General features: G+C 38.0%; 1 protein-coding gene across 1 annotated transcript; it reads right to left on the reverse strand.

Moving 5' to 3' along the window:
* Window positions 1-19,126: 19,126 nt before the first annotated feature.
* IFT81 (intraflagellar transport 81) lies at window positions 19,127-115,128 on the reverse strand. Its single transcript, XM_044930206.1, has 19 exons — window positions 114,897-115,128; window positions 109,574-109,738; window positions 108,943-109,046; window positions 108,219-108,399; window positions 103,436-103,525; window positions 100,806-100,871; window positions 100,381-100,491; window positions 99,285-99,369; window positions 92,322-92,485; window positions 90,961-91,056; window positions 80,364-80,510; window positions 53,913-54,062; window positions 45,576-45,704; window positions 44,524-44,613; window positions 28,094-28,180; window positions 27,006-27,077; window positions 26,835-26,920; window positions 23,110-23,155; window positions 19,127-19,856 (listed from the first exon to the last, which is right to left on the reverse strand). Exons 2-19 carry the CDS (start codon window positions 109,715-109,717, stop codon window positions 19,674-19,676), a joined length of 2,031 nt encoding a protein of 676 aa, XP_044786141.1. The 5' UTR covers window positions 109,718-109,738; window positions 114,897-115,128; the 3' UTR covers window positions 19,127-19,673.
* Between the last annotated feature and the right edge of the window lie 6,768 nt (window positions 115,129-121,896).

Genomic DNA, 121,896 nt, shown 5'->3' on the forward strand with positions numbered 1-121,896 from the left:
TCAATAAAAAGGCTGCTCTCTGGGGACTTTCCTGATAGCCCAGTGGTTAAGAATCCACCTTGCAATGCAGGGGATGCAGGAACTGGTTGAGGAACTAAGATCCTACATGCTGAGAGGCAACTAAGCCCACATGCTGCAAACTACAGAGCACATGTGCTCTAGAGCCCACATGCCAAAACTACAGAGGCCCTGCACCATCCCTGGGCCACAGCTAAGACTCAACACAGCCAAAGATTACAAAAAAAACAAAAAAGGCTGCTCTTTTATTTTTACCCATCAACACTGCAGGCTGATCAATCTATTATCCAGTAGGCAGACTGGAGCAGCTGAGACGTGGTTTTCTCCCTTAACTTGTGGCCCGATCCCAACCAGCATCACTCAGAGCAGACCAGAAAGGCAAACTGGCAGAAGGAAAAATGAACCACCTCTATTTCTCTACTCCAGGAAGCTGGCCAGAAACTAGAAGAGAATCTCTTAGACCTCTTTGAAGGAAACACTTCAGAAATTTCAAGGCTCTCTTCTTTTGTGAGCAGTTTTGCTTTTTTCCAGAGTATTCGCTAATTAAATGTCTTCCTAGGGTTTGCATAGAGTGCCTAGGAAACCCTATTTTAAAAACAGAAAAAAAAAAGAGAAAAGCACAGAATTTCCCTAGTTCTGTGCCTCCTAGAAGCATAAGTACTGGAAGATAGCAACTCACTCTGTCTTATGACATTTCAAGGAGATAAGAACCATTGATCTGGCCCCCATTTTGTATTTTGGGACCCTGAGTACTACAGAAAGGGCAGCAACACGGATACGGTCACCCAGCAAATGGAAGCGATTGGCCCAAACCAGAACACAGCTCCCCCTACTCCTAGACTGGCGCTGCCCTCCTGTCCTCATGCTTAGTCTTGGGCCCTGGTGAACCAGGTCACTAGGGTGTGGCCTCTGGGTAGGTGGTCTCAGTGGAATGCAGAGATATCAAACCATTAAGCCTGTCATCACATGGCAAGCTACTGACGCCCCAGGGGAAAGATTTTCCAGACCAGAACAGAGCTAGGAACTGCTCTGTATGTCTGGTATGTGTGTGTGTGTGTGTGAATCTGGAAGGTAGTCAGGGGTTTGAAACAACTGTCAGGTCAAGGTACGTGCACTCTACCTTACCTAAGAAAACTCATGAAGAGGTTTCATTTTTTTCTACCATCAAAACAAATCTTTTTCTAGCTTCTCTCTCATTTGTCCCTTCTCCCCCTCCCTCTACCATTCTTCTGCTGCTGCTGTTGCTGCTGCTAACTCTCTTCAGTCATGTCCGACTCTGTGCGACCCCATAGACAGCAGCCCACCAGGCTCCCCCGTCCCTGGGATTCTCCAGGCAAGAACACTGGAGTGGGTTGCCATTTCCTTCTCCAATACATGAAAGTGAAAAGCGAAAGTGAAGTCGCTCAGTCGTGTCCAACCCTTAGCGACCCCATGGACTGCAGCCTACCAGGCTCCTCCGTCCATGGGATTTTCCAGGCAAGAGTACTGGAGTGGGGTGCCATTGCCTTCTCTGACCATTCTTCTGTGAGAACCTGAAATCTAACTTTAGGAGCAAATCTAATAGACTTTCCAAGCTCACCGCAAGGGGATCGCACTGGCTTGTACTGAAATGGTGACTTTGGCTTCAGAGCCAGATCTACAGATGCCCCAGCTCAGTGTGATGCTGACCAGCTCTACACAAACTCCACCATTCTACTGCCCTTTGACACACAGGGGGCTGATTTCTCTGCCACAGATTGAACGGGGGCACCTGGCAGTGAAAGCTCAGAGTCCTAACCATTGGACCACCAGGGAATTCCCTGGTTAGTGCTTTTTAAAATCTGGGCTACTGATGTACTCAGATTTTTTTTTTAAGTTATTTATTTATTTATTGGCTGTATTGGGTCTTCATTGCAATATGCAGGGGCTGCTCTTTAGTTGTGGCACACAGGTTTCTCTTGTTGCAGAGTGTGGGCTCTAGAGCTCGAGAGTTCAGTAGCTGCAGCACTTGGGCTTAGCTGCCCTACTGCATGTGGGATCTTAGTTCCTTCCCAGACCAGGCACTGAACCCGTGTCCCCTGCATTGGAAGTCTACCACCATGGAAGTCCCCCGGGTTTGGGTTTGACTGACTGTCCCTCAACTTTGTATTAGTCCTACATGAAAAATAACCAATGCCCCTGAGTCTCCTTGCCTTATGCTACAACTATGCATACACAGGGATGACAGGATACGGAATTGGGTTTTACTGGTGAGGTGAAGTGAGACAGGAAGACTGGGACCCAGGGCAAAGGATCAGATGGAAACCAGAACCTTGTTATAAGGTTAACTCTGAGAAGTCCAGAAGTAAACCGTCACAATTATGATCAACTGACTTTAAATAAGGATGCTAAGACAATTCAGGGGCTTCCCCAGGGGCTCAATGGTAAAGAATCCACCTGCAATGCAGGAGATGTAGGAGACACGGGATTGATCCCTGGGTTGGGAAGATCCCCTGGAGAAGCAAATGGCAATCCACTCCAGTATTCTGGTCTGGGAAATCCTATGGACAGAGGAACCTGGCAGGCTACAGCCCATGGGGTCGCAAAGAGCTGGATAAGACTGAGCGACAGCACACAGCACGCACTATGAAAATTCATTGGGGAAATTATAGCCTTTCAACTAATGGTGCTGGGACAAATGGATATCCACATGCAAAATAATGAAGTTGGATTTCTTCCTTATATCATACTCAAAAATTAACTAAAAATGGATCATAGACCTAAATACAAGAGCTAAAACTATAAAAAACTCTTAGAAGAAAATAGGAGTAAATCATCATGCTCTTTGGTTAGGCAAAAGCCTTTTTAGATATAACACCAAAGGTACAAGTGTCAAAAGAAAAAGTAACTTTGACTTCATTGAAGTAAAAAATCTTTGTACTTCAAAGGACACCATTAAGAAAGTATAATATAAGGCAACCTACAGCACAGGAGAAAACATTTCTAAGTCATATGTCTGACAAGCGACTTGTATTTAGAATAAAAAACTCCTACAACTCAACAAGAAAAAGACAAATGGAGGACTTTTCCTGGTGATTCAGTGGTTAGGAATCCACCTGCCAGTGCAGGTGGATTTGATCAAGGGCTGGAAGATTCCATATGATGCCACAGGGCAACCTAAGCCCATACAACTATTGAAGCCCACACGCTCTACAGCCTGTGCTCTGCCACAAGAGAAGCCACCGCAGTGAGAAGCCTCTGCCAACTCCCACTCGCCGCAACAAAAGAAAGCACTCAGTGCGGTCAAATTAATTAATTAATTTAAAAAAAAGACAAATGGAAGGGACTTCCTTGGAAGTCTGTGACCAAGACTCCATGCTCCCAAAGCAGGGAGCCAAGGTTCAATCCCTGGTCAGGAAACTAGATCCCATAAGCCGCAACTAAGACCTAGCACAACCAACGAACCAAATATATAAATAAATATTTTAAAAAGACAAATAAAAATGTAAGGAAGGATCTGAATAGACATTTTGTCAAAGAAGATATGCAAATGGCCAATAAATATAAGAATATTAGCCATCAGGGTGACTTCTCTGGTGGTCCAGTGGCTGGTACTCCATGCTCCCAATGCAGGCTGTCTGTGTTAGATCCCTGGCTGGGGAGTTAGATCCCACCTGCTGCAGCTAAGAGTTTACATGCCGCAAGCAAAGATCTTGCATACTGCAACAAAGATCAGAGATCCTGCATGCCTCAACTAAGACCTGGCACGGTCAAATAGATAAAAATGGTTAAGGGAATTCCCTGGCAGTCCAGTGGTTAGGGCTCCATGCTTTTCACTGCTGTGGGCCCAGGTTTGATCCCTGGTTGGCTGGGGAACTATAATAAGACCCTGTAAGACACGCCATCCAGCCAAAAAATAAAAAGGTTAAGATGGTAAATTTTATGTTATGTGTATTGTCCCACAATTAAAAAAAAAGTAATGATATATACTGTGACATGGATGACCTTGAAAACATTATACTAAGGGAAAGAAGCCAGACACAAAAGACCACATATTACATGGTACCATTTAAATGAGACATTGTCATTTCCCAGACTGAGGTGTCTGGGGGAAATGGGGAAGGACTGCTAATGGGTACAGGGTCTCTTTTCAGGGCACTGAGATGTTCTCAAAATGAATGTAGTAATGGCTGCACAACTCTGGAAATACACTGAAAATCACCGAGTTTTTGAATGGGTGCACTGTGTGTATGTGAATTACATCTCAATAAAGTTGTTAAAAAATTAAGGTAGGCAGACTGAAAATGAATGAACTGCTTCTTTTTTTAAAAAATTATTATTGTTAGGTTCTGTGATCTAACAATATCTTAATGAACTGTGGGAACATGAGGCTGTTGCTATGACAGAATGCAGGAGAAGTGTTATTCACAAATAGGAATACAGCTAACTCAGTTGAAGAATTTAGAAAGAATATCTGCAGGCTGGAAAGAAAAAAATAATGCAGCAGCAGAGATTTTTTTAAAGATACTTAAAAAAAAGTTGTAATAGGTCAAATACATTTTTAGAAAAAGAAAACTAAAAACCTTCAATACAAGGGGCTTGCAAAAGGTCTAACGTTTTTCTCAAACTAAGCCCTACATTGTTTAATCACTTTATAACCTCTTTTGATTTCTTGACAAGATAATTTGGAAGTTCAAATGTGTATTTCAACTTTCTTCTCATCATTCTGTATTTGATCAGGTCTGGGACATTAAAATAGACAATACTGCAAAGATGTTTAACAGTAAAATAGACTGTACCATAAAAATGACATTGAAAAGGACAGTGGGGCTTCCTTGGTGGCTCTGTGGTAAGAATCTGCCTGCCAATGCAGGAAACACAAGTTCAATCCCTGATCCAGGAAGATCCCACATGTGGAGCAACTAATCCTGCGTGCCACAACCTTTGAGCTTGCGCTCTCAAGCCCGAGAACCACAACTTCTGAAGTCCCCTAGAGGCTGTGCTCTGAAACAAAAGAAACCATCGCAATGAGAAGCCCAGGAACCACAATTAGAGAGTAACCCCCACTTTCTGCAACTAGAGAAAAGTTCAAGCAGCAACAGAGACCCAGCATAGCCAAAAATAAATTAAATAAATAAAAAAAAAGGGACAATGGTCTGCCTTAAACAGAAAAGAAATCCTGTCACATACTACAGCTTGAGGACATGCTAAGTGAAGTAAGCTGGTCACAAAAAGATAAATACTTTATGATTCTACTTACTTGAGGACCCTAGAGTATCCAAATTCAGAGACAGAAAGTAGAATGGCAGTTGCCAGCTGAGAGAAGAAGGATGGGGAGTTAAGTGTTTAATGGGTATAGAGTTTCAGTTTGTTCTGGAGATCTACTATGCAACAATGTGAATTTTCTAAACCACACACTTAAAGGTGGTTCAGTTCAGTTTAGTTCAGTCGCTCAGTCATGTCCGACTCTTTGCGACCCCATGAACCGCAGCACGCCAGGCCTCCCTGTCTATCACCAACTCCTGGAGTCCACAAAACCCATGTCCATCAAGTCGGTGATGCCATCCAACCATCTCATCCTCTGTTGTCCCCTTCTCCTTCTGCCCTCAATCTTTCCCAGCATCAGGGTCTTTTCAAATGAGTCAGCTCTTTGCATCAGGTGGCCAAAGTATTGGAGTTTCAGCTTCAACATCAGTCCTTCCAATGAACACCCAGGACTGATCTCCTTTAGGATGGACTGGTTGGATCTCCTTGCAGTCCAAGGGACTCTCAAGAGTCTTCTCCAACACCACAGTTCAAAACCATCAATTTTTCGGCGCTCAGCTTTCTTTATAGTCCAATTTAAAGGTGGTTAAGATGGTAAATTTTAGGTTATGTATTCTTCACCATAAAGAAGGATGAGCATCAAAGAATTGATACTTTCGAACTGTGGTACTGGAGAAGACTCTTGAGAGTCCCTTGAACTGCAAGAGATCAAATCAGTCAATCCTGAAGGAAATCAACCCTTGAATATTCACTGGAAGGACTGATGCTGAAGCTGAAGCTCCAACTTTGGCCACCTGATGCAAAGGGCCAACTTACTGGAAAAGACCCTGATACCAGGAAAGATTGATGGCAGGAGGAGAAGGGGGTGACAGAGGATGAGATGATTGGATGGCATCATTGACTCAATGGATGTGAGTTTGAGCAAACTCTGGGAGATAGTGAAGAACAGGGAAGTCTGGTGTGCTGCAGTCCAGGGGGTCACAAAGAGGCAGATACAACTTAGCGACTGAACAATAACAACAAATTCTTCGCATAATTTAAAAAAATTAAAATAGGACAGTGCTGAGTTATAAGCCTTTATAAATTTTCATTTTTATTCTACTAAGATATGACTGACTTGGAAAGAATTTTCAAATTTGATAAAGAAACTTGCTGGTTGTGTTTATCTTTACCTTTTACTCCTGCTGGAGTATAATGAAAACAGATCACTTGGTTTAATTTTGTGATTATTTTTACTTCCTGGTTCCTGCCTGATTATGTACTGCTTTTGATTACAAATAGGAAAAAAAAAGGTTATGTGCTAGTATTTTTATGGTATTACATTAAAGAGGCATGGACTAAGAGATATTTTTGCTTACGTAAGTTTTATTCAAATTTGTTTCTAAATAAATTGAAATTTTGGAAGGTAAGGAATCTTCCTTAAGAACTATGAGGTGATGCTAATTTAGCTTCCTTTCAACAAACTTAAAAGGTCATAGAATCTATCTTAAGTAATACATAAAATATTTCATAGATTTTAAAAGTTTCATCACATTAACTCCAAAATGTAACCATTGCTTGGAACTATGATAATTTGATACATGAGAAGCCAAAAAGGACAGATGTTCATTACAATTATGTACAATGGGTCACTCTGAGAACAGTGACCAACTATTCCATACTTGTACTATGTGCATTCCTTAGTTATCCTCTCTGCTTTTAGACAATAATCATACATATGCATTTCTAAGTGTGTTAAAGGCCTGATAACATTCATTTTCTATAACCTTCATCCTAAGTCTGATGAGTCTTTTAGTATTACACTCGAATTATACAACATACTCTTAAATGAGAATGAAGCAGTGGTTAAGATGTCAGAGTCTCCAGATCATACTGGCAATTATTTCTAATTATAGAGCTATGTTATATTTATTTTACTCTGTATCTGGTTAATCAAGATGACACTCGGGCAGTTGCTACAGTAAGCTCTACCTGAAGGGTGACTTTCCTTTGCAGTTTTCAGAGAAATAAACTAAGGTCCAAAGCAATTAAGTGATTTACTTAAGGTCACTCTCTTTTACTTTCACTCATTATTCATTTAACTAGTATTTACTGATCAAAGTTGCTTATGTGCAAGTAGGCACAGGAAATGCAGCTGTGAACGGAAACCAGTTCTGCATGCCATGCTCGTACAGTCCCAAAGGAGAATCAGGTAAGGATACGTGTGATTACCATACAGGACTTGTACCTTTAACTGGCTGACCCTGTCTGTTACATATTTTACTGTTCTCCAGGTGTCTACCATACTTCCTGAAGGTTCTTACCCTGGCTCACTAATCTCATCTCCTGTTTTATGTGTGTGTGAGAGAGAACAATGATTATATATGTTCAGACTCTATCTTCCATGCCATTAAGGGATTATACAGCTCCTTTTCCTCCACTAAGAGACCTATTGGCTCCTAGGAAATCGCCTCCAGTTTGAGCCCTGGTAGTGACAGGACAGTGTCAAGGAAAGAATGCTAATGATTTTTCCACTAGCTGATCCCAAAAGCTTGGCAGAGGGGAGCTCAGTCCACTGAATATTTATATAGCACCTTGATTAAAACAGCTCAAAGCAGTATTCTAAGCAGCTGTATTATAACCTCATTTTGTAAACTTTGTATTTTAAATACAAAAATAAGCTCCTTTACCAATGTTAAAAATAATCATGAGATAAGTTTCACAGAAAGAAGACTAGAAATAAAATTGTAAATGGTGATAATCCCTGGGTGGTGGGATTACAGGTTATTTTAATCATCTTCTGTATTCAAAATTTCTACAGTTGACATTATGGACTTCTCATTTAGAAAAAAAACTACTACTGAGGCTTCCCTGGTGTCTCAGTGGTAAAGAATCTGCCTGCCAATGCAGGAGACACGGGTTTGATTCCCAGTCCCCTGGTTCAGGAAGATCCCACATGTCATGGAGCAACCAAGTCCAGGGCCCCAAATACTTGGCCTGTGTTCTAGAGCCCAGGACCCACAACTACTGAGCCCACACCCCACAACTACTGAAGCCCAGAGCATCAACAAGAGAAGCCACTGCAGTGAGAAGCCTGCATGCTGCAGCAAAGAGTAGCTCCCTCTTGCTGTAACTAGAGAAAAGCTGGTGCAGCAATGAAGACCCAGCACAGCCAAAAATAAACAAGTAAAATTATAAAAAATATTACTTAAGCAATTTAAAAAGAGACTGTAAAAACTCATCACATAATTTAAAAATGCAAATTAAAATAATTATTTAAACCTATCATATTGACAAAGATGTAATGAAGCTAATATACATAGTATAGGTAAGAGGACAGCTAACAGGCACTGTCATACATGACTGATGGGATTACAAATTGTCAGCAGCTTTTTGCAGGGTGATTTGGCAATACTGATCTAAAATATCTATCTAAAAATTTAAATGCAAATCTGAATCCAACAATTCTAAGATATTTTTCTCTGAAGATATACTTGCATAACAGTGCAAAGATATAAGTAGAAGGATGTTCAATAAAGAACTTGTTAAACTGTACTATATTCATGTAGTGGATATAGTGGAATACTCTGAAACTATTAAGAATAAGATAGCTCCATATGTACATATGATTATAATTTACTGTTTAGTGCAAAAAGCAAGTTTTAGAATACTGAATATAACCCTTTTGGTACATAATTTTAAAAGGCTGTAAATACATACACGTGTTTGTGTATGCAATTAAAATGTCTGGAAGAATATTCTAAAACCTAACTGTGGAAACATCTCTGAGAAGTGAGAAAACTGAGACAGGTGAGGGTTTTTTTTTTTTTTAACTACTGATATTATCTGAAATTGTTACACTGAGCTTGTATTTCTAACAGCTTTATTGGCACATAATTCACATACCTTACAATTCACCAATTTAAAGTGATTTTTGTGTATTTTATTATTTTTGTGTATTTCACATTCATTATTTATTTAACATATTCATAGAGTTGTAAAATCATTATCACAGTGTGTAATTTTTTAAATGAAAAATATTTTGAGAAATGCTTTAAAAGTAAACTTAGTAGTAGTAAGAGAATGCATGTTTGAGAAAGGATCAGAAAAAAATTTGAGGGACTTCCCTGCTGGTCCAGAGGCTAAGACTCTGCACTCCCAATGCAGGGGGCCTGGGTATGATTTCTGATCAGGAAACCAGAACCCACATGCCGCAACTAAGAGGTGGCATGCTGCAACTAAAGATCTCACATGCTGCAAATAAGACCTGGTGAAGTCAAGTAAATATATAAAATAAAAAGTTTGAATAGTAAGGGAATGGTAAACATAAACAGGGAGAAAAAAAATGATGGAAAGGATCTGAGACAGAAAATAAATAAAGATGTTAAACCGAGTTTTAACTAGGGATGTATTAGATCTCCCTTCATTAAATCAACACATCTGGATTCTGAAAGAACAAGATCAAGGTAAGACATTCAGGCATGATAAGAAAAAAGAAAGAAATCCTTGATTTGATGGTACTACAAATATTTGGATAAACCAGATTCTAGATAAATCTGCAGACAGCTGGATATGAATTCCATCTATGGATCTATGGAAGACACAGATCAAGAGAATTTAGAGAAATATATTTACTTTGTAGTTGCTAGAAATCTCTCCTGTCTTAGGAAAATGGCAGAGAAATACTAAGTCTTGAGCAATGAACACTTACTGAACTCAACAGTGGTCTGATTTACATAAGAATACCAGAGAATAGGAAGACTTGGGTAGAGAAAAGAGCTTCTGAAACATAAACTTAATAAACAAACACCATGTAGAAATATTCATTCTGACTCTTTGACTCAAAGTTTTATATATGTTTTTAGAAGATGGATGAGAAAACATACATTTGAAAGATAATATTTTATGAAAACATTCAGCAAAACTCACATTTAATCTCTGTACTATTTAAAATTACTTTTTCTCTGAGACTTTTCCCTCATTAAAATCTTCCCTGAGCACTACAGATCTTAGGAACACTTTGTAGAATATCATCTATTTTCCTCTTTCGTATCTTTAAAAAATGCAGTTCAAAAGTTGTGAGGTTAGAGGATTCTCTGGAACCAGGAAAGGCAAACTTCACTGATTATCCTATGAATCAATTAGCTTGGGTACAATGAGCTCTTATTTATAATAATTAGGGCACTGAGGAGACTGTAGCAACTGATCTGGTTCAACATCAATAAAATAATGGAAATGTATGCAAGATACCCATACTCATGCAAAACCTGTTTTTATAAAGAAGTAAATGTTCGATTAAAAAAGGTCACCAGTTTTGAATTAGGAAACTACAGAGTAACAGTGGTATAATAATTTTTTTTTGGTGATCCTCCTGAAAGTTGCTCAGTCTTTGAGACCCCATGGACTGCATAGAATTCTCCAGGCCAGAATACTGGAGTGGGTAGCCTTTCCCTTCTCCAGGGGATCTTCCCAACCCAGGGATCAAACCCAGGTCTCCCACATTGTAGGCAGATTCTTTACCAGCTGAGCCACAAGGGAAGCCCAAGAATACTGGAGTGGGTAGCCTATCCGTTCTCCAGGGGATCTTCCTGACCCAGGAATCGAACCGGGTCTCCTGCATTGCAAGCGGATTCTTTACCAACTGAGCTATCAGTTACTGTGTGGCAACTCGCAGGATCTTAGTTCCTTGACCAGGGATTGAACCTGAGTCTTCAGCAGTGACAGCAGGGAGTCCTAACCACTGGACCATCAGGGAATTCCTGCTGGTGCAATAATTTATAACAATTAAAAATTTAAGATCAATCTGTTATCTGATAGTACCCATCATCTTTAAAAGTTGCTTAAGTGTTAACAGTTACAAAATCACTCACCTTGTGGCTCACAATTGATACAATACTTGATTCAAAATCAAGCAACAAGACATAAAGGACCGACTTTCGGACACAGGGGCAGAAGGAGAGGGTGGGATGCTTTGAGACAGTAGCACTGAAAGTATACATTACCATATGTAAAACAGATAGCCAGTGGGATGCAGGGAACCCGAGGACAGTGCTCTGGACAGCCTAGAGGGGTGGGATGGGGAAGGAGGTGGGAGGAAGCTTCAAGAGGGAGGGGACATATGTATACCTATGGCTGACTATGTTGATGTATGGCAGAAATCATCACAATATTGTAAAGCAATTATCCTCCAATTAAAAATAAAATAAATCAAATAACAAAGAATGCTCAAGAACACGATATGCTTTGAAGTATTATAATATGATGTGTCTTCCTATTTCTACATGTGCATGTTAAATGTGTGCATGTGTGTAACACAACATTTTACTGGGGATTAATGAATTGTGCATACTGGAGGCTGTTGCTAACAACATAATCATCTCTATAAATGCTCTGATTGACTATGACAGCTTAGGAAACCATGTGAAAATAAAAAGCATTATGCTCCCTGATAATATGCTATGGAGGACAATGATCAAACTATAATTCGTAGTTATTTATTTACTTAAAAGTAAAATTGCTTTATCAGAAAGGTTACCTAAGTCTTGTCCTGTGACTGTGACAACAGATTAAAAATGGAACTGCTTAAACCTCCAAAATATGCAAATGGTAACTGAAAGAATATCACTTTAATGACAGTTAAAACCATCCATCTCCATGGGCTAAATGTAGATGCATTTGGAAGCTAACCTTGGCTTTCAGGCTTGAGGTTAGACTAGCAGGACTTCTATTGTCATCTGGACAGGTGGCAATAACCTTAGACGGGGATGTCAGAGCCTCCAAAGTCTTCTTTTAGATCTGACATCAAGCTACAATGAACCCTGGCTTCTGAACAAACTTTGAATGCCAAAAGGCAAAGGCGAAGGGTTAACTGCTCATTATTTTTTTTTCAAAATTTCTTACATGCCAAAATATTTTAAAAAGCAAGGACAGCTCAATTTAGATTATAAAAAAGGCACTCTGATGAAAAGCAAATGTGTTCCTAAATGTATTTTGAAGTAGATGGTTAGAAAGCTAATATAGAGCTTGCAGTCTAAATATATCATTCTTTTAGAGGCAGAACATATTGCTGGGGGAAAAAAATTCTCTATCACAGGACTTATGGCATATAGTAACTAAAATGTTTTTCCATTCGTTGAATTTTCAATGTTCAGGAATATTATTCAGTAGACCCAGAGAGAAGTCCTAAATTGGAAAAGCAGCTGAGTCCAAGGTCATCTCTCTTGTTTCCAAATATATCTTGAAACAAATGCAAGAAGGGCACTTTGCTGAGTGTTATCTGGACATATATAGTTTCAATCAAATTCTTCAAGAAGTGTCAGAATAAAAGCTGAACATTTGTTTGACACTGCCAAGTCACTAGCAAGTGGGTCTCTTCAAGGGCTGAGGCTCTCCTTGGCTACTTGGCAATTATTACAACGTAAAATAGTTTTTTCTTACTCTCAAGAAAAAGCAATCAAGGACTGTTAAACACCAGCTTTGAATTTTTTTTCTCACATTTCTGGATACATAGGAAATCAAATAAACTTATAAAAATGTCTCTCAACAAAACTGTAACATTAAAATATTCTGTTTCTCATCTAAATTCCTTCAAATTAGCAAATCTTTTCTACGTATCTGAAAATGTGACATGAAACAAAAAAGTGATTGTACAAATGAGATGACAAAGAGTTGTAAACTGAATCAAAGAATAAAATATTGAATCTGAGTTAGTGTAAAAAAATATTCCCCCAAAGATAATGAAACAAACAACTGACTTATTACCTATACTGCTCTCTTTTGTCATAAAAAAACAAATCAAACTAGTCCATGATAGCAGTCTCTTGTGGAGATGATAATCTATGATTCCCTACAATGAAGTGAATCTCTCATTTCATCAAGGTCCAAAAGGAATTAGGATATTAAGAACAGTTCCAACAACTGCACCAACTCAAAAAAGCTCATCGATTTGGTTTCCAACTCCTTTTCCAGCTTTAACTCTCTTACTCTCTGCAGCCTTGCCTGGCTTGTACCTCAGGGCATTCCTTTCTTGGGGCTTCCTCATCCCTGTGGAGCTCTTGTTTCCTCCCTAAGCCAAATTCTACCCATGCTTCCAGAGTGGTTTTAAACTTGTACCATCTCTTTCTCCAGTCTGCCCAGATTGCTCCAGCCCACAGTGTTTTTCTCCTCTCTGATTTCCCATTGGACTAGTACTGTTGATGGCATTCCAAAAAGCTAAACTGAAACTTTTAGAGACCCTAAACTCTAAAGAGAGTGTAAGGAAGTATGAGTTTTGATTTTTCTAATGAAAACTTCTTTGATTTCTGAAATATCAAATATTGGGGTATATCTGTTTGATAATCCAGTGCTGTAAATTGCTTCAATTGCTGGTTCCTATCCAAATTTTACTCATCTTTCCAGGCTCAGATCATTCCCTCTTCTTTGATGAAACCTCCTGGACTCCCCTTTGACCTTTTAGTCTTCCCTAGTCCATTTTGGGAGAAGGAAATGGCAACCCACTCCAGTACTCTTGCCTGGAAAATCCCATGGACAGAGGAGCCTGGTAGGCTGCAGTCCATGGGGTCGCAAAGAGTCAGACATGACTGAGCGACTTCACTTTCACTTTTCATTCTCATACACTGGAGAAGGAAATGGCAACCCACTCCAGTATTCTTGCCTGGAGAATCCCAGGGACGGGGGAGCCTGGTGGGCTGCTGTCTATAGGGTCGCACAGGGTTGGACACGACTGAAGCAACTTAGCAGCAGCAGCAGCAGTCCATTTTGACTGAACTTCGACAGCACACAAAATTTAGCACTAGGTTTTAGGATTCAACATATTTGCTATGTATCGTACTGTTAGTCTGGTTAATGACAGGGGCCATGTCTTATCCTTTTACTGCACCTTTTCATGGAGTCCAGCTGAGTGCCCAGCATGTCAAATTACAGAGCACACAAGCTTAGCCCATGTTAGGAACTCCTTACCCTGGCCTCACACAACTAGGTAACTTACTGAGCCATTCTAGACTTGTCATTTCCTGAACATGTCATGTACTTAAATGCCTTTGTCTTCTACTTGTCTTATACTATCAAAATCTTAATTCATTCTTATAAATCCAGCTCAAGTCCCACCTCTCCCATTAATCTTTCTCCAATCCCCCATGTCAAAAATAACTGCTTCTTCCTCTGAGATCCTTGTTTTATACATAAAAAAAAAACTTTTCTTTTTGCTGCTTAATATTAGAATCTTCTAGACTGTGTGCTCTTTGAGAGAAAAAAACAGGTCATGTTCATTTTCTATTTTAGCATGTAGCACAGTGTCAAGCATGCAGAAGATACTCATTAAACATTCACATATAAATAAATGAATGAACTTACAATTTTATTCTCCAGTTAATCAAGTAACATCTTGTTAATATCTTTGGTTTAGCCTTGGCATTTTCATAGATGAGAGGAGAAAAGTCCATAAAACTATTTAATGAATTCTGGATTTGATGAAATATTGTGGTTTTGCTTAATATTTTATCTTATTTGATGGCAGCATTGTTTATAAAGTAAAAACCTGGAATCGATCTAAACATCCAGCAACAGGAGACATATATGAGTTTAAGACTTTCACAGAGAAAGTTGTTTTTCTTTTCTTTTTCACCACCATCTACCTCCAGAACTTTTTCATCATCCCACACTGAAACTCTTCACAGAGAAAGTTTTAAATTATAACCTATAAAGTTTCTACTCTCTCTTTACCTAAAACTATTACTCACTTCTTTTATGCATTTACTCGACTATCATTTTTACTATAATTCCCTAATCTGGTTGGTAGAGTTTATTTACTTTAAAATATTTATTGATTTATTTTATTTATTTTTGGCTGTGCTGAGTCTGTGTTGCTGTACACAGGCTCAGTAGTTGCAATTTGTATGCCATAGTTGTGGTGCATGGGCTTAGTTGCCACAAGGCATGTGGGATTTTCCTGGAGCAGGGATAGAACCCATGTCCCCTGCACTGGCAGGTAGATTCTTAACCACTGGACCACCAAATAAGTCCCAGCAGAGTTTATTTTTAATCATTTAGTTAAGTAATGAAGTTTGTTTTTCAGCTACAGTTAAGGAAATATAGTATTGAAAATACATAATAAAAGCAAAAAAAAATTTCACATATACTGCAGTTCATAAATGGACAGCAACCTTTATGGATACATACAACCATGGGTCACACTGCAGGACAGCACAGTAGTTAAGAGCACAGGTGTTGGACCCTGGCTCCACCTGCTACAGTTATTAGCTGTGTAATACTGTAAAAGCCTTTCTGTGCCTCAGTTTCTTCATTTATAAAGTGAGGATAACGGTATCCATCTCATAGGGTTATTTGGAGAGTTACACTGGCTCATACACATAAAGCACTTAGGACAGTGTTTGGTACATAGTCAGTGCTTACTAATGGACTAGCTGCTAGCATCATTATTATTTTCATCATTCTCACGATTCTGATTATTATAATAACCACAATATTACTCCCCTGAAGTAAAATTTTTTTCAGGGAGCAAAATTTGTTCAATCTGGCTTTGCCGAACTGCTGTTTAAAGAAATCCCCTTCCTCTGTAAGTTGGCTTTGCTTCTAGAACCAATAAAGCAATCAGTCTTTGCTCTTTAACAATGGGACCGGCTCCCTCGTGAGGAGTGAACTGCATTGCAGTTACTCTACCGAGGCTGGAAAGCCATTTGCCATAAGCACCCGTGTCCTGATTTCTGCACTGAGAGAGGCTGAAAGAGATCCCTTAAAGGTCCCAATCTAATGAATGACCATATGAATCATTCTGAGGTTCCTTTCAAGCTCCAAAATTTTTTGCCTATTTACCAGGTTCTCACATGCAATGTTAAATAGCAGTCTTGCCAGGAACCTGCAGTTCACACTCTGAACTGAGGCGGAAACAAATACTGTCACAGAAAATCTTAAATTTCTTTCTGTGTTCTGAACAATGCATTTCCACAGCAGTGAACCACGTTTGGTGACTCAAGTCTCTCAGCAATTCTAGAGAGGAAATTGTGAAATTATCGCTGTTTGCTGAGACAGTACTTACAGTTTGCCAAAAGAGGGAGCATGGGAGCAGAAAACACATTTGCCCAAGTCTTTTAAAAAAAAATGTTTGTTTGGATTCTGTTTTTCAGTTTTTTATTTCTTTTGCAAGGATTGGATGAAACTAAATGACAGTTACAGACAATATTTTCTTTTTAAGACTGTCTTAAGACAGAAAGGTCCAAGATTGAAAATAGACACATAACTTTAAACGATCTCTATCTTCCCCAGACAAAACATTCACCTTATGCCTGGCTGCCACACATCAAACAGCTCTAATTAAACTGCTCTCATTAAAAGGAGAGGAAGGAGGCGCTCAGGCCAGCAGTTCTCCTGAGTAGGGAAGCAATCACACATTTAATAAAAGTGCAACTTTCTCTCCTGGCTGCCATGGATTATTTAAAAAAGAAGGATTCATTGTATATATAATCTAGATCTCACCTTTACTACAACAATGGAGAAGTTATTGAAATAACCAAGTTTAATGAAAGTTAATCATCAGGGTGCCAAGTTACTCACTCCCTAAGGCTAAACACTCCTTGGTGCCAAGCAAGAGGAATGATGTAAGCTCCTAGAACCTTTTGTAGAAACAAGTCTTAGATTCACACTCATTAGTCACTAACATTGGGTGAAAGCCAAGGAGGTTTCTATAAGACACATATATCCCTACAAAGTCATTGTTTCAATACAAATTTGATTGCTGCTTTTGTAAAGGCAGCTTTGGCAATTTCTCCATTTGTACATATATTTTCAATTTGCAGAAGAATTCTGCAAGTTCATGTATTTTTAGTTTAAGGAACATATTCAGTCTCTTACTCAAATTACCAAAAAGTGCTCTGTATCATGTTTAGCTTAAAAATTTAAGAAGGACACCTGGAAAATTCACAGAGCTTAAAATTTTCCCCCCAAATTATATATATGTTATATAAACTAATTACTTGATAGTTTAATGAAATGGTTTCTTTTATTGCTGCTGTCCACTGCCTTAAAGAAATATGATGTAAAATATTAATCTAAAGAAGAAAGTTAAATATTCTACAATTTCCTGAGATTTGGTTTAATCTCCATGTGCCTCTGAACAATGCTCTAAGGTAATTCTGCTAACACTTTATAGACCTGGAAAACACATGACCTTAGATTCAGTTATTAACAGATTTATAACAGAAAAGATATTATATTATAAAATTCTTCTTAAAGGACAACCTTTAAAGTTGGATTATTTCCTTAACTAATACAGGAAGCAAGATAGGCAGTGGCTTTTTGAAATTTATGGTTTAGTCAGTCCCATGCAACAGCTGGCAATACTGGGTCCTAGGAGGAGAAAATCTGTGAACACAGAAGCAGATTTCACAGGCTACATTTTTTTCCTTTATTTGGGTCATCATGTGGAAGACAAGATTATTTTCCAAAATGATTAGGCATTCTCATCAATTAGCCAGCTAAAGTATCAATCCTGAAGGAAAAATGTAATAAGCTCTTCTTTTGTAAGTGCCACCTGTCAAAAACTGTCAGAGTTAGTCAAAGCTTTTTACTGTCCCAATCAAATCATAAAATGAGTGGAAAGTCACTGTACAAAACCCATTAAGCTATGTTACTAAATGTCCAATGTTGCATAAAAACTATAAATAGCTTTGCACTTTTAGGCCTTTTTTTCAATTTGCTTTTCTTGAAGTAGTAATGATGTTCTGCTTCAGTGAATAAAATAATTTTGGAGCTGCCTTAGTGTTTAATCCACATACTCTTTCTGTGTGAAATGAAAGCAAGCAGTAATCAAATCAGAATTTTAAGCATTCCTTGAAGTATCTCTTGCTAACAATTTTAAAAATTAAGAGCACCAAAGATAGCAAAGACTGAAAAAACTAGTCACTAGGCTTAATAATCTTACAAATTGACATTCCTTTGGGGAATAAAATGCTGTTTCTGGGAAGGGCATCTAGTCTTTTTCAAATATTTGCAAAGGAATTCATACTCTAAAAGGAACATCACTTACTACTGGCTTAAAAATAACAAGCCAGTAGCCAACTCTGAACAAATACAATGTCCAAAAACTGATTATTGAATTAGTTAAGTGTTTGTTCCACACACTGAACACAGTCTTTGCTCTTTTAGTACATGGTTGATCCAATAGTTGATCTAAGGGCCAAGTGAGAACTCTGATAACTGATATTCGTCCAAATAAGTAGCCAAAGTAAGCTGAGGACCTGATCCAAACCACTTAATAACATTGAAATACTTCTCTTTTTTTCTTACAATATGTTAAAAGACGTTTCTATACTTTCCTGGTAAGTTCTTCCATACTCGGATGGATCCTATCTATTCTGGTGATAGCTCCTAGAAATGTAAGTAATTTCCATGCTAATGAGATTCTCTAATTATCAAGAAAGACAAAAAAAGGGTAGGATACATTTGGGAACAGACACCCAAGGCCATTAATCAGGTTTGTATATTTTGCAAGGGTGGAAACAATTTTTTTCATCAAAATGTTTTTGCTTTGTTTTCTCCAGGAAAGCTAAGAAGAACGAACCCAAGAAGGACATGCTAACCATTTGAAATCTGAGTTTTCAAATCTAAAATAAAGAAAATTTTAAAAGTATATTGAAACTGAAATGAAGTAAAGGGTGGCATATGAATTTAGTATCTTTAAGTAAAAATTAAAGACATCTTCGATACCTTGTCCAGATGAAGCAGAGATTGGAGGCACTCTGACAGTTTCTTATATTTAAAATAATCCCAGAACCTACTGTGTTAGATTTTTGGTGAAAATAAGCTATAATCTTAAATTTAGTACAGTATTATACATGAATACTTACTTAAAAAAGATTAAAATTTACACTATATAAATTTTAAATAGCCATGATATGTGCACCAAGTTTTATTTGCCTTTAAACAACACAAATAGAACAAATATGTGATTCAAAATATTAAATGTTCTTGAATTGTACAGAAGAAAAAGAAACTGAAGTGAAACTGTAGGAATTGCTGAACTTCAGATAAATGTTTCTTCAAAACAAGAGATATTATTTCCTAAAAGATTTCTCTAAAGTTAAAAAAAGATTAAGAAAAACATTAAGCCACTGGGTTATTATGTTCAAACAAAAATTTACATGTTTCTTAATGGACATGTGTTTACATTTACAGATAGTAAACTCAGTCTCTTGTCTTATAAAACAGAAGACACCACTGATGTATAAACTAAGCGAAATAGTAAAAGCCTCTTTTTCATATTAGAAACTTTTAAAACCTAAATCTACCTTAGCATTATTTTCCATGAGAACTTAATAGGGAATGGCTAATCTGAAAGCAAAATGTTGAACAAATCACTTTCAAAAAAAAAAGAAACACACCATGGGATTTTACTTATAGCTAGCAGCATCAACTGACGCCCCAAACAATGGCACATGAACTCAGAGTATCAGCCGGTCCTCTCCTCCCTCCTGAATTACCTGACCAATGGAAGTTTGGGTTTGTTGTTTCAGAAAGCACTGTTTCTTACATTCCATCAATTGTTCAAAATCATGCCACATTTTTGCTTGTTTCATATTTGGACCATGACTTTCTCGTACAGCTTTTTGTTTTTCCCGGAGTTTCTAGCATAAAAAAAATAAGAATAATTAAATATCATATAGGGATTTACTTCTACTGCTCTAATCAGAAGAATATGGTATGCTTTGTATATCTGATAAATAATAGCTAAACCACCTGATATATGAAAGCTAAGATGATAAAAGTTAATTAAATTTTTGATAGATCTAAGACAACCTGAAGCTAAAAAGGACAGAAAAATAGAAAAGAAGGGGAAAATAAAGGAAATCAGGAAAGTGGAGCAGTATCATGGTATATAAAAAATGCAGATTTTGGAAGTCAGAAGACTTGAGTTCCAGCCTTGGCTTTGTCACTAGCCATAAGGAAGACAATTTCTCTGGACTGTAGTTTGTTCAATTGTCAATTAAGGTTAATAACAGGAGTAATTATAAAAGTAACTGCTTTATAATACTATTTTTTTCACATGACAATAGATATAGAAATAATTACAAACTATCATGTGTTATATATGTTATTATTATTAAATATTATATTCTTTCCTGAATCAGTATACTCTAAGGGTATGCTCTATGCCCAAATAAATCAAATTGTATGCAAATATTCTTCAAGGAGAAGGTCCAGTGATATTTTAAAAAGGCTCAGATCCTTATCATAATTATTTTTGTTACTAATAGCCCACATATATAGTTCCACCTTCCAATATTTTTCTACTTACTGACTAAAATTATAAACAGGAATAGGAACATTTTTCAGTAAACTGAGAACTGTTCTTTGGCTCTGTGTTACGGCAAATCAAGGAAGAGTGACAAAGAAAAGATGGCACAAAGTCAGAGAGACAATGAGAGGAAAGAAAAGTAGGAAGGAAAGAAGAGAAAAACAGAGATGACAGTACACACATAAGGAAGCACAGAGTAACAGAAATACACTCATGACACAGAGTGTGAGAAATCACCAAGAAGCGCAGAAAAACAAGCAAAGACACAAACAGATTACATGGGAACATCCCCATCTTTTCCTCTTTTAGTATGCAGGGTTGATCTAACAGTTGATCTAAGGACACAAGTGAGAAGGCCGGTGGTCGGTACTTGCCCAAATAAGAGGCTAAACTAAACTGAGGCCAGATTCGAAATGCTTATTAAAGACTGCCCTTCCCACCTATGGCTAAGAAAAGCAAAGTTAACAGCAGATAGCAAAACAAAACAGAATGAAGAAAATATAATTTAAATATAAACAGCAAATTTTTGACACAATGCCTGGCATGCAAATACATCTATTTAAGTCTATGTTACAAATAAAGTATCTTACAACAAATATTTTTATCCTTATAAACTAAAACAAAAGTAGTAAGTCAGATCAAGAGTTTTAAGAGTATTGAACATGATTTTAAGATTAAGGTACTACTTAACTGTAACTTTTCTTGTATTATTGGAATAATTTCTTTTTAAAAAATCCTAACAACCTATAAAAGCTATTTAAAGAACCAAAGACAGGATGCAAGCATTGTCTGTATCAAAAATATTAAATTTAATTTGCTCCATAACCATATGTGTTTGAAACCTTTAACTTTATGAATACAACTGACTTTGTAATTTATTTTTAATGTTACCGTCATGTACTACAGATTTATTTTATGGATAGTTGTAATGCACAAAAAATACTTGTCACAGATTTCACTGTTCTTAAAAGGAGGAGGTGGTACAGGAGGGGGAAAGTTACAACTTTGAGCATCATATTCCACAGCACTTGGTAAGGCAAAGTCTAGTATACGATAGTGTGAATTGTAGCACTATAGTTTGGTCTAATTTCAGAAACTCAAGCTGGCCTGAGGAAGTCTGTGGATGTCCAGTCTGCTGGTTTGGAAGACTTACGCTATTGTCAGTTTGAAAGCCTAGGTATATTCTGAGTTTGCTTTGAAAATTTAGATCTATTCTAAGAGTGAGAGGATCAAGAAGCTTTGTTTCTTAAGTGATACAGCCAGACAATCAGGGCATGAGCTAATCAATGGCTCATTTTGCTCAAACATGCTTGATGTCAGACTGTTGCTACTGCTTTCCCCTCAAATCTTGCAATATAATAAAACACTATACTGGGAGGGGAAAGAATAATCATATTTAGCCATTAAGTTTGAGTCTTTGAAAGGATTCTAGGTTTGGCAAATATTTCTCTATATACAACATCCATTCAGATACTAAACAAATGAAGTGGAAGAATATTTTCATATGAAAAAGTACATTACTTCACTTAAGAAATATCTGGATGAAAGTCTATTATTGACAATCATACTAAATCCTAAAGCCCCCCAAATACCTAGTTAAAATACTGTACAAATGTGTGTACAACTTGATTCAAATACATACATTTGAACATGAAAATATCCAATAGCTAAACTGTACAATATATTGATTGAAGCAAAGCCATATTATTAATTTGTACTTTCAGAACAGAAAAGCCCATATTTATATAAAATCATTTCCAGGCTGCAGACTCAAGAATATTTGAACACTGAAATGAGACACTGACATATAGTTAGTATTTTAAAAGAAAAACTGCAGCTAACAATTCCTAACAAATGATAATACAAACCGGACACTCCTACTAGAAAAGCTAAGAGGAAACTTCAATTTTCAGTAGTGAAACTCGGTAAGAAACAGATAAAATGGAGTATAGTGAAGCATGGTTAGCATTCACTATGTAACATGGTCTTAAAATCATTGAAGATTAGAATCAATTAGAGAAATCAGTTAGTCATTTACATCCTGATGGTCAAGGCCCCTACCACCTCTTCCACTAGGAGTGTCTTAGAGAACTGAAAAAACAAAACTCAATCATACACTCCTATTTTTAGTAGTCCTCATATAAGACTGGCAGGTAGGGAGTGAGTTTCTTAAGAAAAGTTTTTCGATTATTTTTAACTGAGTCAAAGTTTGTAAAGGACTTAGACCAGGCCCTGGCTCATAGTAAGAGCTTTGTGCTTATAAAATAAAATAAATGTGTAAGTTTATACTTATCTTATATACAGAGATACCTGGAAATAATGTGAAACTTGTAGTTCATTCATTAGATGTGGCATTTTGTTATGCATGAACTTTTTATTTAAAACTAGATTTCTCCCTTTCCCCCAAAATCTATGAGCCTTCAGTTTTATAAAAATAAATTTCTAAGGAAGAGTCTTCATTTTTGAAAGGGAGTAAGAAAGTTCTAATTTCCCCTATAACCTTAAAAAAAACTGACAATGACATAACCATGTCCTGTAAACCTGAATTATGCACACATTAAAAAACAAACAAATATTTTTACCTTTCCAAGATTTTCCTGTTCAGCAATATTTTTGGTATATTGTTCCCTAGGAAGTAAATATAATGATATAGTTTACATTTACTTCAATTGATTTTATCCTACAACTAAATTATAAATCAACATATCTATCTAAATATATTAGATAATACAGTTTAGAGTACTAGAGTCAGAATGAAACTCATTATCAAATACTCCCTTTTCTAATCTTTAGTCAGTTCATCTAATAAACAATAATATAAGTAAAAAAACAAGGCAAAATATCATGTAAGAAATAAAGTACTATTTGTGGTTAATTTACACTTAAAACAATAGAAATACATTTGCTTAAATTACACTTTTTTGGAAGAGGCTTGCAGAAAAGAGAGAGGATACACATTAAAAAAATAACAAACCACAATAAATATCATCTAACCCTGCAATCCAACTTCTACGAAGCTTTCCTATAGAAAAACTCATAAAACTTAATAAAAATAAAAGCAAAGACTATTCACTTCACCATTGCTTACAATAGTAAAAATCTACAACCAACTAAATGTTGATAGATGGGGAAATGTTTAAATAAATTATGGTACATGCATTCAAAAGAATAATACAGAGTTGTGAAAAAAGAATGAGGTAGATTTAGAAATACTAAACTGGACAGAATTCTAGATAAATGAGGTATGGCAATGTAGACAACATTTAATTTTTGTGTACTATACTTGATAATGGTTACTTTTTGTTTTTATAAATATTTCTTTTGTATGCTAAAAAATTATAAATTTTTAATGTAAAAAATATAAATCACATCATACGGTATTTTTAAACAAAAGTATAATTATATTTTAAGACAAAAAGTGAGATTTAAAGTGTTAAGGACTAAGACTGAAGAATGAGGACAATGGAACCAATGATAAGAAGAGAAACTTTAGACCTCAAATTTGTATGGAAAAAGACTATATTTCTGTGAAAAGCTACACAGCAGTACTCAAGAAGAAATTACATAACACAAAATTGGGAATCTAAGAAATCATAAACCACAAAGACAAACTTTAGCAGCTTAAGTGAAGAAAGATTTGCATTGGTGTAAAAAAGGGAGGTTAACGTCTTTAGAACAAAAGAATGGCAATCAGAAGTACCCGAAGTCCTTACAGAGATGAAGTGAAGATAGAATTTGTGCACAAGAATAAAAGCGAAAGGGAACAGACCCAGTCTGGATGAACCTTCATTTTGCCCATAAAATATATGAGACACTAAGTCAATGTTATTTGCCTTTCTAGCTCTCCAGTGAAAAACAGCTCAGAGGATATAAATGACATATTACTCAGAATAATGTATGATTATAATTAAGAGAACTTTAAATAATTCATTTATTACCCCAGGTCTAAGGAATGTCCAAATTGTTTTAGGATTTCCATTTCTATTTTATTAAGAAATCAACAGGTGCATGCTCCACACTAATATGTAATTTTATTCAATTGATTTATTCAAGTAGTAATTACAGAGCACCTGTCCTATACCAAGCACGTCCTGGGATTTCAAGAAGAAAACAGGGACAGACAGGGTCCTCACTCTTCAGGAACTCATACTATATCATTTCTAAAATACTGCTGCAAACATTACATTGAACTTGAGCTCCTATGGCATATATTGTTCTCTTTATTTTATAGATGAAAAAGTGATATATCCAAGGTCACAAAACTAGAACTGGAAAAATCAGGTTAGAAACAAAATTTTATTGAGTCCCTTTCTAGAACTTTGATATATAACATCTTGCCTCTTTAAATAAAATTACATTTTACAGGTGATCTTTCAAAAACAAGCTAATTTCTTAGACCTTTGGCCTTACCAGAAAGTACCATAAAAGTAGAAAATGAAATGACATCAAAAATATTGTGTCTACACTAGTAATAAATTTTAAATATGTATCAGTGAGTTTAGAGTATAACTCCATTTTATTCCTAAATATTCTTATCACGTACTTCTCTAGTCAGGGTGCAATATTTTTCTATTGGAAAACTGAGGAATGGTAAAGATTTACAATGATTTTTAAAATAATGGAGACCTCCTTGGAAGGCCAGTGGTTAAGATTTCTCACTCCCAACGCAGGGGGCACTGGTTCCATCCCTAGTTGGGAAACTAAGATCCCACATGGTGCACTGTGTGGCCAAAAAAATAAATAAATAAAAACGATGAAGAGGAATAGCTAGAAAACAGATCAGAAAACCAATAGCTCAGGAGCAATGTTTCCTTTGTTACTAATTGTATTGATAACTTTGGAAGAAAAGAAACAATTTCTAAAACTTTTATTTTTCAAGAACAAAATTACTTCTCACATAAGTGAACATTAGTATTGACTACATAGATTTAATGAGCAAAATTTACATGCAATAAAAGAATTTGAATAAATACATTCAGTATGTTTAATATGCTAGAGTATTAAAAATAATATCCTATTTACAGGATATTTTCAGCCTGGCTTGCATTATATTAAAAAATTTAGACTTTGCAAAACATTCTATTTCTTAGATTCCTTTTTATAATATAAATGTACTGCTGTTGTTCAGTTGCTAAGACATGTCGGACTCTTTGTGACCCCATGCATTACAGCAGGCCAGGTTTTCCCATTTCACTATCTCCTTGAGTTTGCTCAAACTCATGTCTATTGAGTCATGAATATCAACATATAAGCTACTAAAAATCTCAACTGCAATCTTGAATAAATGTGAATCCTACACTTCATCTGAGTTCTTCTTGAATGGTAAAAGCAAAGTATTTGAATTGTGATAAAGGGCAAAGAAAGTTTATCTTGTTCACTACTGCATTTTTTTCAAAGCTAGCAATTCAACTATAAATGTATTTTTAAGGCAGCATTTATTATATTATAGTATGCTAGGATTACAAAAAGAAAAAATCACCATGTAAGGACTAGAAGTATTTATACATTCTTTGTTTCAAAGGCTGGCACTCTGCAATCACAGAATTTCTAGCTGAACTGCAGCTGCTCACACTGCAACAATGAGCACACCAATGACCAGAGTCCAGGCCATGTGGGACTTTAAAAATAGACCAAATTTACTGCTTATAAAAAAGCAACTATGAAATTATATGTAATGCTACATGCATACATACTCAGTTGTGTCTGACTCTTTGTGACACCATGGACTATAGCCTTCCAGGTTCCTCTGTCCATGGAATTTTCCAGGCAAGAACACTGGAGTGGGTTGTCATTTCTTACTCCAAGGGATCTTCCCAACCCAGGGATTGAACCTACGTCTCTTGTGTCCCCTGCATTGGCAGGCGGATTGTTTACCACTGCGCCACCTGGGAAGCCCAACGTATTCCTGAGGAGGGGGTAATGGGAATTAAGTGGCTTAATGGCTATAAGAGTTTCTATTTCAGGTGATGAAAACGTTTTGGTAATCTATAGTGGTAATGGTTACATAATATTTTGAATGTAATGAATACAACTGATTATACACTTAAAAATGGTTAAAATGGCAAATTTTATGTCTTTTGCCACAATAAAAAGTAAGCAAGCAAACAAGAAAAATTATATGTATTCTTACTTAGTCAGGAGGGCTGGACTACCCAGAGGATGTTCAACAAGATTTAATTCTAAATAATATCTTACTATTTGCTTATTTAGGTACTCTGTATAATTCCATCTTATCTTCTATAGATGAAAACATTATATATAAAACAATCATATACAACATCAATATAAAAACAATAAAATTACTTGCCTAATTGCTTTTCTTTTTTCTTGTTGATCAGAGGAGACATATGCCTTCATTTCATCAGTAGCACGACGAAGTTGTACTTCTAGGTTCTAAGTGGAAAGACTATGTTTTAGGTTAAGTCCTTGATACAGAAAAATCTCAGAAAAGTTTCTGATCCACTTTTATTTGTCTTACCTTAATCATACAATTTATATAATGGTATCTACTTTCTTCTTGAAGACACTCCTCACGGAGCCCTCTGACTTCCTAAAACATAATTTTAAATGGGCAATATTATCAAAAGAATAATTAGATACAGAAAGGATAACCAAATGTACAACAAAAGAAATACTATCAGAGTATTTCCTCTTCTGGGCCAAAACTTATCAGACTAGGTTGCAATCTTTTCTAGAGACCATGCATACCACTCTACAACCTATAAGTTAAGTTATTAAGTAACTACTGTGTGCCTAGCTCGGTGCTAGGTGCTGGGGACAGAGAAGCGAACAAGACAGGTCCTTGCTTTCATTCAAGTAGAGGAGACAGATATAAACAAGGAAATGTGTAACGAAGGCAGTTTCAGATGGGGTAAGTGCTATGAAGAAAATTCTGCAGTACAATGTGATAGGGGTACTGAGTGGGTGAAGTTAGACAGGTGATTAGAGAAGATCTCTAGGAGGTGGTAACATTTAGGCTGAGACCTAAAACGGTGAAAGAAAAAGAGAGAGAAAGGCAAAGAGCTGGCAGTAGAGTATCCCAGAGAGAGAAGAATATATGCAAATCTGCCCCTGAAGAGAAAACAAGCTTGGCCTGTTTGAAGTACAAGAAGAAGGCTAGTATGTCTGGGGTCTGTGGGTGAGGAGGAGAGCATGTGGATATGAAGTTCATGGAGCAGGTAGGGTTTTGAAAACCAAAGTTTTGAAGTTAGATTTTAAGTGCAACAGGAAGCCGGTAGAAGGTGGTTTAAGTGTTGTACCAGTTTCTTTGGCTGCTCTATGGAGAATAAACCTTAAGGAAAGGCAAGTGTGGGAGGGGACAGGAGGCTGTAGGTTACTGTGGTAGTCAAGGAAAGACATGATGGGGCCTGGACTCTGGCAGTAGGGGTGCAGATGGAGAATTTAGGGTGTGTACATCAAGTTTGAAGAAATAAAAATCTCTGCAACTTATAGACAGACTCAAGGCATGAGGGCAAAGATCTGGGAATCTTTTGACACTGGTGAGGTAAAAACATGCATACAAAGTCAGTTTCTGCTAGGTTGTTAAAATAAGAACTATCTTCTTACCTGTTCTAATTTGGACCGATTGCTTTCAAGGCCTGCGGCACAGCTATCATACTGGGATTTCTTTTCATCACACTCTTGGGTTAACTCCTAGTATGAAAAGAGTGATTGATTGAATAAATAAAAAAAACGAAGGCCTAAAAGGTGACTCTGAAACAATACATGCCCTTGTCAGTCTTGTAACTTAACTCTAAGCTTCTTGGCATACTAACGAGTTATTTATACAACAACCAGATATTTGAGCATTATGACAGATGAAGGTGCTGATAAAAAGAATAGCTGCCATGGATTGAGCTGTGTGCCAGGCTCTCTGTTAGAAGCTGGGGATACAAGAGTGAACAAAAGAGTCAAAAATCCTTCCTCTCAAGTAATGCTCAGACAAGTAAACAGGCTGACTGCTATGAGAGACAAACGCAAGGTGTTACAGGAGCACATGCAACTCTCATTGGACTTAACCCAGGCTTGGGGATCAGAAGGGACAACTTCCTGGAGAAACTGATATCTAAGCTGAGGTACCAAGGATTAGTAAGAATAGTTAGAAGGGACAGACAAGGAGGACAGTGTTCAGAAAAAAGAAACACTATGTGTGAAATCTTGGAAGATTAGAGAAAAGAAGGACAATTTAGGACGTGTAAGTAGTTTATTATACTGGAACACGTCTGGGAAGTGTGAGAAGGGGCTGAAGACTTTGGCAGAGGCCTGATCAGAACTTTGTAAACCATGTTAAGGCTGTTTGAGCTTTACCCTTGACAATAACTAAATCTCACAACAACCCCTTAAGGTAAATACTAATATCCCCACATTGTGCTTAGAGAAAGTTCACAGAGGACAAGTATCTTGCAAAAGATTATATGGCTGGAAAGAGGTGTTAGAATTTGAACTCAGGCTGTTTGAGTAGTTTCACGCTTTTTTCTAATGTAATATTTTAAAGCAGATAATCTGAAAATTTGCTACCAAAACCTAGAAATGCTAAAAGTATCAACAAATGCTTGATAAGGTAGGGTTAGCATTCTTTCAAATCAAGAGCTAACTGAACTCTCAAAGAAGTAAAACGAATTATCAGAGTTAGAAACGAAGGATGACAGCCTGTGGATACCCTTGGTGAAGGGAGTTGGGAGTCAATTTTGATAACAGAATGATTAGAATGGCTAGGCAGGGCAAAGACCTTGAAATCTGTGAGTAAAGGGTTAACACCAGGCCAGCCTGGGAATGACCTTGGTTTTACATAGCAGTTTCCTTGGAAACAAGAGAGTTAACATTACTGGGTAATGTTGTGTGGTGCTTCCATTGCTGGATGGGACTGCATCTGGGTTGGGGTGACTAGCAAAGTATAAAAGACTGGTGGGAAAAAGATGCCATGGCTTTTATGTATCAAAGTGACCTACAGACATCTGAGGCTCTTGTGGTTGACAGTCACATACACCCCAAATAGAAGAAGGGGCAATAGAGGCTATGTACCTGGGTAGCTGCTGGGCCTGTTAATGAAATGAAGATACTATAGTAGACGAAGGACTTCTTTTGTCTGTGAGTCTGATGGACAAACCAATCAGTAAATGTAGCTATGTTGCTTCAGAGGCAGATGGAACAAAGGTGCCTGTCCTCAGCAAGTTTGGGATTTGGATTTACCCTATGTATGTGATCTAAGAACTTCCAAGCTGAGACATTAACTCAAAATTAGCTCCAAACTTGTGACATTCAGAACACAGAATATCAGGAGAACAACAGCAAAAACACCCTGGAGGGACACACCCTCCATCCTAGCTGCCAGGATTCAAGAGACAAAACCCTACTAAAGATAAGCTCACAATCCAAAACTAAAAATATGCAGGGAATAATCAATCCATTATGAGTGAGAATTAGAAGATATAAAACAGCAGGAGTAAACCTCCTCTAGCAGGAGAATACTAGAAATAAATCTATTAAATAAGCATACTTAATATTTTATTAAAGGAGGAACTGAAAACAAAAGACTGAAAAAGGTACAGTGAGTAAAAAAACAGAAATGAAAAAGAAGTCACTGAAATTAAAAACTAAGTAGGTGACATAAATATAAGATTAGTTCAGGAGATAAAAGAATGAATTAGAAAACAGAGCTGAAGAAATTATCAAAAATTCATCACAAAGAGACAAAGATATGAAAAAATGAAAATGAGGTTAAACAACAGAGAACAGAATAAATACATATGACATATATTTAACAGAATTGCTGAAGAACAGACTAGAAAGACCAGGGGAGAGAATATTTGAAGACATGTAGTATATGTCCAGAATTAATGAGACAAAAAGCACGAATTCTAGCAGAGCAAATAACACTAAATCTATAGTTAGATCATGTCAGTGAAATGGGACAAGACCAAAGACAAAGATAAAAATACTAAAACTATTTATAGATTCAAGGGAATCCCTATCAAAATACCAATGGTACTTTTCACAGAACTAGAACAAATAATTATAAAACTTGCATGGAAACACAAAAGACCCTGAATAGCCAAAACAATCTTAAGAAAGTAGAACAGAGCTGGAGGTACCACATGCCCTGACCTCAGACTATACTACAAAACTACAGTAATCAAAATAGTATGATGTTGGCACCAAGGAGAGACACACAGATCAATGGAACAGAAAAAAAGCCCAGAAATAAACCCACACTTATGGTCAATTAATCTATGACAAAGAATATACAATTGAGAAAAGACAGTCTCTTCAATAAGTGGTGCTGGGAAAACTGGACAACTACATGTAAAAGAATGAAATTAGAACATTTTCTCACACCATGTACAAAAATAAACTCAAAATGGATTAAAGACCTAAATGTAAGAAATCATAAAACTTAGAGAACACAGGTAGAACACTTTCTGACATTAATAAATCATAGTAATATTTTTTGGATCTGTCTCCTAAAACAAAGGTAACAAAGGCAAAAATGAACAAATGGAACTTAATTAAATTTAAAATCTTTTGCATAGCAAAGGAAACCATCAGCAAAACAAAAGATAACCCACTGAGTGGCAGAAAATATTTTAAAATTATATTGGTGATAAAAGGTTAATATCCAAAATATATAAATAGCTCATACAACTCAGTATCAAAAAAAAAAAAAGGCCCAGTTGAAAAATAGAAGACCTGAAGAGTCATGTTTTTTTCCAAAGACATACAAATGGTCAACAGCACATGAAAAGATGCTCATCATCATTAACCACCAGACAAATACACATCAAAACCACAGTGAGATATCACCTTACACCTGTCAGAATGGCTATCACCAAAAAAGACCACAAATAATTTGTTATTCATGAGGATGTAGAGAAAAGGGAACCCTTGTACACATTTGATGCAGCTACCATGGAAAATAGTGTGGAGGTTCCTCAAAAAACTAAAAACAGAACCACCATATGATCCAGCAATTCCATTTCTGAGTATATATCCAAAGAAAGCATATTAATTTGAAAAGATATATGCACACCAATGTTCACAGCAGTATTATTTACAATAGCCAAGATATGCAAGCAACCAAAATGTCCATCAAGAGATGAATGGAAAAAGAAGATGTGAGATACACACACACACACTATGGAATACTACTTAGTCATTAAAAACAAAGAAATTTTGCCATTTACAACAACATGATGAACCTGAAGGGTATTATGCTTATTGAAATAAGTCAAAAAGAGAAAGACAAACACTAGATGATATTACTTATATGTGGAGTCTAAAACAAGCTAGTGAATATAACAACAAAAATTAAAACCCATTATAGGGAAGACATTACCTAAAAGAGAAATGAGAATTAAATCAATAGCATATCCTTCAACACGAGAAAAGAGAAAGCAATGAAAATAGTTTTTTTCTGACCAAGTGACTATTGAAGAGGAAAAACAAAGATGGTTTGCTTTTGGCAATGATTCTTTACTGAGAGAACTACTAAAAGAAAACAAAACAAGGAAATTTCATTTCAGGAAGAAGGAAACTGAATCCAGAAGCAAGGAATAAAGTACATGAGGCAATGGTAAGAATTGCTAAATATGTGGGTAAATCTAAACAGGAAAAGACTGTATGAAGTAGTAATTATTATAACAGTAATGACCACCATGACAGCCACTTTTAGAGTTGAAGAAATAAAATGGAAATTAAATACCAGAGGATAGGAACACATGTGTAAGGCAAGAGAGGGTATGAAATCATTCTGAGGCCCTTGTATTGTTCAGGAGATTAACAATTGTTCAGCTGATTAACTTTAGGCAAGAAAAGTGTGCTAAAAATATAAGAGTAAACAATATCAGAACAGGAGTAGAAAAGGAAATAAAGGGAAAAAAGAAGATAAAGAAAACAGGATTGGTACAATGGAAAGTAGAAAAAGAAAAAGAAACATAGGAAAAGCACAGTCAATAGGATGTGCAAAACAGAAATAAATTCCAAAGTATCAATAATAAGAGAAAATATACACGGGACTAAACTCACTAATTAAAAGACAAGTTCTCAAACTGGATGTAAGAAACTATATCAACACAAAATCCCCTATATGATATTTAAGAGACATATATAGGACAAAAATAAGGATGCAGACAGCTGAAATTAAAGAAAGACATACCAAGCAATACTAAACATAAGAAAGTTGGCACACTTATATTAATAGCAAACAAAATAAGACCCTTAAATAAAAAGCACTGCAAGGAATACAGTCATAAAATAATGATAAAATGAATAATTTACCAGGAAGTGGTTTTTTTTTTTTTTTTTTTAAACCAGGAATTTCTTTCTAAATTGTGGTAAAATACACATAATCTAAAACTTAACTATTTTAACTATTTTTAAGGCTGCAGTTCAGAAGTATTAAAACATTCACATTATTGTACAACCAATCTCCAAAACTCTTTTTATCTTGCAAAACTTAAACTCTACATCCACTACACCAAAAGTCCCCATTCACCAGGAATTTCTGAACAGGCACATTCAACAACCTTGATCTGATAAACACATGGAGAACTCAGTACTCAACAACTGGAAAATATATTCTTTTCCAGATCAAGTCATTAGAAAAATTGGCCTCAGCTCTCTCCATGGCCACCCTTAACTCCTGAAGACTATGGAGCTACTCTTTAAAAATCCTCAAGGAAAGAAAGCATGATGTAATGATTTTTATGCCCAATCAAGCAGTGATTGAAATATTTAAGGCAACAAACTCTAGAAACTCATCAGGGAATATTGTTCTTCTAAGCTTTGAGGACTCTACTAGAAAACAAATGAGAGACAATAAAAAGTAGGAAAATGGGTAGTGAGAGGATTAGTAATGAGCACTGAGTCTAACAAGTACAAGTATGATACTAAAGACAAAAGGGAGAACTAGTGTAACAGAACAGAAAGTAAATGTTATACGCTCTGACAATGTAGACATGATATATAAAATGTGCAGGGAGGGGAAGGGAAAAAGAAGGTGGAAGGTAGAATGAGTAAGCTGGTCTCCTCAGCAAGCAGTTTTCCATTGCTGGGGATGGTAGGGGAAGGGCAACAGATATAATTAAAACTGATGAATCAAGTCATAGTATAAGCGTATTACATGTATAAAGGCAAACAGTAAGAAAGACAAATGACCAAAATGAGGTGCTAAAGGACAGGGAAGAAGAAGTTAGAGAAAAAATATCAATTTCATCACTACTCATCAGATCAGATCAGATCAGTCGCTCAGTCGTGTCCGACTCTTTGCGACCCCATGAATCGTAGCACGCCAGGCCTCCCTGTCCATCACCGACTCCCGGAGTTCACTGAGACTAACGTCCATCGAGTCAGTGATGCCATCCAGCCACCTCATCCTCCGTCGTCCCCTTCTCCTCCTGCCCCCAATCCCTCCCAGCATCAGAGTCTTTTCCAATGAGTCAACTCTTCTCATAGTGGGAATTAATAGATACTATCAACAGTAATGAAATATTAATGGTGGCATTACAGATACAACCAGTAGAGCAAAACCACAAGCCAGAAAATATGAAAGAGAGACAGAGACAGAGAATGAACAGAGGAATTTATTTTTATAGGCTTTAAAGTCAGAAGCAAAACATAATAAAGTAATGGCATTGAAACATGTAAAATATCATGTATGAAATGAGTTGCCAGTCCAGGTTCGATGCACGATACTGGATGCTTGGGGCTGGTGCACTGGGACGACCCAGAGGGATGGAATGGGGAGGGAGGAGGGAGGAGGGTTCAGGATGGGGAACACATGTAAACCTGTGGCGGATTCATTTTGATATTTGGCAAATCTAATACAGTTATGTAAAGTTTAAAAATAAAATAAAATTAAAAAAAAAAAAATAAAGTACACAAGGACCAAATATGTTTGCATATCAATAAATATGAACTGGCTAAACTTATTTATTAAAATAAACCTGTCAGATTATATCATATAACAAAACACAATTCAAGATCTATTCAGAGACATACCTAAAACAAAGCAACTTTTTAAAAGTTGAAAGCAAAAGATGGGCAAAAGTATAGCAGGAACAACGAAAACAAAGGAAGCAGACATTAATATGTCAGAGTTAACTTCTGCCCCCTCACCCCAAAAAGCCTTTGTCTTTTTCTATGAGAGTAGAACAAAGGTGTGGAGAGCAAACTTCAGGAAGCCAATAAATAATTACCTATTCATTAATTTTCAGAACACATGTATACCTGTGGCAGATTCATTTTGATATTTGGCAAAACTAATACAATTATGTAAGTTTAAAAATAAAATAAAATTAAAAAAAAAAAAGAAAATTTCTAGAAAATGCACAAAGAGCTGTTAACATTATTTCTAGGGAGTGTGCTGGGGTGGGATGTAGAGAGAGAAATAATTTCAATTCTTTCCCTTAAATAATTCTTTAGAGTTTGAATTCTTGCCAAGAGCATGGTTTTACTTTTATAAGAAAAAACAATCAATAAGAAATATTTCAGTGAAATCAATAATTACCATATTATATACTCTAAAACAAGTATTTTAGCTTTAGCAATTACATGTATTATGCCATTTAATTACATATAATTTAAGGAACAGCTTCTAAAAAACAAACATGAAACTTCAAGATGCTAGCTAATTCCAGATAATTATAAAAGATTTAGATAAATATAAGCTGTACATCTTAAGTTGTGATGCTCCAATTTTCAAATGATTATGAATATTCAATTTATAACAAAACACAAATACAAAAGAAGGGAAATGTATTAATACTTCACTATAAAATTTCCTAAATTTTGAGAGTTGTCCATTAAAACAAGAAGTGTAAAGTATTTTTTAAGTACTCCTGCACTTTAACAATATGATAGGGGCTCCCTGGTATCTCAGTGGTAAAGATTTTTCCTGCCACTACAGGAGGCACAGGTTCAATTCCTGATCCAGGAAGATCCCACTTGCCGCAGAGCAAGTAAGCACGTGAGTCACAACTATTGAGCCTGTGCTCTAGAGCCTAGGAGTCGCAATTAGGGAACCCACCAGCTGCAGCTGTGAAACCTGTGCTCCCTAGAGCTGGTGCTCCGCAACAAGAGGAGCCACCGCGATGAGAAGCCCTCCCACCACAACTAGAGAAAGTCTGCTCACAACGAAGACCCAGCACAGCTATAAATAAATAAACTAAATTATTTTAAAAATGTAATACATCCATGTAGTTTCAAGGGTTAGATATACTTACACAAGTTAAAAATAAATACCATTCAAATTTAGAGAACAATTAAGAATTTCAGTTACTATTTGGAAATAACTCAAAGTCAATGAAGTGGCTTTTTTTCCAGTCTACTTTTCATTACAAAAGGTTTCTGGGTAAAAATAAACTATACAGGGATGTAGGAGACTGACATATGGAGATAAACAAAATGAACATTAGGGACTCAACAAGGTCATTGAACTCAAACATTTAAAAAAACCAAATGGTTAATAAAAATGTGGGCAAGTTCTATACTCTCCTTTTTTTTAGACTTTTAAAACTGTGGTAAAATACACATAAAATAAAAATAATCACAATAAATAAAAATACTTATTTATTATTTTTTGGCTGTGTTAGGTCTCAGCTGTGACAAGCTGACTTCTCTCTAGTTGTGGTGCATGGGCTTAGTTGCCCTGCCACATGTGGGATCTTAGTTCCTCGACCAGGGATTGAACCCACACCCATGCATTGGAAGGCAGATTCTTATCTACTGGACCACCAGGAAAGTCCCACTTAAACCATTTTTAAGTGCACAGTTCAGTGGCGTTAAATATATTCACACTGTTGTACAACCATCACCACTATCTATCTGCAGAACTCTTTCCATCTTCTAAAATTGAAACTCTGTCCCCATTACTTTTCAACATGGCAGAAGACAGAGATGAAAAGCTTACAGGACTTCGGTGCCCCTTTGATTTGATGAATATGTTAAGAACTGAAGAGCTGTATTATCTGGGAATGGTGGTGAGATAGCTATATTTCTTTGAAATGGAACAGGCAGGAAGTACTTGACATACAGAGAAATCCAGTTAAAACACATAAAAATGAATTTCAGGTTCTGGTTATATTTTATAATAAATGACTTTATAGAATTTAATCTAGTATATGGTTTTACTGAGAAAATAAATTTTTTTGAAAGGCAATAGTATTCCTTCCTTTAAAACTATTTCTAATAGTTATAATGATAAATACCTTTTAAAAACAGTTCTTGTGTATTAGTCATTGAATTGCTAAAGCATCACCACGAACAAAGCTAGTGGAGGTGATGGACACTGAGTTATTTCAAATCCTGAAAGATGATGCTGTGAAAGTGTTGCACTCAAGATGCCAACAAATTTGGAAACCTCAGCAGTGGCCACAGGACTGGAAAAGGTTAGTTTTCATTCCAATCCCAAAGAAAGGCAATGCCAAAAAATGTTCAAACTACTGCACAATTGCACTCATCTCACACGCTAGTAAAAAATGCTCAAAATTCTCCAACCCAGGCTTCAGCAATACATGAACCGTGAACTTCCAGATGTTCAAGCTGGTTTTAGAAAAGGCAGAGGAACCAGAGATCAAATTGCCAACATCTGCTGGGTCATGGAAAAAGCAAGAGAGTTCCAGAAAAACATCTATTTCTGCTTTATTGACTATGCCAAAGCCTTTGACTCTGTGGATCACAATAACTGTGGAAAATTCTGAAAGAGATGGGAATACCAGACTACCTGACCTGCCTCTTGAGAAACCTATATGCAGGTCAGGAAGCAACAGTTAGAACTGAACATGGAACAACAGACTGCTTCCAAATAGGAAAAGGAGTATGTCAAGGCTGTATATTGTCACCCTGCTTATTTAACTTACATGCAGAGTACATCATGAGAAACGCTGGGCTGGATTAAGCACAAGCTGGAATCAAGATTGCAGGGAGAAATATCAATAACCTCAGATATGCAGATGACACCACCCTATGGCAGAAAGTGAAGAGGAACTAAAGCCTCTTGATCAAAGTGAAAGAGGAGAGTGATAAAGTTGGCTTAAAGCTCAACATTCAGAAAACTAAGATCATGGCATCCAGTCTCATCACTTCATGGGAAATAGATGGGGAAACAGTGGAAATAGTGTCAGACTTTATTTTTGGGGGCTCCCAAATCACTGCAGATGGTGATTTCAGCCATGAAATTAAAAGATGCTTACTCCTTGGAAGGAAAGTTATAACCAACCTAGATAGCATATTCAAAAGCAGAGACATTACTTTGCCAACAAAGGTCCATCTAGTCAAGGCTATGGTTTTTCCAGTGGTCATGTATGGATGTGAGAGTTGGACTGTGAAGAAAGTTGAATGCCAAAGAATTGATGCTTTTGAACTGTGGTGTTGGAGAAGACTCTTGGGAGTCCCTTGGACTGCAAGGAGATCCAACCAGTCCATTCTGAAGGAGATCAGCCCTGGGATTTCTTTGGAGGGAATGATGCTGAAGCTGAAACCCAATACTTTGGCCACCTCATGCAAAGAGTTGACTCATTGGAAAAGACTCTGATGCTGGGAGGGATTGGCGGCAGGAGGAGAAGGGGATGACAGAGGATGAGATAGCTGGATGGCATCACTGACTAGATGGACATGAGTTTGAGTGAACTCCGGAGTTGGTGATGGACAGGGAGGCCTGGCATGCTGCAGTCCATGGGGTCGCAAAGAGTCGGACACGACTGAGCGACTGATCTGAACTGACTGAAAAGTACCTTACATGTGTTATTTCATAATTTTACAACCACTCTATTAAGAAGGGATTGGTTTACAGGTGAGGACACAATATAGAGATGAAGTCATCTACCTAAGGTTATTTAGGGTCTGCCTGATTCTGTAGCTTCTCCAGAAGGAAAATTTTCTAGGCAGCCATACTTAGTTCCATATTACCCTCCTTTCTTCTGATCCTTACCCACAAGCATAGCCGGTTCAACTAAGGATGGATCCTTGATCTGACCTGAAGATAGCAGTAATCTCTGAGTTGGTCTGGCATGGAAAACTGCTCTCCAAAGAGAGGCACTGCATCAGGAATTTAAATTAGAAAACACAGAGAAAATGGGAATTATAAGTTCACAACTTCAACACATATGTAGAGAAAGGCTACAGTGTGAGATGTGAACACTGAGGAGCCATAAGCAAGCTAAGGTTACAACTATGCCAATCCAAAGAATGAGGAGAAACTAAAAAATGGAGGAAAAAAACCAGCACACAGGCAGACACATGGCTGTGGCAGGAACAGTGAGAAGCCAACACAAAGTGATTCACTGAGTCATGTTATTGGTGTAGTATGAGTATGAGTTCTTTTTTTAAAAATATAAATTTATTTATTTTAATTGGAGGCTAATTACTTTACAATATTGTAGTGGTTTTGCCATACATTGACATGAATCCGCCACGGGTGTACATGTTCCCCATCTTGAACCCCCCTCCCACTTCCCTCCCCATCCCATCCCTCTGGGTCATCCCTGTGCACCAGCCCTGAGCATCCTGTCTCATGCATCGAACATGGACTGGCGATTCATTTCACATATGATAATGTACATGTTTCAATGCCATTCTCTCAAATCATCCCACCCTCGCCCTCTCCCACAGAGTCCAAAAGAGTGTTCTATACATCTGTGTCTGTTTTGCTGTCTTGCATATAGGGTTATCGTTACCATCTTTCTAAATTCCATATATATATATATGTTAGTACACTGTATTGGTGTTTTTCTTTCTGGCTTACTTCACTCTGTATAATAGGCTCCAGTTTCATCCACCTCATTAGAACTGATTCAAATGTATTCCTTTTAATGGCTGAGTAATATTCCACAGTGTATATGTACCACAGCTTTCTTATCCATTCATCTGCTGATGGACATCTAGGTTGCTTCCATGTCCTGGCTATTATAAACAGTGCTGCGATGAACACTGGGGTACATGTGTCTCTTTTGATTCTGGTTTCCTCAGTGTGTATTCCCAGTAGTGGGGTTGCTGGGTCATATGGCAGTTCTATTTCCAGTTTTTTAAGGAATCTCCACACTGTTCTCCATAGTGGCTGTACTAGTTTGCATTCCCACCAACAGTGTAAGAGGGTTCCCCTTCTTTAGAACTTTGCTCTGCTATGTACCAGCCGTGTAATCTTGGGCAAGTTCTTTACCCTGTGTGCTTTTTTGCTCCTTTGTGTAAAGGGTGGTTATCTAACTAGGTGGTTACGAGGCCTGAATGAAAAACGTAATAGTGCCTGGCAGAAAGCACTTGATAAATGCTCTTATTATCACTGCTGCTGCTGTTGCTGCTGTTCAGTCACTAGGTAGTGTCTGACTCTTTTGCAACCTCCTGGACTGTAGTCCACCAGGCTCCTCTGTCCATGAGTTTTTCAGGCAAGAACACTGGAGTGGGTTACCATTTCCTTCTCCAGGGGATCTTTCTGACTAGGGGTCAAACCCGCATCTCCTACATTGGCAGGCAGATGCTTTAATGCTGCGCCACCTGAGAAACCCTCTTACTATCACATTCATTGATCCTATCCACAAGCTCCCGCTAAAGTCCCTGAAGCTTCCCTGAACCCAAATGCTCAGGCAGTAGTACCTCCAACTGCTCCAGACAGACTATAGTTTTGATCTTTGGATTTCCATAACAGTGCGTTTCCTTTGTGTGTGTGTGCGTTAGTTGCTCAGTCGTGTCCAACTCTTTGTGACCCCATGGACTGTAGCTCATGAGGCTTCTCTATCCGTGGGATTTCCCAAGCAAGAAATATGGGAGTGGGTTGCCACTCCCTTCTCCAGGGGATCCTCTTGATCCAGGAATTGAACCCAGGTCTCCCACATTGCAGGCGAATTCTTGACCATTTGAGCTACCCAGGAAGCATTTCCTTTAATGCACTAAATGCTCTTTCAATAACTCTTCCTATTTAAAATGTAAATGGAATTAAGGAAAGAACTACAGGCATACTGCCTCAGTTCAGTTCAGTTCAGTTGCTTAGTCATGTCTGACTCTTTGTGTCTCCATGGACTGCAGCATGCCAGGCCTCCCTGTCCATCACCAACTCCTGGAGCTTGCTCAGAATCATGGCCATTGAGTCGGTGATGCCATCCAACCATCTCATCCACTGTTGTCCCCTTCTCCTCCTGCCTTCAATCTTTCCAGCGTCAGGGTCTTTTCCAGTGAGTCAGTTCTTCACATCAGGTGCCCAAGTATTTCAGTTTCAGCTTCAGCATCAGTCCTTCCAATGAATATTTAGGACTGATTTCCTTTAGGATACACTGGTTGGATCTCATTGCAGTCCAAGGGACTCTCAAGATCTTCTCCAACATCACAGTTCAAAAGCATCAATTCTTCAGAACTCAGCTTTCTTTATAGTTCAACTTTCACATATATACATGACTACTGGAAAAACCATACCCTGAACCTTTGTTGGCAAAGTAATGTCTCTGCTTTTTAATATGCTGTCTAGGTTGGTCATAACTTTCCTTCCAAGGAGTAAGCATCTTTTAATTTCATGGCTGCAATCACCATCTGCGGTGATTTGGGAGCCCCCCAAAATAAAGTCTGACACTGTTTCCACTGCTTCCCCATCTATTTCCCATGAAGTGATGGGACCAGATGCCATGATCTTAGTTTTCTGAATGTTGAGCTTTAAGCCAACTTTTTCACTCTCCTCTTTCACCTTCATCAAGAGGCTTTTTAGTTCCTCGTCACTTTCTGCCATAAGGGTGGTGTCATCTGCATATCTGAGGTTATTGATATTTCTCCCGGCAATCTTGATTCCAGCTTGTGCTTCTTCCAGCCCAGTGTTTCTCATGATGTACTCTGCATATAAGTTAAATAAGCAGGGTGACAATATACAGCCTTGACATACTCCTTTTCCTATTTGGAAGCAGTCTGTTGTTCCATGTTCAGTTCTAACTGTTGCTTCCTGACCTGCATATAGGTTTCTCAAGAGGCAGGTCAGGTAGTCTGGTATTCCCATCTCTTTCAGAATTTTCCACAGTTATTGTGATCCACAGAGTCAAAGGCTTTGGCATAGTCAATAAAGCAGAAATAGATGTTTTTCTGGAACTCTCTTGCTTTTTCCATGATCCAGCGGATGTTGGCAGTTTGATCTCTGGTTCCTCTGCCTTTTCTAAAACCAGCTTGAATATCTGGAAGTTCATGGTTCACATATTGCTAAAGCCTGGCTTGGAGAATTTTGAGCATTTTTTACTAGCGTGTGAGATGACTGCAATTGTGTGGTAGTTTGAGCATTCTTTGGCATTGCCTTTCTTTGGGACTGGAATGAAAACTGACCTTTTCCAGTCCTGTGGCCACCGCTGAGGTTTCCACATTTGCTGGCATATTGAGTGCAGCACTTTCACAGCATCATCTTTCAGGGTTTGAAATAGCTCAACTGGAATTCCATCACCTCCACTAACTTTGTTCGTAGTGAAGCTTTCTAAGGCCCACTTGACTGCACACTCCAGGATGTCTGGCTCTAGGTGAGTGATCACACCATCATGATTATCTGGGTCATGAAGCTCTTTTTTGTATAGTTCTTCAGTGTATTCTTGCCACCTTTTCTTAATATCTTCTGCTTCTGTTAGGTCCATACCATTTCTGTCCTTTATCGAGCCCATCTTTGCATGAAATGTTTCCTTAGTATCTCTAATTTTCTTGAAGAGATCTCTAGTCTTTCCCTTCTGTTGTTTTCCTCTATTTCTTTGCATTGATTGCTGAGGAAGGCTTTCTTATCTCTCCTTGCTATTCTTTGGAACTCTGCATTCAGATGCTTATATCTTTCCTTTTCTCCTTTACTTTTCACTTCTCTTCTTTTCACAGCTATTTGTAAGGCCTCCTCAGACAGCTATTTTGCTTTTTTGCATTTCTTTTCAATGGGGATGGTCTTAATCCCTGTCTCCTGTACAATGTCATGAATCTCCGTCCATAGTTCATCAGGCACTCTGTCTATCAGATCTAGTCCCTTAAATCTATTTCTCACTTCCACTGTATAATCATAAGGAATTTGGTTTAGATCATACCTGAATGATCTAGTGGTTTTCCCCACTTTCTTCGATTTAAGTCTGAATTTGGCAATAAGAAGTTCATGATCTGAGCCACAGTCTTTACAAACATTTCTTTTTACTATATTTTATTAATACTATTATAAAGAAATTTTATCATCACTAGAAATACATATAACTGTTCCCTTTGGGTTTCCCTGGTGGCTCAGACAATAAATAATATGCCTGCAATTCGGGAGACCTGGGTTCGATCCTGGGTTGGCAAGATCCCCTGGAGACAGGAACGGCTACTCACTCCAGTATTCTGGCCTGAAGAATACCATGGACAGAGGATCGTGGTGGGCTACAGTCCATGGGGTTGCATGCAAAGTGTTGGACATGACTAAGTGACTTTCACTTTCAATCTGCAAGTTGCTGGCACAAGAAAAGCACTAAGAAAATCAATTACTAGAATATACCCATGAAAATAATTCTTGATATCTTCAATCTACAATTTTTTTTAAAAATCTCCTTTCTGAAAATTTTCTTCCTGACAATCATTTTATTTCCTCATTTCCTTCATTTCCTTCCCATTTCCTCATCAGTTAGGAATATGATTCTGATTATATTTTTTCTATACTGTTCTTAAGTTGGGTTATCTTTTGTTTTTCCTAATTTCTTTTGTGTTTGTTCCACCTCTCCTATTATAGTATGAAGCCCTGAGGACTGGGACTTTTCTCTTCCATTTCTCTTGTGACGGCAGGAGTGTACAATGAAATAAGCAGAAGATGTAAAATATGCTAGAGATGCTAGAGTGAAGCTCCAACTCTCTCATTTCCTCTGCTATTTGGACAAGTCACTAAACCTGTCACCAACCTGAGAGTGGGACTGTAAAGAAAGCTGAGCACCGAAGAATTAATGCTTTTGAACTGTGGTGTTGGAGAAGACTCCTCAGAGTCCCTTAGACTCCAAGGAGATCCAACCAGTCCATCCTAAAGGAAATCAGTCCTGAATATTCATTGGAAGGACTGATGCTGAAGCTGAAACTGCAATACTTGGGCCACCTGATGCAAAGAACTGACTCGTTAGAAAAGACCCTGATGCTGGGAAAGATTGAAAGTGGGAGGAGAACGGGACGACAGAGGATGAAATGGTTGGATGGCATCACTGACTCAATGGACACAAGTTTGAGTAGACTCCAGGAGTTGGTGATGGACAGGGAGGCCTGGTGTGCTGCAGTCCACGGGATTGCAAGGAGTTGGACACAACTGAACAACTGAACTGAACTGAAACCTGTCTCAGACTCCACGGCATTTTCTATAAAAAAAGGAAACAATGTCTATCTGATTTCAAGGTCCATGTGATCTCTTACTGTGCTTCTCTTGTCTCTTATGGATAGCATTTATGAAGAGTTTTATAGTTTATCCTTAGGCACATGCAGTACTGCTCACATTCAAACCTAAAATTACTACATGGAGAATGATAAAATAACAATTGTTAATGTCAAATGGTGAAGGCCACCCAATCTGGGCATTTACCTTCTTACAGTTTATCTTTAAAGCAGTGTCTAGAATTAGCTTCCAAGTAACTGTATTTCATCACTTAAGCATAAGTTATCATGATTTGCCCCCCATCCTGCTCCCCAGCAAAGCAAGTTCATTAATCTAACATTAACTTGTCACCACTTGTTGGCACACTCTGAACTTTCACCTGGCCACTGAAGAATGTGACTTCATATTTATAGCTCTGACATGAACATTATTTAAAGCACAAATCTCATTTGGCTGCACTTTTGACTTTAGCTTAAACTCGTTCTTCTCCTTCTCTCCCCAGCACAAAAATTTATGACAAAACAAACATAAATTAAACAAAAACCATTGATGGTCACATTATTATTCTCTTTCACAGAATCATATAAAAATAATGATTTGTTTGCCAGGAATTATCCAAGTAAAATATCTAGGATTTTAACTAATACATTTGAACAAGAGAGAGTATTAAAAGTATCACAGAACTAAATTATCTTACTTGGCATTTCTGACGCAATTGTCGTAGTTCTTTTATAATTGGAGCTAGAGCTGACTTCTTTTCAGATACCAGGGAATTCAGTTTTTTTACCTGCCATTTAAACAAAATATATGACATCTAAGAAAAGAATTCAAAAGAACAAAAATACCATATGTACGAAGACATTTACTGAAGTATTAATATAAGTGAATAAAACTATAAATTATTTCAACACCAACCAAAGGGAAGTCATTTAATTAGTACTGACTTCTCAGTAAGACAGAATATGATTTAACTATTCAAAATGTCAATTATTAAGACTGCAAATCATTATGGGAGAATATAATCTAGCTGAAGGATAAAACAAATTACAAAGTTGCTAATATACAACTCTGTATTAAGTTTAAAAAGTATGTAAATTATGTAGGTTATATAAAATGCACATAAACATGGATGAAGTGATAGTCAAACTACTTAATAACCCACAAGGTATAGCAATGACCAATCACAATGGACACCAGCCGTAGAGATGAATCAGGTCTTGGAGGCATCTGCTGTGCAAAATGTTAATCTTTTTAGGAGTTAGAATGTTGTGAAATCCAGAGGGCTCTGGGAACAATGTGGACAAGACAGGTGGAGGTAGGTACTCTGAGAGTTTGGGGCAGCAGCTATTTACCAATAAATAATGATAGATTTCAACATTTTAAAGTCTGATGAAGCTCTACCTGTGCATTCTGGTTAAATAGCAGTCCTAAACATGGAAAGAAACTAAGGACATACACAAAAATGAAATAACTGTATTAAGTTAAGTAGTATAATTTGGGAAACTTATTTTTTATCTTAAATATTTCTTTAATGCTATGTAACTTTTACACACTTCAAAAACCACAAAACATGTAAAGTATTACAAATTGAACAACCTCCTAAGAATGGAAAAATTTAAGAGAGTGATAAAGACAGATGAAAGAATATAATGAAACAATACACAGAAATGAATGTTGCACTGAAAAACAGAACAAACACAGAAATATCTGCCATCGAGCCTATGTGTAAAACAAAGCCTGTGTAATCACCATTTCAGACATGTCATCCAGTGTTCGTCCTTTCATTTCATCAACTTCACTCTTCAGAGCAGACACTCGTTCTAGTTCTTCTTGGGTATAACTATATCCAGATATACCCCTTTTCTCCTCAATAGTTTGCTGAAAGTAAAGAATAAAAATAGGCGTAAAAAACAAGAGTCCACAAAATTGATGTCTAACCTTGATGATTCCATAAGAAGTATATAGATTTAATACATAACAATAAAGTTGTAAGTAAAATAAAGGAATTTAGTCAACAATCTTCATTGACTTCAACAATAATTATATTCCTTTATATTTTATAAACTTATACTAAATTTTACTATTGCATCTTCAGGGGCATAGGAAGTAATTATAATTTTAGACTTCAGTGTAATGCTATGTACTTGGCATAGAAGCTAAAACACAGGATGCACTCATTAAATATTTGGTGAATGAATGATCTCAAGTGAAAAACTGTACATATTTGCTCACTGATATAGTATTTATTAATGTGCCAAGTACAGATCTAGGTTCTTTAGAAGAACTAAACAGTCTCTTGATGAGGGCAAAAGAGGAGAGTGGAAAAAGCTGGCTTAAAACTCAACATTCAAAAAACACAGATCATGGCATCTGGTCCCATCACTTCTCGGCAAATAGAAGGGGAAAAAGTAGAAGCAGTGACAGGTTTTATTTTCTTATGCTCTTGAATCACTGTGGATGGTGACTGTAGCCGTAAAATTAAAAGGTGCTTGCTCCTTGGAAGGAAACCTATGACAGACCTAGGCAGCGAATGAAAAAGCAGAGACATCACTTTGTCAACAAAGGTCGATAGAGTCAAAGCTATGGTTTTTTTCAGTAGTCATGTATGAATGTGAGGGTTGGACTGTAAAGAAGGCTGAGTGCCAAAGAATTGATGCTTTCGAACTGTGGTGCTGGAGAAGACTCTTAAGAGTCCTTGGCCTGCAAGGAGATCAAACCAGTCAATCCTAAAGGAAATCAACCTTGAATATTCACTGGAAGGACTGATGCTGAAACTAAAGCTCTAATACTTTAGCCACCTGATACAGAGAGCTGATTCATTAGAAAAGACTCTGATGCTGGGAAAGACTGAAGACAAAAGGAGATGGGGGTGGCAGAGAATGGATGGTTAGATAGCATCACTGACTCAATGGAGATGAACCTGAGGAAGCTTTGGGAGAAAGTGAAGGACAGGGAAGCCTGGTGTTCTGCAGTCAATGAGTAAGACACAACTTAGAAACTGAACAAGAACACAGTTCTAGGTACCACATATACTGCAGGGAAAAAAATCCCTTCCCTCACAGACCTAACTTCTAGTGAGAGCAAATGGGCAATAGGTAAACAACTAAAGTATATACAGTGTGAGGGAAAAGTAGGGTTGGAATCTTAACAAGGTGGTTAGATAAGGTCTCCCTGAGCAGATGACACCTAAGTGAAGCTCTGAAGGAAGTGAGGGAGCAAGTCATAGAGATACCCAGGGGATCAACAAGTGCAAAAGACATGAGGTAGGTACGTACTTGGGGACTTCCCAGGTGGCACAGTGGTAAAGAATCTGCCTACCAATGCAGAAGACATAGGTTCAATCCCTGGGTTGGGAAGATCCCCTGGAGTAGGAAATGGCAATCTACTCCAGTATCCTTGCCTGGGAAATCCCACAGACAGAGGAGCCTGGTGAATTACAGTCCTTGGGGTCATAGTCCTGGGGACTGGGGGACTACAATCCTTGGACACTACTGAGAACAGCCCAGCACAGGAGCATGCTTGGCCCTTTCAATAAACAACTAGACGGAGGGGAGCTTAAAACAGAGGTGGAGATAGGGGAGGGATCATATAGGACTTAGCTGGTTAGCTGAGACAGTATCAGTTTACATTTATTGTCCTTTGCATTCTGAAAAGTGTCCTAGTTTTGATGATAAATTATATTGTTGTGTTTTAGCCCAGTGAAAGAGCTTGGACTTACTTTAAATAGAATGGGAGACTTGTTGGAAGGTTCAGAGTAAAGGAGTTTTTAAGTGAAAACTTTAACATCTATGCTGACTGAGCTCAAACTATAGAGGGACAAGGGGAGGGGCAGAGAAATCAGTCAGAAGACAATTTCAATAATTCAAGTTAGAGATGATGGTAGTATGAAGCAGATGGGGGCAACAGAGGTGATGAGAAGTGGTTCTGTATATATTTTAAAGACAGATCCAACAAGATATGTGTGTGTGTGTGTATATATATATATATATATGTACACATTTAAAATATAATTCCTGGCTACACTGGGTCTTCATTGCTGCGCTTGGGCTTCTATAAGTTGCAGCAAGCCGGGGCTACTCTCTAGTTGTGGTATGTGGGCTTCTCTTATTGTGAAGCACAGGCTCTATGGCACGTGGGCTTCAGTAGCTGCAGCACAAAGACTCAGTAGTTGTGGCTCGCAGGCTCTAGAGCTCGAACTCCGTAATTGTGGCACACGGGCTTAGCTGCTCTGTGGCATGTGGGATCTTAGTTCCCACACCAGGGATTGAATCCAAGTTCCCTGCACTGGCAGGTGAATTCTCAACCACTGGACTGCCAGGGAAGTCCCTCCAAGAAGATATTATGACAGGTTAGGATGTGAAGGAAAGTGAGGGGTAAAGATGACTCCAGGGGGTTTTGGCCTGAAGAACTGAGAGAATGGACTTGCTATTTGTTGAGATGAGGAAGACTCAGGAGGACAGGTGAGGGAGTAGTGAAGGTCAGAAGTTTAAGTTTGGATGTATTAAAAAAAATCTATACTCTCTAGTAGAAATCCAATAGACAGTTCAAGATGTTACATGCACAAGATTGGAATTTGAGAAGCGATCTAGGCTGGAGATACAAATTTGTGAGGTTGTCTGCACAGACAATGTCTTTAAAGCCACAAGAGAATAAGATCACCAAGGGACTGAGGGCAGAGAAGAGATCCAAGGCCTAAGCCTGGGGGACTCTGACATCTAGGATTTGAAGAAGTGGGAAGAAATCAGCCATGGAGTAGGAACAGTAGTGTTAGTAAGGAAAAACAAGGAGAGTGTAGTGTGCTAGAAGACAAGTAAAGAACAATTTTACAGGAAGAGGGAGTTGTCTATCACGTCAAACATTGCCAATAGGAAGGTAACTATAATAAATTCACATGGACTAATATCAGGATATCTGCAGTGGATACTGTGGCTGCTCTGCCCTGAACTGCTTACTGTGTCAGTGTACCCAGCCCCTAAATCTTGTGAGAATTGGTATTTTGATGGTTTACAGTTGTCCCTTCCTCAAAGTGTACCCTTGGCTGAACAGGAACTGTGTCACACCACCTCCTGAGTGTTAAGAGGATCCATAGCAAGTGACTGACTGACATAGGGGCCCAAAGGGGGCAGCCCTCTTGCCTAAAGATGAGACCAACTTTGTGATGCAATTTATGCCCAGAGCTCCTTGTGCAATCAGAATGAAACTGGACTCCAACTGAATCTACTTCTTCCTCTTTGCTTCATCCTGTTTCCTTCACTTCCTTTCTCCTAAGAGCACTCACTGAAATAATCATGTGAAGAAGAACAAGAATTCTTGTTTCAGATTCTGCTTCTAGAGAACCTGATCAAACCTGGCTTCTAGGGTTGGATCACTCACTGGATGAACAAGGCAGAGGGCCCTCTGACTGGGGGCAAGTAGAGTAATATTAGTCTTGGACATGTTATAGCAGTACAATTGTTAAGACCTGTCAACTAGGGCAGAAAATAGGTGGAAGTGATTATAGTGGTCATGACAATGGATTGCCTGAATCTCCTTAAAGAGAGTTTGCTGAGAGGAACAAAGCTGAATGACAGCCATTACTGTTGGCCCTCTGTCTCCACCATCATGTTCATACCAAGGCCATGCTTCCCCCAGGCTGTTACCAGCAGCTAACCCATTCCCTCTTGACAGGGAACTCCTCTTACTGGTGACTGGCTCAGGAAGTCCCCATCTTCCTAACCAAAATGTCCCTAAAATATCCTATATCCTATCCCCAATCTTCCTTCCTCCTTCTTCCTTCATAGATATCAGACTTGCATTAGAGCCTAACATCTTTCCCTGCCTCCTCCTGCCCAATTCCCTCTACCCTTCACAAATACTTCCTTCATAAATCTCTTATACATTTAAACCAATCTGGATGATGCTTCTTGGAGGACCTGAACGATCACAGGAAGGTACTAGCTGGTGCAATGTTGTCAAAGGAAACTGTTAGCAAGGTGAAAAGACAGCCTTCAGAATGGGAGAAGATAATAACAAATGAAGCAACTGACAAACAACTAATCTCGAGAATATACAAGCAACTCCTACAGCTCAACTCCAGAAAAATAAATGACCCAATCAAAAAATGGGCCAAAGAACTAAATAGACATTTCTCCAAAGAAGACATACAGATGGCTAACAAACACATGAAAAGATGCTCAACATCACTCATTATCAGAGAAATGCAAATCAAAACCACTATGAGGTACCATTTCACACCAGTCAGAATGGCTGCGATCCAAAAGTCTACAAGTAATAAATGCTGGAGAGGGTGTGGAGAAAAGGGAACCCTCTTACACTGTTGGTGGGAATGCAAACTAGTACAGCCACTATGGAGAACAGTGTGGAGATTCCTTAAAAAACTGGAAATAGAACTGCCTTATGATCCAGTAATCCCACTGCTGGGCATACACACTGAGGAAACCAGAAGGGAAAGAGACACGTGTACCCCAATGTTCATCGCAGCACTGTTTATAATAGCCAGGACATGGAAGCAACCTAGATGTCCATCAGCAGATGAATGGATAAGAAAGCTATGGTACATATACACAATGGAGTATTACTCAGCCATTAAAAAGAATACATTTGAATCAGTTCTAATGAGGTGGATGAAACTGGAGCCTATTATACAGAGTGAAGTAAGCCAGAAAGAAAAACACCAATACAGTATACTAACGCATATATATGGAATTTAGACAGATGGTAACAATAACCCTGTGTACGAGACAGCAAAAGAGACACGGATGTATAGAACAGTCTTATGGACTCTGTGGGAGAGGGAGAGGGTGGGAAGATTTGGGAGAATGGCATTGAAACATGTAAAATATCATGTATGAAACGAGTTGCCGGTCCAGGTTCGATGCACGATACTGGATGCTTGGGCTGGTGCACTGGGACGACCTAGGGGGATGATGTGGGGAGGGAGGAGGGAGGAGGGTTCAGGATGGGGAACACATGTATACCTGTGGCGGATTTATTTTGATATTTGGCAAAACTAATACAATTATGTAAAATTTAAAAATAAAATAAAATTAAAAAAACAACAACAACAACAAAATGTTGCTGGTATTTGAGAAGCATAAATAAATAGTCACTCTAAGACTATGGAATCAGGGTGGCTGTTGCTAAGCTCAACTGACAGGCTCAAATCCATTAATCAGTGATTTAATGCAAAGCAATAAGGTCAGAGAACTTCCTTAGAAGGTTTAAAGAAACCCTCATTTCCTATGGCTACAGAGCAGAGAAAGCTGAAAACAAGGGACAGGACTTAATCCTGGCAAAACTTCACAGAAGGCTGAATATATCCCATGTCAAAGTCAGGGCTGTGATAGGGAAGAGAATGTGTGCTGAGTCTGAAAGGGGGATAACTGGATAGATTCACTTGAGAATCTTAAAACCCCAGATTATCTTGTATCCTCTGGGCAGTGACAAATGGCTTAGCCTGTTGGTCAGGGGCCTGGAGGAAACAAGAGAGCAAGACTGAATGACTAGGACAAGGAGGTCTGGGGAGAAGGCATGTGGACCGAGCTATAAGAATTTACACTAAATGTGAAGATCTCTTCATCACATGTATATAGCCACTAGAGAATGCCCACAACAGAAGGGGCACAACTTTAGGCTCTGTGAGTATAAATGTTCTAATTTCCAGATGGACTTGCTTTTACCAGAAGGCACACTGACAGGCCCTCTAAACTTAATCCTCTGGCCACCATCCTGTCGCATGGGCTCCTCATGCCCAAAGACCAGTGGGCAAAAGAAGGAGTGATTTATTGGCAGGATACCTTAAGGCTATACTGATGTGCTATATAATGGGGGACAGATAGGAATATACTTGGCATTCATGTGATCCATTATGGCATATCTTGGTACTCTCCTACCCAGTTTTACCAGTAAATGGGTAGGTTTAGCAACCACAATCTGAGAAGGGCATTGTTACTAGAATCTCATAGCTCTGAGGAATGAGGGACTGAGTCATCCCACCAAGTACGTCATCTAGACCACTGGAAGTACTAGCTAAACGTGTGGGGAATCTAGGATGGATGGTAGAGAAAGGAGATACTGAATATTAGTTATGTCTTTGGGACCAAATGCAGCAAAGAGAGTTTTAATTTGTCCCACAAACTCTCTTAAATTTTCCTAGAAATTTTGACCAACTGTAATCCTATAGAAGAAATACCAGGATGGAGCGACTTTAACATGATAAACAAGCAGATCTCAGTGCAAGGGATGGGTTATAGAGGATGTTGTTGGTGCACCACTCAGACCTTATCTGCAAGCTGCTATGAGTGCTGATTGCTAATGCCTCACAGTTGCCCCTTCTTTAGAACATGCCCTTTGCCCAATGGGAGCTGCCTCATCTAGGCTTCATCACCCTACCACAGCTGATGACTGACTGATATGGGAGTATAAAAGGCCAGACCCCTTGCCTCAAGGTGGAATCAACTCCATGGTACAATCTGTGCCCAAATCTTCCTCACAGGATCAAAATGAAGCTGTTTTCAGTCAAGAATACACCCTTCATATGTATACCTATGGCTGATTCATGTTGATGTATGGCAGAAACCAACACAGTATTGTAAAACAATTATCCTCCAATTAAAAATAAAATTAAAAAATACACCCTTGTTTGGCTTTTTTCTACTGCCCCACTTGTTTCCCTCATTCCCTTTCTTCTGAAGGTACTCCCTCCCTCAGAAAATCACTTGTACCAAGTATTCCCTTCTCCGGCTGTGCTTCTAAGAAGCTTAAGGAAAGATGTACAGCAAAAACTGATGGAACTAAAAAGAGAAAGAGCATAGATATTGTAAAACATCTTTCTCAATAATTGATGGGACAAGCAGATGAAAATGTCAATAGAAACACAGAAGATTTGAGCATCATGGTTAACATACTGGACTGAATTGACATATATGGAACACCATCCTCAACATAATATATATTTTTCTCAACTGTGCATGGAACAATGATCAAGATAGACCACATGCTAGGCCATAATGCAACATTCAAATTTTTCAAAGAACTGAAATCACAGAGTATGTTCTTTGGTCATAGCAGAAATAAACTAGAAATCAATAACAGAAAGGTAACTATAAAATCCCCAAATGTTTGGTTTTAAGCAGTAACCATAGGTCAAAGAAATCACAATGAAAATTAGAAAGTATTTTGAAGTGAGCAATAATGCAGTTGCTACATATCAATTTTAAAAGTTACTGTTGTTAGAACCTGTTTGATGTTTGTAAATGTTCAATCTTTAGTTCCCTAGAACCAAACAATATTCAACAGCATGAGACAGAAAAGTTCATATTGCCAGCTAACCACAACTGATTGAAATTTCATTAACCTCTAACAGATTATTGCTAGCTGGTAAGCCAACATCCAACCCACTTCAATATTCTTGCCTGGAGGATCCCATGGACAGCAAGCCTGGTGGGCTATAGTCCATGGGGTCGCAAAGAGTCAGATATGACTGAAGCAAGTTAGCATGCATGCATGCAAGCCAACATCATATGATGATGTAATTTCCACATGGGTGAAAGGGAAAAAAAAAAAAAGCCAAATCAAGAAAACTCAGAGAAAGTGGCACCCACAACAAGAACAGCTTTGTTGCTAGACAGATTTCTCTGGGTTGAACTTTTTTTGACAACCAAGGCACAAACATATAGGGAACCAAGCCTGCAGGCAAACTTCCATATAGAATCTTCCCTGAATATATCTTTCTATAGCTCCACGGAAGTGGCTGCTTAGATTTCTGACTAGTAGGCCATGATAAATAAATAAGTTACAGTCAATCTCCTGGTATGATTATTTTTGTTATATTAGTTAGCTATCCAAAAGAAAAAGCTACTTGCAATTCAACATCTATTAATTATCCCAAAGTCCAGCACACATAAAAAAGCACTCATTGCTACAGTAAAGTACATGAATCAGCTTAAAGGTCACTTCTATAATTAATCAGAAAAAATGAATAATTTTATGGTTTTTCTAATAAAAACAATGACTTCAGTATGAAACTACAACTTATAAACTTCTAAGCATTTGTACTTTTAGAACCCCAATATAATTTTGTATTACCAGTTGATGTTGAATATTTTCATGACGTTGCTTAAGAAGTTCTTCTGTCCTCTGCAAGAGACCAAATTCAGCTTTAAATTCAGCTATTATTTGATGCTTCTTTTTGAAAACTGTACTTTTGCTTCGAAGTTTACTGACATATCGCTTGAACTGCAAAAGAACACAATGTGTAGTTTAATAAGTAGAAAAGTAGTTGCTAAATATTATATATAACCTCAACGTATTACAAACATTTTCTTTTCTACTGTCCAACATGCATGTCACAAATACAGAACAATAACTTAGTTTTATTAAAAAGTTGGAAAGACTAACTGCTTAATTAAAATACTTTGTGTACATTTTGATTTTTTGGACCCATTAAATACTGGAAATCCTTATATAAAAGCTATTCATTGTGAGCTTTACAATAAGGATTTGGAAAACAGCAACTTCAATCCTATAAAAGTTAAACAGGTTAAAAAGAAAAAGAAGAAAAAAGTGGAAGACCAATTCTGGCTATGGTCTTATCGTTTTATCTCTTATGCATTGTACTATTTTGGTGACCCTGGATCTACTGGGATTAATATAACCAAGCAGAACAGTCAACATTTGCAGTTACCATTTATCATTTAAGAAAGGTACTGTGACCATATACCCTAAGAAGCATCTGAAACTCATCCCAAATGTTCAAAAGCTAAAAATACTCCAAATTAGTGGGAACTCATAGTTGCTTAATTCAGCTGTTGACCTACTAATAATTGTAACTACTCTAATGGAAAGACTCCATTGTTAAACAATACCAACTAGAGTTCAGAAAAGCACATGAAATGAATATTTAAAGGAATTTATTTATCAAGTACTACTTATTAACTATTACATAGGCACTGGGCAGACACTGAGAATACAACTCTAAACAAGATACGCATCCCGCCCTTAACAAGCTTAAGAAATAGTGGGGAAAATAAACACTGAACTGATGTTCACAACCACAATGAACATTATGAAACAGTGAAGGGGCCCTGAAAATAAATAACAGGAGTTTAACCTGGGTTGGGACCAAGGTAGAAAAGGTGGGGGGGGGGCAGTTAGAATTTTAGAGAGGTGAGTTATGACAAATTTCTCTAAAATAATTTAAGCAAGACTGAAGTAGCAGGAGTATGTTAGAGAAAGGAGAAAGAAGCAGGGAAGAGCATTCCAAGTAGTAGAAACAGCAGGTGTAAAGGTCCTGAGGCACTGGCTCATTAAAAGTATTGCTCAATATAAGAGACAAATGCAAAAATTTTCTGGTATTTCTAAAACAGAACAGAATACTTTTAAAAATCACTTTCTCTTATGCACCATTAGTACTAAGAATTTTCAGATTTTTTTTTTACTACATAAAATAATTTTTCTGCTCCAACCTTTTAACTACATTCTTTTAAAAATGTTCATAGTAAGAATCTGGCCGATTATACTTAAATGCATCACTTCAAAACAAAAGTAAACCTCCATATTACCTACAATGTGAAAATTCTTTAATACTCTTAACCTTTGTAATGCCCAGTTCTTTATAAGGATAATTAGGGGGGTAATAAATAATTTTATAAGTAATAAAGGTAAATGAATGTTATTACTGAAGCTTTAGAAAACAGAAAAAAAGGAAAATTCATTCAAAGCCACTATTTAATGCAAACTCTATTACCATGTGGTATTTTACCTCCTAAAAATAGGCTAAATCTAAGGTCAGTAATTCTCTTGGGTTGGTCAAAAAGTTAGTTTGGGTTTTTCTCTAGGATGTTATGGAAAAATCCAAACAAACTTTCTGGCCAACCCAATAAACTATAAGGTAGCAAAACAGGAAGGAGAACATTTCTAAAATTAAGGTTTTTTGTTTTTCTTTTTCCTTAAAGACTTGATTGATTCCTGAATATACAAAGAAAGTCCTTAAAACCAGTAAGATTAAAAATTCTTCACATAAAAATAACCCGCTAATTCATTGTTTAGACATCTTTTTAAATGACTTAAACTTTGAAAGAAATGACGAACACATTGTGATTTAGAAGAAGGAAGTTCAAAATATTTCTCTATCCATGATTGAGTTAGTTTTAATATCAAGGAATCTAGCCCACACACAGCAAAATTATCAATGGCTGGATTACAGAAACTGTTTTAAAAAATTTAAGTCAGACCAAGGTACCTAGAATCTAATAACTTGCAATTTTTCCTTTAAAAGAATAAATGTGTAAGTCTGACACAACCACAAATTCAGAATCCTCAGAGTAACTATATGTTCTATTAAAAGTGTCCTGGGCAAAGCGCCCAAAATGAAATCAATCCTGTTCATCTGCTATCCTCTGTATTATCTAGGCCAATCGTCCCTTTCTCTGTCTTGCTGTGCTCTGGAACTATTTTTAAAAGCTAAAAGCTATAAATGTTTTGTGAAAGAACAAACCTACTGATTACTCAATGTGCTCTATGCTGATTGGTTATTTGACATTCACTGGACAAACTACCTAGGGGAAAAGTAGTCAGGGTCAGATAAATAACAAGGATTTACTATAGCACAGGGATATATTGAGTATATCTTGTAATAACCTATAATGGAAAAGAATCTGAAAATATATGTGTAACTGAATCATTCTGCTATACAATAAATTAACACTGAAACTAACAACTATGCTTCAATTTAAGAAAAGAATAAAATGCTCAGTTAATGGAGCCCTTACTTCATAATGTATAAAAATCAATACCAACTGGATTATATAGACTTAAATGTGAAAATGAGAACTAAAAATCTAGAATATAGGACAATATCACTATGATTATTGAGATAGGAAAGGATTTCTGAAACAAAACACACACACATTGAAAATGGATGTTGATAAACTTGACTTTGCTAAAATTGAGAACTTCTGTTTATCAAAATATATATTAAGAGATTAAGAATATAAGCTACAAGTTGGGAAGAATATATTTGTAACATGTTAATCCAATAAAGAATTTATATCCAAAAATACATAAATTAAACCCACAAATCAATGAGAGAAAGGCAAATAACCCAATAGAAAAATGGATGAAATACTTGAATAGTCACTTCATAGAAAAGAAAACCCAAAGTGGCCAATAAGCATATTAAAAGATGTCTGACCTCATTTATAATCAGTGATGCAAATTAAAACCATAGTAAGATACTATTATAATGCCCATCTGATTAGTAGAAATAAAAAGCCCTTCCATACTAAGTGTTGTTGAAGATGTGGAGGAAGTAGAACACCTATACACCACTGACAGTGAGGGATATAAATTTGGAACCATAATTTGGAAGTCAACTGGGCATAGCTACTAAGGTTGACCATGTACCTCCCGTCCCCCACCAACTCCCATAAACAGCAGTGTTTCTCACACTTATCTATGGTAATTGACCAGTTTTTCAAACTTTCTAATTGTTTGTAAACTGCATACTTTTATAAAATAATAAAAATGTTTATACAGTATCAAATCTATCAGTTCAGTTCAGTTCAGTCGCTCAGTTGTGTCCGACTCTTTACGACCCCATGAATTGCAGCACGCCAGGCCTCCCTGGCCATTACCAACTCCCGGAGTTTACCCAAACTCATGTCCATTGAGTCAGTGATGTCATCCAACCACCTCATTTTCTGTCATCCCCTTCTCCTCCTGCCTTCAATCTTTCCCAGCATCAGGGTCTTTTCAAATGAGTTAGCTCTTCACATCAGGTGGCCAAAGTATTGGAGTTTCAGCTTCAACATCCGTCCTTCCAATGAACACCCAGGACTGATCTCCTTTAGGATGGACTGGTTGGATCTCCTTGCTGTCCAAGAGACTCTCAAGAGTCTTCTCCAACACCACAGTTCAAAACCATCAATTCTTTTGTGCTCAGCTTTCTTTATCGTCCAACTCTCACATCCATACATGACTACTGGAAAATCCATAGCCTTGACTAGACAGAACTTTGTTGACAAAGTAATGTCTCTGCTTTTTAATATGTGGTCTAGGTTAGTCATAACTTTCCTTCCAAGGAGTAAGCGTCTTTTAATTTCATGGCTGCAGTCACCACCTCCAGTGATTTTGGAACCAAAAAAATAAAGTCAGCCACTGCTTCCACTGTTTCCCCACCTATTTGCCATGAAGTGATGGGACTGGATGCCATGATCTTAGTTTTCTGAATGTTGAGCTTTAAGCCAACTTTTTCACTCTCCTCTTTCACTTTCATCAAGAGGCTCTTTAGTTCTTTTTCACTTTCTGCCATAAGGGTGGTGTCATCTGCATATCTGAGGTTATTGATATTTCTCCCTGCAATCTTGATTCCAGCTTGTGCTTCTTCCAGCCCAGCGTTTCTCATGATGTACCCTGCATATAAGTTAAATAAGCAAGATGACAATATACAGCCTTGACGTACTCCTTTACCTATTTGGAAGCAGTCTGTTGTTCCATGTTCAGTTCTAACTGTTGCTTCCTGACCTGGATATAGGTTTCTCAAGAGGCAGGTCAGGTGGTCTGGTATTCCCATCTCTTTCAGAATTTTCCAGTTTATTGTGATCCACACAGTCAAACGCTGTGTCAATAAAGCATAGTCAATAAAGCAGAAATAGATGTTTTTCTGGAACTCTCTTGCTTTTTCAATGATCCAGTGGATGTTGGCAATTTGATCTCTGGTTCCTCTGCCTTTTCTAAAACCAGCTTGAATATCTCAAAGTTCACGGTTCACAAATTGCTGAAGCCTGGCTTGAAGAAATTTGAGCATTACTTTACTAGCGTGTGAGATGAGTGCAATTGTGCAGTAGTTGAGCATTCCTTGGCATTGCCTTTCTTTGGGATTGGAATGAAAACTGACCTTTTCCAGGCCTGTGGCCACTGCTGAGTTTTCCAAATCTGCTGATATATTGAGTGTAGCACTTTCACAGCATCATCTTTTAGGATTTGAAATAGCTCAACTGGAATTCCATCACCTCCACTAGCTTTGTTTGTAGTGATGCTTCCTAAGGTCCACTTGACTTCACATTCCAGGATGTCTGGCTCTAGGTGAGTGATCACACCACTGTGATCATCTGGGTTGTGAAGATCTTTTTTGTACAGTTCTTCCGTGTATTCTTGCCATCTCTTCTTAATATCTTCTGCTTCTGTTAGGTGCATACCATTTCTGTCCTTTATCAAGCCCATCTTTGCATGAAATGTTCCCTTGGTATCTCTAATTTTTTTGAAGAGATCTCTAGTCTTTCCCATTGTTTTCCTCTATTTCTTTGCATTGATAGCCGAAGAAGGCTTTCTTCTCTCTCCTTGCTATTCTTGGGAACTCTGCATTCAGATGCTTATATCTTTCCTTTTCTCCTTTGCTTTTCACTTCTCTTCTTTTCACAGCTATTTGTAAGGCCTCCTCAGACAGCCATCTGCTTTTTTGCATTTCTTTTTCTTGGGGATTGTCTTGATCCCTGTCTCCTGTACAATGTCACGAACCTCCATCCATAGTTCATCAGGCACTCTGTCTATCAAATCTAGTCCCTTAAATCTATTTCTCACTTCCACTGTATAATCATAAGAGATTTGATTTAGGCCATACCTGAATGGTCTAGTGGTTTTCCCCTCTTTCTTCAATCTAAGTCTGAATTTGGCAATAAGGAGTTCATGATCTGAGCCACAGTCAGCTCCCAGTCTTGTTTTTGCTGACTGTATAGAGCTTCTCCATCTTTGGCTGCATGAAAAGTATATAATCAATCTGATTGCAGTGTTGGCCATCTAGAGATGTCCATGTGTAGAGTCTTTTGTTGTTGGAAGAGGGTGTTTGCTATGACTAATACGTTCTCTTGGCAAAACTTTAATAGCCTTTGCCCTGCTTCATTCCATACTCCACGGCCAAATTTGCCTGTTACTCCAGGTGTTTCTTGACTTCCTATTTAGATGTTCCTAAATGCTTCCTCCTAATTTACATGGTTCTGGATTAGTAACTAACAGTTTGTGTACTAGAACAGGTCTTCAGACCACACTCTGAGAAGCACTGCTCCAGAGCAGGTCTTCCTAAATGGGGTGTGCTCCAGGACACTCATGTGGCACAAACAGTACAGGTGTGCCCACATATTAATCAACTTAGACTCTGCAGCAGCTGGTCAAGATATTATAAAGAACTCCCAGGCCAGTCATCCTCAGCTATAAGCAGCCTTGTCCTTTGATCTCAGTATGCTAAACAGTAACTATTTACTTTAAGTGCCATGTTGTGAAAAAAGTTAGGAAACACTACCCTCCAAAAATCCTTGCTCATAGTCACAGGGAGACATACACAATAATATTGATAGAAACCTGCAATACCAAAAAGTAGGAAAACATGCCATAACTAATTGTTTTATATTCATACAATATAGTATATACAATCAAAATAAACAATTATAGGTTCAAGAAATAATGTAGAGCCAAAAAAGCAAGTTACAGAATAAACAGAGAATGCTCCCATTAGTAGTATTGCTTAGGGAAACTAAATAATATACTGTTTAGGGATACAAATGGGTTGTCAAACAGTAAATAAAAATCACAGAAGGATAAAAACCTAACTCATGATGGGAGTAACCTCTGAGAGGGGTGGAAACTGGATGGGATAAAGTGAAGTCACTCAGTCGTGTCCGACTTTTAGCAACCCCGTGGACTGCAGCCCACCAGGCTCCTCCGTCCATGGGGTTTTCTAGGCAAGAGTACTGGAGTGGGGTGCCATTGCCTTCTCTGAGACCTCCTACTGCTGCTGCTGCTGCTGCTGCTGCTAAGTCGCTTCAGTCGTGTCTGACTCTGTGTGACCCCATAGATGGCAGCCCACCAGGCTCCCCTGTCCCTGGGATTCTCCAGGCAAGAACACTGGAGTGGGGTGCCATTGTCTTCTCCAAGACCTCCTACTACTCCTGTTTAATTCCAACCTCTACAGAGGAATGCTGGGGTCACCTCCCTGTGCCGATGGTACCTAGGAAGGGAAGCGTTTTTTCCACAGTCACACCAACTCCTCACCCCCGTCTCCTGACTGCCAGGCCAGAGTCCTGCTATGGGGACAGTCAGGAAAGCTCTGAGGACCCTTTGACAGCTCCCACATTGGTTTTCCCCCCCTTTCCCGTGAGAAACAAGAAAAAAGATCTTTTCACTTGTTCTTATTCTTAAGTAGATTTCACCAAGATCTGTGATCTTTCTCAGAAGACAATCTAGGTGTTGCAGTGAGAAAGAGGATGTGTGATGTTTGCAAAGTGTCTATGAGAAGTTCCTCTCTATCTGGAGGTTATACTTGCTTGCTTTTCTTTTCTGGGTGTTTTTATTAAGGAATGGCAAAACATTTAAATGTCCCTTTGCTTAGATTGTCCCCAGCTGTCAGTACTGTTTACAGTGTGTGCTTGGAGGAAAGCAGTAAACAGGGTCAGAAGCTTACCCAGCTCTGGAATGATGGCCCCAGTCAAGCCTGGCCACAGCGGTGGGAACCCTAGATGGCTGCCTCTACCCAGAGAATGGGAACCCTGAACTCCTCTGAGCAGTGAAGATACCTGCTTCAGGCTGTAGGCAGGGATAAGGTAGAGGCATAAAAGGAATCTCAAAAGTGTTGTTTTTTTTTAAGCTGAGCAATAAAAGTATGTGCTTAGTTACTCAGGCGTGTCCAACTATTTGCAACCCCATGGACTGTAGCCCGCCAGGCTCCTCTGTCCCTGTCCATTTCATATTGTTTGTGGGGTTCTCAAGGCAGGAATACTGAAGTAGTTTGCCACTTCTCCAGTGGATCACATTTTGTCAGAACTCTCTACCATGACCCATCCATCTTGGGTGTCCCTACATGGCTTGGCTCATAGTTTCATTGAGAGAGACAAGGCTGTGATCCATGTGATCAGTTTGGTTAGTTTTCTGTGATTGTGGTTTTCATTCTGTCTGCCCTCTGATGGATAAGGATAAGAGGCTGGTGGAAGCTTCCTGATGGGAGGGACTCACTGTGGGGGAATCTGGGCCTTGCTCTGATGGGTGGGGCCATGCTCAGTAAATCTTTAATCCAATTTTCTGTTGATGGGTAGGACTCTTCTCCCCCCTGCAGTTTGGCCTGAGGCCAAACTATGGTAGGGGTAATGGCAGCAATGGCAGTCCTCCTTCAAAAGGAGTTATGCCAGCATGCCCCAAGGCTCCCAGGACTGTTGTATTCGGTGCCACTGACCTCACAGCAGGCCACTGTTGACCCACGCCTCTGCCGGAGACTGCTGGACACTCACAGGCTCAGTCTCTTGTGGGGTCACTGCTCCTTTTTCCTGAGTCCTGATGTGCACAAAGTTTTGTTGGTGATGGACAGGGAAGCCTGGAGTGCTGCAGTCCACGGGGTTGCAAACAGTCAGACATGACTGAACCACTGAACTGAACTGAGGCTCCTCTGTCCATGGGGATTTTCCAGGCAAGAATACTGGAGTGGGTTGCCATGCTCTCTTCCAGGGGCTCTTCCCAATCCAGGGACAGAACCCAGGTCTCCCACATGGCAGGCAAATTCTTCACTGTCTGAGCCATAAGGGATGTCTTTCATACACAACATGCACACACAAACACAAACTTTCACTATTCTTAACATAATTTTAAAAAATTATAAACATTTTGAAAGTAAATAAACATTGAAGAATCAATCAAGAAGGTCCCAAATCTAACCAATGAGTTCCAGAAGACAACAGAAACAAAAAAGATAGAAATAATACAAGAAAATTTTCCAAAACTGAAGAACAAAAGATTCTAAATTAGAAGAGCCAACAGAATGCACAGTTCAATGAAAGAAAGAGCTTACTTAAGTATACAATCTTAAAAATTTAGAAAACTAGAGATAAAGAGAGGATTCTAAAAGTTTCAAGAAGAGGTAAATGGCAATAATAACAATGAAAGATCACATCAAAGGACTGGGAATCAGAACAGCCTCAGATACCAACAATGAATACTAGCGAGTGTGCACATACTCAGTTGCTTCAGTTATGTCCTACACTTTGGGACCCTTTGAACTGTAGCCGCCCAGTCTCTTCTGTCCATGGGATTCTGCAGGCAAGAATACTGGAGTGGGTTGCCATGCCCTCCTCCAGGGGATCTTCTCCACACAGGGATCAAACCTGAGTCTCTTAGTCTCTTGCATTGGCAGGCAATTCTTTATCACTGAGCCACCAGGGAAGCCCAATGAATACCAGAAGACAATAGAATAATGCCTTCAAATTTCTCAGGGAAAAAGATTTTCAACCAGAATTCATTATTTAGTCAAATTATTGATCACGTATAAGGACGGAATAAAGACAATTTGAAACAAGCAAGATTCACAAAAACGTATTATCCAAGTTCCTATTTTCAGGAACATTCTCTATTATAACAAGGAAATAAACCAAGAAAGAGAAGACTTGAGGTTTGGCAAACAGGAGATCCAAAACAAGAGTGGTAAGAGAAATTTTCAGGATTACAACTGTGAAGCCTGAGATTACCATTGTATAGCAAGCCTAGAAATTAATTTCCCTACACTGCAACAGAAGAATGAGAGGGGCTCCAGAAAGAATTAGTCCCAAGGTTTAAGAAATATAATTACTAGATTACTGTGGATGACCATAATCCCATATTAAGAGAAATTGTACAGTTCTACCAGAAAGTTTAGAGTTAAGTGAGTGATAGGTATATAAAAAACTAACCAAACAAAAACAAAAAAATGAGGTCAGTATTAAGAAGAAAAAAAACCAAAAGTGTACAAGAAAGGATATGTAATCATAATATGCTGTGTGGCTTAGCTGTAAATAACATGTTTATACAATCATCATAATGAATATAGTAAATAGTGACATAACCAGAAATTATAATTATATTGGGAGGCTATAAAGAACATAAGGGTGGATATGGAGGGTAGACAGGAAATGGAGAATGTAGAGCTAAATCCTCATTTCCTATGATTCAGTTCAGTTGCTCAGTCCTGTCCAACTCTTTGTGACCCCATGGACTGCAGCACGCCAGGCTTCCCTGTCCATCACCAACTCCTGGAGCTTGCTCAAACTCATGTCCATTGAGTTGGTGATGCCATCCAACCATCTCATCCTCTGTTGTCCCCTTCTCCTCCTGCCTTCTATCCTTCCCAGAATCAGGGTTTTTTCCAGTGAGTCAGTTCTTCCCATCAGATGACCAAAGTATTGGAGTTTCAGCTTCAGCACCAGTCCTTCCAATGAATATTCAGGACTGATTTCCTTTAGAATTGACTGGTTGGATCTCCTTGCATTCCAAGGGACTCTCAAGAGTCTTCTCCAACACTACAGTTCAAAAGCATCAAGTCTTCAGCTTTCAGCTTTCTTTTATAGTCCAACTCTCACATCCATACATGACTACTGGAAAAACCACAGCTTTGACTAGACGGACCTTTGTTGGCAAAGTATTGTCTCTGCTGTCTAGGTTGGTCATAGCCTGTCCAAAATTTTTTTAAAAATCAAGAAATTTTGTTGTTTAGAAATACAAAGGTAAATATTAGAAGAAACAACTAAAAGCATTAAAAGTGGTTGCCTCCAGGAAGCATGACTTGGGAGCATGGAAGGGTATCATTATTTTCATTATGAGCTTTGTGGTACTGTTGTACTTTTATTTGGCTGCACTGGGTCTTTATTGCAGCGCACAGGCTCTCTCTGGTTGTGGTAAGCGGGGGCTACTCTCTAGCTGCAGTGTGTGGGCTTATCGTTGCAGAGCACTGGCTCTACAGCGCACAGGCTCAGGAGTCCTGGTGCATGGGCTTAGCTGCCCTGCAGTATGTGTGATCTTAGTTCCCAGACCAGGGATTGAACATGTGTCCCCTGCACTGGCAGGAAGATTCTTAACTTCTGGACCACCAGGGAAGTCCCCTGTTTTAGTTTTTAAACTACATATTTGTGTTACTCTAAAAAATTATAATGAAAAGAACACTCCACCTCAAAAAAGCCCATCACCAACAAAAACCTTACAGCTGATAGACTTTAATTTGAATAGACTCTGAGTATTAAAAATTAAATTTACTCATAATTCTGTTATAATGACTTATCTGGGCAAAAATTTATAAACTTATAAATTAATCATTAAAAGTCCTAGAAGTACAACAAGGTCACAGAAGCAGTTCAGAGAATTGTTGAGATCACGGGCTTTGCAATCAGAGAAACAATTTCAAATCTTTGCTACACCACTTAAAGTGACCTTGGGGAGGTATTTAAATAAGATCCATAAAATGTACTAATGTTCTACAAAATTGAATGATGGATAATGATTAATAATGTCTGTCATTTTGCTTGAACTGCTACTGAGGCTGTAATTCCAATACGTTGGCCATCTGATGTGAAGAGCCGACTCACTGGAACAAACTCTGATGCTGGGAAACATTGAAGGCAAAAGGAGAAAGGGGCAGCAGAGGATGACATGGTTAGATAGTATCACCGACTCAATGGACATAAATTTGAGCAAACTCTGGGAGATAGTGCAGCCCACACGACTTAGTGACTGAACAATAACAACAAAGATTACACGGAAGATGAGATAATTTACTATTCCTTTTAAACACTAAGAAACAAAGAAATGTCAAATAATTAGGACGAACAGAAGAGTAAAGATCTAGGTGTAATATAGTGCTCTTTAGAAGTAAAACAGAACAATCACTACTGCAAGAAACTACAAATCTACATACTCTGAGTACAACTAAAATTTTTGTATGTATGTTTATAAACTGAGATTGGGAAAGAATGAAGAAATAAAGATAAATGTTGTGTTGGGTATGTAGGGTCATACATGAATTCTTTGAGATTTATTTCTTAGATATTTAAAAATTAAAAATATTTTGAAGGAACTTTGGCACGAGATAAACAATAAATCCTTAGAACATTAAGGAAAAAGCTTTCAACAGTGCACCACATACAGCAGGCCAATCAAGTCAATTTGTCATGAAAGTAAACTATAAAGATTGCCACTGTGCAGGAAGGCCCATTATAGCAGCTATTACTAATCATTTGGTCCAATACACAACTGTAATCTAAATTTGTCATCTATGAAAGAGCAGCCACCATTTCAGATGCTGAGATGGGTAAGATTAATGTTTTAATAGTGCTTGATTCTGGCTTCAGGACCAATTTTACAGACTCAATTCCTTTGTGATCAAAATGGAATTTGACAGATCTTCTTTCTCCTTTTGCCCATTTAATATGTTTTGGAACCTTTAATAGTAATGGTCAAAATCTGAGCAAGCTTTTTAAAAGGACAAGGCAGTTTATTTTCCTATGTATGTAATCATTTACAAATATTTTTCAAGCTTATCTGGAACTCAAAAGTATTACTGGATTCCAGATATCATTCTGCATATTTATGTGGAAACAAGAATCGCTGCTTCTGTTGCAAATTTCCAACTCAATATCGGGCATGAAGCTATTTTCACAGTGCTTAAGCTGTGAAGACTTTATAAGACAACCGTATAATAAGCACTTTATATGGTCAAGAATTACAAAGAGCTATTTTTTAACACTATTCCTCCTTTTACAGAGGAGAAAACCTATTTAGAAATTAAAGCAACTCACCGAAGTTCAGAAAGTTAGAAAAAAACTGGATTAGAATGAATACTTGTGTCCTCAAATCCTGTTAGTGCACTATCCATGCTATTTTCCACTTCTTAATTAAATCACATCTTTGTCAGTTATTTTATCAAATGATGGTTAGCCATAGAAAACTATAGAAATAGGCCTAAGAAAGTTATATGTGAGATGGATAACACCAATGTTCAAGAGTAGAATGAATATGCCCAAATGGCCATAATTTTTTGCCCACTTCTATTCTGTCTGAATTCAGACTTGCAGAAAACCTGAAAAGGCCATCTTTTCAAGTCACGCTTCATGTCATAAATCATTTGGATTCCCTGAAGTCTGGTATCAGAGTGGTTATTTGTTTTAAGTCAATAAAAAAAATGTTTTTAAGCAACCGTTGTTTTCTGCTAAAATGTTAGTCTTTTCAAATCACTCATCATAACTAGCGCAATATATAAATATAGACATACAAACACTATTCTAACCTTTTCCAACCTGTTAGTTTTATGTTTTCAACTTTAAATTAGAAAATCTCACTAAGCCAAGCATAAACAACATAATTACCTACATATGGTAGTGGATAGTTAAGTGCTGATTCTCTTGGGAGGGTCTATAATAAGCAATGTGATATATGTTAGTAGAAATCTGTCTTAATAAAAACTTGTGGCATAGGAATATCCATCTGGGAAACACAGTTAATCATACCATCCAAAGTCTCCATGCTTCTATTATAAATCAAATCACCACCACACAGCTGTTACTATATCTCTAATGGGGTTTTCAACTGCTGTCCAAGCAGTTAACTCTTAAAAAAATTTTCTATGAAAAGTTTTCACATTTGGAGTTAAAGATGTGGGATTACATGGACTGTATATATAATAGTCTACCTTCTATTGCAGTGAAATGAGGCAAATTTATTTGATTCTGTTTTGTTCCATCTCCTGGGAAATTTTAGGGGTCTCAAGTCCTGCTATGAACTCTAAAGAGGGTAATGTGATTTGAAAGGTTCTAAAAATATCACAAGTTTGCCTGGACTCACTTAGAAGGGTGGATGATTCAATTACAAGTGTCAAAATTTGATTCCTAATTTTTCAGGATCTGACAGCTGCAGCTAATCTTGCCAGGATTCCCTTATCTTCATTGTGCTTCTCTTTGAAGTATTTAAAGAAGATTTCGTAATCTTTGCAATTTAGCTCTAGGATTTCCGTCAGTAGCTGTAGAACGAGCCGGCTGGTTCTTTCTAAAGCTACTTATACATATTATTTGATCAAGCACATTTTTAAAGTAGCCATTAACTGCAAAACAGCTGAGCTTCTTTTAACGGTTAGGGAAGAAAATATAATGAACTCTAAACCCGTACACCATAAACCAGGAGTGACCTTTCAATGCATGAAATGCCAATGCAACCTTAACCAAAGGTTCAGTTGTTGCTATAAAAAAGTTCAGATTCAAAAGGCATGCATTCATTTGAATGACAGCTCCGAGAAGGGTACTAGCACTGAATCACTGTGGCTAATTTTTTGTTTTGCTTTTCAAATAATTAAAGCAGAGATTCAGAGATAACAAGGTGGCAAAGATGGTAAAGATTGGAAGCCATGTGGCAATACTACCTTAGGTACGGCCTCTATTCTCTGCTCTTCCATTAGTGAGACAAAAGTCACCAAGCTCAGATTATTGCCCGTGAAAGGGTAAAGATCATATTTAACAAAAGAACTGACTGAGGACTACTGTATTAATGGCAAATTTAGGTTTTTGATCAGGTATTTAAAAATAACTTCATATAATAAACAACTATGGTTAGGATGAAGACTTTATAAAAATAATTTTTCTTATCAATTGAAGTGCCGTGACATTTTAAAATATTATCAATTTTCTAATGAAAAAATCTGTATGTAGATTAGATTATACACTTCTATTCAGGTTTTCTACACATTTACCAAGTGTTTATTACATGCCAGCTATTAAGTAAATGGTGGCGAAAAAGAGATATGGCCCTGCCATAATGGAGCTTACTGGTTTCTTAGGGGAGGCAGAAATTTAACAAGTGATCTTAAGTGAGCTGTATCTTAGACACGGGCTTTGCAGGTGGCTCAGTGGTAAACAGTTGGCATGTCGATGCAGGAGACATGAATTCAATCCCTGGGTTAGGAAGACCATGTGGAGGAGGACATTGCAACCCACTCCAGTATTCTGGCCTAGAGAATCCCATGTACAGAGGAGCCTGGAGGGCTACAGTCCATGAGGTTGCAAAGAGTTGAACATAACTTGAGTGACTGAGCATGCACATCTTGGAACACATGTGAACAGAGCGGTATGGGAATGTTTCAGGGTTGTGGGGTGTGAGCTGGGAAAATAATAACATGGTATGATTACTGGGAGAGATGCTACTCCAGCTTTGTTATCTTAAAATCGTATTGATCACATCAACCTTTTATTGACAACTCAGATTCATAATTATGAACATTTACTATTATACTCTGCTCTAACACTTTTTAAATCTCCTCTGACACTGAATTTTGCATAAAGCAAGATAATTCTACGTAAACATTTTTATAGCACCTCAAACTATGGAAAACCAAAGTCACTTATTACTAAAATTCTGTTCCAATATATGAAGTTATCATAGAGTGGAACAACAGCAACAATTTGTACTTTATCATAAATTATATACCAATAAAACTGTTTGGAAAAAAGGAGAGGAAACCCTCAGTGTGACAAAAGACAGCATATACAAAGTTCAGTGATAGATGACAGACTAGAACAATTATCTAGATTAACAACTAAAATCCAGGTAAAAATATGATAAAGAGATAAAAAAAACATTCACTCCATTAGAAAAAAATGAAGAAAGACAATAAAAGGGCAAATGACAGAAGAAATATAAATGACCAAACATGTATGTGGACAGCTGTTCAATCTTAAGAGAAACGAAAATTAAGACATAATACTGTCAGAATGACAAAAAATCAAAAGAATGAGGATCAAGTGCTGTTTTAAATAACAGAGGAAACAGATCCTTTTGTACACTCTTGGTTGGAATAAAAAATTGTACATTCTATAGAACACAATATAGCAATTAAATTTTGTACATGACAATAATTATTATAACTGTAGTTTGTATTTATGAAGTACTTCCTATAAGCCAGCCACTATTGTATACTGCTTAGTTATATTAAATCATTTAGCCCTCACAGCCACCATACAAGGTGGGTATTATTATTGTCCCCACTTTACAGATAAAGAAACTGAGGCACAGAGCAGTTAGGTAACTACTGACATTAGCTGTTAGGTTGAACAGCTGAGAGGTGGCAAAGCCGAGTTCTGCACCCAGGTATTCTGCCTCCAGAGCTGATTTTCTAAACCTCTAGAGAAAAGCCTCTTCATTTACTTACATGGAAAAATTTCTGACACATGTTATTAAAAGTAAGTCGCACAACACACATAGTACAATACCATTCTTTTTTTTTTTTAAGGTTTCTTTTTTTTTTTTTTTTTTAATATTTTTAAAAACCCACAAAGCAGTATTATCCAATCTGTGTCTCTCTCCAAAGAAAGGACTAAAAGAGTTTACAAAATTAGTAGCAGTGGTTTCTCTCTGACAAAGAGTCTGAGGACTGGAGGTAGAAGGTAATCAATGGGGACTTCTGCTTTATGTATACTGTTTGCTTTTCATTTCATGAAAATGTATTTAGATATTACTTGCACAATCTGATTTTCAAAATATTATTTTATTATTATTATTTTATATACCCTGGAATAAATCATACTTGATCATGGTGTATGATGTACACTATGTTGTTGAATTCAATTTGATTTGAAGATGGAAAAAGGTATTCGATGTAAATAGAAACAAAAGGAAAGTTGAGGTAGCAACATTAATATCAGACAAAATAGACTTTAAAACAAAGAAAAAGGACATTACATAATGATAAAGGGATCAATCCAACAAGGAGATACAACAATCATAGATGTATCCAAGACAGGAGAACCTAAATATACAAAGCTAATATTAACAAACATGAAAGGAGAAACTGACAGTAACATGATAATAGTAGGGGACTTTATCACCCACCTACATCAATGGACAGATCATCTAGACAGAAATTTAATAAGGAAACACTGGCCTTAAATGACCCATTAGACTAGATGGATTTAATAGATCTAGCAAGAACATTCCATCCCAAAACAAGAGTAATACTAATCCATCTGAATCAGGGGTCCCCAAGACAACCCCCAGGTTCAATGATTTGCCAGGAGAATTCACGGGACTCTGCATAAAACCATGCTCTTGGCCGTGCTTTATTACAGTGAAATGGTACAAAGCAAAACCAGCAAAAGGAAAAGGCACATGGGGTGAAGTCAGGAGGAAACCAGGGGCAAGCTTCCAAGAGTCTTCTCCCTTAATTCCTCCAACAAAGAGGTAAAATAACACGTGTGAAATGCTGCCAACCAGGGAAGCTCATTAGAGACTCAGAGCCCAGAGTTTTTACTGGGGGCTGATCACGTAGGCATATTCTGCCTAGCCCATACCAAAATTCCAGACTCCAAGAAGGAAAGCAGGTCTTCAACATAAACCACACTCTTTGTACATATAGTTTAGGCACATGAGCCACTCTTATCAAGGAATGGTGGGAATTCTTCTAAAATCCAACTTCCTAGATGCCAGCCAAGGGCCAATCTTGCAAGCAAGTTTTTCTAAAAATAGCAGATTCAGGTCCACTGTTTTAACTATTTTCTGCAGATCCTTCCATAATCCTAGCTTTTTGCTCTCAGCTAATTCATAATGAATTCTTTCCATGAATGTTTCCAGACTTTTCATTTGTTTTGGTCACCTTCATCTGGACTCTGGCTTGATTATGTCTTTCTTAAAACATGACGCCAAAAATGTAAAATAATATTCTAAGCATAATTTCACATAAATGGGATATTACATTTTTATTAACAGAGTATAATTTAAAAAATTTTTTTCTTGGCCAAGCTAGGTAGCTTATGGGATTTTAGTTTCCCTACCAGTGATTGAATCTGGGGCCCTGGCAGTGACAGTACTGAGTCCTAACCACTGGACTGTCAGGGAATTCTCAGCATTTTGTCTTTTTAAAGCTGCATTACAACTGGATGATTTTTTTAAACTTTTTATTTTATATTGGAGTATAGCTGATTAACGGGAGAAGGCAATGGCACCCCACTCCAGTGCTCTCGCCTGGAAAATCCCATGGGCGGAGGAGCCTGGTAGGCTGCAGTCCATGGGGTCGCGAAGAGTCGGACACGACTGAGCGACTTCACTTTCACTTTTCATGTTCATGCATTGGAGAAGGAAATGGCAACCCACTCCAGTGTTCTTGCCTGGAGAATCCCAGGGATAGGGGAGCCTGGTGGGCTGCCATCTCTGGGGTCCCACAGAGTCGGACATGACTGAAGCGACTTAGCAGCAGCAGCAGCAGCATAGCTAATTAACAGCTACAGTCCATAGGGTCACAAAGAGTTGAACACAACTGAAGTGACTGAGCATACACGCACAGCTGATTAACAGTATTGTGAGTTTCAGGTGGACAGCAAAGAGACTCAGTCATACATATACATGTATTCATTCTCCCCTAAACTCCCTTCCCATACAGGCTGCAACAACAACTAATGGATAATTTTTGAGCTGCAGATAAAACTCAGATTCTACATTATTATTATTTATAATCCCATTAATGACATTTTGTTTGCTTAAGTACAAGGCTCCTAACTACCAAGATGATTTTGAATTACAATGCTATCACCTGTCTCAGACTGACTGTTCCTTCTAGCTTTCTGCCATGTGAAAATTATTAAGGTTTCTGGAGCTAGACTGCTGCTGCTGCTAAGTCATTTCAGTTGTGTCCAACTCTGTGTGACCCCATAGACAACAGCCCACCAGGCTCCTTTGTCCCTGGGATTCTCCAGGCAAGAATACTAGAGTGGCTTGCCATTTCCTTCTCCAATGCATGCATGCATGCTAAGTCGCTTCAGTCATGTCTGACTCTGTGCGACCTACCTCAATTCAAATCATGGTGCCAAAACTTACTAGCAATATGACCTTGGATAAGTTAGCCAAAGTCCTATGTGTGCTGGTTTCCTTATCTGTAAAAACTGGGAATAATAATCATACCTATCTCATAGAGTTGTTCAGTGAAATAAATGAGATAATGTATATAATAAACCTAATATAGTGTCTGGCACATTCAATTGCATAATAAACATTATTAATCTAAATTATTGATGAGAATAATAAGCAGGTTAGGATCAAGGGCAAAGTTCCATGACATTTTGGGGGTGACTTCTCTCAGAGATGAAAGCAATCAAAATTCTTTGAGAATATCATTTAGTGAGACTTCTACTTTATGTACTTATGTATGTACTTTATGTACTTAAATCCAGTACAGAAAACTTCAAAATATAAAGGAGAGTTAGAGACTCATTATTATTATCAATTTTCAGCTGTTAGAAACTGTAGTCTCTAAACTTAACCTCTTAATCACCTACCAAACACTTGTTTGAAGAGAAAGAAATCAAGATAGACTAGACTGGCAAGAAAATCTCTATCACTAAGAAGATACTTCCAACTGTGCAAGAAATTCCTACCTATGTCAGAAGTCTGGCAGAATAAGATTTTGCTGTGCTTATCCCTATATATTGCCTACAAGTAAATCATTGAAAATAAACTGTTAACCAAAGTATCAGGAAAAAAACAAGTGTTTTTAGGCTCTTCACCTGTTTTTTAAAAAATATTTATTTATTTGGCTGCTCCAGGTCTTAGATGCAGCACTCAGGATCAAGTTCCCTGACTAGGGATTGAACCCAGGCCCCCTGCATTGGGAGCACAGAGTCTTATCCACTGGACAGGCAGGGAGGGCCCCATCTTTTTTAATAAGAAAAATCAAAGGAACACAAATGAAAAATTTAGTAAAGAACAAATGCCTGTAGCACTTGTCATCTGCAATTAGAAGAGCTAAAATTCTTGGACAAAATGTAGCATCTGGAATATTGACTTTAATGGCAGTAGGAAGCATCAAAATACACACTTTGATACTGAATTTTAAAAATGAACTCTAAATGATCTCTAAAGAAAAAAATGACAAAGGAATATAAATTACTATATGTATAATATTTGTTACATTCATCCTAACACAGTCACATTCCTCAATTTTTCCAAGAAAAGATCAGTCAAACAACTACATATGGACAATCAAGGAATGAAGGTTTATTTCCAAATAAATGGCTGTCATACAGTTTCTAGCAAACTATTGTTTCCAGTTAATGACTGTGTACAATGTGGTCCTATTCAGAGTCAAATATGAATTTTAAAATTAACTTATTCTAATAGTACCTTGAAGAATAGTTCAGTATTCATTTTGGAGAACAGCTGCAGAGGCATTCAGATTTGGATTTAAATCCTTGTTCTGCAACTCACTGTGTGACTTCAGGCAAGTTACTTACTGTCTCTAAGCATTAAGGAAGCTGGCCAAGGTCACCCAGCTAGTAAGTAGGCTGAGAAAGCCAGGATGTGCACTCAGACCAAGTTATAGAGACCATGACTTAACTAGTCTGCCACCCTGCCTCTTCCAGGTGCACCAACATGGGTCCCAGAGGAATGATCACTTTTGGATGCCAGATGTTACATGTTGACTTAGCCTTTGAGTTTCTCAGAAGCTTGGACATCCATTATTTTATAAATGGAGAAGGGATTTGCTTAAGGTCAACAGGAACATGTGAGAGAGACCTAGATCCTGCGTGGCCACTTATTAGTTGTGTAAATCTATAATTTTCCTGAGTTTCAACTAGTTGTAAAAATGGAAATAATAGTAATCTCTCTCTCAAGAAGGGAAATATATGTTTGCAAATCATCTAGCACAGAGCCTTGCATAAAAGTTGCTCAATAAATGTTAGCCCTACCTTTCCTCATTCTTCTATTTGTGACTCTGGGCACAATATTCTTTTCGAACACCATGCTACTATTTCTTGATACCCTCTCACCAACTGTGTTAACAGATGGGTGGCAAAGAACATGATTTTTTGGCAATTACCATGTGATACCAAATGAAACCTCAGTGAAGTCCAGCTATATTATATAATTTTAAGTAGAACAAACTTCCTCCCTTTTGTCCATATGGTCTACCACTTTATCAGAGTAGAAAACAAAATTGGTCTACCAAGATTTGTTCTTAATAAAATTATGCTTAATGTTCCCCAATACCTTCTGTTCTTTTAGGTAACTGCCAAATGATTTACTTGATTTGTTCTAGTTTCTGACCAAACATTGTTTAAAAATTAAGTTGACCTTATCCATATCCAAAATTATCTTTTTCCCCTTAAAAAATGTGCTCTTTTCTGTCATCAGATACTTTTCCTATTCACTATAATTTGTCAAAGATAAAAGCTAATAGCTTGGCACGAGGTTCTTTTCCATCACATTTGCATAGAGGGAATATTTAATACTGAGTTATAACCACTATTCAGTGCCAAATATGGCCATAGCAATTGATATTTGTCAAATAGACAGTATTTTCTTAAGAAAAGATAAAAATGCTAGGAGATAGACTGTTCTCTTATAAAGCAAAGTTGCTGCATAATTAATCTTTATTTCCTGGATAGCAAGGATATCATGAAGCACACTCTGTTGGCTTCCAAGTATCATTTAAAATACTCCCATTTCTTTTTTTTCTTGGTTTGGGTTTTTTTTTAATTGAAGGATAACTGCTTTACAGAATTTTGTTGTTTTCTGTCAAACCTCAACATGAATCAGCTATAGATATACATATATCCCCTCTCTCCCATCTCCCTCTCCATCCCTAGTCACCCCTCTAGGTTGATACAGAGCCTCTGAGTTTCCTGAGACATGCAGCAAATTCCCATTGGCTATCTATTTTACATATGGTAATGTAAGTTTCCATGTTACTCTCTCCATGCATCTTACCCTCTCCTTTCCTCTCCCCACGTCCATAAGTCTGTTCTCTATGTCTGTTTCTCCATTGTTGCCCTGCAAATAAACTCTTTGGTACCATCTTTCTAAGATTCCATATGTATGCATTGGTATACAATATTTATCTTTCTCTTTCTGACTTACTTCACTCTGTGTAATAGGCTCTAGATTTATCCACCTCATTAGAACTGACTCAAATGGGTACTTTTTATGGTTGGGTAATATTCATTTGTGTACATGTACCACAATTTCTTTATCCATTCATCTGTTGATGGACATCTACGTTTATTCCATGTTCTAGCTATTGTAAATAGTGCTGCAATGAACACTGGGGTACATGTGTCTTTTTCAGTTTTGGTTTCCTCAGGGTATATGCCTAGGAGTTGGATTGCTGGGTCATATGGTGGTTTGTTCCTACTTTTTAAAGGAATCTCCATACTGTCTTCCATAGAGGCTGTATCAATTTACATTCCCACCAACAGTGCAAGAGGGTTCCCTTTTCTCCACACCCTCTCCAGCATTTATTGTTTGTAGACTTTTTGATGATGGCCATTCTGACCGGTGTGAGGTGATATCTCACTGTAGTTTTGATTTGTATTTCTCTAATAATGAGCAATGTTGAGCATCTTTTCATGTGTTTGTTAGCCATCTATGTCTTCTTCAGAGAAATGTCTGTTTAGATCTTTAGCCCACTTTTTGACTGGGTTGTTTTTCTGGTATTGAGTTGTATCAGCTGCTTGTATATTTTGGAAATTAATCTTTTGTCAGTTGTTTCATTTGCTATTATTTTCTCCCATTCTGAGGGTTGTCTTTTCACTTTGCTTATAGTTTGCTTTGTTGTGCAAAAGCTTTTAGGTTTAATCAGGTCCCGCTTGTTTACTTTTGTTTTTATTTCCATCATTCTAGGAGGTGGGTCATAGAGGATCTTGGTTTGATTTATGTCATCGAGTGTTCTGCCTATGTTTTCCTCTAAGAGTTTTATAGTTTCTGGTCTTACATTTAGGTCTTTAATCCATTTTGAGTTTATCTTTGTGTATGGTGTTAGGAAGTGTTCTAATTTCATTCTTTTACATGTAGCTGTCCAGTTTTTCCAGCACCACTTATTGAAGAGGCTGTCTTTGCCCCATTGTATATTCTTGCCTCCTTTGTCAAAAATAAGGTACCCATAGGTACATGTGGAGAAGGCAATGGCAACTCACTCCAGTACTCTTGCCTGGAAAATCCCATTGACGGAGGAGCCTGGTAGGCTGCAGTCCATGGGGTTGCGAAGAGTCAGATACGACTGAGTGACTTCACTTTCACACATTGGAGAAGGAAATGGCAACCCACTCCAGTGTTCTTGCCTGGAGAATCCCACGGATGGGGGAGCCTGGTGGGCTGCCGTCTACGGGGTTGCACAGAGTCAGATACGACTGAGGTGACTTAGCAGCAGCAGCAGCAGCATAGGTGCATGGCTTTACTTCTGGGCTTTCTATGTTGTTTCATTAGTCTATATTGTTCCGTTTTTGTGCCAGTACCATACTGTCTTGATGACTGTAGCTTTGCAGGATAATCTGAAGTCAGGAAGGTTGATTCCTCCAGCTCCATTCTTCTTTCTCAAGACTGCTTTGGCTATTAGGGGTCTTTTGTGCTTCCATGTGAGTTGTGAAATTTTTTGTTCTAGCTCTGTGAAAAATGCCTTTGGTAATTTGATAGGGTTCACAATGAATCTGTAGATTGCATTTGGTAGTACAGTCATTTTTACAATATTGATTCTTTCTACTCAGAAACATGGAATATCTCTCCATCTGTTTATGTCGTCTTTGATTTCTTTCATGGGTGTCTTATAATTTTCTGTATACAGTTCTTTTGTCTCCTTAGGTAGGCTTATTCCTAGATATTTTATTCTTTTTGTTGCAATGGTGAATAGGACTGATTCCTTAATTTCTCTTTCTGATTTTTCATTGTTAGTATATAGGAATGCAAGTGACTTCTGTGTATTGATTTTGTGTCCTGTGAATTTGCTAAATTCATTGATTAGCTCTAGTAATTTTCTGATAGTATCTTTAGGGTTTTCTTGTCATCTGTATCATGTCATCTATAAACAGTAAGAACTTTACTTCTTCTTTTCTGATATGGATTCCTTTTATTTCTTTTTCTTCTCTGATTGCTGTAACTAGGACTTCCAAAACTATGTTGAATTATAGTGGTGAGAGTAGACACCCTTGTCTTGTTCCTGATCTTAGGAGGAATGCTTTCAGTTCTTCACAATTGAGAATTATGTTTGCTGTGGGCTTATCATATATGGCCTTTTCTATGTTGAGTAAATGGTACTTCTATGCCCATTTTTTGAAGAGTTTTAATCATAAATGGGTGCTGAATTTTGTCAAAGGCCTTTTCTGCATCCATTGAGATTATCACATAGTTTTTATCTTTCAGTTTGTTAATATGGTGTAACACATTGATTGACTTGCATATATTGAAGATTTCTTGCATCCCTGGAATAAACCCAACTTGATCATGGTGTATGAACTTTTTAATATGTTGTTGAATTATGTTTGCTAGAATTTTGTTGAGGATTTTTGCATATATGTTCATCAGTGATATTGGCCTGTAGTTTTCTTTTTTAGTGTTGTCTTTGTCTGGTTTTGGTATTGGGGTGATGGTGGCTGTGTAGAATGAGTTTGGAAGTGTTCCTTCCTCTGCAATTTTTTGAAAGAGGTTTAGAAGGATAGGCATTAGCTCTGCTCTAAATGCTTGACAGAATTCACCTGTGAAGCCATCTGGTCCTGGGCTGTTTTTTGGGAGATTTCTGATTACAGTTTTTATTTCAGTGCTTGTAATTGGGTTGTTCATAATTTCTATTTCTTCCTGGTTCAGTCTTGGAAAATTGAACTTTTCTAAGAATCTGTCCATTTCTTCCAGGTTGTCCATTTTATTGCCATATAGTTGTTTATAACAGTCTCTTATCATCCTTTGTATTTCTGCCCTGTCTGTTGTAACCTCTCCTTTTTCTTTTCTAATTTTGTTGATTTGATTCTTCTCTCTCTTTTTTCCTTGATGAGTCTGGCTAAAGGTTTGCCAATTTTATCTTCTCAAAGAGCCAGATTTTAGTTTTATTAATCTTTATTATTGTTTCTTTCATTTCTTTTTCATTTATTTCTGCTCTGATCTTTATGATTTCTTTCCTTCTGCTAATTTTGGGGTTTTTAAGTTCTTTTTCCAGCTGTTTTAGGTGTAAAACACTCCCATTTCTTAAAGCAATCTGTAAGTTAATGTCTTTTTTTTTTTTTTTTTGCTTCACCACTCGGCAGGCAGTCTTCAGTTAGCCGATCAGAGATTGAACCATGCCCCCTGCAATGAAAGCCTTCAGTCCTAAACACTGAACTGCCAGGGAATTCCCCAGGAAGTGGATGTTAAAATCCAAAGAAGTTTTTCAATCAAGTGTTGATTTATGAATTCTACCTCCCCAATAAACTAGAAGGCATATAGAGAGGCTACAATCAAAAGCACCAGAGGAAAGTGGTGCTATGGAAACAATTCATTTGTGTTTGGCATAGTGAAGATTCACTGCCAATTTGTAACAGTATGAATTCAATAACTTTTCAAAGCCAAAAATGAGGTTTGGACCAGAGCAGCTTTTCAAAGTAGCTTTTGCTGAGAACTAGTAGCTAATATCGGAGAAGGCAATGGCAACCCGCTCCAGTACTCTTGCCTGGAAAATCCCACAGACGGAGGAGCCTGGTAGGCTGCAGTCCATGGGGTCGCTAAGAGTCGGAATGACTGAGCGACTTTACTTTCACTTTTCACTTTCATGCATTGGAGAAGGAAATGGCAACCCACTCCAGTATTCTTGCCTGGAGAATCCCAGGGACAGAGGAGCCTAGTGGGCTGCCATCTATGGGGTCGCACAGAGTTGGACACGACTGAAGTGACTTAGCAGCAGTAGCTAATATAACATAAAAAAGCTGTTAGAGGTGGTAAAGAGATGCAATGTTTATGAATTAAAATATGACCTATCACTTGTTTTGCTAAAAGAAAGAAAAAGCACTGAGCTGAAGGCAAGATATTTTGCTTCATGTATTTACTCTTTCTTGAGATAACTTCATAAAAAGGAGATGGGGTTTATATTTTTGATGCTTAACTTCAACCATCTATAAATGACAATATTACTTGTCCTACTCATTTCATGAGTCTGACAGAACGATAAGTAAAATAAGAGCTGCCAAATCATTGTTCAAAATGTAAAGAGACAGCAATGTAAGACATAATTATATTTTTTAAATTTGTAAGCATTTTTAAATGAAGTCATTTTAATGATGCCAATCCCACATGCCAAGTACACATTATTGATGAAGCAACTTAGTAATACTTTCTCAGCTCTTTATGGAATTATATTTATCAAAAAATATGAATATTTGCTTACCTGACAGTTCCTACTCATTTGGTTTCACTTTTATAACCTAATACTTATAATAAATCCAATATAAATCCACTTAAAAAGTGAAAATTTGGAACATTTTTTCATAAAATCACTAAAATCTCTGTCATTATATATCAAGCATATCTCAGTATTACTGAAAAGAGCTTTCAGTTTTATTCTAATTTTTTAAAAATATTTATTTTTATTTTATTTATTTGGCTGCATTAGGTCTTAGCTGCGGCATGCAGAATCTTCATTGCAGCATGCAGGATCTTTAGTTGCACATGTGGGATCCCTGACCAGAGACTGAACCTGGGCCCTCTGCATTGTGAGCATGGAGTCTTAGCCACTGGATCACCAGGGAAGTCGCAGAGTTTTCAGTTTTAAATAAATAAGTTTCATAAAATAAATGAACTTCCTATTTTTTTATCTTTCTTTTTTAAAATTATTTTTTAGTTGAAGGATAAATGCTTTACAGAACTGTGTTGGTTTCTACCAAACATCAACATGATGAATATCCCATTACTGACAGACAAACTAAAAAGTAAAAAACATTAATGATTTCAAACAAAAGCAATAACCATATTCTCGTCCCATTAGATATCTCAACTTACCTCATCTCCCTTCAAAACTTCAGTGCCGTCATATTCACGGGTCTGACTTGTCTTCACTGACACTTCTCTCTCTAGGTTGGCTAACTTTTCCTTTGCTTCTTGAAGTTCCTCAGCTTTGGCTTCTTTTTTACGAGAAATGATAGATGCCTAATTAAGCATTAAATAAGAATGTAAAATGAGACAATCAACTTTCTATTATTTTCTGAAATTATGTATTTTTTAGATTTTACTGACTGAGCTAAATTTTCATATCAGGTTGACTTCTGATAATACCCTTTGCCCTACTACCTGCTATCATGAGTTTTATATTTAGTATGAGTATGCTATACACACACACACACACACATATATATACACATATCCCCTTCACAGATCACTGCCTTGTCATGGCAGAGAGGCTTGCATAACTCTGAATCTATAAGCCATGCCATGCAGGGCCACTCAAGATGGGCAGATCTTAGCAGAGAGTTCTGACAAAAAGTGATGCACTGGAGAAGGGAATGGCAAACCATCCCAGTATACTTGCCATGAGAACCTCATGAACTGTATAAAAGGCCAAAAAGATATGACACCAAAAGATGAGTCCCTTGGGTGTGAAGGTGTCCAATATGCTACTGGGGAAGAATGGAGAAGAATTACCAAGAGACCCAGAATGAATGAAGAGGCTGGGCCAAGGCAGATATAACATTCAATTGTGGATGTGTCTGCTGATGAAAGTAAAATCCAGTGCTGCAAAGAACAGTACTGTATAGGAACCTGGAATGTTAGGTCCATGAATCAAGGAAAATTGGATGTGGTCAAGCAGGAGATGGTAGGAATAAACATCGACATCCTAGGAATCAGTGAACTAAAATTGACGGGAATGGGCAAATTTAGTTCAGATGACCATTATAACTACTACTGTAGGCAAGAATCCCATAGAAGAAATGGAGTAGCCCATATAATCGACAAAAGAGTCAAAAATATGGTACTTGGGTGCAACGTCAAAAATGACAGAATGATCTCTGTTTCCAAGGCAAGCCATTCAATATCACAGTAATTCAAGTCTCTGCCCCTACCACCGATGCTGAAGAAACTGAAGTTGATCATCTCTATAAAGGCCTGGAAGACCTTCTAGAACTAACACCTAAAAAAGATATTCTATTCATCATCAGGGATTGGAATGTAAAAGTAGGAAGTCAAGATAAACCTGGAGTAACAGGCAAGCTTGGCCTTGGAGAACAAAATGAAGCAGGGCAAAGGTTAACTGAATTCTGCCAAGAGAATGCACAAGTCATAGCAAATACCTTTTTTCAACAACACGAAAGACAGCTTTACACATGGATACCACCAAATGTTCAATACCAAAATCAAATTGATTACATTCTTTGTAGACAAAGATGTAGGAGAAGCTGCATACAGTCAGCAAAAACAAGACCTGGAGCTGACTGTGGCTCAGATCATCAGCTTCTCACAGCAAATTCAGGCTTAAACTAAAGAAAGCTGGGAAAAACACTAGGCCAGCCAGGTACGACTTGAATCCATATGAATTCACAGTAAAGGTAACCAATAGATTCAAGGGACTAGATCTAGCTAACGATGTGCCTGAAGTCCGTAATATCGTACAGGAGGCGGTGAACAAAACCATCCCAAAGAAAAAGAAAAGCAAGAAGGCAAAGTGGTTATCTGAGGAGGCTTTACAAATAGCAGAAGAATGAAGAGAAGTGAAAAAGCAAGGGAGAGAGGAGAAAGGTACATTCAATTAAAATCAGAGTTCCAAAAAATAGCTAGAAGAGACAAGAAGGACTTCTTCGATGAACAATGCTTAATAATAGAAGGAAACAACAAAAGGGGAAAGATTAGAGATCTCCTCAGGAAAATTGGAAACATCAAGGAAGAATTCCACCCAAAGATGGGCACAATAAAGGGTAAAAATGGTAGAGACCCAGTAGATGCTGAAGAGATCAAGAAGAGATGAAAAGAATCCATCGAAGAGCTGTATAAAAAAGATCTTAATGAACTGGATTACTATGATGGTGTGGTTAGTCACCCAGAGCCAGACATTCTGGAGTGCGAAGTCAAGTGGACCTTAAGAAGCACTGCTGTTAATAAAGCTGCTGCTGCTACTGCTGCTAAGTCGCTTCAGTCATGTCCAACTCTGTGCAACCCCATAGACAGCAGTCCACCAGGCTCCCCCATCCCTGGGATTCTCCAGGCAAGAACACTGGAGTGGGTTGCCATTTCCTTCTCCAATGTGTGAAAGTGAAGTCACTCAATCGTGTCCGACTCTTAGCGACCCCATGGACTGCAGCCTACCAGGCTCCTCCATCCATGGGATTTTCCAGACAAGAGTGCTGGAGCGGGTTGCCATAAAGCTAGTAGATGCAATGAAATTCCAGCAGAACTATTCAAACCCCTAAAGGATGATGCCATCAAGGTTTGGCATTCATTGCAGAACAATGCCTGCAATATAGCTGCTGCCATTCCCTAAGGACAAAGGGATGGGAAAATGTAGGATGCTGGCCCCAGATAGCTGTGTTAGTTGCTCAGTCATGTCTAACTCTTGGTGACCCTATGGACTGTAGCCCACCAGGCTCCTCTGTCCATGGAATTCTTCAGCCAAGAATACTGAAGTGGGTGGCCATTCCCTTCTCCAGGGGATCTTCCTGACCCAAGGATCGAATCTGGGTCTCCTGCATTGCAGACAGATTCTTTACCATCTGAGCCACCAGGGAAGCCCTTGGCATTCATTATGTTAGCAAATCTGGAAGACCCAGCAAGAGCCACAGGACTGGAAAAGGTCAATCCTCTCACCCCAATTCTCAAGAAGGGTAGTACCAAAGAATGTGCTAACCATCAGACAATTGCACTCATTTCCCATGGTAGTAAGGTCATGCTTAAAATCTTGCATGCTAGGCTTCAGCATTATGTGAACCAAAAACTTCCAGATGTCCAAGTTAGGTTTAGAAAAGGAAGAGGAACTAAAGATCAAATTCACTGGATTATAGAAAAAGCAAGGGAATTTCAGAAAAACATCTATCTCTGTTTCACTGACTTAGCTGAAGCCTTTGACTATGTAGATCATTACAAACTGTGGAAAAAAAAGAAAGTTCTTAGAGAGATGGGAATACCAGACCATCTCACCTGTCTCCTGAGAAATCTGTATGCGGATCAAGAAGCAACAGTTAGAACCCTGTATGAAATAAATGATTGGTTCAAGATTGAGAAAGGAGTACAACAGGTCTGTCTGCTGTCACCTTGTTTGTTTAATCTATTGCTTGTGAGCACATCACAAGAAGTGCTGGGCTGGATGAGTTACAAGCTGGAATCAAGATAGGCAGGAGAAACATCAATAACCTCAGATATGCACATGATACCACTCTAATGGCAGAAAGCAAAGAGGAACTAAAGAGCTTCTTGATGAGGGTAAAGGCGGAAAATGAGCCAGCTTAAGACTAAATATTAAAAAAACTAAGATCATGGTATCCAGCCCCATTACTGCATGGCAAACAGAAGAGGAAAAGGTGGAAGTAGTGACAGATTTCCTCTTCTTGGGCTCCAAAATAACTGCAGATGGTGACTGCAGCCATGAAATCAGAAGACACGTGCTTCTTGGCAGGAAAGCAATGATAAACCTAGAGAGAGCATTGAAAAGCAGAGACATTACTCTGCTAACAAAGGTCCATATAGTCAAGGCTATGGTCTTCCCAGTGGTCACATTTGGTTGTGAGAGCTGGACCGTAAAGAAGACAGAATGCCAAAGAACTATGATGCCTTCAAACTATGGTGCTGGAGAAGACTCCTGAAAATCCCTTGGATAGTAAGATCAAACCAGTGAATCTTAAGGGAGATCAACTCTGAATATTCACTGGAAGGACTGATGCTGAAGCAAAAGCTCCAGTATTTTGGTCATCTGATGCACACAGACGACTCATTGGAAGTCTCTGATGCTGGGCAAGATTGAGGGCAGAAGAACAGGTCATCAGAGGATGAGATGTAATGAACATGAACTTGGGCAAACTCTGGGAGATGCTGAGGGACAGGGAGGCCTGGCATGCTACAGTCCATGGGGTCACAAAGAGTCAGACATAACTGGGCGACTAAACAACAACAATAATATACACATATATGTATATTTATATATGTATCTGGCTGCACCACATGGCTTGTGGGATCTTATCTTCCCTGCTGCTGCTAAGTCGCTTCAGTCGTGTCCGACTCTGTGCAACCCCATAGACGGCAGCCCACCAAGGCCCCACCATCCCTGGGATTCTCCAGGCAAGAACACTGGAGTGGGTTGCCATTTCCTTCTATCAGGGGTTGAACCTGGGCCCCGGCAGCGAAAGCACCAAGTTCAAACCACTACCCCCCACCATGAGGGAATCCCCTGCAATGTGCATTAAATAGCAACCTTAAAACATTTTGGAAGGCGAAATATAGAATATATCAGCAGAGAAACAGAAATGCAATAGTAATAAAAAATATTAAAATCTTGTCAACTAACATTGAAATGCTAATGAAAATATCTTCTAGGTAAACCCAGAAGCTAACACTAAGTCTTCTGTTTTTCTGTATGGTTGGTTTCCTTTCACAGGAATAAAACAAGAATGCTTTATTCCCAAAACTACAATACAGATCATCCTATCTAAATTCAATATCCATACTTTTAAAATAAAATGTTAAAACACTTATTATATTTGGGGCATTCTAATAAATAAAATGCAGATTGAAAATTAAACATCTGATTCACCAGAATTATGCAAATGTTTACACAACCCAGATGGCTGCTCTTAGCCATAAATGCAGCATTTATGGATAATGTAGCATTAGCAACTTGTGGGGGATTTCCTTAAATGAACCACGACTGTACTAGTTTAAGAAAGACATTAGCCAAACTGTCTTCTCCAGTGAAATAGTACAAATATTTTTATCAAACAAATTTTATAAGAGAGGGAAATGTTTAGTGCAAACCCTTTAAACAATTCTCCGTTTAAAAAATGAAAATACACGTGATATGAAAATACAGATGTTCAACCTTGCTTATAGTAAGATTATGTGAAAAGATGATCAACCTTATTTATAGTAAGATAAACATTAAAACTATCATAAAATACCATTTCTTATCTACAAGGATAGCAAAAATCTAAAAGTTTGACAACATACTCTACTGGTGAGGCTGTAAGGAAATAGGCACTCTCATATACTGCCACAGGGATGTAAAATGCTAAAACCCCTATGAAAAGAAATTTGGCAATATCTAGCAAACTTACATACGCAATTACTGTTTGATGTAGCAATCTCACTTCTGAGACTATATCCCAAAGACACACTGACAAAAAAAGCAAAGACATAAACAAAAAGCTATTTATTGATGTATGATTGGCAACAGCACAAGAATGGCAACAACCCAAATGTTCATCAACTGGGGACTGGTTGAATAAACTGTGATATACCTACTCCATACCCAATGGAGTATGTCTGTGAACAGAAATAAGCATCCACTACAGTGGATACAAAATGGACAGATAATAACAAGTGTTGGTACAAATGTGGAGAAAGCAGAACCTTCATAAACTGTTGGTGGCAATATAAAGTGGTATAGCTTCTTTGGAAAGTAGTCTGGCATTTCCTCAAAATGTTACATACAGAATTATCATTGAACCAATAATTGCACTCCTACAAGTATACTCATGAGACATGAAAATTTATTTTCAAACAAAGACTTGTATAAGAATATTCCTACCAGCATTATTTATAATAGCCAAAAAAGTAGGGACAACCCAAATGCTCATTAATTGACGAACAGAAAAACAAAATGTGATATATCTGTATAATGGAATATTATTCAGTAATAAAAAGGTTTAAGCATGTAGAAATACATGTTAACAACATAAAGCGAAAGTGTCAGTCGTTCAGTCATGTCTGACTCTTTGGAACCCTATTGACTGTAGCCTGCCATGCTCCTCTGTCTGTGGAAGTCTCCAGGCAAGAATACTGGACTAGGTTGCCTTTCCCTTCCCTAGGGGATCTTCCTGACCCAGAGATGGAACCCTGGTCTCCTACACAGAAGGAAATTCTTTATTGTCTGAGTCACCATACATGAAGGAACTTTAAAAACAGTATCCTAAGTATAAGAAGCCAGTCACAAAGGACGACATATCATATGATCCCATTTATATGAAATGTCCACAACAGGGAAATTTACAGAGCTAGTTTGGTCTTTTGTAGTTGACTGGGGCTGAGGATCTGGGGGAAAATGGGAAGTGACTGCTAATGGGTTCAGGGTTTCTTTTTTGACATGATAAAAATGTTCTAAAATTGATTGGGTAATGGTTGTACAGCTCTGATACTAAATATCATTGAATTTACACCTTAAATGGGTGAATTGTATAGTATGCGAATTGTATCTCAACAAAGTTATAAAGGAATAAAGATTATTCTACTATACTATTCAATAGCATATATCGAGAAAAAAAGCACTGTGAACAAAAGTGTGTATAATATGCTCTTCTTCCTCTAAGGATGGAAACATATGAATATATGTATATATAATATTATTTTTAGTGTAATAATAAACTTGTGTGTAACATATGGATTAAAGCAAATGATGAATAATGTTGATGTCATTAGGGGATTTGGTTCCCAGGAGAATAGACAACCCTGCACTTTCAAGACACAGATTCCAGTGTCTAGTCATGGGTCAATTTAAAAGGATGAAGAATATCCGCCGTTGGTCACACTACAGGAGGCCAGGGACCATCACATTAAAGTGTGTGGGGCTTTTCCATCCAGAGCAAACAAGTGGGAAGTGGGGTTTACTGTGGGATGTCATAAACCACAGAGAGATTAACCTAATCATCCTGGCTCTTTTCCACACTCTATCCTGCAGGACAAACATCCTCTAAGCAGTCAGCGAAAGAGTGCTTGGAAAAGAGTCATAATAATTACCCAATATTTTCTGGATAGAGCTTTATATACTCCTCTACATATTTCTTTCACTCTAAAGTTGTTCTCTGAGGAGCCGATGTCTTATTCTAATCATGAGCCGTGCTTCTCTGCTCTGATATAAGGCCATCTACTCAGCAGGAATGAATATCGTGGAATTTAGTCTTATTCAGAGAAGCTATATCAAAAAGACTGCTTGCCATAAATAATTGAGCAAGACTGCTTTTCTATAAACAAATATTGGTCAGAATAGTCCTGTCTGACAGCAAAGTAAAGATAAAAAAGAAGCTGGCCTAACTTCAACTCCTCTATACTCCAGGGAATGGCAAAATACCAACTAGAAAGTATTCTTAAAAAAAAAACAACCTGTTCAAGTTTCTAGTTCTAATATATAGGAAATACAGGACACAGAGGAACATTTTAAAAGGACACCATTCAGTTGCAATCAGCAAAACATCAACTATGGGAAATGCTATAGGAAAAGTAAATTTCTTCAATAAAAAATTACAAAAAAATTATTAAATAAATGCATAAATAAGTAAGGAAGAGAGTCTATAGATTAAGAGAGATTTAAACATCAAACAAATGCAATGTATAAACCCTGTATGGATCCTACTTAAAATAAAGCAACTAAAAAAAGAAAAAGAGATCAGGAAATCTGAACATGGACTGGATATCTGCCAGTATTAAGGAATTATTAAAAATTTTAAATATGGTATGTTGTTAAGCTTTTTAAAAGCTTTTATTTTTTAGAGATACATTCTGAAATATTTACATGTGAAATAATATGAAACCTTAGATTTACTTCAAATAATCCAGATGTGGCTGGGGGCTATAGATGGAATAAGAATGGCCATGATAGCTATAGCTGAAGGACACACAAGGATTTATTTAGACTATTTTCTCTACCTTTGTATATGATCAAATTTTTCCATTATAAAAAGGTTTTCCAAAAATTCTAGCATCCTTGAATAATGCTTTGTTATGTAGCTCAGTATTTTCAAATTAGCTGTCATTTGAATCTTCTGTCTAGCAATACGTAACAACATATACATCCTCATGATTTAATACTTCTGTATAAAATGATAAATCTCTTAGCCCTAACATTTAATTTATTCTGTATTATTTCAAGCTAACTTTAAACCTGAAAAAGTATATTGCCTTTAGTTCATTAGGACTTCCCTTCTGGCTCAAGCAGTAAAGAATCTGCCTACATTGTAGGAGACACCTAGGTTCAATCCCTGGATTGGGAAGATCCCTGGAGAAGGGCATGGCTACTCACTCCAATATTCTTGCTTGGAGAATTCCATGGACAGAGGAGCCTGGTGGGCTACAGTCCATGGGATCACTGAGTCAGACACGAACGACTGAGCTGCTAACACTTTGACTTTAGTTCATTAAAGATTTTAAATATTTATTTCTATCACTTGAGGTAAGCATTCACATAAAAAACTCAAATTTCACACTCACAGATATAAACACAAAGAGCTCTCACCACAGTTGGCAGATACTGAGGTAGCTGACAAAAAAGATCTTCACGACCCAGATAATCACGATGGTGTGATCACTCACCTAGAACCAGACATCCTGGAATGTGAAGTCAAGTGGGCCTTAGAAAGCATCACTACGAACAAAGCTAGTGGAGGTGATGGAATTCCAGTTGAGCTATTTCAAACCCTGAAAGATGATGCTGTGAAAGTGCTGCACTCAATATGCCAGCAAATTTGGAAACCTCAGCAGTGGCCACAGGACTGGAAAAGGTCAGTTGTCATTCCAATCCCAAAGAAAGGCAATGCCAAAGAATGCTCAAACTACCGCACAATTGCACTCATCTCACACGCTAGTAAAGTAATGCTCAAAATTCTCCAAGCCAGGCTTCAGCAATACGTGAACCGTGAACTTCCAGATGTTCAAGCTGGTTTTAGAAAAGGCAGAGGAACCAGAGATCAAATTGCGAACATCCGCTGGATCATCGAAAAAGCAAGAGAGTTCCAGAAAAACATCTATTTCTGCTTTATTGACTATGTCAAAGCCTTTGACTGTGTGGATCACAATAAACTGTGGAAAATTCTGAAAGAGATGGGAATATCAGACCACCTGACCTGCCTCTTGAGAAATTTGTATGCAGGTCAGGAAGCAACAGTTAGAACTGGACATGGAACAACAGACTGGTTCCAAATAGGAAAAGGAGTACGTCAAGGCTGTATATTCTCACCCTGCTTATTTAACTTCTATGTAGAGTACATCATGAGAAACGCTGGGCTGGAAGAAGCACAAGCTGGAATCAAGATTGCAGGGAGAAATTTCAATAACCTCAGATATGCAGATGACACCACCCTTATGGCAGAAAGTGAAGAGGAACTAAAGGGCCTCTTGATGAAGGTGAAAGAGGAGAGTGAAAAAGTTGGCTTAAAGCTCAACATTCAGAAAACTAAGATTATGGCATCTGGTCCCATCACTTCATGGGAAATAGATGGGGAAGCAGTGGAAACAGTGTCAGACTTTATTTTGGGGGGCTCCAAAATCACTGCAGATGGTGACTGCAGCCATGAAATTAAAAGACGCTTACTCCTTGGAAGGAAAGTTATGACCAACCTAGATAGTATATTCAAAAGCAGAGACATTACTGTGCCAACAAAGGTCCGTCTAGTCAAGGCTATGGTTTTTCCAGTGGTCATGTATGGATGTGAGAGTTGGACTGTGAAGAATGCTAGGCTGAGCGCCGAAGAATTGATGCTTTTGAACTGTGGTGTTGGAGAAGACTCTTGAGAGTCCCTTGGACTGCAAGGAGATCCAACCAGTCTATTCTGAAGGAGATCAGCCCTGGGATTTCTTTGGAAGGACTGATGCTAAAGCTGAAACTCCAGTACTTTGGCCACCTCATGCATGGCCAAAGTACTGTTGACTCAAGAGTTGACTCATTGGAAAAGACTCTGATGCTGGAAAGGGTTGGGGGCAGGAGGAGAAGGGGACAACAGAGGATGAGATGGCTGGATGTCATCACTGACTCGATGGGCATGGGTCTGAGTGAACTCCAGGAGTTGGTGATGGACAGGGAGGCCTGGTGTGCTGCAATTCATGGGGTTGCAAAGAGTCGGACACGACTGAGCGACTGAACTGAACTGAACTGAGGAAGCTGAGCATTATCAGATATATCAGATTTCAGACTTGAACATGCATCTTTGTGGCTTTTCCAGAAATTTTCTGATTTAATCTGGAGATTAACAATGACAGAAGAACATTTATTCTTTACTTCCTTCTCACTTTAAGACTATAGATAACACAGACCATGGTGTTTATGAAGATATTCACCAACAAGATTACAGATCAAAGTATGTGAGCCAAAAAGAGTGGTCTTATGTGTATTAGCTTCCCTGGTGGCTCAGAGGTTAAAGTGTCTGCCTCCAATGCGGGAGACCCGGGTTCAATCCCTGGGTCGTGAAGATTCCTTGGAGAAGGAACTGGTAACCCACTCCAGTATTCTTGCCTGGAGAATCCCATGGACGGAGAAGCCTGGTAGGCTACAGTCCATGGAGTCACTAAGAATCAGACACGACTGAGCGACTTCACTTCACTTAAGTGTGTTGTTGGGCTTCCCTGGTAGCTCAGACAATAAAGAATCCGCCTGCAATGCAGGAGACATGGGTTTGTGAGTCAAAAAGAGAGGTCTTACCTGTTGCCTATATAGTGACAGTTTGCCTTCAATTGGTTCATTTCTCATCATTTTCTTTTCAATCAGCTGATTGATCTGTGTGTTTATTTCATTTATCTAAAACAGTATGAAAATAAAAAAGGTTAAAACTATGGCTATGATTACCTAAATTAAGGGACATCTGGTCAAACAAAGCTTTGAATTGACAGTTGTTATTATCAGTGATTTTGATAGGAGGATCAGTCCTATTAATACCATTGATGGGCTGTTACAATTACTTTGAGACAATCTGCATTTCATGGTTCATGCTACGTATTTACAGAATTGGATTAGTTACATGGATTTAACCATCCATGTCTAAATTATCCTATTCTACATGAAGTATTTAAATTATTTTTAAAGACAATTTCTAAAAATCTGAAGTTATCCCTTCACCTAGGCTGTGACTTTTCAAGTAATTAAGTGATTAAACAGATCTGGACTAACATTACCCAGGGATTTAGTACAAGGAATTTACGAATCCAGCTGAGAGTTGACTTGAATGACATCTAAAAACGCTTTCTGTTTGAATGAATGATCTGTGATTCTGTAACAGCTGTCATTTATCCCATTCATTAATCTAAACTTTTCTCAAATGTAATAAAACTGAATAAAGGCAATAGAAGCATATAGTCCTATAAGTTTTTTTTTTAATTATATGACTTTCAGTATAACTATCCTTTGAAAAGACTAGAATTTTCCTGCTAATCCTATGATATTAAATTTAAGCCAAATCTGAGTTGGACAACTAATTTCTATACATAAATTAAAAGAATTATCTATTTAATTGCAGTGGCTATTAAGCCTATTAATGTCAAAATCCTTCAATCAATTTTCATGATATTTAATTATTATTTAAATAAATAAACACTTGATTAGTATTTTATTTTTAAGAAACAAAAATGCTATGATATTAGGTTTCAATGAACATTACAAGAAAGTTTAATAATTCCAAAGCAGGCATAAAAAGCTAATAAAAAACATTAGCTTTAAGTACAAAATTGCTATATTATTTTTGGAAATAAAAAGTAATCATTTAAAATATTTTTTAAAATTTGTCATCTAAATGATTATATTATAAACATATAAACCTATGAGTCAACCATATGCATTAATTTATTTCTCCAAGTTACCCAGTTTCCTAATCAGTTGTGGATTAAGAAACAACATAATGTGTTATAATTTCACATAAAGAACAATTCCTTATAAGAGCTGTCAACTCTTAGCACAGGTTAATTTCAGAGTCAAGAACAGAACACTATAGAAGCAGTTCACATAATTTTCATGGGACTGGAGATGAGATAAAATTGGGAGCTTATAAAAAAAAGGTGATTGTTACTTACTTTAGATTCAAGTTCAAGAAGATCAGAATGGCCCATAGCAGGCTCTGAAACCACTTTTTGTAAAAAATGTAATTCTTTTTTCTTGTTCTCTAATTCTTTAGGAAATTTTTCAGTTACCATATATGAATTAAACTTTATCTCCTCCTCTAGCCTCTTCATTAAACCTATGAAAATTAAATAAGTGATTATTCAGCCCAACAGAGTAGGTACAGTGATGCTTTCTGTATTTTAAAACATAAAACCTGGAGACAGTAGGTCTGATTCTGTGACCCCACGGACTGTAGCCCACAGGTTCCTCTGTCCAAGGAATTTTCCAGGCAAGAATACTGCAGTGGGCTGCCATTACAGAACAATAAAGGATTGGCCACTGAAACTTTTTGAGGTTAATCAGAATGATAATAAAGGACAATTTACATAGAAGAATATTTAAATTACAGAAAAAGTAATATTATGATATTCCCAAATTACCATCTAATTCTTTTATACTCCACATTATGCAAAAATAACATTTACAGAGCCAAATATAGTGCTGGATCCTATTTTGTCTTCTATGTATTTAAGGAACCCATGAACCAAATGACAACACAAATGAAATCTAATCCAGTTTACTTCCTCTGTAAGTAGTCATTTATTCTTCTTCTTTTGCAGTACTTATGCAATTTATATTTCTATTCTAATACTTCAGTAATAATAACAGTAATAATATATTGTAATTTTTAGGTTTAAACTAATGAAGACATTATTAAAGGTACAAGTTAAATTCTGAAAAAGAGAAATTATCTACATTCATAAACATTTTCAGCTTTCCACATTTGGTAGTTTTGATTTTACAAAGTATTAAGTTTACAGTTAAGTGACAAATTATATTTTTAAGATTTGATAGTTTTCTTATTCTGGCAGAGAGCACAATTGTACACATACACAGATTTTCAGTGAATAATGATTTTGTTATAAATTCCCAGCCTCAAGAGCTTTAAAAAGTTTATTTCAGATCTTTCCATTACACATCTACAAATTCTGGCTTGACTTTTTAAAACACTGGATTTCCGGTTTAAGTAATCTACGTACGTAGATTGCATAATAAATTTGGATCAAAGCCTTAAAATTATTTTTAGTTTTCCTGAGCTAACCATGTATTAATGGGTAAAAATTTATTAATGGCAAATTCATGAGTTTTCCATTCATCCCTACAATTTCCCATCTCTTTTTTTAGGGACTGGGGAATGGAAGGGAAGAGAGTGTTTCATGAATCACTATAATTAGGCAATCATTCCTATATGGTTTCCAATTAACTCTAAACCCTGGCTTCTTTGGGTGTTAGATGACCAGTTTTTCCATCTTCAAGTTCTTAAAACATACCGCCTATAATCCAGAGATGCAAGAAATAAAGTCTAAAATGTTTTTAAAAGATTTTAAATTCTTAAATATTATTTTGCCTGTTTAAAAAAGTTCCTAATTCTAGAAAATACAAACTAATCTATAGTAACAGAAAGCAGGTCAATGGTTGTCTGAGGAGGGTGAGAGGGACAGGAATGAGACATTACAAAGGAAACGTTTTACAGTGATGGATATAGCAATATTTATATTTTGATTAAGATGATAGTTTCATCAGGGTACACATATGTCAATACTTAACAAGTGTATACTCTAAACATTTGCAGTTGATGTGAGAGTTGGACTGTGAAGAAGGCTGAGCGCCGAAGAATTGATGCTTTTGAACTGTGGTGTTGGAGAAGACTCTTGAGAGTCCCTTGGACTGCAAGGAGATCCAACCAGTCCACTCTGAAGGAGATCAGCCCTGGGATTTCTTTGGAAGGAATGATGCTAAAGCTGAAATTCCAGTACTTTGGCCACCTCATGCGAAGAGTTGACTCACTGGAAAAGACTCTGATGCTTGGAGGGACTGGGGGCAGGAGGAGAAGGGGACGACAGAGGATGAGATGGCTGGATGGCATCACTGACTCGATGGACTTGAGTCTGAGTGAACTCCGGGAGTTGGTGATGGACAGGGAGGCCTGGCGTGCTGTGATTCATGGGGTCGCAGAGTCAGACACGACTGAGCGACTGATCTGATCTGATATATCCATTTAACCTCAGTAAAGCTGAGATAAGGTCAACATAAAAACAGTTTCTGTCACATATTAAATCCTTCTCTTAAAAATTTTAACTTATACTTTGAAAAGTGGGCATATTTCTAAGCAGTTTTAAAAAAATTATCTTTCAAAATCCTGGTGAACATGTATATGTATGGCTGAGTCCCCTCACTGTTCACCTGAAACTACCACAACATTGTTAATTGACTATACCCCAATACAAAACAAAAAGTTCGATAAAAACATGCTGATGAGATAAATATAAGGTCACTAAGATCTTAGCAAACATTGTGATTAAAAACCCTCTGAAAACATCTTGCTGATCCTTTTACAACTGAATAAGAAGCTTCTTTTATATAACAAATCTCAGGAATATGTAGAATATAAAGATTAATTAACTTCAGTGAATGTTTTATAATATGGCTATTAGTCAGAAAAAATACAAATTACACTGTGACACTAAAAATACTTTCATGTTATTTAAGCAAATAGAATTTTTTTGTAAGCCATTTTTTGTTACTAAAATATTTAGATGGACCTTATTAAACTAAATACCTGAAGCAATTGAACATCTGTTTAATTTACTCTTTTCCTAGTCTGCTGAATATAATCCTTAAGACTCTGCTTCCCAGAACAATGTCAACAAAGCAGGGACTGAACTTCCTGCTCCCCATTCCCTGTCAACCCACTAAAAACACATATTGCACAAATAATACCTTATTTCAATATTTTTAGCAGTTCTTTCTTCTTTGATTCCCCTCCTACCTGTGGAAAAGATAATTTCCTTCCTATGCAGGGTTAGGGTCTCTACTTCCTCCTCCCAACTATTTAACAGATTATTTAATAAATGCTTACTGTGCAAATCTGTGTGCTAAGGCCTGAAAATAGAATAATTATGACTTCGTGACTAGCCCAGAGTTTAGCTGACTCAGTCAGGTATGCCAACAATTAACATGTTATGGTAACTGCTGTAGAACATTCAATGAAATACCTGGGATACAATGGGAGCACACAGGAAAGGTTGCTACCAGTTCTCACCTTTTCCTCCCAAATCTTCACATCTTCCTTGGTCTGACTGACTCTTCAGTAATGTAAACACCACTACACGACTACCGTCCCTCAATCTATGCATAGATTTCTCAATCATTCCCACACTCCCTCCCTTGCCTTCTTTTCAAAGACAAGCAGTCAGAATAAGCCTGGCCTTTTATCTCTACTTTCTCCATCATCTGCTCAGCCCACAGCATTGTTGTTTCAGTCACTGTGCTTTAGCATGGAATGTCTTCCATTCCTCCACCTCTGCAGCATTAAGTTACTCAATCACCACACCTTCAGGAAGCCATTTGACTCTGTGTGAGAGCAGCTCAGACGGTAAAGAATCTGCCCACAATGCAGGAGACCCAGGTTCAATCCCTGGGTTGGGAAGATTCCCTGGAGGAGGGCATGGCAACCCACTCCAGTATTCTTGTTCAGAGAATTCCATGAACAGAGGAGCCTGGCAGGTAACAGTCCATGGGGTTGCAAAGAGTCGGCATGACTGAGCAACTAACAGACGTGCTGGAGTTTGGTGTTCTTTACCTCTTTGTTTTCATCGAAGCTGGCTCCATCAGTTTATTTGTCATGCTGCATTATCACTGTCTACTGCTTGTCATTTCACCATTAGCCTGTGAGCACTTTAATAGAAATAGCTTTCCTTTCTATTCCCAGTACTTAGCACAGTACCGGACATGGAGCAGATGTTCAATAAACACTGAATTAATGAACTGGTTCTGAGCCAATTATTTCTATCACTACTTAGCAATACAATTGATTTTATTATTTAGCAGAATCTACTAAACCATCTCAAGAGATGCCCCAAAGAGAACAAATTTTATTTGTCCATTTTATTACTAAATATGTATTTCCTGCCCTCAAAATTCAATTTAGTCTATAAAGCCAAAGCAAAATAAAGTGTATCTGCTCAAATAAAAAATGAAATATTACTAACACTATAAATACCTTTGGATATTCTTAGTTACCAGAATTAAACCATAATAGCATGAAATATTTAACCTAATAAAATTGAGGATAACAGACACTGAAGAAACACATGTTCAAGCTAACATTTTAAATTGTAGTAAACTGTGCTGATCAATAAGTTATTTTTATGCTTACTAAATCTTTCAATTCTTCTACACATTGCTTTCATTTTCAAAAATTCACTATTAATGATAAGTTCTAAAAATTTCTTAGCAAAGATAGACCTATGCAAACAAATTTTTTGTTGATATTCATTTTTTTAAACAGATTATTTTATTTTATTTATTTATTTATTTACCTTACAATATTGTATTGGTTTTGCCATACATTTTTAAATGTGCATCATTTAATGAATTTCTGTTGAAGATTTATCTTAATTTTTTACACTAAAGATGTGAAGGAACCTACATCAAATCCAGAGAACATATACTAAAAAGTTATACTGTATATTGTACTAAGGAGTAAAAAAGCACTAAAAATTATTTTCTTTTGTCCTAACATTCTCCTAAAAAGTGAAAACCTAGTGAATAAAGAATCAAATGATGCCAACAACTTCATGCACAGCAACTTCCTGGTATTGCTTGAATCTGAATTTATGACTGAGAGGAGTGAGAGATTTCATATGGTTAAACAACTCAGTCATGTCTGACTCTTTGCAACCCCATGGACTGTAGCCTACCAGGCTCCTCTGTCCATGGAATTCTCCAGACAATAATATTGGAGTGGGTAGCCACTGCCTTCTCCAGGTGATCTTCCTGATCCAGGGATCCAGGGATCCAAACTCCTGCATTACAGGCAGATTCTTTACCATCTGAGCTACCAGGGAAGCCCAAGAGATTCTATGGAAAGTCATTAATTAACATGTATTAACCATATATTTTATGGGGAATACTATAGTGGTTTCTTACATATCAATTACATGTGCCATATTTCTTTGATTTTAAGATGCTATTAATTATAAGACATCAACTAAATTAACAAATACTTTGTGAAATGTATACATAAAGTGCAAGATATACCCCAACTGCAAAAACAATTAAAATGTTAAAGATCATGTGTCTAGAATCAAGGAAGTACTGTATTATCTCTTTAACAGATTTATTGAGATATAACTTACCATATAGCCATAAAATTCATCTACTTAAAGCATACGGTTCAATGGCTTTTAGTATATTCACAGAATTGTATGACTACTACAATCAATTTTACACCATTTCAATCAGGTTTCAAAAGAAGCCTCTATACCCACTAGCAGTCTCCTATCCCCCCGTCACCCACCCACCAACCAACACAGTTGTCCTCGCCTATAATTCCCCAGCCCTAGGCACTCATCATTGATTTCTGTCTCTATGTATTTGCTTATTCTGGAAATTTCATACAAATGGGATCACATAATAAGTTGTCTTTGTTTCACTTAGGATGATTTGAGAGTTCATCCATATTGTAGCATGTATCAATACTTCATTCCTTTTATTGTTGAATAAAATTCCATTGTATGGTTATGCTATAATTTGTTTATTCATTCATCAGTTTAGGGACATTGGTATTGTTTTTATATTTGGCTATTATGAAAAGACCCTGATGCTGGCAAAGATTGAAGGCAAGAGGAGAAGCAAGAGCAGCAGAGGATGAGATGGTTAGATAGCATCACTGATTCAATGGGTATGAATTTGAGCAAACTCCGGGAGAAAGTGAAGGACAGGGAAGCCTGCGTGCTGCAATCCATACAGCTGCAAAGAGCTGGACACGACTTTGCAACTGAACAACATTATGAACAATGCTGCTATGAACATGTGTGTACAAGTTTTTGTGTGGACATATGTTTTCAACTCTTTTGGGTAGATATCCAGGAATAAAACTGCTGAATCACATGGTAACTCTAGGTTTAACATTTCGAGGAACTGCCGAACTGTTTTCCAAAGTAGATGAATCATTTTACATTTCCACCAGCACTGAATGCAGGTTCCAATTTCTTCACAACCTTGTCAACACTTGTTATTGACTGTCTTTTTTATTATAGTCATTCTATGTATTATATATTAGAGTAGAATGTTTCCTAGAACACTTAAAAAATATCCTCCAAGAGCTGGATATTTACATTGAAATATTTCTCCAGTACAAATGAGAATTTTTTACTGCTCTGTCAGTTTACATCATCTCCCTTCTGATGAACAAAAACCTAGGATGGTTTTTAAAATGCCTAGGATGGGTTTGGTGGTATAATCTGGGATTGCTGTTCAGTCGCTCAGTCATGTCCAACTCTTTGCAACCTCATGGACTGCGGCACGCCAGGCTTCCCTGTCCTTCACTATCTCCCAGAGTTTGCTCAAACTCATGTTAAGTCGATGATGCCATACACCCATTTCATCCTCTGTTGCCCCCTTCTTCTCCTGCCATCCATCCATGTAAAGCTAATGTGATAACAGAGCCAGAGATACCCATTTCATTGGCACAACCCAAAATATGAAAAGCACTCAGTTTTAAGGCTCTAGCATTTTATTCTTTTTCTTTATAGCCCTGGCTGTAAAATGATATTTACACTTTTTCTGTCCAACTTTTTCATAGCATCCATTCTAAGTATTTTATACATTCACACACCAGAGAGCCTCCCTCCACCATGGTTTCCACTACCTTCACTCTCTGACAAAACACTGAAAGGGAATTAAAAGACCCTAGGTGAACACTTAAGGGTGTCTTCACCAGGCTGTCACTTACTAGCTAGGAAATGATGCCCCAAAATGCTGACCTATCGCTTGAGAATAATCAATTCCCATTAGTAAGGAAGACTACTGATTTAAACTAATATTCTCACTAATATGATCACCTATATCATACAGTAATTTCCACTTACTTTCAGGTGTTGCATCTGCTGCTGCATGTCGCATACTTTTCAGTTGATTTTGTATTCTTTGCAGTCTCTGCACTGCATGAAAGAGCTTTAAAATACAATTACATCTATTACTTGCTTATTCTGCTGAAACCTACCATTTATATAGACAAGCAATGAAAAATACAAGTTCTACATAATTCTTATAAAGAAAATAAATAATAACTAAGAAATTACTAAGCTAAGCCAAAAATGTAACTGGTTTGCTCAATACATTTTCAAGTAAAACTTAAAAAGCTTTTGGAAATGTTTTCTTTAGTTATTTGTTGAATTTGGTGATCAAGGAAAAATGCATGTTAAAGAAATATTTGTACTAGGCTTTTCTGTTAAAACATGGTTTTCTTAATTCCAAGGAATGCTAACATTCTCAGAAATGATGTTTGAGAATCAGAAAGTGAAGCTAAGTAACCATTCAGGGCACGGGCAAATGCAGCTTACTGCACTAATATTATGATGCCAAGCCAAGTTCCAGAAGAGCCAAAAACCTAAACTACCCGTTTAGTAGGAAATGAAGCTGATTTGAAATATCATTCTAATACACAAGTCCACTAGATTTTTAATAAAATAAAAGAAATACTTTTTGGCCAAATTATTTTTTTCTTTAAGGCAAAATCTAAAAATGTGGAGTATGTGTGATTTTGAGTCTTTTCATGATTTGCTTATTTGCCACTGGAGTAAAACATAAAAAATACCATGATTCATAGAATAAAATAGACATTCTCATACAGTCTGAATCTTAAGACACCCTTTAGAGATTCTAGAAGTTCTATTAACAGTTAATCTTACTGGTTAACATTACAGTGGATATTCTGTAATGCTGGAACAACATGAGTTAAGTACGGCCCAAAAGATAGTGCATAGATAGGCATGAAGAATAGAAACCCAAAAGATGGTTTTGTTTTTGCTGTTGGTACCATGCAATACTCTTAAAAAGAGTATTTCATCATGTTAACAAAGGGAAACAGGAATGTCCTCAATTCTAAAAATCTTCCTCTTAACACCTGAATGTCAGAAGGAACTATTTCTTTCATCATGACAATATAAACTTTTATGTGGGTACCTGATTTTTTTGTTCCTGTTTCTGTTGTGCAAGAAATTCTTCTCTCTCTTTCTCAACTCGAAGTTGCCTTGCTATTTTCAGCATCCTCTGATGATTCTGAACTGTCTCCACCTACAGTAAGGGAATAAGTAGTATATGTTACTGTCAGATTTAAGAGAGACATTAGCATGTCATGTGACTCAGACATTCACTTATCATTTCCTTTTGGTAAACAGCATTCCCTAGAGATGACACTAAAGTTTCAGACTCCAGGTCCTTGAAAGCTTTGGGCTACTGCCTAGGGAGATTCCCTTTCCGTTCATATTATTTGACTCCCTCTTCAGATGTACACTTATGCCTTGCTTAATCTTTACTTGCAATTTCTAATTCTTTGCAAGTTCTTGGGACTGAGGGTCAAAGTTTTACAGTGCTAATTCTTGTCTTACCCTTTTCTTCAAACGTTCAACTCTCTTAATAAGCTGATCCTTTTCTTCCTCCATTGCACTGATATCCTAAAAAGCAGTCAAGAAGACATTATAAGAAAAAATATTCTTTGTCTGTAGAATTCAGATAAGGTTTTTATATGATTACACATTTAGCACTTCCATCACTTATAACCAGAGCAGTAAGAAACAAAGATCCTCTTTTGGAAGAAGTGCATTTCTATTTACCACCCGCCCTTCCTCTCCAGGGTTCTTTATGCAGAGTAATTTATTTGGTAGCTTGGTATTCATTTAGAAAAGCAACAGGTTATAAAATAGTAAGGTGAAGCTGCCAACCAGCCCATTTGTGTTCTAATTCCAATATGGACACACGATTTTTCAAAAATCTTTTATAATGGATAGTGTGCAGGTCTAAAATCATGAACAACAGCTGCTGACATCCCATGTGCTCTGTTAAACACCAAACTTTATATTCTGTCAGTTTTCCAGTAAAATTATTTTTAAGGCTATGGTGTTTTCAATATATAAATTTGTGTCTGGTTTTGTCAATTAACCAATTCCCTTTCTAAAAATAAAAGATTTCAAAAAAAAATTTCCACCAGCTCCACAATATTTTCTAGTGAAAACAAAACAAGCAAAGAAATCCTTGCTAAACCCCAAAAACTAACAGGCTAACTCTCACAGTAATAATGAAAGGAAAAATACACATGGTGGTCAGCATTGCCAGGATCTGGGGAAACAGGGACTGTTACTATTGGTGGTATTGTACTGAAGAATAATTTCAAAAGTCTTAAAATAAATGTGCATACCTTCTGGATCAGTAATTTTACCCATGGGAATCTATAAGGATTCTCATAGATGCTAATTATATCTAAAATTTGGAAATGACCCAAATGTCTAAGGACTACTAAGTGAATTATGGCACAACACAATGAAAGTTACTAAAAATTATTCAGAAGAATGTTGGATAACATGAGAAGAAGTCATGATACGGCATTACTTGAAAGCAGACTATGACATTTATATATAATACAATACCAAGAAAAAAATTTACATATATTCACTAAAATAGCATTAAAAGTTACCACAAGACCATGGGATTTTAAGTGAATTAGTTTCTATTTTTTGCTTAATCGTATTTCCTTACAAACAATATATTCAAAAACACTCTGGTAATAATTAATAAAATTAAAATCATAGACTCTAGGTTATTTTATCATTTCTGGTTACTCACATGGCATAATGGAGGAACAGTAGATGGGTATCTATCACCCTTATTCCATACTTTGTGATAAGTATCTACTTACAGGTCTTTCTTTTCTATTAGATGTGACTTCATCTTTCATTTCTAATATATTCAGTAAACTCTTATTGGAGACCTACTACATGCAGGGGACTGGGGATATTGTGGTAAATAAGATATATAGATATGGTCCTCGCCCTCACAGAGTTTAAAATGTCTAGGAAGACAGACATTAAAATAATTGTAAGTACAATGAGTGTTATAAAACAAAAAGAATTGGGGTGAACTAATCCATCTAGAGAATCAGGGAAGGGCCTCCCTGAGGAAGCAACTTCTAATGATTCTTGTTTGAGAAGATAAAGATGTTATTTCTAAAAATATAAAATTCAAGAAAGCGAGAATTAGCAATTTTCTAGAGAAAGAACTTATATGTCTGGTGAGAGTACAAAAATATTTTTTGGAGAACACTAAATAACATGCATCAAGAAAGACATAAAAATCCTCATATGCTTTCTACTTCTAGAAATTTATTCTAAGGAAATAATCACAGATAGCCCAAAATAAATTTATGTAGAAGATAATTATAGCATTATCTATAATAGCAAATTATGAAAACAAAACACCAAAAACTGTAAAACTATCCATACCATAGAATACTATTTACTCATTGAAAATCACATTATAGAGATAACAATGGGACTATATTCACAATGCAATGATTAAAAAAACAATATACAAATAATTATGTATAGTGTGATCCCAAATACATACATACACACACACACACACACACAAAATCCAAAAGGATATAGTGCAACAAATGTTAACAATTAGATTTTTTCCTTCTATTTTTCTTTCTTCTATGACATAGACTTTATATATATATGTGTGTGTGTGTGTGTGTTTGTAAACACATACATATTAGATAAAGACCCAAAACATAATTACTTTTAATCCATGGCAGTGATCTATACGGGCTTCCCTGGTGGTTCAGTGGTAAAGAATCTGCCTGCCAATTCAGGAGACTTCGGTTTGATTTGTGGATTGGGAAGATCCCCAGGAAGAGGACATGGTAATCCACTCAAGTATTCTTGCTTGGGAAATCCCATGGACAGAGGAGCCTGGTAGGCTCTGGTCCATGGGGTTGCAAAAAGGTCGGACATGACTTAGTGACTGAACAACAACTAAGTGCTCTATATAACAATAGTACATAAGAATTAACTATGAGTTAACCCTGGCCTCATTGATTTCTTCGGTAAAGAATCAGCAAAGAATCAGCAAAGGTCCTACAAAAGAAAATTTGCCATTTGCTATCATTAGTTTCTATAGTCTTAAGACATTCTGAATTTAATTCAAATCCCCACCAAAATCATTATTGTTTTTTCTTTACCCTTCTTATTTCTGCTGTAGAAAATCCAGATGTCTTGAGCTGCTCACATTCTTTATGCAAAGTTTTAAAGGCTTCCATCAAATCTTCATACTAAAAGAACAAGTTAAAAAATTATAAACTGACTAGATCCAGTAGGTTTCCTTAATCAGGTCATCTATTAACTTATAGTCATTATTTAATCAGTATAGAACACCATTAAAATATATCCTTAAATATTCATACAGGACACAAAAATTTTGGTGTATATAATCTGGCCTCTAAAGACTTCCCTGATTACTTTGCTAACCAACATTCCATATGCCAGCTATGTCCACCTTCTTTAAATTCCTGGTATAGTCCACTTTCACTTTACACACCCTATTCCATCCACTTCACTTTACACACCCTATTCCGTCTGAGAACAACACTCTATGACTCCCTCATCCCTTTCCTGGATAACTTACTCATCCTTCAGATCTCAGCATCCCCAAAGAAGCCTTCTTTAGCCCTGTACCTATTCTATATGAGTACCATGATATCAGAGTAAATATCATATAAACTTGTAATTGCTAGTTACTTATCTGATCTGACTGTGGCTCAGATCATGAACTCCTTATTCAGACTTAAATTGAAGAAAGTAGGGAAAACCACTAGATTATTCAAGTATGACCTAAATCAAATTCCTTATGATTATACAGTGGAGGGGTATCTTCCCTGGTGGCTCAGAGGATAAAGCATCTGCCTGAAATGCAGGAGACCTGGGTTCGATCCCTGGGTTGAAAGATTCCCTGGAAAAGGAAATGGCAACCCACTCCAGTATTCTTGCCTGGAGAATCCCATGGAAAGAGGAGCCTGGCAGGCTACAGTCCATGGGGTCGCAAAGAGTCGGACACGACTGAGCGACTTCACTTCATTTCACTTCACTTCATACAGTGGAAGTGAGAAATAGATTTAAGGGACTAGATCTGATAGATAGAGTGCCTGATGAACTATGGACGGAGGTTCGTGACATTGTATAGGAGACAGGGATCAAGACCATTCCCATGGAAAAGAAATGCAAAAAGGCAAAATGCTGTCTGGGGAGGCCTTACAAATAGCTGTGAAAAGAACAGAAGTGAAAAGCAAAGGAGAAAAGGAAAGATATAAGCATCTGAATGCAGAGTTCCAAAGAATAGCAAGGAGAGATAAGAAAGCCTTCCTCAGCGATCAATGCAAAGAAATAGAGGAAAACAACAGAATGGGAAAGACTAGAGATCTCTTCATGAAAATTAGAGATACCAAGGGAACATTTCATGCAAAGATGGGCTCGATAAAGGACAGAAATGGTATGGACCTAACAGAAGCAGAAGATATTAAGAAGAGGTGGCAAGAATACACAGAAGAACTGTACAAAAAAGAGCTTCATGACCCAGATAATCACGATGGTGTGATCACTGACCTAGAGCCAGACATCCTGGAATGTGAAGTCAAGTGGGCCTTAGAAAGCATCACTACAAACAAAGCTAGTGGAGGCAATGGAATTCCAGTTGAGCTATTTCAGATCCTGGAAGATGATGCTGTGAAAGTGCTGCACTCAATATGCCAGCAAATTTGGAAAACTCAGCAGTGGCCACAGGACTGGAAAAGGTCAGTTTTCATTCCAATCCCAAAGAAAGGCAATGCCAAAGAATGCTCAAACTACCGCACAACTGTACTCATCTCACACGCTAGTAAAGTAATGCTCAAAATTCTCCAAGCCACGCTTCAGCAATACATGAACTGTGAACTTCCAGATGTTCAAGCTGGTTTTAGAAAAGGCAGAGGAACCAGAGATCAAATTGCCAACATCTGCTGGATCATTGAATAAGCAAGAGAGTTCCAGAAAAAACATCTATTTCTGCTTTATTGACTATGCCAAAGCCTTTGACTGTATGGATCACAATAAACTGTGGAAAATTCTGAAAGAGATAGGAATACCAGACCACCTGACCTGCCTCTTGAGAAACCTATATTCAGGTCAAGAAGCAACAGTTAGAACTGGACATGGAACAACAGACTGGTTCCAAATAGAAAAAGGAGTACGTCAAGGCTATATATTGTCACCCTGCTTATATAACTTCTATGCAGAGTACATCATGAGAAACGCAGGGCTGGAAGAAGCACAAGCTGGAATCAAGATTGCAGGGAGAAATATCAATAACCTCAGATATGCAGATGACACCACCCTTATGGCAGAAAGTGACGAGGAACTAAAAAGCCTCTTGATGAAGGTGAAAGAGGAGAGTGAAAAAGTTGGCTTAAAGCTCAACATTCAGAAAACTAAGATCATGGCATCTGGTCCCATCACTTCATGGGAAATAGATGGGGAAGCAGTGGATACAGTGTCAGACTTTATTTTTTGGGCCTCCCAAATCACTGCAGATGGTGATTGCAGCCATGAAATTAAAAGACGCTTACTCCTTGGAAGGAAAGTTATGACCAATCTAGATAGAATATTCAAAAGCAGAGACGTTACTTTGCCAACAAAGGTCCGTCTGGTCAAGGCTATGATTTTTCCAGTGGCCATGTATGGATGTGAGAGTTGGGCTGTGAAGAAAGCTGAGTGCCAAAGAATTGATGCTTTTGAACTGTGGTGTTGGAGAAGACTCTTGAGAGTCCCTTGGACTGCAAGGAGATCCAACCAGTCCATTCTGAAGGAGATCAGTCCTGGGTGTTCCTTGTAAGGAATGATGATAAAGCTGAAACTCCAATATTTTGGCCACCTCATGTGAAGAGTTGACTCATTGGAAAAGACTCTGATGCTGGGAGGGATTGGGGGCAGGAGGAGAAGGGGACGACAGAGGATGAGATGGCTGAATGGCATCACCAACTCGATGGACGTGAATTTGGGTGAACTCCAGGAGTTGGTGATGGATAGGGAGGCCTGGCATGCTGTGATTCATGGGGTCACAAAGAGTCGGACACGACTGAGCTACTGAACTATCTGTCTCCACCTTTGGACACTGACAGTCAGGAGGATAAGAATCATATTACTTGCGGAGGCTTCTGAATCCCTAGTGCCTAGCATCGTACTTAACCAATACAGGTGTTCAATAAAAAAGCAGTTACAGGAATGAAAAAAGTCACAACTCTTACCCCCAAATTTTTTAAGATAGGTTTTTTTGTGGATAGTGACAGAAAATTAATATTTTTTCTTGACATATATTCTGCAAGTCTATAAATCAATCGCTCTAAAACTCTTCATTTAGAAAGGCAATGTGAATTTTTTATTAGGTCCTCCGCTAAAAGACTGGCTAAACATGTAAATAATTTCATACATACACTTCAAACATGCTTCAAGAACAAATATGTCTTTAGTATTATTAATTCTTCCATTAATAATTAGTTTGCCATGTTTGATAAAAACTATTAATAAACTTCTTCAGAGGAATTAGTTTCTATCAGATTTATTGATAGGGGAGGGTAGGGAGGAGAAAATAGTTCATGTGTACACTCTCTACTGCTTACATTGTGTAAAGCCTTCAAAGGTAGGGGCTGCAATGGTGCTGTGCTTTCTCAAGGTGTCTACTGTATTATTTGACGTAATTATTTGCATAAACCTTTCAACCCTTGAAATGTCTTAAGAGATCAATACTGACTCTATTTTGAGTTACTGTCATGGCTACCCAAAATAACAAAATATATGGATAAAAAACATTTAGTAGATTGTTTCAACTCAACCAAATTTTGAGCCATATCATACAGAAGCAACCCTACAAAATCCTGGAGGAAAACAAAGATGGATAAGACATGACACCTGTCCTTAGAGATCTCATAAATCTACTGGGAGATACAGATTGACAAACTATTAAAATTCACAACAAACTGGCACAAATTGGTCTAAAGACCTACTATAAAACAAAAGTACAAATGCTAAAGAGAAGCAAATTTTTTCTTTTAAATCTCAAGCCTAAATTCTCTAACTTCCATAGTCTATTTCCATAGAGTGGTTTAGACAGTCTTCAATCAGCAACATGCTTTGAAATCCCAGGACCAGGAGCCCGACCAGCCAAAATCCTGTATAGTGAAGAGCTTTAACATCTTAAGGCCAGAAACCCAATATCACATCAACACTCTGGTGAGGAAAGTACACTGAAATTGCAAATTCCTGGTTCTTTCTCTACCTTCTGCCTGATTGGGACATCCTTTGAGATCATAACCCTGGCTTCTTTGCCTACACACAATTTTTGAAGGTGCTCACAAGTCCCAATTCACCTGGTATACTGCCAATTTATCCCTTTTGCTCTGGTGTAATCATTATGATTTGGATGACAAATTATATAGTCACCTAAATAATTAACAAAGTATTCTGCAGTTCCAAGCCCAGGATCCTATCTACCCACAATTATTTTTTTTAAAAATCCACGTGTTTACTCATTCAAGGACATTTTAAAAATTTAGTTAAACTTTTGAGGTAATGGCAGATTCAGTTGTAAGAAGCAGTACAAAGAAAGTCCACATGCCCTTTATTGAACCCCCACCCTCATGGTACTGAGTTGGTCAAATAGTTCATTTAACTATGCACAATTCCTAAGTAATAAATTATTCTAAAATCCTAATTTCAGGATTTTTTCTATCCACATACTCTATCACCAAAAAGGTACTGGTGTTCAGAAGTCAATATTTTCATAGAGTGATTACAGGTGAAAATTATTGATAATAATTTATCCTTTTGGTTCCAATGGAAATACAGAAACAGCAAATAAACTAAAGTGAGATCAATATATATTTGAAACCTTGAAAGTCATTACATATAGCTTAAAAATACCATTTATATATTGTATACCTGTTTATTGGTATCAGCCACGGTTTCATCCTGGAGAAACTCACTTGGTACCTCAAGTTTTATTAAAAAACGAGCTAAATATGCTCTTTTCTTCAGTTCATTAGTTCTCTGAAGAAGCCAGTGGAGAACTGGGTAAATTACAGGTTTACTTCCAATCACCAGACCCTGACGAAAGGTACTCCTATAAAAAAGAAAATACACACACACACACACACACACACACACACACACAGGCTTATAAATAAACCTTGAAAAGAGTTAACATTTGCTCAAATCCAATTTACACTTTTCCTTGACTATTTTAAAAAGATAAAACCAAGGCTATTCTAAAGTAAGTCTGCACATTGACAATAATCATAAAATTAGTCCCTTAATACATCACTGGAATATATGAGGAGGTTGTTTTGGAACCATTAACTGGTCAGCCCTAATACTTCACTTTACTGACTGGACAGGTTTAAATTGTAGCTTTTGTATAGGATGGCAGATAAATGATAAAATATAAACATGGATTTGCCTGACTTTTTTGATTAAGAGAAAGAACCGACTCACTTAAGACTCCTACATGACAAAATAACATTAAAAAAATCAAGATTATTTTGAAATCCAGTGATTTCGTGAGGCCACTGACTTAGGGAAAATAAGCATTGTCAGAAAGACTGACTATGAAGGTTTGGATATTAAAGTACAGCTCTAAGAAAGCAACACTTGGTCAGCTCCTTACATGTCTGCAGCATTTCCTGGAGGTTTGTATTTAAGGATACCAAGAAGGCTCAACATCCTTTTGGCTGTTTGCTCTGGCATCTCCTCTCTGATATCAACAACTTGCTAACAAATAAAGAAATTGAAAAAATGTTATTATGCAAATATAGCAAAGTACAATATTGAAACTCACTGACAAAATTGTTCTGCTAGAGCATAACAGTCACAATGGTCTCTTCATAAAACAGATTAAGTATGGAGGCTTCCAGATTCCAAGGGAGGGTACATGCAAGCTAGATCAGGATTCATACTAAGAATGCCAAGCTTAAGAAAGTCTCCAGTGGAAAAGACCAGTGTATATGAGACATGAGCTAACTTGCAACACAATAAAACCTTTTGTAAAAGCATTTTCATTCTGGAACCAAATCTATTTATGTTTGGAACTACACAAATAATTTCTAAGTAAGGTACAAGGAGGTAATTTAATTTTTGAGCTAGTAGAGAAATCTTAAAGATCATCTACTATCACTTTATAGGAATGGAAAACTAGGCCCAGAGAGGTTAAATAATTTGCCCCAAAGTTACAGATATTTAGTGGCAGAAACTTGCTTTCTTGCCACCCTTTTCATCACAGAGAAAAAGAAAACTCTTACCTTTGGGTCAATCTCAGCCAGAACATCATTGAGAACTTGTAATAGTTGCATTGGCTCCAGGGAATCAAACGTGATTAAATTATAGTTCTTCCTAAAAGGTTCCTTATTGAGATTGTCCACGATGAATTTGATTTGATCACTCATAATTAGGTCTTATAATTTAAACTAAACAGTAAAAATACAGGAAAAAATTCCTCAATATTGGAAACAAAAATTCTGTATTAACAAAATATAGTCACCAGAAGGTCAATATTAAGTTCATAGAAGTAGGCATGGAATATATTCTACATGGAATACAAAATGCTGTGAAAAGAGTTATCTTGTTGAAAGAGTATGCGGACTTTATTAGGAATGCTATAGTACATATTGATAATATTCAACGACATGTTTTTGTATATGCATCTGATAGCAATCATCTGAATTAACATGGACAAGTGAATATAAAACCCACCCACATTAACATTTCTTCCATTCAGCTCCACAATTTCTACCCAGGGATAAAACTCAGCCTGTAGACATGCTTCATTTTTTTTTTTAATTAGCAGCCCACATTAATCCAGGTTTCCAAATTCTCTAGATAATCAGATCTGGGAACCCTGGACCCACTATATGGCCACAACCAACTGAAGCTGGGTGAGTGAGTGAAAGTTGCTCAGTCATGTCCAACTCTTTGCGACCCCATAGACTATATAGTCCATGGAATTCTCCAGGCCAGAATACTGGAGTGGGTAGCCTTTTCTTTCTCCAGGGGATTTTCCCAACCCAGGGATCAAACCCAGGTCTCCTGCATTGCAGGTGGATTCTTTACCAGCTGAGCCACAAGGGAAGCTGGGTAGAGGTTGCAAACTTCAGCCTTAGGTATGCCTTCTTTGAGCTTCCCAGGTAACTCAGTGGTAAAGAATCCACCTGCCAATGCAAAAGATGTGGGCTCAATCCCTGGGTCAGGAAAATCCCCTGGAGAAGGAAATGGATACCCACTCCAGTCTTCTTGCCTGGGAAATCCCATGGACAGAGGAGCCTAGAGGTCCATGGGGTCATGAAAGAGTCAGACATGACTTAGGGACTAAACAATATGTGCTCTTCACATATTGGAAGGCCTGATGCTGATGCTAAAACTGCAATACTTGGGCCACTTGATGTAAAGGATTGACTCACTGGAAAAGACCCTGATGCTGGGAAAGATCGAAGGCAGTAGGAGAAGGGGACAACAGAAGATGAGATGGTTGGATGGCATCACCGACTCGATGGACATGAGTTCGAGCAAGCTCCAGGAGTTTGATGAACAGGGAAGCCTGGCATGCTGCGATCCATGGGGTCGCAAAGAGTTGGGCACAACTGAGCGACTGAACTGAACTGACTGAAGTCACTTCAGTTGTGTCCAACTCTTTGTGACCCTATGGACTGTAGCCCACCAGGATCCTCCAACCATGGAATTCTCCAGGCAAGAATATTGGAGTGGGTTGCCATGCTTTCCTCTGTTCCTCCTGATCCAGGGATCAAACCTACATCTCTTTCCTCTCCAGCACTGACAGTCAGGTTCTTTGCCACTAGCGCCACCTGGGAAACTCAAGCTCAATTTAGCATTCCTCAGTTTTGTTTCCAAATTGTTACCTTCAGTTCAGTTCATTTCAGTTCAGTCTCTCAGTCGTGTCCGACTCTTTGCGACCCCATGAATCACAGCACGCCAGGCCTCCCTGTCCATCACCAACTCCCGGAGTCCACCCAAACCCATGTCCATCGAGTTGGTGATGCCATTCAGCCATCTCATCCTCTGTTGTCCCCTTCTCCTCCTGCCCCCAATCCCTTCCAGCATCAGGGTCTTTTCCAATGAGTCAACTCTTCGCATGAGGTGGCCAAAATATTGGAGTTTCAGCTTTAGCATCAGTCCTTCCAATGAACACCCAGGACTGATCTCCTTTAGAACGGACTGGTTGGATCTCCTTGCAGTCCAAGGGACTCTAAAGAGTCTTCTCCAACATCACAGTTCAAAAGCATCAATTCCTTGACACTCAGCTTTCTTCACAGTCCAACTCTCACATCCATACATGGCCACTGGAAAAATCATAGCCTTGACTAGATGGACCTTCGTTGGCAAAGTAATGTCTCTGCTTTTGAATATGCTATCTAGGTTGGTCATAACTTTCCTTCCAAGGAGTAAGCATCTTTTAATTTCATGGCTGCAATCACCATCTGCAGTGATTTGGGAGCCCCCAAAAATAAAGTCTGACACTGTTTCCACTGCTTCCCCATCTATTTCCCATGAAGTGATGGGACTGGATGCCATGATCTTAGTTTTCTGAATGTTGAGCTTTAAGCCAACTTTTTCACTCTCCTCTTTCACCTTCATCAAGAGGCTTTTTAGTTCCTCGTCACTTTCTGCCATAAGGGTGGTGTCATCTGCATATGTGAGGTTATTGATATTTCTCCCGGCAATCTTGATTCCAGCTTGTGCTTCTTCCAGCCCAGCGTTTCTCATGATGTACTCTGCATAGAAGTTAAATAAGCAGGGTGACATACATACACAGCCTTGACATACTCCTTTTTCTATTTGGAACCAGTGTGTTGTTCCATGTCCAGTTCTAACTGTTGCTTCTTGACCTGAATATAGGTTTCTCAAGAGGCAGGTCAGGTGGTCTGGTATTCCTATCTCTTTCAGAATTTTCCACAGTTTATTGTGATCCATACAGTCAAAGGCTTTGGCATAGTCAATAAAGCAGAAATAGATGTTTTTCTGGAACTCTCTTGCTTTCTCCATGATCCAGCAGATGTTGGCAATTTGATCTCTGGTTCCTCTGCCTTTTCTAAAACCAGCTTGAACATCCGGAAGTTCACGGTTCATGTATTGCTGAAGCGTGGCTTGGAGAATTTTGAGCATTACTTTACTAGCGTGTGAGATGAGTACAGTTGTGCGGTAGTTTGAGCATTCTTTGGCATTGCCTTTCTTTGGGATTGGAATGAAAACTGACCTTTTCCAGTCCTGTGGCCACTGCTGAGTTTTCCAAATTTGCTGGCATATTGAGTGCAGCACTTTCACAGCATCATCTTCCAGGATCTGAAATAGCTCAACTGGAATTCCATTGCCTCCACTAGCTTTGTTTGTAGTGATGCTTTCTAAGGCCCACTTGACTTCACATTCCAGGATGTCTGGCTCTAGGTCAGTGATCACACCATCGTGATTATCTGGGTCGTGAAGATCTTTTTTGTACAGTTCTTCTGTGTATTCTTGCCACCTCTTCTTAAAATCTTCCGCTTCTGTCAGGTCCATACCATCTCTGTCCTTTATCGAGCCCATCTTTGCATGAAATGTTCCCTTGGTATCTCTAATTTTCATGAAGAGATCTCTAGTCTTTCCCATTCTGTTGTTTTCCTCTATTTCTTTGCATTGATCGCTGAGGAAGGCTTTCTTATCTCTCCTTGCTATTCTTTGGAACTCTGCATTCAGATGCTTATATCTTTCCTTTTCTCCTTTGCTTTTCACTTCTGTTCTTTTCACAGCTATTTGTAAGGCCTCCCCAGACAGCATTTTGCCTTTTTGCATTTCTTTTCCTTACATCCTTTCAAACTTCAGCTGACTGAAATAAGCACTACTCCCTACATAGTTTTTCCACCTTTGCCTTCAGTTAATGCTGCTTTGTCTGCCTAGGGCTGTTTTTCCTTTCCCCCATCTCCAGAGGTGCAAAACCTTACCATTTTTCAAGCCCTGTTCAAGGCCAGGCAAGAATACTGGAGTGGGTTGCCATTTTCTTCTCCAGGGGATCTTCCCAACCCAGAGATCAAATTCAAGTCTCCTGCATTGGCAGATGGATTCTTTACCTCCAGGTAGCCACCAGGAAGCCCACCTGAGGACATATCTGTACCTAATTCTATCTTTGAATATGGCATATAAAACAGCGACTTCTTGCACTAGAATGAATTTGTTCACAGGCCCAAGGCCAGAAAATAAGCATAAGCCTAAACAAGGTGGCAGTGAGGAAGATTATAACTTTTTAAAATTGATTATCTGATTATTTAATGGCTGAAACAACTTAACCATGGCTTCTAGTGTTTCTTGCATGCAGACATCATGTGTTTAGTATGCGGGAAAGTGGTAGAAATTTGCAGACAGGCAGTTTTTTAGAGTAGCAGTTTTAAAAAATGAATGTAACAGTGAACTGCCAAAAAAAAGAAATAAGGAAAAAGATATTTCAGTGTTCCCTAATAGTTTTTAACCATGAAATGAAGAGATGCTAATTTACTTAAGACATTAGTTGGAGCTGCATGCATCTTGCTCTGAAACAGATTTTTTAAATTGGGTAGGTAGAGTTGGATACTTAGAAAACATCAAAATGTAAAAGTATCATCATTTTCTCATAATTAAGATAAAATTATGAGTAAATGATTATATTATTTTTGAAAAATAAGCCAAAAGATGGTTAAAAAAAAAAAAAGATAACCAATGTGGTTTAAAATTTTAAGGTTTCCTTTAAGCTATAAAAGGAAAACCTTTAGAGAAATAAAAATCCACACTGGAGATGCAAATTTTCCACTGTGTATTTTAAGTAAAACTTCACGTCACAATCTTCACACATGGATATACTCAATTTTTCATTCTTTAGAAATTATATATATGTAAAAATTGTATGTATATAAAACATAACACATACACACATATATTCTTTTTTTCCCCTTCCAAAACCCAAAATACTAGGATAAACACATAAAACGTTACTAGGAGAGGAAAAGAAACCAGTTGATTTTCACTCCTAGCTGCCCACCAGCTTTCAGATGGTCACCCGCTAAGGACAAAGATGTACTGAATAGGTAGGTTGTCTATGCCCAGTGGGCTCTCCGCTCTAAAATTAGCAAAAGCAATTACTCTCCCTGTTCCAGCGGAAAGTAGACTCACTAATTCACAAACACTCACCCACATAAGAACCCGAGGGGGTGGGGGAGAATTAAAACTAGGACGTGCGTTTATCTGGCACAACTCGGGACAGAATCAGCGCTGTCCGAGTCCCAGGCTGGCACGAGCCTCCTAAGATTCCCCAAAATAGTTCCCCCGCCGCTTCCCGCCCCTGGGGCTCGGGAGAGGGGACAGAAGATCCCATGTCTGACCCAGGCACCTTGCGAGGGCTGCTCTGGGCTCCCCTACGGTTCATCTTGTTGGGGAGCCGCCTGGATCACTGCGAGGCCCCACAGGAGCTGACCCCCGAAGTGAGGGGTTTAACTGCTGAGACCCCCTCCACTCTCGAGGTGCCGCACTGGAAAGCGAAAGGGAAGGGGAGGGAGTTCTCGCCTATTCCGGGGTTCAGGGGAATTTCCGACCGCGACTTGGCGACGTTACCTCAAATTCTCCTCACGAAACCACTTTACCCCCACAGGAGGCATCCAGGCTCTAGTGGGTTCCTAGAGACGAGCTCCTTGGCAACGGTTGCTAGGCCGTGGACACGTCACTTCCGGAGGGGAGGGTTGGCGCGTTTCCGCGAAGCCCGTGGCGGGCGAGCGCAGTGAAGCCGAAGCTCCGGATGCGAAATGCGGAGAGTGCGGGGCCCACGTTCAAAGTGTTTCTCAGGTTCTGAGCCACTGCAGACAGCCTAGAGAATTAGGGGTTGTTATGGTGGCAATAAACTTTCGCAAATGTCCTGCAGTTTGCAGTTTACGAAATAATCTTCATTATTATTATGTTGTTTAGTCCATAAGTCTTGCGGACTCTGCAACCCTATGGACTGGACCCTATGGACTGCGACCCTATGGACAGGCTCTGTCCATGGCATTTCCCAGACAAGAATCCTGGAGTGGGTTGCCATCGCCTTCTCCAGGGTATCTTCCCGACCCAGGGATCGAACCAGCATCTCCTCATTGGCAGGCAGGGTCTTTATCCCTGAAGCATCAGGGAAGCCCCTCTTCATTATTAACCCATTTTAAATTCCTGTGCCCTTTCCCTCTCTCCTCCTTCCCTCTTTCCTGCCTTCCCTCCTTCCTGCCTTCCCTCCTTCCTTCACCAAACATCTGGTGATGACTTCTTTGAGGCAGGGCCAGCAGGATTTGGGCTGAGGAAGCATTTGGCCTGGGCTTCAAATTTAGATTTTTGACATAAATATCTCCGAATTGGGTTATACATGGAATAATTGTAGAGTCTCCGGTGGGATTAACAAAAGACACATTCATCATAGAGATTTCTCTTTCTTTGTCACATTATTGGGCCACATAGCCTGTATTGGGAATTAATTTTTTTCTTCCACAATTTCTTTAATATGGAGAGAAACCAAAAAAAAAAGTAAATGGCCTAAGGCTCTTTGGTTTCTGAGAGCCTATTTTTAGGCACCTGCAGAAATGAATTAAGTCCTCCTTACCTTTCCAAGGAGTTCACATTCTATGAGATAGGGGAGAGGAGATCTTAATGCCCAGATCACAGAGGAGGCCAGGAAGTCTACAGAAGCAGACAGAACCCTAGGATTTTACTAACTGATGTTAGGAGAGAACTTAGTTGGTGAATGGTATTTTGAACTGCCCCTATCAGAGTGGACACCACTGTACTTTGTGATGTCAGCTGGCAGTGAAGAAATGAGAAGGAAAAAAATGAAACTCCTCACCCTCTGAAAACTTAATAGCCTGCTCAAACATCTTGGAAGAAACCAACTACGGATTTAGCATCAGACTTACAAAATAAAGCAAAACAAAACAAATTCCATATTAGGCATCTCCTGTATGCCCTGCTCTATGCTGGCTTCTGGGAATGCAATGGAGGGCAGGAAATTACCTGGCCCCTGACTTCATGGAGCTGACAGTCTATGCAGGAAGAATGACAGTTAAATGGGCAACACCAATACAACATCAATAAATGCTATAAGGAAGGATCCAATGATGGGAGAGTCCAGATGAAGGATCTCAAGTTTATTTGGAGCTGAAGGGATTGTACTGTCAGGAGAGGTTCCATCAGACAAAAAGATGTTTAAGTGTCAGTAAAAAGTAGCCAAACAAGAAAGGGGAGAGGTTTTTTTGGGCAGAGGGAACAGAACATTCCAAGATGGGTACATCACTGGCTGCAGGGCGCTTGGAGAGAAATTAAGACAGGTCCCAGCTCACAGATGCTCAAGACTAGTTAAAGAAGGCAACACTGAAAACCTTGAAAAGTTAACTCTGGACAGTTAACCTTGAAAAGTTAACTCTGGATGGTAAACAACAATAAAAGATGCATGCCATTGTCATGTCTTTGCGACCCCACGGACTATAGCCCTCCAGGCTCCTCTGTCGGTGAAATTTCCCAGGCAAGAATACTGGAGTAGGTTGCCATTTCCTTCTCCAGAGGATCTTTCCAACCCAGGGATCGAACCCATGTCTCCTGCACCTCCTGCACTGGCAGGTAGATTCTTTTACCACTGCACCACCTGAGAAGTCCAAAAGATGCATACAAGGGATGATGTAATTACTTGACCCTATTGGGTATATTAGGAGATTTTCCTGGCTACCTGAATTTGGAGCTTGGATTGCCATTGTATGGCTTCACTTGAGATTTCATTTCCTCATCTATAAAATGTGGCCATATAATTCTTTCCTAAAAGGGTTGATGTGAAGATTAAGTGAGTTGATATGGGTTTTGAGATTAGAACAGTGCCTGATATTAAAAGAGATAAGTACATGCATGCATGCTCAGTTGCTCAGTCGTGTCCAACTCTTTGCAACCCCATGGACTGAAGCCTACCAGGCTCCTCTGTCCATGGGATCATCCCAGCAAGAATACTGGAGTGGATTGCCATTTCCTTCTGGGTTGGATCTTCCCAACCCAGAGGTCGAACTAGAGGTTCCTACATTGACAGGTGGATTCCTTACCACTGTGCCACCTGGGAAGCCCAAGACAAGGACATCTTACCACCCCCCACCAATTTTTTTTTTTTAAAGATACCGTATATGTGAGACAGCAAAAGAGACACAGATGTATAGAACAGTCTTTTGGACTCTGTGGGAGAGGGCGAGGGTGGGATAATTTGGGAGAATGGCATTGAAACATGTACATTATCATATGTGAAACGAATCACCAGTCCAGGTTCGATGCATGATATAAGGTGCTCAGGGCTGGTGCACTGGGATGACCCAGAGGGACGGTATGGGGAGGGAGGTGGGAGGGGGGTTCAGGATGGGGAACACATGTACACCCGTGGTGGATTCATGTCAATGTACGGCAAAACCACTACAATATTGTAAAGTAATTAGCCTCCAATTAAATAAATTTTTTAAAAATTAAAAAAAATAAATAAAAGATACGGTTAGATTTGCTCCTTCTATAGTCTACAGATGTAGGCTATACAAAGATGAGTGAGTTTTCCAGTAGTTTTTAGTTCTTTCTCTGCTTATTGCTGCTATTATGAAAACACTATTCATGTCAGTTAAAAGAATGCAATCCTGGGCTTCCCTGGTACCTCAGTGGTAAAGAATCTTGCCTGCCAATGCAGGAGATACAGGTTTGGTCCCTGGTCCAGGAAGATCCCACATGCTTCAGGGCAAGTAAACCTGTGTGCCACAACTATTGAACCTGTGCTCCAGAGCCCAGGGACCATAACTACTGAAGCCAACAGGTCCTAGAGCCTGTGCTTCGCAACAAGAGAAGCCACCCCCATGAGAAACCCTCGTACCAGGCTTGCCACAACTCGAGAAAAGCCCACCTGGCAACAAAAACCCAGCCCAGCCAATAAATAAATAAATAAAGTGATATTTAAAAAGAATGCAATCCTGTGTAAATTCAAGTGAGCAATGGAATCTACTCTTTGTACTCAAACTTGAATTGATTTTATGCTTAATGTGATTGCTTTGAAACACAGGAAAGAATTTGAAGCCAGTCTGCATGCTGCCTGGGATCCATATACTGGGAAGTTCATATTCCAACTAGAAGCAAAGAAGACAGGCATAGAGCGGCCTTGCACATGTTGGGTCCCCGCCTATCTATCAGGCCCACACACAGGACAAAGGAAGATTTTGCAACCATCCCTTGATTCATGTAGATAAAAAGATTCATTGAGGGATCCAAGAAGAACCTATCAGCAATAATTTCACAACCATGAAGGCATTGCTGATTATATCCCAAGTTAAGCCACCCACATGCATTCTTTTTTCCCCCTTAGGTTCTATATTGAGTCTTCCCTGTAAAGAAGATGCCACTTGGCTGAACTATAGTTGACATTTTTAATAGGTGAAAGGAAGTCCCAGTCACATGAGACAGCCTCTCTGAGAGATTCCTGCTCCTACCCTGACCCTCTCTTTTTATAATAGCTTATTAAGATAAAGTCCACATACATACAATCCACTTATTTAAGTATACGATTCCATTGCTTTTACCATATTTGCAAAGTTGTGCAACCATTACCGCTATCCAACCCCAAAACATTTTCACTGTCCCTGAAAGAAACCCCATTCTCTTTAGCCATTATCTCCCAGTTTGCAATTAAAAAAAAAAAACAACCCACCACTTCTCAGCCCCTGAAAACCATTCATCTGCTTTCCTTCTCTATGGTTGTCTTTTCTGGACATTTCATATAAATGGAACCATAAAGTATGTGGTTCTTTGTGTCCAGTTACTTTCACTTAGCTGCAGTATTTTCAAGGTTCATCCATATTGCAGCAAATATCAGTACTTCCATTCTATGGCAGAATAACATTTCATGGTATGGATTTTTGTTCATCTGTTTATCTATTAATAGACATTTGGATTGTTTCCACTTTTTGGCTACAATAAACAGTGTTGCTATGAACATGCATGTACATACCTCCACTCTCATGGATAAAGCACTTCCATTGGCTAAATCAGGTAAGCAGGGTATGCACATCGGGGACATGGGTTAATGAAGGGGTGGCCTTTCTTGGATTTGTCTTTTCCTTTCAATTATTGTTAATTTTGGCCTCTTGGTTGCTCGTTGTTGCAGACTATAGGACCCAAGGTGTAGATTCTTTAGAATTTTTGGTTGTAAAACAGACTGTTGTTGAAACCTACTCTTCCCTTGCTATCAAAGCACTAAAATTCCCAATCTGCTTCTCAAAGTCCCCTAATAAGAAAATGCTATTATTTGGTATTATCACCAGCTTCCAGTGGAGGAGAAGGTGGGAAGAAGTGTGGAGGAGATGAGAGAGAAACTGGAAGCTGCCCCTTCTAGCTCCCTTATTTAACCTTCTAGATACTACAAGGTCCATCAACAGTTATGCACCTCTGCTCTGGTTATTCAGAGGGGGAAAAAAATCACTCTTAGTCAAGTGCCTTTTCAAGACTGAGTTTAATATTAAATTAAAAATAAGGAGATTGGTCATTATTTCATGTAATTGTGAAGTCCAAGGAAATTCCTACCATCAGGTATGGCTTGATCTAGGAGCTCAATGATGTGATCTTAACTTTCTTTCTCATTCTGTCTTAACTGTCTCTCATTCCCACTTTTCTCGGAATGGGCTGTTAGTAGCAAGAGGCTTACATTCTTCAAACCTAGCAACCTCAATAAAAGAATCTTTACGGGAATTCCCTGGTCTTTTCATTGCCACGGGCCCAGATTTGATCTCTGGTCGGCGAACTAAGATCCCACAAGCCATTCCCTGACAAGTCACATAGTGTGGTAGGGGAGAAAAAAAAAAGAGGAGGATCTTTGCTTCCATGGTTCCAGCAAATTCCCAGGGCAAACTCTCAATGGTCTTAAGTGTGTCTGATCATTCTTGAATCAATTGTTATGGCTCTGATAAACATAGTAATAGATAGGGTAAGGGCAGTTTCCCAAAAGAAAGGGCTGGATTTTCTTACCAGAGGTATAGATACTGTTCAAACAAGAACAACAGATGTCCTGTTCAGGTGGTCTGGGAAGGTGGTTAAATCTTAAAAGCTGGGTAAGCACAACCAGAAGAGGAAGAAATGAGTTTGTACTTATTGTGGGGTGTTTGTGTATCAGTGTAAACCTTCTCCCTGATTTCCTTCCAACAAATTATCTTCCTTCAATGCAAGCTTCCAGCATGGCCCAAATGAGATCTTGGGATAACAGCAGACCCTCAACATCCCCATAAAAATCTGACAATGCTATGAGCTTAATGTCTCCAGCCCCTTCTCATTTCAGAACTTTCCAACAAGAACTTTCCTGTGCAGATTACAGGGAAGCCAAGCCAATTTTCTGATTTGGGTATTAAATTTAGACCTTTCATTCTGACCATGAGATATTTCTGGATTCTTCATGAGTATTCAGTGAATGCCAGTTTTCAAGATGCTATCCCATCTGGGGCTACTCTGCATACTGCCCACTTTATCTCATTCTCTTAAACCGGAGAAAAATGACCCAGACACAGGAACAAATTCGGAAGTGGGGTATTCTGTTATCCATTAATGTTATCCATTTAATGCCTTTGCCCTCTAGGTTATTTGGAGATGAAAGAAATTAAAATTAAATGGAAACCTATTCAGTTTTGCAGAGAGGCTAAATTGTCTCTGCTCTGGCAATTTAATCTTGTGGGTATGTTTAGTAGCAGAATGTGCTTTCCTGAAAGGTTAAAAGGTGAATCATATGTGAAACATTAAACTGAATGGATGAGATTCCAGAGATCTTATTAAGTGCATGCCTGATACGACATTTTTGTCACATGGTTTTTTAAAATGGGTTTTGTGAGATTAATGGGGAATGCAGAGAAGCCAAAATAATATGCAATTCATATTAGTTCCTTGGTTATAATTATGGCTTGAAATATAGAATGCACCTAACATTCTTACTGGGCTCAAATAATAAGTATAGCATCACTTATTGAGTGCTTACTGTATGTTAGGAACTTTGTTAAATAATTCATGTATGTGTCAGAATTTATTAAAATATTAATTTATGTGTGTACTCCTTCTGTTTCCCCTCCTCTTGAAACAATCTGCATCACCTTGAGTTTTACAGGCCAAAATTAGAAGTTGCCCTTACATCTTTCGTAAAGGTCTGAAGTCTTTAGGGGAGCTTATACTGGTTGTCCTCAGGGTGAGTGCAGACAGGGAAGTTCAGAGTAAGAATAGAGAAGAGAGATGCTGAGAAGATTGGGAAAGCAGCACAGGTGGTAAGTTTGGGGTAGCTCTTAAGAAGGTGGAAATACCCCCAAGGAGGCCACTTCATCCATCTGGTGGCTTCCAGTGTGACCTAAGCTTACTTTGTCCCAGGTCTCACATGGAAGCATCAATTCCATTGGACCTAAAAGGACCAGGCACCCCAGGATGATGGGTGGGTGACCTCACAGTAAGTCACTGTGATGGGCCATTGACAAAAGACTATGAGTGATTCCCCGAGGCTTTTGTCATGGCAAAAAACCCAGAACCTTGGCATCCCCCAGGAACTGTGTGAGGCAGAGAAACTCAGCAC

This window comes from Bubalus bubalis, chromosome 17 (genome assembly GCF_019923935.1).
Source record: "Bubalus bubalis isolate 160015118507 breed Murrah chromosome 17, NDDB_SH_1, whole genome shotgun sequence".
Lineage (NCBI taxonomy): Eukaryota > Metazoa > Chordata > Mammalia > Artiodactyla > Bovidae > Bubalus > Bubalus bubalis.

Coding starts and splice junctions, on each gene's coding strand:
- IFT81 (XM_044930206.1), bottom strand. CDS start 109,717: ATGAGTGATCAAATCAAATTCATCGTGGACAATCTCAATAAGGAACCT. Junction 44,614..45,575: donor TGGATGACATGTCTGAAATG/GTGATTACACAG, acceptor TTTAAATGGCAG/GTAAAAAAACTGAATTCCCT. Junction 27,078..28,093: donor ATCGGTCCAAATTAGAACAG/GTAAGAAGATAG, acceptor ATTATGTTTTAG/GAAGTCAGAGGGCTCCGTGA.